The following is a 144,179-nucleotide window of genomic DNA, read 5'->3' as shown; positions in this document are numbered from 1 at the left end:
GTCGCAGTCAGGAGCGAGCTGTGTTGGCAGTGCTGCACGGGGAAGTTCGTGCAGTGATTGCCAGCACTGGCTGGAGCAGTCATTATATTTCTGCTTTGCCTGAGCCTTCTCAACGTCTGTTTAATTTCCTCCTCCTTCCTACCCCTCCAACAGGTGAGGTTTGGCCAGTATCCGTAAGGGACATGTTGCACAGGAGAGGAATGGTAGGGTAGAAAGGATACTTTGGACCCTGGAGTAGTTCGGGTAGCCCAGGGCGATGCTGTCAGTGGTTAGAAACAAAAGTGAGTGCATTTGAGTCTCCCAAGCAGTTTGTGTTTGTGGAGGATCTGCTCCCAGCCAAGCCTTGGCATCCATGCAGGACCTGACAGGCTGCCTTGTGGGTGTCCTAGGCAGCCCAAGAGCTACAGCACTAGCCTTTGTTGTCACTCAGATTTGGGAAGTAGGACGTCAAAAAGGCAAAGGCAGGGGGTGGGGCCATAGACCTATTATCCCTCCTTATCAGGCCGTGGAGCAGCGCCAGTACCTGAGGGAACGGCTTGGAGTGTGATTGCTCACCTCCCATGAAGAGAGGGTGCATGCCTTGAGACTGTAGCTGGGTGGTTTTACTATCCTGCCAAAAATTCAGAAATTTCCCTCTTTGTATCAGGATGAAACAAGTGTTCTAAGGTGACTCTAGAGAAGCCAGCAACCTAGAGGTTATTAGGACACTCACCTGGAAGATAGAGACCCATGCTGCAAACTCTGATTTTGCTTCACTCAAATTGGACATTTGAGCCTGTCAGAGCCCATGTACAACAGATATCCCCTTTCCATCATGCTAGTATTTTTTCAAGGGTGGCATTTTCCCCACTTCTCTTCACAAATCTCTCCTCCATCATGTGTGAATTGTTTAGGCATCAGAAGAAAGACCAAGCAGAAGAGGTAAGAGACACCAGCCTGGATTAAGACAGTCTGAAGCTGCAGGCTCTTCATCAGGCAAAGTTTTGGCATCACCTCCCTTCAACAAAGTTTCCTCATGGGGAACAACAGGTGACAGCAGAGGGAAAGACCCCAAAAGTAGACCCAATCCCATGTTAGTCTTCATGGCAGGGACGATGGGTCACTTACGCTGAGAGTATGTGTTTCTGCAAGGGTGAACAGGCAAGGCTGCCTGCCTCTATAAACTCCCTTTGAGGGCTGCAATCACATTGTCTAATTTCAGCACCCTGTACTAGCTAATGCAGGTGCCTACATCCTCCTGTGAGCTATACAGAGAAATTAGGCTCTCAGATCAGTTGCCTGAGCATAGGAGTGTAGCACTATTTGAGACAACCTCATGTCACCTAACTGGCAGCTGCTGCAACAGGAGGGCACAGCTCTCCTGTACCAGCTGTGTTATACCTGTCAGCCTTGGGCTAGTATCTTGCCTACCCTAAATTCCAAGCACTTGATGATTAATTCTGAATGAAGTAATTGAATTTTGGACTCCTACTTTTAATTACCTTGAATTGTAACTGGTCTAGATGCCTGGAGTAAAGCATGCTAGTAGAGGTGGTATGATGATCTACTCTCTCCCCAGAGTCTGAGCAGGTCAGCTGGGAGCAATAATCTTGCAATCTTGGCACCCTTGGGAAGAGCACAAACTTGGTTTGCAAAACTTATGCAGTAGCTCCCATTATGTTGTGCTCTGCTGGTGGAGGTCAGATGGCAGGACTTACGTTTCCATCCAATCTCTTCTCACTGTTCTGTTTTATTTTCTCATCTCTCCCTGGTGATAGATGACTAGGCTCACCTGTGATTCTGGGCTGAAGTTTATATTAATGCGATTTCAGATTTGGCTTCTTTAACAGAAAGATGATATTTGCTCTTTGTCCAGTCAACAGCCTTAAATGCTGTAATTTACAGATTCGGATGGCATTGAACTGGGTCTTGGAAAACACTGAGTAAAACAGATAAAAGTGTTGAAGTAACAGTATCAATTTATTCATTTTGCCTTCCCAAGGTGTCACAGATAGAGACAACACTCCAGAATAATTTTCTTTTGAGTGAGCTGAGGTTTGAGCTCTTACCCCAGGAACAACTTTCTTAAGAAGACTGAATTAACAACCAATTCTGTCAGGTCATCTGCCATATTGATGTGTTTGGCACACATGTAATCTTTGTTGCAGCTAAATAAAACTTTTTCAGTGATTCTCTGCTTTTCTGCCCCGCTGCCTTTGGCTACTCCTAGTAGCCAACCTCAGGGTAAACCTGTGCTGCAGATAGCATCACATGGAGCTGTGCAATAATGCAGAGCTTCATGAAGTTTAATATACTCTGCCAAATAGACTTTGGCTGAACTATCCAATAGCCACCATCTCCTATTCAATTTTATGTGATTTAGTCCAAAACCAACTGTCAGTCACAGTAGGGGTTGTGTTACTAAACTATCAGTGCACTGTCAAGCAAAAAATGCTTCAGGTGCGTGGCAAAGTGGTACCCACCCAGTGCTTTGCTATAATTACATGGATGTAACTAACGAGGGAAAAGGTGGTTTAAATCTTTTTCATCCAGTCTTTCACTACCCTCTTTCTCCAAACTGTAATGCTGGTCACAAAAGGCCTGGAACACAGATTAAAATAACAGGTGTTAAAATTAAACATTTTAAAAGAATAAAGTCCAATAGTAAACTGAAATGAAAATTAAGCCTTTGTAAATGGTCCCTTTATTTGATATTTTCTTCCTAAAGTTTCAGATTATGTTAGCATTTTGTAAAGATTTTTGGTAAATATGGATGTGGGAAAGAAATACTGCCAAAGTTTATGCCACATACTGCTTCATAAAAGTATGTGCGTATTCATGTCAGGAAGAGAAATATACTACCTGGCATTGAGGTAAAGAGTTTGCAGTAGATACAAGTGCTCTAATCTCGGTTCAAAATTTTTTTTTTATTTAAATATTATTTTGTTCGTGTCAGATTAGGTCTTAGAAGTTATGTCTGAGAACAAGACTGTAATGAAAATGCAAAGAGTAAAACGACACTCTAAAGAAAAAGTTATTATTAGAACTCAGCAATAAATGATTTCCAAATGGCACTAACATTTTCAAAAGTTATATTTCTGTTCCAGAAAAGAATTAACAGCCATAATCTTAAACCGGGAAGCATCTTAGTTACTATATTGCATCATAGAAAAGTTATTCATTCCTCTTTTGCTCTAAGCTGTGATAGGCTTAAAAATTTCCTGCAATCTAGAAGGGTTCAGTATATCTGGGCTTATTACTGTCTTGAAAGTTTTAAAGCATCTAGCACTCTTCTAAAATTTCTCTAGAAAATGATAGGCCTCCTCCCACCACTAATTTTCTGTAGCCAACAAAACCCCAGCTACCTACTGTGGTCCCAGCTACCTACTGTGTAGGAGGAGAAGCTCTAAAACATAAACAGGCTAGTACTACACCACACCATCTGATAGCAATGAAGCCAAAAGAAAGAGATGGTTGGAACTGTGCTGGTAAAAGGTTGCTTCAACTCGAGCAGAGGAGAGAAAGTTACCCAAGTAAGTGACATGGAGAAGCAGGTGAGAAAATGATGCTGAAGCTTCCTCAGCTGCAGGAATCAGAATGAGATTTCCTTGAATAAGTGTTTTGTAACTGCGCTCTCTAATCCAGGAAACTATGCTAGACTGAAAGCAGAAAGTTGCAACATTCAGGTTAAGGGCCAAAATCCCCTCTGAGATGACGCTTTCTCTCAGGGCACTGATAAGGACAAACTGTTCATGATTTTTTCTGCTAACATCTAATTGCCTTGTGTTTTACAGACAACTGTTTAAGAAAGTATTTTAGCATTAAGTGCATTTTGTGAAAGTAGCAGAACTACAATACAGCACATTTTATGCAAATAACTTATAAACCAAAATGCCACTGCCATTTTATTGAAGGAGCTGTCCCTTGACCTTCCATCTCTTCTCTTTTGCATGACATTGAGCGCTGGCTTTTAAAGTTATCCCTGCAAAGAATTTAAACAGACATTGATTATGAGCTAATCTGCTGATTCTCTTGTTCCCTGCTCCACTTGTATGAAATGCACACATTTTTTCATTTCTGTTATTTAGCAGGTTTTTTCGACAATCTGTTTAAATCAGGTAGAGACAACTTCAGCAAACAGCAATAATATATAAGCAGGATAAATTCGTCTTTCAAAAATTTGCACTTGGTCTTGTGTGTTCTCTCGTTATTAAGGTTAGCTCTCACTTTCTTTCTCTTTTTAAAATAAGCAGTATTGCATTTCTAGGTATCCTGACTATTCAGCTGTAAGTTTAGGGTGTCAATTTTCACTTCTCACGCAAAATTTGATTAATTTATTCTCCATGAAGTCAAAATCATCTTCATAACGTTTAGTCCCTTCTGGCTGTGAAAAATCTATGAATTGAAAAAGTCATGACGCACTGCTCTATAATGCTTAACAGTAGCGTTTTCCTGATAAGACAATTAATCATTCTTGTCTTATTTATTTTAAATAAAATAAGCATTAAAATTGGTCTCCAAGAGCTACACAAGAGTAATACTTCTGTTGTAAGACAGTCAGAAGGGTTATTTTTACTTGGATCATTTCAGGGCTCTGATTTATCTCACAGCCCAACATCTAGTTGTATCGGCACAACCAGGGGGAGGCAAACTGTGAAGTGGGGAGAGGGAAGAAGGTAACAGAAAGTTTCTTCACTGCCAACTCCTCTGTATCATTTATGACAACTTGCATTCCTCCCTAATATTTTTGCACCAAAACCCTTCTCCTCCAAAACAAGGGTCCTTTTTCATAGAATTACCATCTGGACTAACCAGGGTGGGTAGGCTAGAGCCTGGGCTCTACTTTCATTAAACTCTTTGCAGGCAGGACGCAGCCTTTACCACAAGTGAAACGCGCTTTTTCACAGCTCTCCCCACACATCCACAGGGTCAGATAAAGTTTTTTTCTGTTTGCTGGGAATGAATCACATGGTAACAAGCTCATCACAGTGTAATTCATTTTTTGTCTGTAACTTTTAGCCATAAGGACAAAGAGGAAAGAAAAGCCTTTGCTTTGCAATGCAGTTCTCAGAGAAGCTTAGTTTAATCTGAGTCGTCAGGTATTGGTCACCAAGACTAATTTTGATGTGTCCTCAGGGTTTCCACCTCTCAAAGGTACTGATTTAATCACTATTTGCCCTTCACAGACATTTGGAGGAGAAAATTTGCAGTAAAACTCGTAAGAATGGCTTAAACAACAACATGTATGGCAACAGTGATGAGCATCACAGAACAAGCCACCTGTGAAACAGTGGAAAATATCTGTTTTTGGATCCTGTTTTTTTTTGCACATAGTGGCACAAACAGCTGGCTGTTACACTGTCTTTTTTCCTGGTAGGCTGTTTCTTTTAAATTATACACATGACTTTGGGTACCTAAAGTACTTTTAGTACCACTGCTTATGGGAAGCACAGGAGAGGTCTTTTCAGAAAAGAACAGCACAAAATTTATTCCCTGTAGAAGAAATAATAAACTCGTTGGCATTTAGAGATCCTGTAGGATGGCTTTAAATGAAGCTGCAAAACATTGGAGAAACTTTAATTTTATCAATTGCTGATGACACTTGAAACTACTTTAAGCAAATAGTGATTCACAGGAAGATGATGCTGTGTTTCTCCATGAAAATAATGTGTAAATATGTACACAGTTAATTATTTTTAAAATGCAGAGTATCAGTTAATTTTGACATTTAAATAGCTCCTCACAAATATGCAAAAATTCAAGCATTTGCTTAACTTCCTGCAAGTATTTCCAAGCCTACAGTTTTTCAGCATTTTAAAATCATCAGAGAGCCTAACAAATATTTTTTTGAAAAACCAAGGACTTCCTTGTGTTGCACCACTACCACACTTTTCATTTAGAACGAAATAACAATTGAACTCAACTGTGAATATTTCTTTACTATTTGTATTACCCTCATTTTGTTTGATTTCTTCCTTATGTAAGTGGAAATGAATGTTGGTAATGAAATGTTGCAATGGTATTACTGGCCACTGTAATGCTGAGAAATGCTGATCTACCTCACCTAATCATTTTCCAAACCTAGTGGTTGTGATTCACCATGAAAATTATTCAAAGAGCATTTTCCCATAATAACTTTCACAAGCTAGCAACGTTATCACAGTAGCAACAAAACCAGCTAGATCTGTTCTGGTTCCTATTGCCATAGTATACACATATGATATATACAGATACACTGTCTGACATTTCCAGCATAGTGTGATATAAGTGGCTCAACCAGATTCATATTCTCCTGTGGCAGGTGAAGTACACTGTGCTAAATGATCTGCATTTACTACCAACTGACAACACCAGTGATGTGGGCATGGGGCATATAATGGAAAGAATATTATTCACTTCCTACATTCGCAAAAGACAGTGAAAAATACATATAAGGAACCTTAGTTCCTCAATGCATAGAGCAGGGATTTGGGAAAGTGAGTTTAACACCAACAAAAACGCGTACAGCCGAAGTAATACAGAAGACTGGTTGAGATGAGAATACAGATGCAGTCTGGTCAAGGAAAAACCTGACTGCGACTGAGCTGTTACCAAGTTACATCACTATGCCTTACAAAACCAACAAGGTCTTCTCTGACATGTGCTGTTGCGAGCAGCTTTTTGATTCCTTGCAGACTAAGATTATGCCGTGTGTCTTTTATAGTTGTTATAGTTCTTCAGCAGCCATGACTGAAGTTTGATGATCCTGAACACGTGTTTTTAATAATTTTGCAGCATGCATCTAAAAAAGCTTAACATGGTATATTAAAGTTACAGTACTAATGACCATTACTGTTTTTTCATTATCTTTTATTCTGGCATGTCTGAAACTACAGCTTGACCCATAGTCTACTGAGGTCAGGAAGGATCTTCCCTTGACATTAGAGGGCTTTGGATCAGTTGTGTCAGTTTCTCAAAACAAAGACCCTATCGTTTGAATTTATCAGCACGTGGTTTCATCGGTAGCACTCAGGAAACTAGATAAGTTTGCTGGGTCAGGGACAGCCTGTTACGAGTTCATAACTGTTCTTAACTGCACAGTGGAGACTTTGCTCAGATCATGGTTCTATGAATACAAAGAATAATAAGTGGAATTCAAACTCTGAAACTATGCAATTGATTTCCATTCCAGAGAACTAAAAGAATCCAGCAAGAATGGATTCTCAAGTACTGAGGTGACAAATGTTTCTAGAATACACTAGCATGCAAGCTTTTGCTGAGTAAACTACAAACTTCCATGCTATTGCAGAATGACTGTCAGTTCCTGCCTCATAAAATCTAAGTGTAACTTTCGTCAAAGAGTTAATCAAAGTACACCACCAAGAATAAGTCATTTCAAGAATTACCATCAACGAACTCATTTGAACTCAGCCCAGCTGCTGCCTGCAGCTTCAAACAGATGCTACACTTACTCCAGGCACTCTCCAGTTCCTTGTTGTCCATCACACTTTTCTGGAAAATGGCGAGAGCAACTGTTACAGCTACAGAGAAGTCTGCAGAAAGGTTGACACCAAAGATGTGTTTTTACTTTCTCAATGTGCTAATTTTCTTTTCACTTTCACAAACAGTGTCTGGTATATGTCTTGGCAGGCTTGTGCTTCTAGCTTGATTTACACCATTCATGCCAGTTAAGGAAATTTTTACCCCAAATTTTAGATCATCTGTGGTTAAGGGCCATGGACATTACAATGAAATAATGTTCTTGTTTTGTTTATTTACAAGATCTTCTTTTCTATTGGACTTTTTTTATTGAATGAAAATCTCTTTTCCCACAGATGAGCCATAGTAACTTCCAACAGGAAAGTAACTTTCTGCTAGTGGTTTTTAGTATGTCTTCACTTTAGAGAAATGTGTTATGAAAAAAGTTGCAAAACCTACTGTTGCTTGCAAATAAAAGATTGTTAAGTAAGTCTGAAGGTGGTATAAAATACTTTTGGGCTAAAGAAAGCATAAATCACACCAACTCACCATAAAATTCGACTGTTTAAGATACAGTACTGTGTAAATCCATAAAGCCAGCTACCACAGGCTCTCAGTTTTTTGAATGTTTAAATTAAGGGAATTCTGTCAAGGTATTTCTCACTCTTAGGAGAATATTGTATACAAAACAACTAGAGATGGGTAAACTCATTTTACCTCATTACAAACCCATTCAAAGACCATTTCTAATAATGAAATATTATTAGCTTCTTGTTATTTTTAGGAGATGATCACATAGAATAATATCTAATGGTAAAATAAGGGAAGCAGAAGAGAAGAAAGCAGCATGGGAAAACAAATACAAACGTAGTGTGAATAATGGATTAAATAGTGTGGACAGAAGATCTGAAAGGAATACTAGCAATACCTCTATCCACAGTCCAAAGAAATACCTGGCACATTAGGTAGCTGTGTGCTATTTCCTGGCTGCTAAGTTATTGTACAGTCCTAATTCTTACTAAAAAAAAAAAAAAAAAGGTTTAAATTGCATCAAAGAAAAGTCTGCAAATTCAATTCAGGCTAGTTCTGCAAAACCTGTGGACCATAAGAATAATATAAAATGTTCACAGACATTAAGTTTGCTCAAGACTAATGATAATCCCTTGTGAAATGCAAACTGAAATTTGTTTGCCTACCAAACAAGGCCTTTTTCTTATCCCCCTTCCCATTCACAGATACAGGCATGTGTTGGCTTGTTATTGTAGTTTATGAATGTTGGCCTTTATTTCTGTGAAATTAGTGTTATCAACTTCATTTGACAAAACATAAAATTACACGTAAAGCTGACAGACTTGGAAAAAGTAATAGAAATTAAAAGGAGATAAACATAGCTTTATGAAGCTGTGTTCTCTTAAATAGTTCTTTTACTGTGAAGGGCTACATAATTACACCAAGCCATATGTGCGTCTTTTTTTTCTTTAATATATATTCCTGGAACTGGACAAGTGCTAATAGCAATGCTCAGGAAAATGACATCTATCATCCAGAAAGTTCTCATCATAGCTTACTCTATCAGTTCAGCGATGAAAAAAAAAAAAAGCCATCTATAAATCAGTATCTCCAATTAATGTTTTAGCTGAACTTAAAATAATATTCTAAGGTCAGATCATAAAAGTGTGGGATTAGGCAAAAGCCAATAAGGGTAGCTGTAACTTCTCCTTTACCTGGAGACTGACATGATGAATTATACTGTTCATAGATAGCACAGGACAGGTGGAATTTGAAAAACACATCCCATAACATAAATCATATGACCTAAACAAAACATTCCACAGGTTATGGGTTTTAGTATTCTGGAATCAAGATTTCTTATGCCAATTTGTAGATTTTTATGTTCTTCATTGGCCTTTTAATAACAATCAATTTGATCTTTCTATCTAATTGCTCTCATGTTAATAATTATGCAGGGTTAGGAAAGCTCTAATTCTTAAGTATGCATATGGGAGGATGTATGGTTATGACATCCCTTTAAAATCTTCGTGAGAAAGATGTGACCCAGGGCAGTGAGAAAACTCTCAGAAGAGCTGATGAGCTGCTCACAGTGCCAGGCTGAGGTAGCTGCCCTGTGCTAACTTGCTGTGCCATCCCTCTGAGCCAGAAACCCTCCCCAGAACCACTTGCCTGAGACTTACAGAGAAACTTCTAGCTCCTGTGCTTTTATGGGCTCCATTTTAACTATATCAGCTTGTGTCACAGTCTCTTGGTTACTTACTGTCTCAGGCAGGGAAGCTGCTTTTTGGGGGCTCTGTGGAGCTTGCAGGATTCCCTGAGAGTCACCAAGCAGGGTCTTGAAGCCCACGTCTCTGTGTCACACACGGAATGAAAAGAGCATTTTTCCTATTAACTGTGACTCTGACAGTTCAACAATGGTGGAGACTAGCAAAAATTTTATCTTCGGAAAGCTGGCTGAAGATCACTGTCTTTCTGCTTATTCCAACAGCTCTATGAGCCAGTACAATGGACACAAATGTTCTGTGGACAATCACTCTTTTTTTTTGTTTGTTTTCAAAGCACTTCTTCAGGCTCTGCTGTTTCAGTCACTGCTTTACTAAGCAGCCCTACAAACACTTGCACAAGCACGACGGAGGGGCAGAAACTGATATGGTCTTTAAATCATCTGCAGTATGGGAGAGGTAGGAACATGTCAGACTCGCTTTGTTTCTAGAGTCATATGTTGGAATAACAAGATCCTCTTGTTCTTGTTTAGCCACACTTGCACAGGGCAAGTTCAAAGTGGAGGGCGAAGGAGAAACTTTCTTCACCTTCTCCCTGCCTGCACAGGAAGCTGAAGTCCCTGGTAGGCAGCTTCTGCTCCCCCCTCACTCCCATGGCCAGTGGCACAGATGTACAGTGGGGAGACAGCAACTGCTTCAATTAAAATCTTGTCCACTGTGTAGATGACCACGTTCGTTTTGGCTGACGATGGAAGGAAGGAGCTAAGGAGGAAGGAGGAACAAGAGGTCAGGCTTGACATAAATGTCAAAATAGTGGGTAATCACCTGCTTCAATCATTCTCCTATTTGAAGACACAGGGTCTGGGGAACTGCTGTATCAGCTGTGTGGTGTATAGGGGACAATCTTTTACACCTCCAGTGCTGGAAAAGCAGATCTATTTTTAATTTGCCACATGAAGAATGGGGTTGCAAACATCCAGGTGTGCCTAGAAGTGGGTTGGTTTCTGTTTCTTTTCTGCACACTTCTCTTCCTGTCCTGTTCCTCTCAGCCCCTCCGCACACCCGCCCCTCGTTACTAGTAACAAAAATAATAATAATAATAATAAAAATCTCCCAAGTAAGCCATTTCAGCAGATTAAACTCCTTTTGACCAAGCCATTCTTGAGGTGTTATTTCCCCTTAGAGTTAATATTTGTCAGCATGGCTGCTACTAACTTACTATACAAATTACTCTACCTTCTTCGTACTCTTGTATTATTCAGCATAAAACATATTTCACTTAACAAATACCTTTTCTTTTCTCTGAATGGTCTTTTATAAGCCAGGGCTAATTCTTCCCTTCTCCCCCCCAGTGTCAGAAAGGCAAAGAGGAGCTTTCCCCTTGCTTGTGTAGTGTGGTGCCCACTCCCAGCATACCTGGGACAGCTGTAGGTGCTCACTCAACCCTGCGGCAGGTGGAACTGGTACAGAGAACTTAAAATAAGGGATGGTGCAAGGATGGGGCTTGTGAGAACTCTGTCCTGCCCCTCCTCTCAGGCTGCTAGTGACAGTGCCATAATATGAGCCAAGCGCTTTACTTGAGGACAACTATTAGCTCTTCCCATCCAAGTAAGAGGGGTTTTTTTCCTTGCTACACTGCTCTGTTTTCCCCTCAGCCTTTCAGCTAGAAAAGCTAACAGCTTGCATCAACACTGCTGGTGCCTCTGGCTCTTGCCTAACTCATGGTGCACATCTGAGAGTGGGGTGCGCCGCGGGGGTCGGCCAGCAACCAGTGGGTACCGCGATAGGTGCGGGCGCAGGAAAGCCGAAACGGGGCAGGATGGTGACATCTCCTCGGGAAGGAGAGGAGCGGGAGCCGGCGGGGTCCCGCCGCTTGCCGTTCCCGGGGCGGACCACGAGATGGCTCCGTGCGGGGTGACCCGGCGCCCGCCGAAACCCCAGAGGGCAGCGCCGGGTGAGAAAACAAATCCGTGATTCTTGTTCTGTCACATTTTCAAGGCGCTTGCTCATCCCTGGGTCTGCTGTAGGACGGACACACCCCTCCGGCAGACCTGAACGCTGCGCTGGGGAAAAAGAAAGGCCGCCCAGGCTGGCCTGGGAAGATTTAGGCTTGAAATCAGACTGAACCACGCCTGGTACTCCGGGAGGTCATTAATGGCCTCTGCGAGCCTCTCCTCGCCTCTGTGTTAGGCGCTGGAGCGGGCAGCTGGTTTTCCACTGCGAATGTGCTGGCAGCTCTGTTAGCAAAATCAATGGCTATTGGTAGGAAATGGGTGGGTCGACTAAGTAGGTAAAGGTGAGAGAGACATTGCAAAGACTTTCAGGGCTTTAAAAGTTGGAACAGAAGATTCTTTTTTTTTTTTCCTTACTCCTTTGAGGCAGGCTATTTCCATGAAGAAAATTCTGCTCACATTACAAAAGGCGGATGTCAGGGGGGTTGACTGTCATTGAGGTTGAAATGAACTTTGTCACCCTGTTTAAATATTTAAGTCTCCTGATACAGGCAAATACATCATGAAGTGCTAAAAAATATATTTAAAAATACAGCTGCCTTTGAGATGAAGCATTCGTATTCCCACTGTATCAGTTCACTTTGCTCAAGCAACCCTAAAGTATAGAGTATGGCAAGAACCTGTGGACCAGAGAAGCAGCTCCATTATCACACTCTGCCTATTTGTGCATTTGAAGCAGTAATACTTCATTTTAGACTAATAGTTTCAGTCACTCTGTTGATTAAAGTGATTTCCAAGAGGTTAAACATCATATTGATATGCATGTGTACTGGTTTACTTTCTGCATCCGATCATACAAATGTCCTATTCTTTTAAATAGCTGTGTTTTTATTATAGTTTTGTACCATTTTGTATACTAGTGATATTTAGATGATTTTTTTTTTTTTTTTTTACTTTCTTTTGGCAGTCTTACCTTTCCATCTTTCCCAAATAGAGGGTTTCCACTGTTACATTGCTACTTTGGTTGTATTAAAAGGACTAATTTATTAATAACTTACAATTCATAAAATCGTCTTCAAAACCCACCCTGGAATGATCCTTGCTTTGGATGCAGCATTAAGGAAGGTACTGTATGCACTTTAAAATAAATGGTCATTTTTTTAGATTGAGTTCAGCAAAATCATTGTTCGGAGAAATTTTAAAGTGGTTCAGGGCAGAAACCAGTTTTATGTTGGTGTATTTTGTCTGAGGTGATCTCAAAGGGCAACAGCCTTCTGGACAACTGTTAGCGTGGAAGTCTAAAGCTGGAGACGCTTGTGCAAGTGAGATCCCTCAGCCATAATTCAAAGTCTTATTTGAAGGACAATCCGTACACACCATATTGGCAGCAAAGACAGACTTTCCATTTAGGTTCATCCCTTCCCATGGAGGTGGAAGGACTCATGATCATCACACTGTTTATATCTCTTGTAGGCCACACAAATGATTCTCTGAGTGGCTGGAACTGTGAGCTGGGGTGGAAAATGCTAGAAAGAGCTAAGGGAGACCTCTCCTCATATACACTGGTGGAAATTATACCATGAAGATAATGCAGCCCAGCATGAACAGCAAACCTCGTTTTTGCTGATAGTTTCCAAACCTCCAACTCTGACACCATACTGGTTTGGTTGTGGTGGGTTTAACTGGTAACACAAACATCTTCAATCCTCCAAATACATGAAAGATGCTACAGAATCCCACAGCTGATGAGAAGCCAGTAATTTATAAATCTTTACACATTGCTTTGTACATTTCTTGAAGGCAGAAAATATCCAAGACAGTTGGTCGATTCACAAACATTTTGAATAAATCCTTCCATATCTGAAGGAGGAGAGTGCTCAGGTGTTTCTGTCCTTACAGCAATAGGGCTATAGGGGCCTGATTCTGAAAAGTGTAGAGCATGTGTAGCACCTGATGAGATAAATGAGGGCTGAAGATTCTCTGGGGTATTGAAAAAATAATCACTCTAGTTTCCTTGTTACCATTCTTTTTTGAGCCTGTGACTCTATAAACCATACATAAAATACTGGCATTTATGTCCTTCAGCTGTATGACATCACTTGTCACTTAATGTAAATTTGTTCAGGCTCTACAAAAGCCAAAGCAGATCCTGTGTCTGAAATCTGAGCTCCTACTTGTGAAGGAACATACTCTTACTGACTGACTCATATTTTTTTTGCTCTTATGTTCAAGCTAGTGAAAAATGAATATGAAACCAGGAATTAAGACACAAGTTAAAACCTGTGTAAGAGGTTTTAAGCAAAATTGTGTGAATCTATGTCCAGATCCCACCTGCTTTCAGTTACAGAAGCCGTCAACATATAAATAAGCACTTTCAATGTGCGCAGTGGGGTGGGGATTCATTCAGTGTCACACTGATGTGTTTGACCTGTGGTTGGCCTATAGACGTGCACGTGTGGGCAGTGTGGACACTACCTGCATGACAACGTGTATGCATGTCAACCATTTTAGGCCAGCAGTTTAAGCAGTCTAGCAATACGTTTGTGATATATTTGCTAAAGCTTTATCCTTTGTGAGTAAAGCAACTCATGTTTTTAGTCTGCCATTTACACTTGGAAAGATATTTGGACATCTATGTGTCCATGCATTTTATGTCTGGCTTTGGTTTTGGGCTGTTTTATTGTGAAGTGTTGCTTTAGGCATACCCAGCGGGATGTGTGTTGTGGGGTATATGGTGGGATATACATTGTGTTCGATGTGATGAGTCTGTGGTCCTCCTGTGCATACCGGACGTGAATTCCTTTCTAGCTATGTGCACCGGCTGCCGGCCAAGTTCTCTCCTGCCCTAACATGTTTTCACTGGAAGAGACACTTGGTTCACATCTGGAGAGTAGCTGATGCAAAGTGTCATGATCGCAAAGGACAAAACAATCCCATGCATAATTCAGACTAGTCATATATATGGATTGAAAAATGCAGGCTAAAATCTTGAATATGACCTTGTCTTCAAAAGGAAGCCAGTGGAGGAAATTAAATGATGGTATGATGTCTTTTCAGCACAGAGGCTGCTCTGATCTAAATCAGCTTTCTTGAGATTAGCTGCCTCAAGCCTGGATACTTGAATAATACTTGTGAATTTTGGCCATCAAATATGTATGGATTACTATAACTAGAAATGGATCCCCTATCCACAGAGTGAAGAAAGCATTTCTGAAAACAAGGATGAGTTGAATGCAAGGAGAGATGTTCAAAGGAAACCTGAGACTGGGCCCATCTGTAGTAATCTGAGAGGAAACATTCTGGGAAAGGGAGACACTGTTGTGTGGGTGATGGTGATGTCTTCAAAATATTTCCTCTTCTCATCAGTCTGATGAGGAATGTGGTATGTCTCTGCATGGATGATCTGATTAAAAGCATGGCAAACATTTGGGAGGGGACAGATATGAGGAGCTCAGTAAAGAGGAAAAAGAACTAGGAAAATATTATAGAAGGTCTTCAAATAGGAAAAGAGGAAAGATATAAGTAAAAGTTAGATCAAATTATTTTGAGTTATGAATGGTTTGTTTGTTTTCCTGTATTTATTGGAACAAAAAGAAACTGAAATAGTATGAATACCATGTTGAGCTCAGGAATCCTTATATATAAGACAGCTGAAAACTGGGAAGGTATTTTCAAGTCCCAGCTTTGCAACATCAGTGTGAGACAAGCAATATGAAAAATGGTTTTATTTTCAGCTTTGGTCACTGGTGTAGATAAGAATGACTGTATGTGCACATCTTTGTGTTTGTGTGGTGTGTATATAAGCAGAAAAGCACATAGTGAATTTACTGAATAGTGAAGTTTTCATAAAAGTTGCATCACCTGGCTTTGCACAGCAAATGCACATGTAAATAGACAAAGATAATAGAAAAATATTAAGTCCATTTAATATCTTGACTGAGAGTTAAAAGTGCAAAACCCCCCCTCAATTTGTTTTACTTCGTTGTTGTTTAAATGTATCTACCAAAACAGTATACAACATTATGCATTAAACATTGGATATCTAGGGGGGGTTTATGACAAGTCTTGCTGTAGTTCAGTTGGAGAAACCATGACTATGGATTTCCCAACTTCTGTCTGTGAGTCTTGGTTAAAAGACTAATTTATTCATTAAAACAATTCACACTGTCATAATATTTTATATTTAATTTTGATTTTAAAAAGGAAAAGGGGAAAAATTTGACAATTCAATCTGAAGAATGTATTTGTGTTAAATTAAAGACCTAAAGTATTTCAACCAATGTTTGCACACTACTGAGAACACATTGCCTCCTTTTAGATAACAGTAATTCTGTCCTCAAAGACAAATAATAGAAGTGGGACCTAGGTACTGTCCGATATGATCATATGGAATTGACTATAAGACAAAATATCCCCCTCCTGATTTGATCCTGAGATGGGGGAAATGCAGTCAGTTCATTTAGTCAGGGACCAGATGGATGTGGTGAGATTTTTTTGGAGATAAACAAGGTGAGCAGACATGCACATCTGTATCCGTTTCACATACAAAGTGCTGGAACAAGTATAAAAAGTCCGAGACACTGTTCTTATTGTGAAAAAGAAAACCCAGAAACAATGGAATTTGGTGTCAGGAAATCTCACTAAACAGTGTAGAACTGGCTTTGTCCACAAATTTGAGTTAGGAGTTTATCAGTGGAAGAGTCTGGTGGAGGGGGGAAAGTGTTTCACATCATGGACAGGGGAGATCCTGCACTGCTCCGTGACCTTGGCACCTTGGTGGCTTCACTTGGTCCTGTGAGCCCTGCCTGGTTAGCAATTTTGCCTTCTAGCAGTAGAAGACCAGTTGCCATAACTGTGTTCCTCTCCTTAGAAAAACTGATTGTGGGCTTTATTTAACACTGTAGATGTACTGATAGCCAGAACACCTCATAGCACTTTATACAGAAGTGCAAGAAAGTGAGGGAAATATTCCTTTTGACTTTGGCTACGTGATGTTTTATTTTTAAGAGTAACACCATGTTTTATCAACAAAATCAAAAAAGAAAAAGATACCAGGTTTTCACAAAATTAAGCTTCTTGTGTTTGGGCAAGGAAAGACAGAAAATTTGATCCAGTCAAAGTTACTTCAAGCATAGATAAGATGTGTGGTTCAGTACTGACTGCAGTCAGTGCATGCAAATCGTGTGTCACAGGGAATAAGATGAGAAGTAAGTAGGTCCATAGACCTAGTATGAAGCAGGTCACATCCTAGTTCAGCACGGTCCAGTCTTGACATCTCCAAGAAAGGTTCCCACTAAGGAGAACTAGGGGGCCTCCTCTAAGATCAGGATTTCTGCTGGATTTCTGGGTGGTGGGTAATCAGATGGTCTGTGTCCTGGCCCACATTCTTTCTTTCTTCTTTGATAAAGCATGGCAGCACCTCCACCTCTGCAACCTCCTTCTCCACCCATTCTGGCTGTGAGCTCTTAGAGGTGTTGCTGCTTGTCTTCCTCCCTCCCTCAAAGATGACAGCAAGTTTTAGGGTTTGTGTATGGGCAGGGGTTGTGCCTCCTCTTCTCCCCCTCCTTCCTTATTTCCTTGCAATAATGCAGTCACCGGGTGATCCCAGCCAGCTGTGCCTTTCTACCCACAAAGCTGTACCCATTCTATCTGTGGAAAAGTCAGGCTGCCAAAGGAGAGCTGGGTACCTCTTCTAGACCACCTATTGGTCAGTCTGGTCTAAACATGTGCACGTGATACTTAATAAGCATGTGAGAGACATGAATTTGGCAGGAATGCACAGTGAGGATAGATACATGCTCAGGTCTCAGCATGAGAGTATTTCCCTAGGCTCTGTAGGATCATCCCTTTTCTTAAAGGTAAATAAATGCTTCTGAGCAGGGACCAGTCTTTAGCTGCCTTCATTGCAGCCTCAGGTTTTGTGAAAATTCAAACGTGAGAGATGTGTCATCTGTAGCAATAAGAGGGGAGGGTGGTTTTGGTGAAAATATGGTTTCTCTTTAATATTGACTATATCTGTTGAATCCAGATTTAGGGTCATTTGTCACTCTATGCTGTCTGCTTCTCTTGGCCAGGCTTTTTGCTTTGTTCACAAAACTTAAAAAATTGAGAAATATTAATTAAATTATATATTCACTCTCCAAGGAGATAAGATACAGTCTTTTTTACTTTGTTGGGAGCTTTACCTAAATAAAAGAACATCAAAGGGCATATTGGTTCTTTTGTTTATTTAGTTTTGTTATATGCTTTATAGCCTTTTCTGGTATTCAAAGACCTAAGCAACTTTACTGAAATCAATAAGAAACACTGATCCATCCCTCAGCCTTCCCCAGACATCTCCCTCATGGCGGCTCCAAAGCTTTAGCACTCCAGGTGGAGTGTGTCTGGCTCCAGGTAGAGTCTGTCAATATTTTTCATCTGATACAGTGTATGTATTTTTCATGTACACAAAAAGGCAGGTTCAGAAGTACCAAACAACTCTGAGAATTTCATTTCATTTTATCAAGTTACTTGTCAAAAACAACCAAACAAAAAGTAACTTTCCTTAAACCCCTGAAAAGCCATTGGAAAAAAATATTTTTCTTGTTGTTGTTGTTTGTTTGTTTGTTTTTTAATTGCAATACTTTAAAATAAATTGTATCATTGTCTGGTTTGAAAATACTGTACATATTTAATTTCCTTAGAAATGTATTTTGAAGAAGTAAAGAAACTCTCAAAATCACAATGAAATTTTTGTTTCAGGTTACACCACGTATTTCATGCTGTTTAAAAAGTTGTTAAAAAGCCTTAGATTTGCTCAACATTTTTTATTTTATCTGAATGTCTTGTGAATGGAAGCATCAATAATCACGCAGCTGGTTTTCTGTCACTTATAAGTTTGGATCTTACAGCCAATACTATTACTAGTTTTCCAGGAATTTAAGCATCCAGGCACATCTTTCTAAAAGACTCATAGCAGATTAAGTATATAGAAGGCAGAATGCAGATAGCACACAAATCAAGCTTCCTTCAGTTTAGACAAGTCAAAAGAGAGAGAGTAATTCAATTAGAGGAATTCCTCCTGCTATTCCCTTTCTTAGAATCATAGTATCATACAATATTCAAGTTGGAAGAGTCCCATAAGGAATATTGAATCCAACTCTCTGCTCTGTACAGGACTACCTAAAACTAAACAATATGACTAAGAGAATCGTCCAGATGCTCCTTGGACTCTGGGACTGACCACCCTCTCAGTGAAGAAGACTGCTTCTACACTTGTGGGTATTCTTTGGAGTATTCTTTGGGATGCAGATAGACTTTCGTGTGTGTGTGTGTGTGTGGACACTGCTTTTTATTCTGATCCTCCTACAATTTCCAGCACCATCTAGCTTTGGACTCTCCTGATCAATGCTACATCAGAGTTGCCTCATTACTCTGCAATCTAGACTGAAAAAAGAAGCTTATTGTTCCACCATTTGGATGTCCACACTGACCTTACCTGTAAGGGACAGATACTCAGGATCGTTCTTTTTCAAATTAGTCTGGGAAGCAGAGATGCAAGCTGTATCATGAAGCCACGTCTAGATCATAGTGTCTGAAAAATCAATCTAGAATTTTCCAATGGTGTGATGGGTTAATCTTGGCCAGCAGCCAAATGTCCATCCAGCTGTACTCCCCCTCCTCAGCAGGACAGGGTGGGGGAAATAAGAAAAAAACAAGAATGAGAAAGTTTGTGGATTGATGTAAGGACTGGGAGATCACATGCCAACTACCATCACTGGAAAACCAGACTCGACTTGGGAAAATTGATTTAATTTATTGCCAGTTTAAATAGAGTTTGGTAGTGAGAAACAAGAATACATACATTAAAACAACATCTCCTCTTCCCAGGCTCAACTTCAGACCTTCACTCTGGACTCCTCTCATCGCCCTTCTGAGTGTCACAGGGAGGACAATAACTGTGGTTTACAGTCAATACACAGTAGTTTATTTCTGCTGCTCCTTCCTCCACACACTTTCCCCCTTCTCAAGTGTGAGTCCTCTCCAAAAGCTGCCATCCTTCGGGAAATAAAAAATCTGTTCCAATGTGGTCTTTCCATTGGCTACAGTCACTTCAGGAATATCCGTCTGCTCTGGTGTGGTCCTCTCCTTGGGCTGCTGGGGAATATCTGCTCTGGTACCTGAAAAACCTCTTCTTCATCCTCTGACCTTGGTGTTTCCTCTGTTGTTTCTCACTCTTTCACCCCACTTCTCTTCTGCCTGACCAGTATGTTTTGCCCTGTTCCAAGAACGTTGTCACAGAGGCACCTCTGATGGGGCAGCCCCCAGCTTCTTCTCATAAAGATCACCCCTACAGCCCTCCTGCCACCAAAACCTTGCCAAATACCACCAACACAGTGGTACATATGTGGGTTCACCACCTCATTGCTTCCTGTTCCTTTCTTTTTCCCAGGAAGCTATAGGGACACTGCAATGAAGACTGGTAGAGCTTGTGATGACTCCAGCAACATAGAGAGGGAGAAGCAATGAGAGAGGCATTTGTTGTATGTGCCTGAGGCTTAAAAGGCAGCTCCCCAGATGTAGGAAAGTTATAAGATACCAAAATTAGCTCATACTAAAAAATGCTATTTCACTAATGGCAATCACATCTGTGCCACGTGTTCACTACAGAGATGCCCAAGGACACTCACCTGTAGTGTATTAAAAAGGAAGAGACCACAAATGTATTAGTGCTGGATAGATAAAATATTTAAAATGTTATAGCTAGATGGAGTACAGAGATAGTAATCTGAGATGTATGCACATACTGTACATTTTTATACTAGAGTTGCAGCATAAATGACCCCATTAAATCCTGTTATTTTCCTAATCCATTAAATGCTTAATCTCATTGCAAGTGTTGGAAATAATTATTCATTTATACACTTATTTTTGCCACACATTTGATGTCAACAAGGAGTGTGCCTTTGACTAATCAGTTAAAACAGCTGGCAGAGAAAGTAGTGAATGAGCATCAAGAATGTGCTTTTCCTAGGAAGGGGACTGTTGGTGGTTTTTCTTTGGTCTGAGTTATCACTGATTCTACAAAGAAATGTTATATTATACACATAGAAAAGCTTTTGTAGGACAGACTCTACTCTGCATTAACAACTAGGACAAGGGCAAACAGTAAAAGTTTCTGTGGTTCTCAAGTTGCCTCAGGCTGCTGCTTTACTTGCCCTAACTGACTGCATTTTGCAGCTGTGAGTGGGTGGAAGGACTCTTCTCTTTTTCAATACTCTTCATCACTCTTACCTCTCAAATGTCTGCTGTACCAAGATGGGTAAAGAAAGCTAGGTAAAAGTCAGATGTGTGAGTTTTGCTGGCTGACAATTATGTCCCAGGGGAGGAAACTCTCATGAAGACCACTGCAAGGTGAACCTTGTCCTTTTGTGCTCCTGCATGAGCTGTAGCAGATAGAGTGAGTCTATTCAGGTCACCAAGTTTTTGTTTGATGGACAGATATTTTTAAGTTTATTGAGCTCAATTCTGTCACACTCTTGCTCATCCTCCTTGGGAAACAACTCACTCCCCTCTCTAGAAGCAATTCATTTGCATGCCGGGACTTATGTTGGGCTTACTATTGCACCCAGCAGTGTTGCAGGACACTGGGGTGAAGTGAGTGCCCCGGAGAAGGGTGAGTCTCCCCCTCCCTGCCCCCAGCTGGGGATATTACTGCTACAGACCAGCACAGTGCCACTTGCAGGAGGGGGTCATGGAAGTTACACCTTAGGTGAGGACAGACAGAAAATTAATAGATGTTGCACTGAGGGTATTTTCATCCCAACTTGCCACACTTCTGTGTGTGTTTACTACAAGTGTAGTAATTATTTGTCACTGAAGTACGATACTTTGTCAGAAGAAAAGGAAAAAAAGATGATGCTTTTGCTGTCACAGCTGTGGTCTGGACATAATGCAAGTATTAAAGCATCAGGTAAGAAAGGAAACATTTTAAAGGTTAAGGAATACTTCAGACTGGATAAGCTTGAAGTTATTTTTAACACAGGTGTTTCTGTAATGGTGCTATACTGTATGAAGAAAATTCACAGTTCTCCATGACACTCATGCTAGGTGTTACACCTTTGCAGAATGATGGCTTAGTAACTTTGGCTGTAAAGTAATAGGATTAGGAACACTTTCAAAATCTACTCCTACCAAAGATATTTCCCCTTTCACAGTCTGTGCTTTTTGCACAGGTGTTTATTTCTGTATTTACAACCTTTCTTAAAAAGGGATGAACTATATTTGAAATTTTGGGAGGCTACCTGCCACTTCTCAAGTAACTCCACTGAAAATATTGAGTGAGAAATCAAGAGGATATACCTGTTGAAAATAATGTGTCCCAAGGTATGTTCATTAAGACAAAATAGCTGCAAGACTTCAGTCCATCAGTTCCATCGTATATAATGAAAACATAAAGAAAGATCCAAACCTTATCTAATGCCTAGAAATACTACAGTAATGGCCACATTAGAAATGCTGTTGACGAACACTGTCTTAGCTTTCAGGCTCAATAATGGCAGTAGAATAGGAATAATAATGAGAAAAGTTGATGAGATTTTCCAGAAATATCAGTGGTGTTCTTACACCTTTGAGTAGGAAAGTTGTTCTCATTGAGAGAGCCTTTAGATAATCCCATCACATTTAGATTATGTTTCTAGAATTAATACTGGGCAATATTTCAGATTTTCTTCCAGTAGCCCTTATCCTTCTGCCTATTTAAGTGATGCATCTGAAAAGAGAAAAATCACATGAGTGACCCTTCCTAGAATTTATAACTTCTTGCAGACATTTTTCTTAAGGATCAGTAGTGTGACAGTGTCACAGCTGGTGGGTACATAATCAAGGGTGTAATTCCATCAAAAGCTAATTGCACTGAAATCTAGAAAAATGCTTTACTGAGTCACATTTGCTCCATGTGCACAAGTATCCATTGCCAGAAGACAATAATGTAATAGAAGAATATGGAAGTGACACTGAAATTTTTTGAAAGACCCTGCTCAGGCCTTAATATTGTGAAATGCTTGAAAAACTTATTTGTATTCTTTGTACATGTAACTGTCTGATATTCAGCCAGAATAAGCAAATAGAGGACTACTTTTGGATCTTGAGTCAATTAAATAATTCCTCCAAACCTCCTGGCAAATTTAGCTGAATTACAATATATTATTCATAAAGTGGTCTGTGAAGGTTTGCTCCTATTTTAGGATATTTAAATGACAATTTAAAATAAGATAGAGTTTTAGAGACTTATGAGCAACTATCATGTATCATCTGGCATCATTTTAGGTCATATTTCTGAAGGGTATTTTTCCTGTGTATGCATATTTAGATCTGGAAAGGTGGAAGGCTTGTTTTTGAAACTTAAAATCTGTTATGAGTGCAAATCTAGAGATTGCATCAATCAGGACTTGTCAGCCTAAGTTACACAATTTTAAAAATCAGCTGTTAAATCTGTGTATCCTTGTGCAAGTGTAAGAATCTGCAAACAAATTATGAAAGCCTAAATTGCATATGTGGGTAAAAACCCCTTGACATCAGCCTATTAAAAGTGATCACTCTCAGAAGCTTAACCAAGGCTATTAGAGGGACTAGGTGTCAGACCCAGTATTAAAATGGAAAATGGAAAAAGTATTTGATTGATTGGTTAATCTACTGAACAACACTGACTTGCGTTAATAAGGATAATATCCTACATGTGGCCTTAGAAAACCAAGTTTGTATCTCCAGCTCTGCCCTTCACCTACTGGATGACCTTGAACATTGAGCATTGCCCAGTGCTTGAGTTTTCTCATTAAAAATAACAATAATATTTCTTCACCTTTATAAAACTCCATGAAAGCAGTTAATGAAAAGCATTTTGGAGGAGTCAGGTATTATTCTTACTACTGATCTGTTGTTGTGGCAATTCTCCTAGGTTATGAGAGAAGAAATTTCCTCTGCCAGCATGCAGCCAGGAGGAAACTTGCAGCTGCTGTAGCTACAGATAATCTGTAGCTACAGAATGGTTTGAGGTCAGATCAGCAATAGCTATAGATTTTCACAAGTCTTAAAAGCTGCCTCAGAATGACAGTAGTGGGAAAGACCATGAATATCCCAAGGAAAAGAAAAATGGTGACAAACTTTCCTTGTAATTGGTTTGCATCAGTCAGAATATCCATGAAACACAAAGGTCAAGCAACTTATTTTTAAAAACCCTATGTGAATCTAAGATTAGCTTTGACATTTTCAAAACGTCAGAAAATTAGGGGAAGGCCTGCAGCCCTGAGGATTGCGGTCTCTTAGGCTGACTGAAGGAGAGACTATATTAAACATTTTGAGACCTGAATGATCCATTCTGTATTAGAGAAGATTTACAAGATCCTCAGAGTACACTTGAAACATCTGACTAAGAGAGAGTCTGTGGACTTTCTGCCTTCTTGGTAGGGATTCTCAAGGGCACTATTAAGGAATCAACTATTGTGATTGATGGAAAAATAAAGAAATTGAAGAAGAAATGAAGACAAACTATAATGTGGACTTTTTCCTGCAGTCCCATGATATCTTCAACATTAAGTGATTTTGGCAGATAATTTCTACTATGAAGCATGTGGATAGCCAGAAGGCTATTAAGAGAGAATGATGCTATAATATAAGCATGGAGGATTCTTATAAAGTGTATCTTTCTCTCATTCAAAGTACATGATGAAAAATGATGTGTCCAGAGTGCTAACAAATTATAACAAAGTATAAATTCTCCCTATATATACATAATACTAAACTGCCTTTATTATCATAAGCCACCATTCCCCCCCTCCGCTATGCATTTCCTATTTATAAAAATAATTTCAACTATATCTTTTAGCTAATCGTGGCTAGCTCCATACGCAAGCTGACAATATGCCTGAGGTGATAATATGTCTGGTCAGTTAGACCAGTGTGTGGTAGATGTAAAATGCTTAAATGGGAATGCAGAATTCTGATGGAGTAAGACCCCATGTTCTCTTTGTGCAGACGAAAATGATCTCATCATGTGCAAGATCATAGGGGATAAGACTCCTCCTTTCTTCTTGGTACAAATTAAATCTGATTGATGTAATGAATATACACATGCAGCTAGATGAAGTCTCACCCGTGTATATAGCTTATAGAATTGTCTTATTAGTTTGTCTTTCTCTTTTCTATGAATTATCTGTGAATAGACTTATTTATTTATTTGTTTGTTTGTTTGTTTGTTTGTTTATTTATTTCTCTTAAGTCAAAATTGTGTGTGATTCATTAAGTCTTTCTGAAGAATGACTGTGAGCTTTCAGATTCCTACAGGGATGTGCTCAGTGTGGTGTCACTGGTCACCTCGGCAGTATGGTGTTGCTCCCAGGCTCTGCCTGAATGATTGCAAGTATAATGTAAATATAAAGCTTCTATTTCGATCTTAAGAGAGGTTCGTGTGCCTAAAACATCCGGTTTTTTCCATGCTACCATAGGTTTAATAGAAGGCTTTCTTTTTCCCTGTTAACTGTGTCGACTTTCTATGCTTTGACTATGATCATTATGAGAATATATCATACCCAAGAGCCTGTTCATTTTCCACTTTTTCATTTTGCCTAGGGAAAGACTGCAAGAGCAGTTTGCAGAGCTAGATGATGCGGACTGGCATTCAAAATGCCATTTTGCTACTGCTTATTTTAAACCTTGTTCTTTCTGGGCCAAATCGGCCAGACTTCAGTCTGTAACCAGTTCCTTTCAAGGTGTATCTACTTGCATCTGTGCCAGTACCCTGGGCAGGAAGATTATGTGGTACTAGCTGCAGTAATGTCAATACTGGTGCCAATATTTTTATCTGCATTAATGCCAATGCTTTGGCCTTGTATCTAAAAAGCAAAAACCAAAACCCATTTCTTCCTCATGGCAGAGATGATGGCAGGCACAGTACAGTAATATTTTGAGTGCCATTTGATGAGTATGTTGGTACACATTTTTTTCTATCATCATTACAGAACATGTACTGAAGAAATGCATGTATCAAAATTAGTGAACAAATACCTAATTCGTGCTTGTTTGGAATTATATAGAGATAGTTCTGGATAGTAAATAAAGGCATGTCTAAGATCCTGTAGTTGCAGGTGAAGGAGGTATCTGGCTGAAGCCGAGTGACTGTTTCAGTGCTCCCTTTGTTCAAATCGACCTTGCCTGCTCTGTTCTGTGTATCTAGATTCCCAGTCAACTTCACACACAATGTTCAGAAGTACAAATCTCAGGGAGAAATGGAAAAGATTTATTCTATTTGCTTTCACAGAAGGAAGATATTAGCTTATGCAGAGTTGGGACAGGTTCCTATCGTGACAGAACAAAACTGGCTTTTCAGCTAGTGCCTTACCATGGCAATCTGCTTCAAAGGAACAACTGTCATTTTTGATAAGGATAGTGAGAATTACTGTCGTCTGGAGAGATCACTATGCCTCTGGGTTGTATAGTATATTACAACAGAAGGATTTATTCTTTAAGAGATGAATAATTATTCCACTACAGAATTTTGTCATTGCTGGTTTAGGAAAGATGTAGTTTGTACCCATCATGATTATAATGTAGGTCTTTAGCTAGCTCTTTCCAAATATAAACTGGTGAGATAGATACATATATATATATATATATTTAATTTTTTTTTAATAGCACAGGATCAGGCTGGAAAAAGTAGCCAGTTAGTGGAAACCTTCATAGGGCAGGTGGATTTGGGGAATGTGTGTGCATGCCACATGCCTCCCTGCAGCCAGGATGCAAAGCAGAAGCTCACAATCTCGCAGAAGCTGCACGACCAAGCAAGTTATTATGGAGAGTTTCTCTGTGGCTGAGCCAGTACAAGCTGGGTGCTAAACTTGTTTCCGCTTGAAGTTGCTCTTTGCATACTTGTTAAGGCAGAATGTTCTACCTTTTCACCTCTGCAATACTGGGTGTGAAACATAGGCCTCTAGGTGTTTCCTGGCTGGCAAGAATTCAATGGTAATAAAATTACTAGTAGAATAAATGTTTCAGAGGCAGTTATCCTCTCTCACCTGTTTGTAATTTTTTATTAATTATTACAAATGTGTTTAAGTACACTACCTGATTTTAATCTGCTGTATTCCCAGGATTTACATATAAAGGTCTTTTTCCCACAGAATCATGAATAATCGCATATGTTAGGGTGTGATGTAAAAATACTGAAGGTTGGTGATACACCTACTAGCAATCGTTCATTTTGTAGAAGGCTGATTCTCTAAGTAGTTTGCTTTTTATGGCCCTGATCCAAAATTCTGTTGAAATCAGACTCTTATTGAGTTAAAAAGCTACGAATCTGGTCCCAAATGTTCTTTTATGGGAAGTGTTTGTAGTGCCATTGTTAACAATATATGCAGCACTGGGTGTGTGAACTGTATAAGTAGAAATTTTACTTTTCCCAAAGCTCTTGCTCACTTTTATGCATTCTTTGCTCAAGGAAACAGCAGGTGGCTTACATGAATACTGGGGTTAATGAGTCTACTTAAGTGAGCAACTCTTTATCAGAGCAAGAGTGAAAAAATAATCACAAACTGGTCCTCAATATCAAAAAGTTCAGGACTTACCAGATAGCATTGAGAACTATAAAGGATTAATATTATTATATATTGAAAGAAAAGCTGACTGGCGTAGTGGTGGCGGGGGGCGGGGGAGGAGGGGTTGTTGTTCCAAGTGCAGCAGAGCTAATGAGATCTAATGCTTTTGTTTCTTAATCCCTGAACTGAATTAATCTCTTTCCCTTCCCATGTGACATCATCCCCGAGGGGCAGGGAAGCCGCAGGGCAAGGTGTGAGCTGCCCAGATGGCCAAATGGAGGGTGAGGGAGCCAAACTGTGCCTCCTCTTAGCAGACAGACTGACCCTGTCTCTGCTCTCCTTCCACTTTCGATTCTTCCGAGTTATACAGAGGCATAGTTGTCATCTTCGGCATTTCAGGTTGGATTGAAATAGGCAAATGAATTCAGAAGTTATTTGAGAGAAGGATTAGAGGTCAGTATCTAGTGGAGTGCCTCAAGGGTCAATACTGGGGCCGGTATTATTCAATATATTCATCAACGATTTGGACGAGGGAATAGAGTGTACTATCAGCAAGTTTGCTGATGACACTAAGCTGGGAGGAGTGGCTGACACACCTGAAGGCTGTGCTGCCATCCAGCAAGACCTGGACAGGTTGGAGAGTTGGGTGGGGAAAAATTTAATGAAATATAACAAGGGCAAGTGTGGAGTATTGCATCTGGGTAGGAACAATGCCAGGTTGCAGTATAAGTTGGGGAATGACCTATTAGAGAGCAGAGTAGGGGAAAGGGACCTGGGGGTCCTGGTGGACAGCAGGGTGACCATGAGCCAGCACTGTGCCCTTGTGGCCGGGAAGGCCAATGGCATCCTGGGCTGTATTAGAAGGGAAGTGGTCAGTAGGTCAAGAGAGGTTCTCCTTCCCCTCTACTCTGCCCTGGTGAGACCACACCTGGAATATTGTGTCCAGTTCTGGGCCCCTCAGTTCCAGAAGGACAGGGAACTGCTGAGAGAGTCCAGCGCAGGGCAACAAAGATGATTAAGGGAGTGGAGCATCTCCCTTATGAGGAAAGGCTGAGGGAGCTGGGGCTCTTTAGCTTGGAGGAGACTGAGGGGTGACCTTATTAATGTTTACAAATATATAAAGGGTGAGTGTCATGAGGATGGAGCCAGGCTCTTCTCGGTGACAACCAACGGTAGGACAAGGGGTAATGGGTTCAAACTGGAACACAAGAGATTCCACTTAAATTTGAGAAGAAACTTCTTCTCAGTGAGAGTAACAGAACACTGGAACAGGCTGCCCAGGGGAGTTGTAGAGTCTCCTACTCTGGAGACATTCAAAACCTGCCTGGACACATTCCTGTGTAGCCTCATCTAGGTGTTCCTGCTCTGGCAGAGGGATTGGGCTAGATGATCTTTTGAGGTCCCTTCCAGTCCCTAACATTCTGTGATTCTGTGAAAGATAAAGAGAAGTGTAGACTCCCTTTCCTGACAACAACAACAACAAAATGCACCCTGAACTCTCCTTGAAGAGGGCTAAACTTAACTTGCAGTTCCCCATTCAGATTCCATAACACTCTGGCCCTCATGAGTTTTTGTGCACTTTAATTTCAGAATAATTAAGCTCAGAAATAGTAAGTTTTAATAAGATGATAAACTATTTGTATTAGGAAGTGGATCACTTGTCGTTTCTCATTGCACCGTCTTTGTGTCAATTAGCATGTTACCTTTGCTGCCAAACTAAGAGGATCAAACTGGAGTATTTTATATCATTTTACGTTTTGTTCTGCATTTTACTTTTTCTCTTCTGTTTCTACATTACTTATTTGACAAAACACAAACAACAAAAATTGCAAGAAGTAAATTTTACACTGACTCTATAGTATTTGTGAAGAAAGCAATTTGTAACTAACCAAAGTCTTGATAGACTTTGAAAAGACTGAATTTTAAAGGCTGATGGATCTCAAGCTGCAGCTACACAGCTGGCCATCAGTGTTACCTGGAGAAATGTCAGGTAGAATTTCACAGCATAATGGCTACTCAAAAAACACCTTACACTCTTGTCTACAAGACAGATTTATAAATATGAACAGTTAGTGTTTGAAAGTTAAGGAAGTCACAAAGACTGAGGAACAAAGCAATCCAACAGAGGAATCTACTTCCCACTTTCAGACTCAAAAAAGTGATTTCTCTGAAGAAAAAGTCACATCAAATGCTTTTTTAGATAAAACATACTACAAATAAGAAAGATCCTACAGGAGAGGCTTTAAAGTGTCTTTCAAAATTAGCAAGCACAAAAAGCCCATAGGTCAAGAATCAAGTCATCTCCTTATAATCCGTATTCACTCAGGTAGCATTTCAAACTCGAGCACCTTGAACTGACCTTCAAAAAGTCATTTCTTCACAAAATGTATGTTAAGCTATTGTCACTATTCATCTACCTCTAAACATCTGGCATCAAGCAAAGTTCAAAGGAATCAAACAATGATCCCTTGTGGAAAAAATAGTAACGGCAGCACCAGGGCCAGTCTGAATACTGGAAAATGGACAGTGAAGGCTCCCATGAAGCAAAGAGTATTGTGTGGTCAGCAATCCTGACAATTACTGAGTTTGAAATAAATTGTATTATAAAAATTAATACACTTATTGTGCATATAGCATATATAAATACAAGCATTTTCTTGCTGAGGAGACTTGCAGGGTGCTTGGAATTAACTAATATAAGAATTAGTAGAAATTGTATCCATAACAGTGCCCCCTCCAATTTTATGCTTGAAAACAATTTCAACGATTTATGAAGTGGAAATGTACAATAAAGGTAACTTGTAAAAATTACTGACTCATAGAAGTGAACAGAGACCAGTAATGATTTCTGAATTTTATTTCTTGTATCCTTGTCATGTGAATTGCTCTTTCTTCTTACTGAAGGCCATCTTGAAGAACAACAATATAAACCTCAAGTGACCTGAGTCTGGGAAAGCCCTGACAGAATTATCTGAAAATCCCACAGGCTTTCTACTTTCTGCATATAATACAATGATGACAGTCCTCACCTTTCCCACAACATCCCATTTAAGTGTGGAGTGGTTATTAATAAAAACTTGATGGGATTCTAGTCACAGTAGTTGTCATGTAAGTAAAGTTTGAAAACTTTGGGTTAATATGGAATAAGATGTTGAAGGTTGGGAGAGAAAATGAAAACAAAGAAAATTCACCATGGGTGCAATTTTACTTTCTCTGCAACTAAAAATCGTCATGCAGCTATTGAGAAATCAGATTCATGAACACATAAAGAATCCCAGATGATCTGAAGGGCAGAAATTAGTCTTTACTTGCTACGAGGTTGAGATAATTCTGACCTCCTGACTGGGCGGGCTCTGGAAGGTTTAGCCTTAGGGAGATAAATCAGTCAAAACTGGAACAATGTGTGGTATGTGCAGCTCTTGAAATGGGCACAAAGATTGCAATTTATCTTATTGACTTCCAAGCTACAGTAACTCGTGAGGGCTCAGGAATCTCGCTTTACTACCATTGCAGCCATGAATTATGTTGCATTTAGAAGATGTTTGTGACACTTGTGGGCCTGTCTACCTGTGGACTTATGAATCTATTGTAGAAGAAAGGGTCCTGTCTTGAGTAAGGGCCCTTTTATGCCCTACCACCACAAGAGAACTGACTTCTCTAGTGGAGATTTACTTGTTAGCACAAAACTGGTGGAAGCCCTCCATTTCCCAACAGAAAGGGTGCACTGGGGTTAACAGAGTTGTGTTAGGATGGTGGAACATAGTCAACATAGCTTATTGGGATGCTATGGCAGAGCAGAGCTTTGCTGGCAAACACCTCCATAAGCATCTGTGCCAAGAGTCAAATTAAAACAGCTGGTTGGATGCTCTCAGTCTAGACCATTTTGGGGTCAATGGGTCTAAAGACCAGAGGCTCAAATGTTCTCACAGCCTCACTCTTAACAAGAAGATCTTGAGCTACAGAAGTTAGAATGTTAAAACATGTTGCTCGTTGGCAGATCTGTCTTCCTCTAATGATACAGGACATGTTCTGGACAAGAACATCTAGGAACCTCTGGAGACAAGTCCTCTAAAATCATCAGGAATTAACTTTAATTTTGCTTTTTATTCTCTCCGAAAAGTAGTTCACACTCTGTGGGAATTTGATGAGGTTTGTGTGCATGACTCTGGTTTGATAATAGGATGGGCACTTCTAAGTTTTCATGAAAATCTGGTGCTTAGTTATATTTCTCAAGAGGGATTTAAAGGATAAATTTTTTCAGTGATACAAATGGTATTTTGATGCCTATATTCCCTGCTGAGTAATACATCTGGATTCTCTATCATTTATTGAGAAATTAATGGCTCTAAAGTATCAGAGTAGTAAATGTCAAAATAGATAAAGCTAAATGGAGACTAATCACTTTTATGGACATCAAATATCTTCAGATATAGAATATGCAGTAATGTAATCCCACAAAGTGTGGATTAGGTGATTTAGCTCAAACTGATCTGTGAAAAATTAAAAGTAACGTATACAGAAAAAAGTAGCTAGGACTGGATTTTTGCGTAGAGGTTTAAATGTAGAGTAAAGCTGCTGCATTCGACTAAGTTGCTGAAGACTTATTTGGGTGTAAGTGGAATCAGAGTCTGGCTCTAAGAGTGACTTAACCGTGACTCAACATGCTGAATTGTTGCTCCAAATAGTAGCTATCAAAGGCATCTTGCCTTTGCGCAAATGACTAATATAATTAGCTTATAACATCACCATAGGCATTGGCAAAAGTAATCATCATTACTATCCATTGTGTTCACAACATCTGAACCATTCATTTGGAAGTCTGTGAAACAGAAACTTACATCCATCTCAGGAGAACTTTGTTTTCTCTCTCCACACATTTTCTGCAGGGGCCTGTTTTCCATGCCTCCCCATCCTCCTGCCCATTCTTAAACTGCTTATAAAATGTAATTAGCATTGTTCCTGCTTGCTTCGTCTTTATTTTTTTTTTTTAAAGGGTGAGGCGGAGATGGGAAAAAAAGTGTTTTTACAATAAAAAAACAAATACAAAATTTCTTTGTACACAAACCCGTGTCCTGCTTGGTTAGCTCAATTGAGCACATGCAGAAATAGGCTCACAAAATAGGTCCTATTTTGCTGTTAGTTTCATTCATACAATTCTGAAGTTATACGGATGTAACCAAAGTCAGAATTTAGTCCATTGTATGCCTAAAAAGAAAAAGAAAGTACTGGGAGAATGTAGTGTTTCACTTTTCTAACAAAACGGACGTGCTTCCATAGCCATGAAAATGAGGACATGACTTGAATGGTTTGCCATCACTATGATGCTAAGATAACTAATCAAAGACTGCATGCTGCTCTTTTTAAAGAAAAAAGAATGTAATGATCAATAGTATCATGGTAACACTGTTATTTTTATATGTAGTACTCTCTTTATATTATTAGATGTTTGTGAAATTGCAATGAAAAGCTTATTTCCTAATATACTCTCTTCTTTAATTAAAGAACTCTGCCTTTTTTCAACATGCTTAGCTGCTGTGGTTAAGAAAAGGTTTAATCCTTTTAGACAAAAAGACTTCTGTTTGTAGGCCACTCAAATGTTTAAGTCACATCTGATTTAAGACTAGATTGCTCAGCACCTTGTAGGATTAAACATAGTCACACCTTCATGTTTCTGGTTTTAGTAACACATAGCATAGTAACTCCAGCAATAACTGAAATAGTGCTTCTTCAAATATTCAGGCAGGAATTCAGGTCTATCAACTCTACCAGTCTTGACAGTAGAACTACTGCCTTCCCATGGTTATCTACTGTCTACTGCTCTGGGTGGTGATCTTTTACTTTGCTGCAGTTAGTTTCAGGTCGTGGGCTCACAGAAAACTTGCTATGCCTTCACATAGATAACAAACAACAGATGTGATGAACTGACTCATTGATCAATCTTTGTGTGTACGGTAAGCTGGGCACGTTTGGGATGTGCTGGGGTAGCTGTGCCTGCACAGTGTTGCCTGAGACATCCTGTCTTAGACTGCCTGCATACACACAGGTAGACTACATGTGTGAAGCAGTTCCAGGTTGTCTCCTCTTGAACCTGCTTTTAGAGCCGTGTAAGCTCCTATCTATTTGGAAAGACTTCCCAATATCAGGTCTGGCTCCTTTCCCTCCTCTTTCCCCATCTCTTCAGGCCTTTCAGGAAAGGAAGATATGATGTTTTCTATGGGACAAGAAGACCCTCTCAGATTAGTTCCTTTCCCTGTTATTGCTTAATCACCCACAGTAAACTCTTGAGAGTAAATTCTGAATGTAGCTTTCTGTCTTTCAGTAGTTAGAAAGTAAGCTTTATTTGTTTGAGGTCAAGAGATGTCCTTCTTTCCATTATTTATAGTACATATGTTTTGATTAGACAAACAGCCACTGAGGTGATGCTTCTTTTATTAATAATGCAAACAGTACAAACTTATTGGTTTATAAACCACTATGATCTTTTTTTTAAAAGGCCATATAAAAAGGTCAAAAAAGTTTTGAAAAGTTTTTGGAAGTTAAGAAAAATTACAAACAGGTAGATGCCCACTGAAAAGTTCATTTATACAGAGCTATCAAAAACCCTCAATTCCTCCCTCCAAACACCTACCCTTTTGAAAGTGGCTGAGTTAAACTGTGTTCCTAGATTATAGACATCTAAAAGACCTCACTTCCAAACTTGCAAAATATTCACAACTCACAATTTGAATAATCCTGAAAAGAGCTCAACAGTCCTCTAAACACCCTACAAAAATTTGAGGATTTAAAAAAGTGTGGTTTCTCTATAAACATAATTAAAACAGAACTTCCCATACTATTGGTTTTGGCTTTGCATGCTTGTTTCCTTTAAATAATACAATATTAAAGAAAATATTATATAATAATTTGTCATGTATCCCAGTCCATGGCTGTGGTCTGATGGTGGGAAGCCGGAAAAGCCAAGACTGAAGGATCCCACCAGTTCCAGTCTTGCTCAGTGCTGAGAACTGCTGTAGCTTTGCTCATGGCCAGCACACCCCTCTCTTCCAAGACACCCAGCTGTCCTTGCAGGTTGATGACAAGCAGCTGAATTTAAAGCAACCTGAGTTAATGTTATTGAGAGATTGGTTTAGTTCTCAGTTCAAGAGTCAGGAAGTGTCAGGTGTGAACAATATGCATGGAATAGGCACCATTTTTAATATAATTTTTTCTTGAGTTGAATTTTTGAATGCAAAATCTGATCCTACACATGAGCTCCAGTGTGGAAGTGTAATGCAATAGCATTTAAAAATAGTGACTGCCAAAAAGGAAATTAACACAGGGGAAAACCATTTAGAGGTGTTTGTTGATGCTTTCCACCAGGCAGGATATGCAGTTTTTATATAGAGGAGGTTAGCATTTCCAAAGCACAGAGAGAGGTGAAGGATAATCTTTTGTAGCTTCAAGGCATGTGAGCTTTATGGATGCTGATTTGCAGTTGGAGAGCCCAAGCAGAGCTATCTTTCAGTCAGGTTTTGCTTTACTCAGAGTTTTCTTTAAAGTGTCATGGCAGAAAATTGACAACATTAAGAACATACCTATTTATGTGCTTCTTTTAAAGAAGTAAATTAAAACCCCATTTCATATCAAGCTTTTTGCAACACCATACACTGTTTACAGCTCTGACAAACAATGCAGAGGTTTGAAACCTGCCCAAAACATGTTTAAAAGCTGTACTGCTGTAGATTAATGCATTTGTAACATATTTTACTTGGATTTATCTCTGCTCATATGGAATGATGTATTTTTCCTCAAGAACAATACAGATAAAAGCTGAAGATTACAGTTTGTGTTAGAGTGGGTAAACACAGATAAGGGTATTTCTTTTTGTGGAAGATGAAACAAGTAGAAGAAGAGCCTAAGAACAACAAAGTCGCTCTTTCACAGCAGGGGATATATTTGATGACCTACAGTAAATATTATAAATGCCTGAAAGTGCTTTTATATACAAGTATTGCTTTGTAGTAGGCACTTTGTAGCATGTATTTGCTATTCTCTTCCAACATGAATAAATACCAGGCTAGACGAAAGTTATATAACCACAAGATTAGGAAGATGATGAAATGTTGTATTGTCATTAGTTGCTGTCAAAGACACCAGTTGTCTAGGAAAGGGATACAAACTCCTTATTGATTTGTTTGCTACACTTATGTTTAGGGCTAATGTAAACAACTGTAATAGGTATGTTGTTTTGGGCCACAAATGTTAATTACTGAGTATATGTTACAGTGGACTAGAACACTAGGGGCAACACAGTATTTCAGAACCCTCCCAGTTAAAAAACAAATGGGAGCTCAAACGTAAAGTGGGGCCCTGAACTGCAGAATGAGCTTCTATCTTTGTAGTCATTCAGGCAGTTAAGACTAGATGATCCTACCAGTAATTTAGAAATCTGGCAATGGTCTTGAAGTCTGTTTCTAGGGACCAGCTTGAAGTCATTTCACCTTTGGCTTGAACAAGGGGCAGTAAAAGCCAGCATTATCATTTGGGAGCTCTTGGAGAGTTTCCAAGCGTCTTCCTTAGTGATGTAGAGTAGACTTCCAGATGCTTTTTTTGCATCATGGGATATTGTCAATCAATGAAAAGGAGACATAAAGGAGCCTCTTAGTGCCTCAACCTGTAGGACATCCTATGTCTGAGCTCTGTGACAAAGCAACCTTACTTCTGAACGCACTGGAAAGATACTGCTCACTGCTAAGATACTTCCAGTGATCTAGAAAGAGGGAGCAGGGCAACATGTGCAGACTCATGAGGAGCTGAATGGCTGGATGGACCAGAGCCTTAATAAAAAAAAAAAAAAAAATCAGAATCATTAAGGATTTGAGGCACTGTGTTTTTAGGTTTCCCAGTTCTGATAGCCATAAACTCATGATCAGGGCTCCAGCCTGGTAGCTCTAAATACATGTTGAAATCCCAGCAAATGAACCCACTGGGGAATTCAGTCCTTTCTCTTTGCACATATATTTTAAAATGAAATCACTTGTGACCTTTCTTGCATTTCAGACTTTGCTGCTGTGCTTGTCATATCCAGACATGCTGCAGTATTCACTGTCTCAGTACCTTGGCTCCTGGGAAGAAGCTGGAGCTCAGCTTGCTTTCAGGCTTGTAGGAGATGACAGAGTTAGAAACAGGTTACAAACAGTGAGGAGAGGACAGGGTGGAACTGAGAAGAATTGGGAATAACTGCCTGGCGCTTGGAGCTGTTTGAGATGTGTTTCCTTTCAATATCCCGTTCTGCCCCTCTGCCTTCTGTAGTAGTGACGGTGTGTTATGTGTTGCTTTTCTCTTTCTCTACCCAAAACAGGAGGTGAAACAGCCCCACCAAGCAGCCTTTATTGATTATAGTGCTAAAAGGCAGCAGCATGCTGGGATGAGTAGAGCTGTGAACAAACGGGGAAGTGGCCAGGGGAATTTTCTCAGTGAGGGGAAACAGAATCGAGGTCTCAGTAGGAATGTCGGATGTCTCAGTGGAATGTGTCGCTCCAGTAAGCCAGACCCTCCTGTGAGGGACCTTCACAGAAGTCTGGAAGTAACGCACTGTGAGATTTTATAATGTAGGTGTGATCACATGTTGGCAGTGAGCATAACAAAGATGTCACAAATTAATCTGCTTCTTAGTTTTGACTTCTAAAGTTAGCATTGAACAAGAGAACAGAATTTTATACTAGATCTGTAGGACACATTGAAAAAAATGTAAGTAAATCTAAATTGTGGTTTAGTTGTCCCTTTTTAAAAAATTATTTGCTTTATTCGCAGTATAAGAATAACCATGTATTTTACTGGTAGTCTGAAAAAAGCTTGCAATTTATTTTCTAAATTTTAATGAAAGCTAAATGGTCACCAGCCAAAAATCTTCATGTTAATAAAATTTAGTTTCTATTTTAAAAGATGTATTTCTTTTTTTGAAGTAGATCAGATCAGTGCACACAACTCTTTTTGCCAAAGATCTTTTAAAACCTTTCACTTGAAATTGTCCAGATTTTTTATCAAATAATTTGGAAAAACATATCTGGTTTGTTCTCACATCGAGGAAGGCTTTTTCTCTGTTTTCTCACTTCTCTGTTTTTCCTGTCCTTTTGACGAATCCTGACTCAAGTGCTCCATTTAAAGTCTGTGAGCATCCCAGAGCGCAGGAAGCCTTCTGGGGCTGCTGATACGCAGCACAGTGCACAACCCTGCGACTGCTCCCTTCTCCACCCGCCCACGGTGCAGCGCAGCCTCCTGGACTTCTCCTGAGAAGTGTTGAGGCCCTGCCAGTTCTAGTCTGGGAGCTGGGTCTGTTTAGTACCTCTGAATACTAACTAGGTTGTTTTTACCCAACAGTAATATGTGACAAATTAAACAATATAAATTTTATCTTGATCTTAATTAAGGCAACAGCAATATTCCCATTAACTTCAGTGGGACCAGGATTATATCAAATATTATTTAAACATTTATAATAGCATTAGATAATGGGTTTAGAATAATTAAGAGTCTATTGAAGAAATTTAGCTTGATGGTGGAAAGGCAAATTATGTCAAATGAACGGGAACTGTCATTTGTGGAGGCCTATTGAGATTGTCTTGTTTATTGAGGGAAGAAAACGAAGCTCATAGAATCTTCCAGGAGCAGAGGCTGAAGGTCTTTTTGGGGTTAAGAAAGAGGAGTGGGAATACTGAACAGATGTGTGAGGTGGGAACAGTGTTATTCACCATCACACAGACTCAGCAGCCAAGAGTATCCAAAAATTAATTTTTGATTGGTAGAATGAAATCCTAGATTCAGTGTAGGCTGTTTCAATTAGGTCTGTGAAGATTCACAAAATTAATGGGTCAAATAAGTAACTAATGATGTTAATGTATCAATCACTTTTCTAATAAAAGTCTCTGAAATGAGTCAGGGTGAAAAAAAAATCTAATAATTGATTTGAAAACTGCTATGATGCTTCAATTGATTTGGTGCTAGGAAAAAAAAATAAAATAATTAATAAGGACCAAAAACCAATATCACTTTTAGTCCTCCAAATGAAGAGGAAAATTAAACAGAGATGCGGTTGGAACATCATTTTTTATCCTTGTAAGAAGATTGGGAATGTCAACTATCGTAGAAACCTAGTCTTTACTTTAAAATAATTATACTTGCTCCATCTTTCCTCACTTCTACTCATGCGCACCATCCTTATTTCAGTATAAATTCATGTCAAATCAAGGAAACAAGGGTCTCTGTGTCTCTGTGTTCTAGGTTTTCTCCTTAACCCAGAACCTTATTTTAAGCAGCACTTTTCTTAGTTTGGTGCTATCATAAAATAATGATGAATTAATGTAAAAGCCATGAATGTATTTTTAAAAATTTTTTAAAGCATGCACATTTCAACACAAAATGAAGGTATTAGTCAAAGTGATCTCCTCTAGACTGCTCACTGAACAAGAGATGAAAGAGGACATTGAAATGAAAGGGAACATTGCTGGAAAGGATCTATTACTCATAAAAGTAGATTGTGTATGAATTCTTTAATTTTTAGATGAAATTTTTGAGATCATGAGTGTTTGTTTTTTTTTTTTTTTTGAGTAAAATGCACTTGACAAATACACTGGTGGAGAAGCAAGAAGCATGAATTCATATAGGTAAAAATAAAAATTTCCATTAGGAAATTCTTTGATTGACCACACAGGGCTGCTGAGCTTGGCTTGATCAACTTCTGCATTATTGAACAAAGGTGTAATGAAATAATTATGAAGGATAGTCCTCTACTACCATTTGAACTTGTTTTGCCCTTTCCTTCTCACTGCCAATGTGAAAACCAATTAGCAAATAAGTAAGAAACAATCAAAACTCTCTTCAACAAAAATCAAGACTGAGCCACCTCTTTCTTGCAAAAAGAACTTGTCATTGCTATTTGGACATAATCCAGGCAGCTAATGGTCCCCCAAAACAATTGATAGAGCTAGAACTGCTTTAGCTTTGAATGAAAGGCAGAAGTTAATAGTACTTAAAATAAAAGGAAAATCAAAACAAATACAAACTAACTTAATATTTTTGAAAATGCAATTCTTAAACAGAATGTGGACAATTCTATTAGCTGCCATATGAAAACTGTAGCATGAAAGCTATCTCTTGGGAAGATGAGGTGTAGGTATTAGTGTAGAAATACTAAATAACTAGGAAGGATGAGAAGAGTGGAATGTTACTGATCAGATAAGTGAGAATTCAGACTGTGGTTGTTCAACATACTTCAGGGGATCCGAGCAACCCCCAAAAGCTTTTCAGCTAAGAAATGCTCTGTCCTTGCATTAGAAGGAGCTGTCATCTCTGTCTTAGCATGAGTTAAACTTACCATACCTCTCTCCTCTTCCTGGAAATGTCTGTTTTAATGAAACATGTACCAGTATTGGTGGTTGTATTCTTCACTAACTCAAAGTTTTCCTCATATTTATTCCAAGCCACTGCTGCTAGGCATGATGTGACAAGCATGGTGGTTGCAAGGCTATGGTGTACATAGAAGAGTGATTTTGTTCAAATAAGAAGTTGTTGCCAGGTAGGCATTTTATTAGCACTCATGCAGAGTAACAACTTGCTGAAGTCTGCAATTTTTTCATCTTAAAAGTACACCTAAAACTAGATCCCCAAACAATGGTCTTCCTTAGAATAAATGTGATAAGCAAGCAGAGGAAAATTAACCAAACAAAAAAACCCCCACAATATTTCACATAGTACATAAGAGTATGGTGTTTAATATGTCAATTTTGTACTGTATATTTCTCATATATTTTCCTTATTCTCTTTGTTTGTGGGTGTACAGGACTTCAAAAACTATACAGATACCTTCTAAGACCAACCAGTGTTCTTGTAGAAGCCCCCCTGCAGCCATGCTGGTTTGTGTTCCGTTACAGTCCTGTGCAGAGCAAATAGTGAAGAGTTTTCATTTTGTGTTGTGATGACATCGATCAATGCTGCTACACAAACAGAGATGCTTTAGCATGATAATGCACTTCAGAAGCTGAATTTCTAGTTGTTAAGCAAATATGTTTGTGGTCATTTCATCTTCATTTAACACACCTGGGAATACATCAATGTCAAGAGAAAAAGTGATTTTCAGGCCTTAAAAACGATGCTGTAAATGATGCAGAGGAAAAAGGCTAAAAGCTGGGGGAAAAAAAAGGCAAAAAAGCTTTAGAACTTTCTTTTTTTTTTTGCAGTTCAGTGAATTGGTTCTTTTTAATGGTTCAGTAAATTGTATCAAGTAAATACCCAGCTCCCACTACAATACTCAAATTATACACTAAACTTCTTTTGACAGCTTTGCAACCCATGCTGAGATGTAGCATGCCACAGCTATTTGGGTAGAAGATAGCCCATTTAATAAGATTGCATCTGACATAGTCCGTATCAGAGTCCTTGACTGCTCTGTCACCACCCTTGGGCACTGTGGGGTTTAACAGGCATGGTGACTGGCAATCCTCCCTCTGCAGCACATCTTCTTTTGATGGCTGAGTTCCAATGGGATGTCTGGAAGTCCAAGTACTCCCATATTTGGCACAATTTGGCACCATTATATGGTCCTCTATGGATATGAGAAAATAGACAAAAGGTTACTCACGACCTATAATGTGTAAAATTGAAAGAAGACAGAAAACCTCTGTGGGAACAAAAGAGTGGTCTATCTAACTCAAGGCTCCATTTCCAGCAGTGGCAGAATACATTGTGCAGAGAAAAAAAGGAGCCTGGCCTCTCTCCCCAGTCTGTCATATTCCCAAGTGACTGTGATAATTGGAGTAGGGATTTTAGGGGATACATCCCTGCTTGATCCACTTTTGTATCTGCCAATGGATCTTTTGTCCTTGAACTTGCATGCCGCTGATGAAACCTGCCTCCCATAACAACAGGTTCCAGAAGTTTGCCACACCCTGTATAAGAAAGTATAATACTCCTTTCCACCTATTTTAAGCCCATTTTGTGCTATTTTCACTATGTACTCTCTGATGCAATACTGCAGGCCTTCATGAAGGGCAACTCTGTGCTGTGATCTACCACCTCCATGATTTTCTGAATGTCAGTATTATCCCTCTTAGCAGTATTCTTTCAAACTGGAATCCTAAACCTTTATCCTTTCTTTGTAAAGTTATCAGTACACCCCCTCAGTCACTTTAGTTCCTCTTCTCTGTGGATTTTTTTGTAAATCTAGTCTGTCTACATCTCTATTCTTTCTTACGATGCATAGACTAGAACGGCAAACATATTTAAAATATGGGTGGAGCAAGGTGTCCTTAGTGGCAAAATGATCTTTATTTTGCTGCAACTATCTTTCCTAATGACACCCAACATTTTGTATCTGGTGTTGCAAACTTAACTCAGAATTTTGAAGAGCTGTTCTTGACGGCTCCAGTAGAGTTTCCATGAATGGAAATGATCTGTTCTGAATATAGATCAAGGAAGCAAAATGTAGGTTATTTTTCACTTGATACACTACTTCACAGTGATCTACATGGAAGCTCACCTGCCCGTGAGTGTTGTGCACAGCCACTCAGTGTGGCTTTTGGAGTTCCTTACTATAAGTGTGGCATTTGACTATCTGAAAAAGTCCCAGTATTATCACACACGCATTCTCCAGATCATTGACAAAGATGTTCACTAGTACTGGTTTTGACACTGATCCGTAGGGGTTCCTGAGGTTTGTACCGATGTACCTTCCACATGTTAAACAACACATTCAATGACAAAAGAGTTTTTATTTATATTTGTAATTTATAATGTTTTATTCAATGTTAAGTGTATTTAAGATGCAATTCTATGGCTCCTTCAGACTTCAAATGTTTCTTCTTTCATTTATTTTTATAATATTTACAAATATTTTGGCTTAGTGGTTAATCTCATGAAAGCATACTGTTGCCTCCTGTGCAAGGCTATCCACTTCTCTAGGTCCCAGTGCTAGCAAACAGACTAAAGACAGGCTTAAAATTTACAAACAAAATTTGACTTTTGTATAAATTGAAAATGCCAGACATCTGTCTCCCTCTGTCTCAGCCTGTGCATCATGCGACATTCCTCAGTCCTGGCAGAAGTTATATCAGAGAGAGACTCATTTGATAGTGTCCCTTTTGCCTGGAGTTAGGAGAGCACCTTTCCAGTTTGTTACTTGCTGTCATTTATTCTGCAATTATATAAAATATGCTCTTGGACCTGTTCTTCACTGGAAAGTGGCAGTCTGTGAATGATGTTCCCAGATCATACCTTAATCCAGTGATTTATCGAGGCAATATATCATCCAAGTAAGGTCCTTTAACCGAGTTTTTACTGACTAGATGATACCATGCAAAGAGAAGGAAATCTGAGTCACTGTTTAGTTGTGTAATAAAAGGTATGTCAGGAAGCAAGGCGCTCTTGAAACACTAAGCATGTTTGCCTCCAGGTATACTGGCATCTTTGCACCTTCTTTCACAAGCATGTTAGTGTGCTGAATAGGCCTCCATACCTGGTCGCTGAGGTCTTGGTCTCCTTGACAACTAAACTTTTCAAAGATTACATGAAAAATGTTTTCTTTAGCCCTCGAGCTCTTATAATGCTTTAAAATGTCAGAGAAAAGATCCTTTAGTCCCAAGAGTAAGGAAGAGGTGTTAATGGAGAGAGAACAGAATATTTAAAAACATGTTTACAGAATAATTCAGCACCACAGGACAGCCCAGTAGGAATGCCCTCAAAAACAGGGAGTCTGAATTTAAACTTATTAATAAAAATATATTGCTTCAGAACAGGTTGGGTTTTTGGTGGCAAAATGAAACATTTCACCTCTGATTTACTACCGTGAATTCAGCTAAGGTTGATAACATGAATGCTCTCTTAGTAAGCTTTTTGTAAAATTCATATGTAATGTCTCTGAGCTTTGTCCTTTTCTTGGTATGTTTTGTCAGGAATATGGGGTTTTGTTAGCTGGGAGTTGGAAGCTCTGACTGGGTCAGGGTTGAGGGTGCATTTACCTTCATGGTGTACTGATGTAGGTTTTTCTGAAATGATGGCCTAGCTGTAAGAAATGCCAGTCTCTGTGTTTCATAAGAAGCGAAACAGCCCCGTGCTCACTGTTTGGTGTGAGCGTTCACATGCAAAGGCAGCTCTTCATGTAAGAGTCGGCCTTTTCCTTCAGACCAGTTTCTCACTTTGGGCCACAAATAAGACATTGCCAAACGTATAGAAGAGACAAGAGTAAAATCCCAGTGGAAGCGGAGCCACCAGTCTAGTTAGGAAGTAGACCTGGACGGGGATAGGCCCTGGCTCAAATTGTCACTGTGGAGCAGTGTCTTCCGATGGATAGTGGAGCCTGCAGCACTACCCTGCATGTGTGTCCTGCCTGAGCGGCAACATGCAAAAGAGCAAGGCTTGCTTCTATGGCTCAGAGGCAGGGGAAATGAAAATGCAGTGAGTTTAAAAAGGAGGCTGCACCAAGGGACAAATGGACACCACAACTTTGGACCTCTTTTCCAGCAGGGTTTGCACACTGCCATGGGAAGCTAGTGGTAACCTCTCTTTTGCAAGCAGTTGCCAGTACCTCAAATGGCCTTCACCTGAACCTGTATTTACAGAGATAATTAAGGAGGAGGTGGTGAGGAAAACAGCTGATGGGAAATTTTTGCCTGGGGTTCAATATTTGCAGACTTGGGGGAAGAACCTGTTGTCTATAATCAACGGAAGATCTGTCTGTGGGAACAGTAACCTCAACTCACTCTTCCTTTTCCATACTGACTTGTCTACTGGTTTATCTCAGATTGTCATTATAACTTTGTATCTTCATTTTTGCTAGTCTGAGAGTTCTGAAAGAAATTGAGTTCTTGTGGCTTTTTCAGATTAAGGGCCACAGTCCTAGATTAGGACATTTAGGAATGGGAAGGCAGGTGATGGATATATAGTACATGAATGATTGTGAATTTGCTCATCTTCAGCATATTCTCTTTTTGGTTTTGCTGTTTGTTTGAATAAATATTCTTTCTTCATTCAAAGTTTGTCTTGTTCTGCACATCTGATGCAAGCTGGAGTAATTTCATTGACAGTTACAGTCAAATGTCTGAAGGAGGACTACTGTAATTTTTGACTGGTACATTGACTACCTAACTCACCCAACTGCCATGATTCTGATTAATGGAGCACCACCCACTAGGTAAACAGTAAACCCTCATAGGTCCTATAGCAAAAGATCTGTGATTGACTGATAGCAACTAATTCTGTTATCAGAGAAGAGTTTGATTTTCAGTCAAGATGCCCTTTACTGATGATTCTTCATTTCACAAATCTTAATCTGACAAGGTACCTAGGCTTGGTTGATGGCAAACCTCAACCTATCCAGGAACTTTATAAATCTAGATTGAATTCTGGATTTCACTTGTCTAAACTATGCTATCCTATCTTCAGGTCAAGTGTGGCAATAGAATCAGCTGATGGCTCTCCATTCTGCTCATGCCTATGAATGTTGAGACCTGTATTTTGTGATTCACCATTGAAAGCCATAGTAAAATGTTTGAATTGGTACATACTGCATATTGCACCGTCATGTCCAGCAATTCTCAGTTCATCAACTGGTCCCTCCACAGAATTTGATTCAGTTCAGAATATAGCTGTTGGATTTAGTTTGACAGTCATATTTGAGAGACTTGGACTCTTTCATAACAAGCCACAACAAACTGAAAGCTTGCTGTGATCACTGATGCCCCACACTGGAGCTGCAAGCAGATGACAGACTTCCTGCCTGTGAAAAATTAAGAGTTTTTGTGATACCTTTGATAGGAGAGTGCAGATACTCTTTTCCACCTGTTAATCTCTGATCTGAAGCAGTGATTCCTTTAGCTCTAGAAGATATTTGTTGTCTGACCCAGAAGCTGGAGATGCATGGGACTTCCTCAGTTTGCAAAGAATTCCCACATTTTAACACCTTAAGTGGATGGCCATGACTTTGTCAAAAAAAGCTCTGGCCTCTTATAGCTTTTTGTAGGTGACTGAGCTCTGTTCTAACCACAGTTGAGAGCTAGTAGCCTCTGCATCTCATTAATAAACTATTTAAAGCTCTTGAACAAACATGCCTTTTTAGAGAGGATATACTCATCTGACAAGACGCTGAGAGCAGATCTCTTTCTGTAGTTGGTACAGGAAAATCCTGTCCGATTCCTTGCCTTTCTAATGCTCTAGCAACATTCCGGCATTTTATTTACAACATTCAGAGGAAGATGTTAGACTAGGATGTAGCAGCATGTCTGGATGACACCCACATTTATTTTGGGAACCCAGGAACAACACAGTTAGCATGTTCAGCTTGTCCTCAAATGCCTCCACCATAATAACCTGTTTGCCAAGCTGGAAAAATGCAAAGGTGATCAGACGGTTATGGAATTTGTGGGCTATGAAGTTGCCCTTGGGCATGAACTGGGGAAGGTTCTTAGTGAGATCGCTGCTGTGGTCGGCTGAGGTTCCCTGAGGTTTATGTGGAGGACATTGTGTCTGTGGTTCCGAGTCCTTTGACAAATTTCACATAGATTCAGCCAAAGTACAGAAATCTCAAGGCTATGAATCAGAGCCTGGATAGCAGTCTTTGTAGTCCCTCTGTTTAGGACAGAACACACTTTTTGTTTAGATACTCTCAAAACTCAAACCTGTAAATAACCAAACTCAATGGATTTTGTCATTGATGGAATCACTTGCTTTTTCAGTGTTTTCCAGGTCCTCCTCTGTGCTGTAGAAGATCATGACAAAAATTGTGGTGGTGTTTCTAGAGAAAAATAGAAATTGATATGTAATAGCAGAGATGCTGTTGTAGAATATGTTCTCCTTGATGAGGAGATACAGTGTCTCAACTTTGACATTCTGCAGCATTGCATAAAAATGTCTATAATATCTGAACTTTCAGATATCTGGGAGATATCTGTCCAATATCTGGGAGATTCTGGGAGAATCAAGGAGTAGTGGGAAAATTAGGAATTGTGCTGTCTTCTGTTTTCTTCATTTCAACTCTTACACCGCTGTTTGCTTTGTGGAATATTTCCTTTACTTCATATTTCATTTGAAAGCCTGTGTGGCTTCAGAAGACATGAGTACACACACACATACATGCACATTGCCAGTGTCTTGTTTCCTCAGCAGCATATCATTGGAAAACCTTGCCATTCACTATTTTTTAGGACATATCTCTTGTAAGCCCTCAGCTTCTTATGTACTCCTTTCCCAGGATTTTCCATCTGTCCAAGGACTATCAGACTGTGCATCTGGGAGCATGGGAAGATAATACTTTTATTTTTTAATTTTCTATTTTGGGAGCTTTGATATTCTGAGTGGAGGAAGGTTGAGAACCCCTGAAGGAGGGAAAGCATTGCTCTGAATGTGGTTGTATTAGGAGTTGCTCATGCTTCCCATCAATTTACATCTGGTTTAAAGTCCTCTGAAAGGGTTATGGGGTTTATCTGATAGAGACAGAGGGTAAAAGTCTTCTATGTCTGAATTGCTGATTGATTGCATACAGTAGTATAAGAAATAATTCTTATTATGACTCATAATTTACCTATGGGGTTTCCCGTGAGGCTTGACAATAGATTTATGTGGGTTGCTTGGCTTTCCTTTTTAGCTCTGATTAGGAAGAGAAAAAAAAATTCCCATCTATATTATTGTTTTCATAGAGGTATTTATGGTATAGAACTACTATTAAAACATGTTTGGAGTTTATAAAAACTGTCTGTTTTATATTGCTGTGACATGGAAAGCTATTACCCTTGTTCTGTGTATCCATCTTTCTCAATATATACTGTGCAGCAAGGGACCCTGCCCCAGCTACAGAAAACCTGTAAAACAAGGCATATTGCTGCTTATCTACAAGCTCTTAATGTCACAAAGAAATTCTCTGTCTAATTAGTACCCAAGTATTAACTCCTTCACTGCTACTGACACTAGAACCTGAGCTGGCTGTAGCAATTAAGTAATTTTGGGACTCTAGCATTTTGCACCTCAATACAGGCATTGTTCTCCTTGGAATTCTCTTTCTTATTAATTGCTTGACACACCTTAAGCTTTTCATTAACTCAAACATCTTTGTTGCTTTTTGGTGAAGTGATAATAAAATTACAGATGAAGTGGTAGCAAAATGACTCAGCTAAAATGTGATTATTGTTTCTTCTATACCTTCAATTAATAACATTAATCTCTGAAATATAATCATATAATGTACTCTATTAGTAACTAGTGGATGGACATGGCTCCTTTTAATGTCATTGGTTGATCTAAGAGGTGTCAAAGGGAGAATAATACCCACAAAAGATCACATCAAAAGCCTGGGAATATACTTGTGTTCTTCTCTTTTAGTCTGTATTTTTCTCTAATTACCTCACTAATCGTTCACTGTAGATTAGATTATATCTTGTTGCCTTGTTGGAGGTACATTGGAGCTGCAATACTATAAAAACCTTCAGGAGACATGCCTTATTTTTAAATTTTGTTTAAGGAAAAAAGCTGAAGGAAAGTAACTGCTTTTTACACAATCTGTGTACTAAGAGGAAGAAGGAACAGAGATGTGTCTTACTAACACCCCTCCCTCATAAAATTTCATGGTGAAGCTTCAGAGCAGCACCAGGCTTACTCTAACTAAGGGCTGGCTTAGAGTTCTGGGCTTGGTTTGGTTCAGAGCAGGAAGAATGAATCAAAAAAGTGCACTCTGTCCTCTTCTCTCCCTCTGTCCCCCCTTATATCTTCTGAAGAGGGAAGTTGAGGAATTGATATTCAGTGTGAGTGTGCTCCATTCTCTTTGTGGCTCTTTCTGGTTTTGAAACTCATACTGAAGGTGTGATTTGAGTTGGAAAATAAAGTCCCTTCCACTCAATTCTACTGAAGGCTTAAAACAATACATTGGAGATCTGACTTGTTTGCCTGAGCGTAATGTTTTGATTAAAACACAAGGACTCCTTAATGAAAGTCCTCAGGATCCTAGGCACTTACTTAGCTCTATAGATCTGGTTTAATTTTCAGTTAAAGTGATTATAAATTCAGTTTTTGTGAGGATTGCCTCTTTTGTTCATGTGTCTCAACAGACTCTGAGAAGGTGTTAACTGCTGGAAGAGATCCTTATCTTGTGTCAGAATTCTCCATAAAATACAACCCAGAAAATTTCCTAAGGCTTTTTTATGTTAATAAAACCTGCAAGTTTTCAAAGGGAAGCTGAAATGGAAAAGGTAATTACTGGTGAAATTCAACAACTACAGAGAGAGATCTGTGATCCCACCCCTGGCAGGTGCATGCTCTGTCCACCTGAAATTACCAGCTTCTGTCTTCAGAGGTCTGCTGAGTCAAAAGACTGTTTCTGAGCCTAATTGCAAAAAATGCTCAAACTTGCCTGTGAAGTCATTGCACCTATATATAATAAGCAGAAAGACAATTAACCTTTCGTAGTGTAAGCATGTTTCCATCCTTGATCTGAGACCATCCCACCAAATGCTTCCTGTTCCCATTAAACAGCAAGAGGCTCCGAGGCACAACAAGGTAATGCTGGGGAAGTGAGGGGAGTCTGCTGCCTCTCTGGTTTTCTTGTTTCAGGTCACATAGTGAGCCAGTGGGTCAAAACTGGAGTTGAACTCGAGTTCCTTGATCCTTACCTGCTTGCTCTAAACAGTACACCGTGGATAGATGTCTCCATATGAATGTAAAGGGAAACAAAGTCAGGCAGTTTATTGTCTCTGCTCCCAAACATCTGTATAGCAGACTTCATAACTGGAAGGAGGCCAGTGAAGATATTTTTACTATAAAGTGACTATATCAAGAGAATTACTGTTTTCTCCTGTAGTTTACCTATAAATCACCTCTTCCCTTTGTCCTGTGAGTCAGCTGCACTGTGGGAATGTATGGATAACATGAAAAGTTTACATGAGCATCCTGCATCCCATTCTAACTCCCCTGCCTCTGATCCTTTCATAATCTGCTTCTTCTTCAACATTATGTGCCCTGTCCTTGTTCCCCACCTGCTTCCTCTTTGGTGCTTTGCCCCTTGCCTGTGCTTTTCAGTATCTATTCCATCTGTGACCCAAGTCATGGCCCTATCTTTGACTACCTGTTGCTTCTGCCTCTGTTTTTTTCAAGTCACACAGAATCACAGAATGTTAGGGATTGGAAGGGACCTCAAAAGATCATCTAGTCCAATCCCCCTGCCGGAGCAGGAACACCTACATGAGGCTACACAGGAAGGTGTCCAGACGGATTTTGAATGTCTCCAGAGAAGAAGACTCCACAACCCCCCTGGGTAGCCTGTTCCAGTGCTCTGTTGCCCTCACTGGGAAGAAGTTTCTTCTCAAATTTAAGTGGAACCTCTTGTGTTCCAGTTTGAACCCACTGTCCCTTGTCCTACCGTTGGTTGTCATTGAGATGAGCCTGAGATGAGCATTTTCTCCATCTTTAAAAAGTTCTTGTGCAATGCCTCGTCTCCATTAGCTTCAATGGACACTGCACAAATCAATGGCAACAGATAATGAAGTCATGCTTTAATTTTGGCCTGGCAAAGATAACCATGATCACCTCCCTAGTTTGTGACAGTGGACAGAGCTGTGTAGAAGTATCCCATGGAGTGGTGCAGGGCGAAAAGAGGACAGAGGAACCCTGCGATGCCTCCTGATTGCTGATGCATCCTTTTACAGCAGGTCACACCTCAATGGATCAGGGCCAACAGCCTCATGGGAGGAGATGCAGGCTATGTCCACAGGGCAATGAAGAGGTTAAAGTGGTTCTTCAAGCTCAGGGTGTGACCCATGAAGTGTCGTATTAACACATCTGATACCTGTACATTAGTATGAGCAGAACAAGTAAAAACCTGCTTTAGAGAAATTAAATTAAGCAGTCGAAGGAAACAGTCATTTTAATAAGGAGCTTCTATATAAAAAATTCCTGATACTTCATTATCTATTTATTCCTTTCAGTCACTCAATTTTATTTTATCCTTCATAATTAAAGAGGAGACAAAACCAAGTCTTTAAAAATGATCTGATGCCACGGTTTTATGTAAACAATATTGGTGGAATGTAGGACTGGCTGTCTGTGTTCCCAGTCTCTGATAATATTTTAGCTTTCTCTTTATTCAACTCAAAATATTTTAATGCTATCTTAGAGATGCCTGTTAACAGTCATGAGGTGATAAAACAGTGGCTTTGCTCAGGTAGGTAACAAGCTTGCCATATGTGAAAATGTTCCAGAACTATAAAAAATAACATATTGAAATAGGTGCAGAAGGTCACCATTTCATCAAAAGCTGTCCCATGGTGCTGGTGTGTTACTGGACATGTGGTCCCAATGATGTGAGCAGCATCGGGTAAAAGAGCTAGAAGGTAAAATAGAGCCCTCAGGAGAGAGGATCTAGTTTTCCACTCCTTTTACCATCTCCGGTCATCCCCACTACTGCAGTGGCACTATACCCACCTCAGGGCCTGGACCCTGACTGTAGGTAATCATTCTCCAGGAGACTAATGGTTAGCAGACTTGGAAAACAGGGGAAAGTTAATCCTGAAGCCTTTTTGAAGGTCCTATGTAGTTTCTGCTGAACCTGTCCTGTACTTGGAGCTGTAACTAGAGGCCAAATGGTGAGCTGGACTCTGGAGAGGCATACAGGGAGAGGCAGCAGCAGGAGAGGATGACCAAGGAGAGACTTTGTGGAGTTTCACCCTCTCTGAACTGGGGTAATTATGAAGCTACATCAGTTTGCTGCAGCTGAGAATCTGGACCAGAAATACAAATCGGACATGAGGACCCAAACTTATAATACTTTTCTTCATGCATGAAGGAGCACCTGGCAGTGGACCGGGTATGCAAAAGTCCTGGAAGCTGATGAGGATCCTGCTGCCACTCTGCTGCCTCCGAGGCACAGGGTACTTGGCCTTACATCACTCCAGCTGATTTGTTCAGGAACAAGATTGTTCTATTTCACAAAGTTAATATTCATCAAATGTTAATGAAAATACATAACAAATAATTATGACAAACATACCATCTGATTAAGATGAAAGAGGATGACAATTCTTGTGAATTTTTAATCTGAAAAAATAAAGAACATTACATTAATAAGACTTAATTATATCATTAAATATTTACATTTACTTTCCATAGTAGATGTTATTTTTATTTAACATATTTTGTTTTTAAATATTGCTAACATTTTTATTACATTTGTTCATAAAACACATCAACAGATATGGTTTTGTAAGGCAAGAGGAATTTTAACATCATGTATTTATTATATTGATCACAATTTCAATTTTATTTATCTTTGAAAAAAGCTAACAGAACCCTTTTAGAGTTTATTATAATTCACAGTATCTTCATCCATAGATAAATATTTAATAGCAGTACTAATGCATCATACACAGAATATTTATTAATTGGAAAATATGAATTACTAGTTGTACATTTCAATAATTTGCATTTAAAATTAATGCTACATTTTTCCAGGAAACCATGATTAACTTTAGGAATCTGACTTCAGCTGACCGAAGCTAGGCAATTTAAAGTGTGTGCTGCAAACTTAACTATCACCCCAGAACGTTGTGACCAACAAGGAAAGAGAACACTAAACAAGAGAGGGTGCCACATGTTGAGCACTGTCACACACCCTACAATGCTCGTGCATAGGCTGTCTCCAGAGAAAAGGAGATACAAAGGCAAAGTTTCAGCACTGCCTTGTTTTCCTTAACAAAGACAAGATACAGTTTTAGTCGGTAGATTTGACAATGTGGTTCTGTCATGTAGTCCTAGGGATAAAAGTGGCTTGGGTATCTTTGTGTATGGAACGACCTTGAGAAGCAGACTCTGCTCAGGTTTTGGGGCAGGAGAGGCAGACGGGGAAGGAAGGCTGGACCAGGGGACAGGAGGAGGAGCAGGGCTGGATGCTGAAGAAGAGTTTTGCTGGTGCTCAAAGAAGCCAATGATAAGGATTCAAATTTGGGTTCTCCCATATTGTCACTGTAAAATTATGCAAGCTATCATGAGACCTGCTCCATCAAGACGCTTATTTAATATGTAAGCAAGGTATTTAGGTCAGGTGTTAGACTGTGACTTTACCTTCGCTTTAAAAGTGCTGTATCTGACAAAACTCCCTTTTCTGTGAAACCAAACTTTCTTTTTTTTTTTTTTTTCAAACTAAACTACAGTTTTTCTTTTTGTGGATTTATTCAACTGAAGTTTCCAGAAAGTCAGCAACTTCCTGATTCGTTAATTAACTTTTACTAAAAGAAGAAATTTATGGCATCAAGAACAACTTCTCAGTAAGGTCTGTTAGATACAAATAACCTTCCTGGAACTGTTTGTCAGGCAGATATAGACATGGCAGACCAACCAAAAACCTTCCTTTGAGGTATCAATCTGTTAGGTTAAACTGCAATGTTAGTATGCATTTTACTGTGTTGTTAAACAATAACAGATATGAATTTGTCATTTAAGGGATGGGCTGAGTATTTTTTAACCTCAAAGGTGGCTCAGTTAATGCGACTTTAGAAGTAATACCAGTGCTTCACAGTATAGATCATCTTTTACCAAAAGATTTTAAAATGTTTTATAAAGCTTGGATTTTTAGAGTATTTACAGCCTACAGCTATCAAACACTGGACTGTATTTTCTGATAAAGCCACTGTCAGTCATGTGTGTGAATTTTTTTTTTAATTTTTGCTTTTGCAATATGTTTATGGAACAAACTACCTCAAGTTATTTGCAGTTAGCTGTACCACAATATATTTATGTGTATGTGTGTGTATTGCTCTATGTATGTGTGTCTGTGTGTGCATATACATGTATACAGATACATCACAGCACTATAATCTGTGTGTGCATAAGTGTACTGGGCATTTATAGTTATTATATGCTCATGTACGTGAAAAACTGATAAAGTTTTGTGGTAACAATCCTGCGTATGATGGTCAACATACTGCTCCCTCTCATAATTTCATAATTACAGTAATAAAAGAAAAAAAAAAAGGCTTACACAGCCAGGAAGCCAAAGAGAAAAACCTCAGGTTGGTTACCACTTCACTTTTGTAGTGACTATATGTTCACACATACAAGCACACACACATGCAGTTTCTGATAAAATGGGTTGTTTCTCAAAAGACAGAGAGAGAAAAAAGAGAGGCCTGATGAAACCCTCAAGCTGTTCTTGAAATTACACCTATACCTGTTGTCATTTTCAGGAAATCTACTTTGTTTAGTTGATAAACTTGTTTTGACTTTTCGGTGGAAACAGTTTGCTGGCACTACTTCCTTAACTGTAGGACAAATTCTGACCTCAGTTTCACGTAACTCCCACTGCAGTCACTATAGGTTGGCTGTGTAAGGCAGGATAGAGCCTTTCTGTTTACAATTATATGAGCACTGAAAGGTATTTTGTTGTTATTACTGCTTGTATTGGTAGAATAGCATCTGAAGATCTCTATTTTAAGCAGCATTCAGATCACAGATACGGGTAGCCTAGAATTCTCAGAAATACTGAAGTGCATATACAGAAAAACAGAAGATGTGGAATCAACAAATGGGACTTAATTTTATTATAGCTGAACACACTGTATGGCGTCTTGATTTTATACTGATGTGCCAAAGTATTGACATGCAACGATTTTGGTGTAAATCACGTGCTTTGATGTAGAGAAAAGTTATGGAGCATTTTATATGAAGTAATAATATTAAGTAATTCTATTGAACTAATTACCAGTTAATCTGACATTAAATGAAATAAGTAACACTAAATGTGATGTGAGGGCAGCTTTTATGGACTTAAAATTTAATCAATTGTATGGGAGTCAAAGGTGGAGTTTTTGCTGATGGTGGTGAATAGAGGATTTGCTAAAGAGTTTCTTGTCTTCGTCATTCTAGGTTGAATGATTGCTCCTAGGCAAGCTGGGAAAAGCTGCCTGTGTTCCTAATGATAAGAAGAAGCCATGAGATGGACAAAAAATATATCCATGCTATTTTTTATTGCAGATACTTGCTATTTAAATATATGCCTCTTTCACAGGGTCCTGATTTGCAGTCCTACAACAGGTGCTGCAGTTTGGCTTTCCATTAGCCTGGAGTGCAGCCTCATACATGATGCTTCAATTCATTGCCTGTTCACAGTGTCTACTTTTGCCTCTCAGTCTGATTTGAGTCAGGGGAGAGGTAAAAAGTTCCCCAGGCAATTCAGGTGCAGATTTAGGGCTGATTCTTCTCGAAGGCAATATAGATGCAACTGGACTCAAGCTGCTTGGCTCTGCAAACGTTAACCCAAAGGCAGTATGGATCTATGACTCATATTAGGTCCACTTGATTTTGCTCCAGAAGTAAAATAGTTTCCTTAAGGGCCAGCTGATCCAACCAGGACTTTCCTTCCGTCCTTTCTTCTTGAAAATAGTTGGTATTTTTCTGCAGTATGTTATTTGTAGAATGTGATTCCAATGCCCCATCTTTGGCTGTTGTAATTATTCAGAGCTTCCCTGGTCTGTGTTTATTTACCCTGAGTGTAAAATCAGAATGGCATGACTTAAATTTGGAAGAAAATGCACATAGTTAGTACAGTGTAGAAACATAAATAAACCACATGTAAAAGTAATTACTTGTGCCAGAGTCAAAGTCATACTATTCTGTTGTCATGTTCCATATTCACAGGTTGGTGAAATTAATCCCAGTTATTCACATTAGATCCAGCATTGTTGTATAATGGGTAAAGAAGGAGGAGAATAAAACTGGAAAAAAAATCAACAGGATTTCTGTGAAAAGAGAGATTAATTTTCAGTTAGTATTATGTTACAGATCACTGGCACAGCAGTGTAGAAAAGATTGTATGAAAACTGTCTGCACAGGCCCAGCCCAACTCACTGCTAAAAGTTATTATTTTAGAAATTTTTTGAAAGAAAATTAATAACTTGCTTAGACATATCCTTTCTGATGTTTTCGGAACATTCTGTACCACAGATATGGCCAGAAACAAACTATGAGTTACATCATTTAGGACTATTCCCAAATCAGGTTGGATTGGGCTCTAAATTACATGAATTCCTTCAGCAAGAATACTAAGGCTTGATCTGACCAGAAGAACATACATTAATCATAGTGATAAGCCCCTTTCTGCAGCCAGTTTGTAGGTCTGGGTCCAACATTCCCAGGCTAATAGTACTGTTGTGAATGAAGTTCTTGTGGTGAATTTGGTCATGTAGCAGGTCATTCTTGCGCCATGCCATTGCTGCAGTAGACTCTAGCAGCTGCCAAGCAAGAGGAGGTCATGTCTGTAGAGAATGAGATGCCAAGCTTCCCCAACATTGGTTTAGAAATGATGATTAAAGAGAAGGAAAAAATACTGAGTACATGGGTTAATGGCTGCTATTTTAGTCCATTGGGACCATTGCCAGCTGCCATTAAGTCAAAGTAGCCCTCAGGCTCTACTTGGTTTCATGATGAATAATTTAGGTTTTCCTGATGTAGGGCAAGGTTGTGTTGGTTTTGTATGATAGATTCTACATATCTTCACTGTAAGCACAGGAGTGTAAATATATGGTGGCACTTTTTGGTGCAATGGATTAACCTCCTGTGACCTCCAACAACAACAGCAATAATCTTTATGAACCAGAGATTCTGCACAGCCTTGGAGATGTCTTCCTTCCAATATGGATACTCTTCAGTTTGGAACCACTTATTGCTAGTCAAAATCTTCTTCAGTACCCATTTATTTTAAGGAGTTAACTACAGGACTGGATATTTTCTACCCACTGAAAAAGTAGCTCATATCTGAATAAATAACTGAAAATGGCTTCTCACTGTTCAGGAAGTACAATCAATTTGAAATTAGGATTATGGAAGCATCTGTGAAAATTCGAGTGTCATCTCAATTTGGGCTCATTCAGATCCTGTATTTTTTCTACTTCCCAAGCAGTGCATTTAAAATCTAATCCTAATTAACACACATAGTTTAATTATAGCCAACAAAATATTCTCCTAAAATTGTGTGTGCTGGCTAGGGGGTCGGGTAGGGAGGGAGGAGGCGAGGGGAAAACTAAACAGATGTTCACTGATTGTAAAAATCCTTGTTTTGTTAATAATATAAATCTTTAAAGTCTTTAAACATACACAGAAGTTTGCCTCTCATGAATCAAAGTGTCATAAAAAGCATGACACAAGCACAGCACTCCTATGCCCTCTTTCTCCTTGCTCATTTCTTGGCAGTTTGAACCTAACAAAGAAACTCAGCACTGGAATTTATAACTTTCCTTTTGGATGGATTTCTCCATAACTTATTACATAAAATACACAATTCTGTGCAGGTAGAAACAAACAGATCATGGATATCATGGATGGGAGTTGTGAAGATTTGAAGGTTGCACAAAGCACTGGAAAAGCTGGGGTGGGTCTGCTGCTGCGAACTACATTGTGTGTCAGCAGAACTCCTTGGTACTACTGGATGGTTTGGAAGTCTTATGAGATTTTCAGCACTTCTGACTTTCATTTCAGCAGGACAGGTCTTGAGAAAAACATCGTTTTAGGTTGTTTCAGAATGTTTTCATTCCTGGATCAGACCTCAGAGTGCAAAATATCCCAGTTTATAGTTACTGTATCTCTCAATGGGCACTGCTCAGTATCTCAGGACCTCTTTGCTCACTGGGTCTGGCCTTCTGGGGAAAGCAGATTTCTAGCCTGTGACAAGATCTCTTGTCTGTGCCTTTGAGTGTACCTAGACTCTGCTGTCTAGCTACCCTAGTTCCCAAGAGCTGCGTTTCATGTTCACCAGCACCACCATGATGCTTGCACAGTTCCTCAGATTTCTTACTCAGGCTGCAAGTAAGATTTTTTTTTCCCCAGGGATTTTGGGAAGAAGTTTTTTGGAATCATGTCACAGGGAATCAAGAAACATAGGCCTAATACTTTGTTGAAAACAAAACTGTACCTATTTATTAACTTTCTCTAGGCCATCCCACTCCTGCTTTGGTCTACTTTTGTTTGAGGCTCTGTTAATGTTTCAGGTCATGCAGAGTTCTCCATATCAGATCAATTCTATAAAGATCTCAGTATATTGATGACAAATGTCCCCAAACTTTGATCAGAGGAGTACCACTTCTTATACATTTCAAGTCTCTCGCTGTTTTATCATTTGCACAGATCTTTCTGCTGCATATTCAGAGTGAAAATATTTTCTTTCATGAGGTTGTTCTAGTGGTCTTGTAATAATAAAAGCTGATAGATCTAGATTTCTTCTTACTAATGTCTTTCCAAGAGGTGTCAAGATCAGCATTTTTTCTGTCCTGGCAGTAAACTAAAATAGAATTAAACAGCCTTGGCTTGACAATGTCAGATATTTTTTCACTTCATAAAATGAAAAAGGAGGTTGAAATAAAAAATGGACTTGATAACATCTTTTGAATATATCTTGTTCCCTCAAACATGGCAATGGAAGCAATGCGTAACCGAGAATTTTTTTCCTTTTTGGGTCAGACCATAACGTACCTCAAATTTGGCCCAGAAAATTAACTTAAAATAGGAAAGTGTTAGTGCAGAAATTGACCTTTTCCTCGACAGTTTCTCCTATGTGCCTTTGCATTGTATCCACTGACTTGATCGAAAGCAAGTTTTCCTACTATCTTGGGAGCTCTACTGAGGCAGTGGCAGACACAGAAGGTTGAGCTGAGATCTTTTTCACCTCATGTCCCACATCCCATTGTCAGAACAGTTCTAACAGCAGACACTTAATTGCCAGTGCTGCTGGAAGAGGCAGAAAGAACAGTTTGATTTTCAGATCCCAAATGGATTTTAAAGTATAGAGGGTGACTAAAATCACCTTTTGTTTTCTGAGCTGAGCAAATGTGTTCCTAAAGTTACTTAGGCAGAACAAATATGGAGATTTAATTTTTAGATATAGGTTTTGATTTTAAAGACTTCTTTCACTATGTTTTTATGGATAGCACTTTCTGAATTTGAGGATCAAGCACCAAAAGTTTTTATCCTAAGTGTTAATTTTATAATGCATCCAAAGAATAGGTGATACAGTAACAGTGATAGTTTGCTTTCCTTCTCCTTCTCTCCCCACAGTGAATTGTAACAGACTCTGTTAACAAGTTGGGATGGAGCTTGCAATACTATTTTCTGAGTTCCTCTCTGTTACTTGAAAAAGCATTTACACTCATCATTTTTGTAGGTCCTGTATTGGAAGAGAGGTACGAAGAATGATACCTGAAAGGGCTCAGTCATTGCTTTTGAAAACAAATATAGCAGCTATGCCAGGCATTACTGCATGGGGAGGGAATGAAACTTCTTATAAATTACAGTATTTCTGCCTCATTCTCCTTGCCTTAACATTCTGGGGTTGGACTGCTACTGGGGGTGACTTAAAGTGCTTTTAAATAAGTGCAGAGAGAGACCAATCATCTGCTGTTTTACTTGAATTAAGAATACTCCTAAAGGTGGAAACCAGTCCCATGCCCTCTAGATCAGTGCAAGTGGTGGCTACAACACATCTATACAGAGTAAGGTATGGGGGCAAATGCCACTTGTAATTCTGAAATGTCTAACCTTGAAAACTTCTATCAGCTCAGAGGTGAGGAGCCAGTTGATTTAGCAAGGCAGATGAAAGTATGTGATCCCTGTCTTCTCATCTCTTTTTACAGAGATCTCAAAAACTTCAGGAGTGTGGTCTTCATTTTTAAAGCTTTACACATGGGATCTAACCAACTTAGAAGGGGACTGTTCCATACTCCATAATCAGAGCTGATCAGCAGAAGAAAGGCAGAGATTCAGCAGCACCTGAGAATCGAGACAAGGCTGGTGTTTTCAGACAAACTCAAGAAAGGAACATGGATACAAAGCTACAGCTTACTTAATTGCCCATAGCAAAGGGCTGTGACTGAAGGACCTGAGACCATGAACATAACCCTAGCCTTGCTACTCTATGGCCAGAATAATTCTGGGGGCTGTGCCGCAACTGTGGCTTTCTCAAAGCTGTCTTAAGAACCACATCTATTCCCTACAGACATCCCATAATGTGATGATTCCCTATGGTGCTCCATGATCTTGTTGATTCTTAAACTGGCCCTTAGCATTTTGCCTTAGATATTTCTGAGCTTTTCACAGTTAGTAACTGCTCAGAAAAAAAATAAAGTTGTAATTATTCTTAGCTCTCAACCATAAATGCAGTATTATACCCTCCCTAAGAATGACATGGGCTAAAAATTGAGCTTGAAATTTTTTCTGTAGCAAAATTGTGGAAAACCAACAAAAATAATAAAATAAATTGCACAGCTACACACATGAGCAGTTAAAACCATGTGAGACTTACATATTCAGAACTGCAAATGCTTTTAAAACATACTAAAACATAAGTGAGTTAAATTTATCACCTCCCATTTTAATTTAAAAGATGTAGGAGAACATGTATCTAAGGATTTTCTAAAAGAAGCAGTGACTTGAGCATGTTGGGGGTGGCGGTGCAATTGCTTGTAGTTTTATTCATTTAGGCATATCTTATCACTCCTCCTTTTCTTCCTTCTTGGAGGGCAATGAGAGAACCCAGATGCCAAGCTGTGGAACATGTTCTTCTGACACTAGCATCTGGCTCCTTGGCAGAATCCTCCAACTGTCATGCTGACAGCTTTCCTGTTGTGTCCTCGTGTATTTTTATATAAGAAAATTGCAGATGGGTTCTCTTCTCGAACTAATACGCTATTCTGTTGACCCTTATCATGCAGAAATGTGTTGGTTTTATCTGTTTGTGAATGAGACCTTGGCCAAATATACTTCAAAAAGGATACTTCTCTGTTCGTCTCTGAATTTGTCTGCAAGCTGCCTGGGAAGATGCCAGAATCCTATTACACACCCTTTTTGTGCCTTTAAGCAGTGAGTCCTTCATTCTCTCTGCTGCACAAATAGATTGCACTTTTTGCAGCAAGCACACTTGAAAAATACAAACATATTTATTTAATAGTTTCCATGGAAAAAAAAAAAAGAAAAAAAATCCTCCCTTGAAATGGGGAGAAATGCGGTTTGATTTGCTATGGATTTTTTTACTGGAGGTTTTTGTTTGTTTATTTTTAATTTGACATTACCTAGTATGCTGCTGTCTTGAAGGATTTTTTTCCCCCAGAATTTTGCCAGAGACCTCTAATCCAGAAGGCTTTCTAATGTTATAAAAGTAGCACAGTAACTTCATTAAAAAAATAAAAAAATAAAGCAAAGATTTCACTTATTAACGTCCTCCAAAACCTCTTGGTATTTTCTAAATGGAGTTTTCATAGTCCCGCATCACATTTAGACACATGCCTAATTTATGTGGATCATCATGAGTAGTCCCAGTGACTTTACAGTGAAGCACAATTGTGTTTCAATTTAAGGTTGTGCTGAGGAGCCTGATAGGTTCTTGACTTTAGGCTTGACAAAGCCCATATCATCCAGATGACAATAGAAAATACTAAAAGTTCCTATGTTACTTCCTGTTGCTCTTCTTCCTCATATAGTCCTCTTCCTACTGATGTTATGTATTTGTCTCTTACAAAAAAAAAAAAAAAAGACACACCACCTCTTTCCTCTGCAAATCTCAGATCTCCTTTAAATACATAACTTTGCTAGAGTGAATGAGATCAAACAAAGATAAGAAAATTTGGCAAATACACAAACCAAGAATTATCTGGGGCCCTGCTCAGTGAAGACTCCATCTCCATGAAAGTTGTCCATGGGGGCTCTTCAGGGCTCTTAAATGTTGGCACCCATTGAGAATATTTAGCTATGATTTGTGAGCCCACTCAGACTCTGACCTTCCACCCGTCTTCATCCCCTCCTCAGCTCAAAGAGTAGAAACCCAGAACTGCAGGATTCCCTGATGGCAATATGGAAGACTGCCAGCCCTGATGAAGCCAGGTGGATTTCACAGAGCATGCTCTCTGTGTCCACACCAGGGGAACATCCTCAGATGTAAGCTTACTGCTGTAAGCTTCTCCTAATTTATTCTCCTAGCAACAGATATTAAGACTTGATTTAGTCTGGTTTCTTGTTTGGTGCTTTTGCAGTAAATAAAGCCACAATGAGTAATTTTATTGTTCTCCCACCTTGGTTGTTCAGTTTGTGCAGCTATTCCAAGAACAAAAAATCAAGTCAGCATTAAAGGAAGAAGAGGTAAGTTTCTGCAGGTTTCTTACTCTTATTATCACAAAAAAGAATCTTTATAAATTTCCAACAAACGCAAATACACAGAAGCAAACAGGTATGTGCATGACTGTTATGTTAACTGATACAGTGTCCCATATCATTTTCTCATCTCAAACTTTGTCATAAATGAAATAAATGGCATTAGAGCTATTCAGGAAAGATCATAAATATCAAGAATGAATTTCTACATTAGGCATTAACTTTGATGGGGCCAAGATTTCACTCCAGTTTCCCAGCCATACAGTGCAAGTTATTTCCTGCTGTTTTCTTGTTTCTCTTTCAAACATTCTGATTCACCATTGGGTTAATCATCTACTAAATACTGTCTCCAGGTGGTTTGTGTTTACTGTTGTTATCTCCATGGCCTCAAGGAACTATACCTTCCAAAGAACTGAGGGGAACCCAGGCACTGATATTATGCAAGAAACAGAGACAGAAACAAAATACATCAGCAACTGTATCAGCATGCTTCCATTTATACCACGTTCTGATTTGAACATACGTGCTTTTTGAAGCACTTAGCATACACCGTGAAGTCTCAAGTTGCTCCAGATTGCGTAAGCAGGGAAAAATGGTACTTGTTAAATAGGCAGAGAGAATCAAGGAAAAAAACCCCATATCTTGAACTAATCAGTGGGGTACAATTAAGAGAAACTTAGTAGGTTAAGGTTTATATTTTGTATTTAGGTGAGTACTCTTGTGCCCAGTGCATACCTTTATACCACATTCACATCAAATTTGAATGAGGATTATCACACAAATTATTCTTTTGGGAATAGGGTTTGTTTCTTACTTCAGCCATGGATCCTGGAAGCAAACCACTTACTTTACCTTATCTACTTCCTATACCATAGTAATAGTATTTTCCTCTGTTACAGAGGATTTTGAAAGGTGGATTTATCAGTGGTTGTGAGATACTTAACTACTACAATAGTAAAGACTGTAATCAAAGCTTGGGATTTTAGAAAGTCAAGTTTGGGTTGTAAAGGAAGCTTAGTTAGTTGATTGAGGAGCTGGATTCAGGGCTTAAGAATTTGAACACTGAGGATCATTATCAGATGTGGAATTATTTTAATTCAAAGGGGCAATAATGTTGTTAAAGATAAGTGGAAAAACTGGAGAGAAGAGTATAGAATCCCACAGATGAACAAAATATTTGCTGTTTGTAAACTCTGTAGTCTTTAAGATGTTTGTTCATCTTCAAACTATCAGACACCATGGAAATCAAGTTAAATTGTTCTCAAGTCTGTCTGAATTAGCACAGCAAATAAATGGCTGAAGTTTGTTAATCATATAAACAAAAATGAGGAAGAACTGTTTTTTTCTATACACTGACAGTGGAGCATCAAGGAAGGAGGTAAGGTTAACGAAGGACTGGGTCAAGTATTGAATAAATATTTTGTATCACATTTCAGTAAAGATGATGACTAAAGATGACAATGATAGATCTCTATGCCTATCCACCACAACTGTTCTTTCTTTCCAAACTCAGTCACAATTTCAAGCTCTTGCCCTACTTAAATACTTGCCATTTGATGCAGATCAGAAGGTGTTCCATAATTTAATTTTTTTTCATGTTTGTAAGTTTTTTGTATTACAATAGACCTGGTTCTGGAGTTTTTTTGTTGGTTGACTGTTGTTGTTTGGTTTTTTGTTGTTTTGGTTGTGTTTTTGTTTGTTTGTTTGGGGTTTTTTCCTTCTTAAGCAATGGTTCTAATGTTTTCAAGTTTCCACATTTCTTTCTACAAGAGCAGCATGAAGTTTAGTGACATGAAGTTTTTTCCTTACTCTGTTAAATATAACAAACTCAATGATACATTCCAAAAGCCTTCTGAAGTTGAAGAGTTTTCAGAGCTGCATGGTTATTTTGAACAATTTCATTTAGAGCTGCATGGTTATTTTGAACAATTTCAATCTACAACAACAAAAAGTATCTAAAAAAAATTAGGATAGAGCAATATAAATTATATCCAAGCAAAAAGCAAAAATTTGGTTTCTGTACTTCAGAATCAGAGAATTTGGACAGTATCCAGTCTTTGTACTGACAACATATACAAGCCTAGTACCAAGAAATTTTTAATATGCATATTTACAAGTCCTGTGCAAAGACTGAGAACAGCCAATATAGTATCTATACTTAAAAAAATGAAGCAAAAAGGTGATCCAGGCAACTACAGACTTGTAAATAAGATTTCAGCAATATGCAGACTTAGGATGGATTTTAAAGGAAAGAACATGAAGAGAAGTTGAATGCAGGTTAATTACAACATTGGTTTCACAAAGGCAGATCATTTTAGATAAACCCAGTATCTTTTAAAATAAGCAATAGATACCTCAGACAATTACAATGGATTGAACTTTATTCTGGAAGATAGTAATTATTTTTGCAGGACAACTCTCCAAAGAATAAGGAACTTCCAAAAAGAGAGACTATCACAAATGTTTTCATGGTTGGTCTTGGAAATGATCCCATTTAATATATTGATTAGTGATACAGGAGATACAATTTTAAGTAGTACATGGTTATGGTTGGACTCAATGACCTTAAGCGTCCCTTCCAACCAAATTATTCTATGATTCTGTGTGTATCTTTGAGTTGTACAGATAACAAGATGTGTAAGCTTCGCCTTAACAAAGGATTGGATCAGCAGGCAAGGAGAACCAGATTACTTTGTTGACACAAGCGATGAGATGAGAATAAACTTGACAGCATAGTTTGCAAGGACAGTGATTTAAGGACCAGTACCTTGTTGTTGTTGGTTTTTTTTTGTTTTGTTTTGGTTTGGTTTGGTTTGGTTTTTTTTTGGTGAGCATAGAATGTGTCTACATCAGTTCAAGATAGTGGGAAAAAAAACCCAAACATGGACATACCAGTTTTCCTGGATGATGACTATCATTTGCCATGCAGAGCAATTTTGAAAGTGTATTGTAACTGTGAAGTCTATTATAATGATAAAATGCACTGTCATCTAAGGCATTTTCATGTTAATTCTTGGTTTAAAGCATTGGCGAGGTGTCATTCAATTTATATAAAGTTCTGGTCACTTCATGAAAGATGACCTTAAAACAAAAGCAGAGAAAGACTACTCCATGCTTACAGGAATGGAGAATTAATCTTGTGAAGAGAGATTAGATGAGGTGGTTTGTTAAGCCTAGACAAACAAAGGTTTAGAGAGGATAGGGTGTTTCTTTAGAAATATATTCAGGAGTAAGTGTTAAATACAGTTATTTAAGTGAAAAGGTAACAGTGACACAAGAGCAATGGTTATAAAATTACCATGAAAAAACATAGAGTGGATATTAGCAGAAGGTTTCTAACTACTTTTGGAGGGCTTTTAAATTTATTTTTTCTCTTTTGTTTTGTTTTGTTTGTTTGCTTTTTTATTTTTTTCCCCCCTCCATATAACAGTGATATAAAGAACTGAAATTACTTGAATATGGTAATCTATAAAAGAAAAGAGCTTGTGTTCTTAAACAGTTGAATTTCTGAAACAGGAAAACTGCAATACAAGCTTTTGGGTATCCAGTGTGGTGTTGTAGCCAAGGGAGTCTGACAAGAGCCTGAACTGCAGTTTGTGTACATCCTCCTCATATAGACATACTGTATTTCAGAATTTCTACTGGCCTCGCAAAGGGACCAGAAAGCAAGTTCCCTGCTTCCTCCCTTTCTAGGCAGAACTTGTCCCTCTTTCCTCTCCCCCAGCACAGTCAGTTTGGCAGCATTATATAGCCTTTCTTTTGCCTTTTTTGAAGTTTAGGTATGATTTGCTTGCTAGGTTTACCAAGGTGATTTATTAAGCCTCAGCAATCTGCTATTGGAGGGAGCCCCTCTCCCTCTCCCTCTCCCTCTCCCTCTCCCAACTGGTGTTTTGTTAGAGGATGCAAGGAAGCTTTTGGTGGCTCATGGAGCCTGGTGACATGTGACACAGTAGTTATGTGAAATCTTTCAAATGAAGTTTGTCTGTGTGGTTGTGTCTGACAGTATTGGACTTCAGGTGCTTCAGGTTTCATGTGCTTGCAAATGTCTGAGCACTGTGATGTTGCAGGTGGGCTGGTACTGGTAGTGACCTGCTGGGTTGAAGTTTTCTTCAGAACTTTTATATTAAGATATTGACAATATGCAGTTCTCTGAACAAGTTCAAAACAGCTACAATAATATAGGACGTGTATTTTTGGAAAGAAAAGAAAAAGAAGCTTTATGAAGTGTTTGTTACTTTATTGTAAACTTTCCCCTTCAGTTTTGAAGTGAAATTATACGATGTCTTAATCTTTTATCCTTTTTTTTTTTTTCTTTTGGTAGTGAAAACCAAAACTAAACTGATTGGGGTTTCACACATGTTGGAAAAACCACTAAAGATATATGAAAATTTTTCATGGTATTTTTTTCTGTCTGATTTCCAACACAAGTTTTACCTGAAGACAGTTAGACTTTCACAACTCAGAACTGGCCGTTCTCAGAGTGAATCATTTGTAAATTAGTGGCTTTACAATGAATCTGAGAAAAGTCTAAGTTTCAAACTGAATTTTGACTTCTCACAGACTCAAAAGGAGATTGGTGAACTATGAGAAACAAATCTGCCACACAGATTCACTCATTCACATGTAGACTGAAACCACTGGATTTTGCTTATCAATGGTATAAATTCATTATGCTCGGCAGAAATGTTTGAAATCTTGTATTCAAATTGTAAAATGACACAATGTCATGTGGATGTTTTAGATAGACTGAAGCTCTATCCAGTTGCAACAATATTTAATGAATTGTTCATACCTATATGATTATTTTAAAGAAGACACTATTAATTTCTAGTCCCTTGCCACTGTCACCGTGCCTCATAAATGCGATATCAACGTCTTGCAAGTGCCTTGCCTAATGAAGCCTGTTGGATACTTGCAACTCTAACTGGCTTCAGTAGTTACCTCCTAAGTGTTCCAGTATAGCTGTCTTCAAGTCTTGCACAATTTGAATATTTTACTGGTTCTGGAAAATGATGGTTTTGTTTCTTAATTGTTGGGGTTTTTTGACATATAAAGCACACTAGATGCAGATAAAATATTTTTAAAGCTCTAGAAACCCCATATATTAAAATGAACCTATATTGAGGATAACAGCACTGTGTTTTACATATATATGTGTGCATGTGTGTGTCCACCTGTGGGTATGACTAGAGATAAGGAAATAAAACAATAAATATTTCAAAGGAGAAATCATTAATAACAAGTCAAATTGTTATGCAAAGACGAGGCTAATGAAAACAGGTCTGTTTGGAGGGGAATTTTTTTTACCCCAGAAAAACAACTGAGATTTGAACACCTTAGGTCAATAATTCTCTACCCTCTTCACAACTTCACAAGTGTCTTAACCTGAGGCTATATCCTGGAAATACGTTATTGGGATGAAGTCTTTTTATTTTTTAATGGTGGATACATGGTAGAGACTACTGTGGTAAAATTGAAAATGGCATTCATTTTAAGGTTTCCTCATATATGAATTATTAATCAGTATAAAAATCTCCCAAGAAATGGTTACATACCCAAATGCTGTAAAAAGTTTGGCTAAAGAAACCATAATGTACAGTATTAATTATTAAAATGTATATATTATGTTACATATTTTAAGCACTATTTTTGCTTGAATAATAAAGTAGTAGTTGGATTTTAAAAACTCCACTCTGTTCTCTGGGTTTTGAATTAGGGCAGCCTTTGGTAACTTGTTTGTGGATGTAATTGAGAATAACATCAAAACAGACAGACTGATATCCTTAAAACTTAAAGTTCAGGTGCTTCCCAACCCTGAAAGTTCATTAATTTAGTGGGCACCTAACTTTGATTTACTGAATTTACAGTTGTACCTAGATTTTATGCCATGAGCAAGTGTGCAAATGCAGCTTGCTTAGATCATTATCTCCAGAAGGGTCAGGAAGCCAGACCAGACAGAACTACCTTGGGTTTGAGTGATGCCACTCAAATACTTCTTTCTGTCAGCATTTGTTTCAGCAGCTCTGTGCTTAGCTTATTGGCTTCTGTAAATCCTATTCCTAGGTGCCAAATTCTCTCTGCAAGGAAGACAAGCCAGGCTGCATAACTTTGTAACACAGTGTCTAAAAGTTAGGTATTGGAATATTTGCAACATTTAGCATTTGTCAAATGGCTTTGCAGATCTAGCTCCAGCTCTATATGAATTTAACTGTAAATATTCCTTTTTATTGCAGGTTGCCTGGGCAAAAAAAAAATCAGTGCACACAGTCCTTTGAATCAAATCACTACTAGGTATTGAAAACAGTGAGTTTCATGAAGTCAGAGATCAGTAACTTTAGGTCATCTTTTTTTCTCATGAGAGAAAATGAGTGCTTTTTTTAATAATTGCAGGACACTACACTGACCTCAATGAAAGTGTTAATCAGCAATGTGATGGATACTTGAAATTAGACCTAATGAATTGTTTGGTAGCCCAAATAAATAATGAGAGGTGACACAATTTTACTAACAGCTTTCCACTCCAAGACATTCTCAGGAAGAAGAGTTGAGTGGATACAGCATCACACAGCCAGCCAGCCACCACAGCACCATCTAGGCAGTTCCTAAGGTAACTCCCATTGTGTCACTGCATGTTTATGTGGAACAAACATAGTTCTCCTTGACACATTTGTGTAGATATTTTTTAAACCTCAGGCTGTTCTCCTGCTTTCATTTACCCCACTTTACCCATAAGTCTCTGTTTCCGTAGAATTCTTCTTAAGTAGAACAGTAACAGAGTAGGAGCAACCACAGTAATGCAGAGGCTGAGACAGAACAAATAAACAGGTGGGGGACTGCAAAAGGCATTGAGGAAAGCAGAGTTGTGGAGTCTTAAAGTCAATGGTAAAGTGGCCAGACTTGCTGTTCACAACTGATAGCGTGCTTTAGAAAGAAGTTCTCTTGAGTGGGGCATAGCTCTAGTTCAACAGAAGGGATTTAGCAACTCGGTAGATGCTATTCTGTCATGCTGATTTAGATTTAAGCTCACATTTAAGCTCAGCTTTCCTGGCTACTCACAGGTAGGGTTCTGCTCACCCTCTAGACTGCTTCTCCAGATGGAGAAAGTCTGCAGTGGTATAGGACTGGCTTTGGTTTGAACTCTGCCTACAAAGGAAGAATTTATTTGACTGGCAGTAGGTCAGGATTGAGTTTGCTCACTCTTCAGTTGTCTAAATTGATATGTTAACTCAGGCAGTTGGAGCCTGTGCTCAGAAAGGATATACAAGTCGTACAAACTCATGGGATCCAAAAACTGAGCATATACACCACAGACTGGCATTCCTCCAAGGCAGGGAGTTGGCTAGGTTTTGATATTCAAGTGATAATAGCTGAATCACTATATCAGACAACCAACCATTTTTATAGGAGGGTTTGGCAGAAAAGATGTAACTGTTAATCCATAATCTGGCTGTTGAAGTCTTAGAGGCTGTTGAGGAAAGGTGGATAGAATGCATGAATTGTGCAGTAAGAAAAATCAGAGGATAGTTTTATGATCCTGAAGAGGTCTGACAGTGGAATGAGAGCATAGAGTATGCGGACATCGTCTGTGGGACTTGCATTTGGCTTGAGATCCCATCATGCCATGTAGTAATAAAGGAGACTTTATTGCTTGACCTGATTTAACAAGAAGGTTCACGTTCAAAGGACAATCTGCTGCCCTCCCCACCCACATACTCCCCTAACTTCCCTTGCCTCAACTATAGAAATTGTGCAACTGAAGAGGAAGACACATTAGTAAACTAACTTTTCTTTTTTTTTTTTTTTTAAATTTTGTTAGTTTTCTGCCAGATCAGTGAACTGAACTGAATCAGCACTGAATACAAGTGAAATATCACTAAGGTATGCTTTGGCAAGGGAAAGGAGAGAGGCAGTAACATGCAGTTAAATTAAATATCAGTTCTGAGGCAAAACTACATCCTTAGATCCTTGGAACCAGTGGGACCAGATTAGCAGCTGGTTTAAAGCCATATAGCTTTACTGTTTTTAATAGATCTACTCAAGTTTACATCTGTTGCTCTAGATTGGTTTAGAGGTGTAAATTCTCAAGCTATTAAGCAACTAGTTTCCTGTTTTCTTCCTGTTTTTCAGCATAAAGTTCTGATTTTTCTACTCTTTAGAAAAAAAATGGAAAATCTGCTATAAATCCATTAAAAGCAGCTTGAAGTGAAGCAAAAGAGCATCTTGCTGGGTAATTCTGTGAAGTTATTTTGAAATTGTCTCCAACCAAAGACAGTTCTTAAACTCTGGACCTTGTGTGCATGAGTGTTTATGCATAGACATCTATGTATATGCACTTGTGTTGCAAAAAAAATTTGTATATTAGCAGCTCAGTGATTCTTTAATTAATCTTACAGCAAAATATTTCTCAGAAAAGAAAATGAAGGGAGAATTCCATGATAGGAAGCGAGAGAGATATAATTTCAAAATGCTTAGAAAGCTACAGGCAACTTTTTTTCTTTTTTTTTAAATAATGAAAGCCACAGACATTATCTACTCTTGTTGTTGTTGAGGACTCTCCTGTCTGTTACAAGACCTTATGGCTTATGACTACTGAAGTAAGATGCAGAGACAGGTAGAAATTTCTATGGGGTTTCCTTTCTGGGTCTAGAGAAGGGTAACTTTCAACCTTGTCATGTTCACTAGAATGTAGGGTTCAGGGATGTTAATCTCCACTACTTTTATCAGACAGCTTTACTAAGATCAATGTTTTTTGTTACCAAATCAGAAGTGACCTAGAGCAAACTTCTGAGCAGTTATTAACACAAGTCCACATTTACTGGAAGTACTGGGTGCCTTCACATGCACCGCAGTAGCTGGGAGTTACACAATATCTATATCATTTTTCACAGCTTTGTCATTAGCTGGTAATGATTTGATTATTTTGCAGATGAATCACAGTATAAATCTCTTTCACAAACACTACTTCCAAGTATTAATCAAAACCATTAAGGCAAAGCAGTCAGTGCAAATTAAAAAATTTGCATGTCTAAATTAAAAATTACAGTAATACATCATAAATAAATCTTTTAAATTCTCTATGGTCTGTATGAGCATCCCCTTTTTGTGCCTGTAATGAGCCCATGAATACAGCTCCTTTTTTCCCCCCATCTTCCTAATCAGGCTGTAATCAAATTTTATAGGTAGAATTCAGGCCTTTCCCTTTGAAGTCCATGTTGGATCATATTTGAGAAAGGCATTATGTTTCTGTCTTCATCTTTCTGAAATCCAGCAAGAGTGAAAGACACAGACTCAAAGACAAGTGTGAAAGATGGAGTTCAAACCCATCACATATAATTTGCAGTGTCTTTGGTTATAGCAAAGTAAATATTTGTAAATGGTGATATATTTTATGCAAATAATTTTGACCTATGAATAAAATGACTGAGTTGTGTTTTAGGTATTATTTCATTTTAGGACTCTTAACACCTTATTTCTACCACAAAAAAAGATTAGAGGAACCTTCATTAATATAAGCTACTATTGAGATTTAGAACACACTCTTTTTCACTGTAAATCAATTCAGAAATGTTAAAGAACAGCTCAGCAACCTTGCATTTTTCAGCTACTTACTGTCCTTCACTTGGAAAGCAGTATTCAGGGTACAGAAATTTGCTAGCCTGTTTCTGCCTTTCTATTTACAAGTTGATGAAGTTGGCCTGTAGTAAGAATTTTGTTTGTCCCCTTTCCCTAAGCTCTGGCAAAGGACACACTTGTGAAAAATTTGTTGCAAAGCAGCAAATACAGATTTCAAAGTGTGAGTTGACACTCTTCAGAACAATGACCTCCCCTGCATGAAGCTTGCTGTGACCAGTTCCAGTATCAGCTGTTGTTTTGTCTGTGATCTTTTGGCTTTACTGTCTCACTGCAGTCTGATGGCTGAAAAGCCATCTCCAAAAAAGGGACCTTTGTACTAACTCTGGAATGACACAGAGAAGGAACCCTAGGATTCAAAAACCTTTCCCCTCCAGTGGTTTCCTTTCAAGACCACTGTTTTTTCTTTTCGTTGAGTGTGCACAGTAAAAAAGTACATATACAAGAGTAATCCTAGAAAAAAAAAAAAAGTAAAAGCAGAGTAAAACTAATAAAAACTGCTTCTCAAATCTAACTAGATTTACACATATACTATACAAGACATAAAAAGAAAAGGCAGACCTCACATATCTTACGTTCCCCTGCCAATAATTCTCCATGTGAAGAAACGTGGGCCTAGTAGATTTGTCAATTGCTTGCTCTACTGTTTGGGTGGACGAGGACACAAAGACCTTTGAGATAATTAGTAGATTATCTTTTAGAAGTAACAGCACACATATCTAAGAATGTACTTCAGGACAAGTCTGAATATCTGCTCTATCCACTTTCTGCATGGTTGCTTTAAATGGTTCATTTGTCATTTCTTTTGTTACATTCCACTGTACATACACATAGAGTTCAACATTAGATTTTCGACTTAAGAGGGAACCCTGAAGTTTGCAGATGGAATTGCATTTCAGGAGGTTTTGTTTCATGGATAATTTTACTTAGCCTTCCAGACTACAGGCAGATAAAGGTAATTCCTAACTCTTAACTTCTGCTTAGATTTAAGAACTGAAAATCAAGATCCGATATTTCAGGCTAGTGCTTTTAGATCTGGTGACACTGTGTCACTTCACTGTTAGATAATAATTAGTGGTTTGTAATTTGGCAATTCTATAATACTTCCCATTTACACATTCAAAATGGCTTTCAAAGCATTACGTTTCAGGCAATGGTGTCCAGATATAATAATAAGAGTTTGCCTGTTTTACGTAGGAAATTCAGACATGAGAACAGTTGACATCTTGTGGCTCAGCATATGAGGTACTTTAGAAGATCTGGGCTTAGAATCTGATGGCACTCATTGATCATTTGGACAAAACAAAACAACTTACCAAACAATGCCATGAATCTATTAGATGTGCGAGAAAATAAGTCACTTTCAGATTTGCAGCTCAATAATTAATAATTGAAATGAGAGAAACCTTTTGTATATATATATATATATATATATATATATTTATATATATATATATATAAAAATGCATTGGATCCATCGCTTGAATTAAATTCAGTAAGGATTTTTCAGGATTTTATAGGTGGAGGGTCAAATTTTGCCTTTTTATGTCTACAATTGAAATGTCACTAGCAACATATTCAACTTTTATTTTATTTTTCTCTGGACTGATTTGGGATTGTAGCAAAAGAACCTTAGAGCTTAGAAAACTTCACTTTCAAGATTATTTTGTTTCAAGACTTAAAGAAAATAAAGCTTTCAACTCTTCCATTCTGAGAAGGACTTGTATTGGGGAACTGTACTCTCTACTAGTCAATATATGTATGTAGTAATCATCATGTAGAAGTTCATATACATGATTCTTAGCTTCGGGTTTGCACTCACACATTTTTTTAGTTTGCCGATTTCAATAAAGTTGTTGCCTGCAGATCTAAGGGCTTCAGGATTGTCTTCAGTGGTCTCCAGGTAGTCACAGTCTATCTACTTAGTAAATAAATTATAAATATGGGATTTGTTTCTTTAAATGGGGAAGGCAAGAAAAACTTCCCTGTCTCAGTGCCTTGTGGCTCTTCTTTACCACTAGCCTATCCAAGTGGGTAATGACTTCATACTTGGCTTAATGCATCCGTTCTTTAAGTGGAGAGAGGGGCTGCATGCCAAGGGGCTAAGGTGTAGCTGGATAAGGGGATGGGTACTTTTATGTATGAAAAATGGTTTGTATACACAATAGTAAGAACTCCATTTGAGAATAATGATACCATATGTACTTGGAAAGAAAAATGTCATGTTTCTGGTTTGAGTCTTCTAAGGCCCAGCTATTGAAAGGGAAATATAAACACGTAGTGTTGATTGTTTTGACATTATCATAAGCAGACATTTTATTTTATTCATAACCCAGAATCTTCACCTTCTAGTCTGACTCTTCCAGGTTTTCCATATGAAATTATAAACTTTGTTCATACTCTTCAGACAGAGGTTTGTGCTGCTAGAAATTACAAAAGTCATTTTATTCTTAATTAAAATCTAGGATCTTTTAGGAAATGCAGTACTGCTTGTGGTTAAAGAAGGAAGGAAGGAATTTACTCAGATATAACCTGGCACAATAGAGTGAGTGCAGAATTTGTGAAGGTCTTTTAACATTATTTCCTGTATCTAGATTGAGGAGCAACTGAGTTCCCTGTTGTCTCATCAACTGTCCAGACTGGGGACCTGGAAAGATTGCCATGGTGCAACTCACTGGCGATCCTACACATTCAAATCTCCTTCCTATGAAAATCCAAGTGCACAGTAGCATGCCAACAGCTAGGATTTGAAAAGTGCTACTGAATTTACAGGCATAGCAAAAAGGCCACGGGATACTGAAAATCAAGAATAAACATACCCCTAAATCATTAGTACCTTCTACTCAACAAATTTTTTTGAATGAACATTTTAGTGGTCAGGTGGGAAAAGTCCTTTTATTTAACTCTTTAATAAATAGTATTTTAATGCCTGTGCTAAGCAGCAGTGAGGTATTTTCTAAAAAATCTGCTAAAATAGAAAGGCAGTGAGGATTCTCAGGTCAACCTGGCGATGCAAGTTGATGTTTTGTTTTTAACTATCCAATGAGATTGCTCAGATTAACAGGTCACTCAGACTTTTCCAGGCTCTCTTCATACTGGTGGGACAGGCAAATGCACCAGATAGGCTTTTTAAGTAACTGCACAAATAGTCTGGACAGTTTTACTATATATGACTTGCCAGCTCAAGCAGAGAGACTGACAGTGTGGAAACAGCTTGTCAGAGCTCAGGTCATGGTTAAAAACTGCTAATGTTAATGCTGACAGCCTGTAAAGTCCCTGCTATCCATGATACCTTTAAGTCAAGTTATAAAACACTCTACAGAGGACTATATCTGTTTCCTTCTCATTCACTGTTTTATCAATTTCTGTCATTACAGAAAATATTTAACTGATTTTGTGAACATCCCTTGCTTTAATCTGTGTGATTTGAGCTGAAGCCTGTCAGTGGTACCCAGCCCTGCAACATCCAGCTCCTTTGTAAAGAGAAAGACGTGCTTGCAGATAGCCAAGAATGGCTATTGCCCATATAACATCCTGCTCCATGATGCTCCCTGGGCTGCATAATAATAGTCTCTGATTTAGCTGAGATTTTCTACAAATGAGGTCGCAGAGAGGGGCTGGCAGATGATGAGCTCAGTGGACACTAGGATATAAGCATCGTTGCTCCAGTTCTGGTGAGAAATCACAGAACAGCAAGAGCTGTATTGTCTTCCAGCTGAGCTTCTTTTCACATGAAGTCCGCAGAAGGTAATTGTACTCAGAGACCTGGGTACTGAGGGCAAATCTGCTATGTAGGGTAGTCCCTCCTTGCTGTGAGACATGCTTTATACCCTGCATAAAGTCCAACACTCTGTCTATGAAATAAAACTTCTTAAATTCAACTGTCTTTTTATCTTTTTAATCTGATAGCAAACCTTTGCTTTCTCTGTGTACTTATCTATTGCACTCTATTATCACTAAGTAGTCCTTTACCACTAGAGAAGCAGTATGGCAACTCCTTCCATACGTCGGATCCAAAAGCTATATATTAGAAAAAGCTGATAAGAGCAGTGGAAAAGATGCAACCTGGTGATACACCAGGCACAGATTTAGCTCGGTAATTAAGGAAGAATGGGAGCCTTTTTTACCATTTGTTCTACCAGAATTTGGGATGTTGCTTGCAAATTCATTGAATGTACTCTTGCCCAAGGAGAAGAAAGTACGGCATGGAAGTAAAGTTGTTTACTGTGGAAATCACACAGACTAAAAAATAGCAGGATACAAGTAAGAGTACAGGTAGAAATAGAATGCAACATAAATACAATTTATAGCAATGGAAATAAAAGAATCAGGGTATAAGATTTCAAGTCCAAGAATCCCTCTCAGTTATTCAGGGTTTTTTCCCTGCCTAGCCAAATGCAGTAGTGCGAATACTGCAGAAAGAAAAGGCTCATGAGACAACTCCATGGTGTCAAAGACATCCCACTATTAAAAAGCAGTGTATGTAAGAGCAAAGGTGGAGTTCAGACCATTTAAACCTGAATCAAACCTCTTCCTGAAACAGCGCATACTAAAAAGAACAGAGTTATTCCTTTGGAAAGATGGCAAAATTACGAAATAGTTGATGTTGCAAGAGACTTCTACAGATCATTTAGCCTAGCCTCACCTACTCAAAGCAGTAAAATTTATCTGTTAAAAGCTATGGAAAGAACTGTGTCATAAATGTTGGGTGACTAGTGTTTAGAGAGAAGGTCTAAAATATCACAAGTTGGTATATCTGCTTTGAAAAAAAGCTCTTTGAAAATATGTTACATATCAATAGCAGCCATCAATGAAAACAAACTGGAACTTACTGCACTGTTCTTCTTGAAGCTTTATACCAATATCTTCTGCTGTAGTCAGCTTCAATTTGGTCTTACAGAATAATTAAGCAGACTCTTGTTTTCATCATGTCTGTTTGAAAAACATGGGTAGAAATTCTCTACTCTAGAAAATGTTTGTGTGTTATCAATTTTTCTTTAGCCCTGTGTCCTTGTTTTCCAGAAGCATAAGACTATGCTTGTGGCATAGAAAAAGATGATACTGAAGTAATTGCTTATTCATGACAAGTTAAATGTTAATTATTAGACCATTGTCCCATGTTGACTTTCTCATCTATCAAATGGCATATAAATTATAGAAGCTTGACAAGTAGCTTCCTATTTTGTTGAATTTTTAAAACTGTTTAAGTTTCAGAATACTTGGTAGCACATAGATATTTAAATTTGAGAAGGCTTTTTTTTTTTTCCTTTTTGATTTTGTCAGCATGCCTTGATTCTCTTCTTTACCAGTCTGACATGCTCTCTGTTATTCTAGATAGTGCTCATTTTTCACAGACTTCTAGTGCCTTTCTTTCTAATCCTCTTCCCAAAAAGTTTGTAGTCCTCTTCCCAACTCTGAAACTGAGATAGATTTCACAAGATGCAACACAGCTTTTAGTACATTAACAGCAAAAGAAATTGCTAGGAATCTGACATGTAATGTAAACAGGAATGAATCTTGTATGAGCCCTGCAAAGTTTGCTCTTTGATGAAATATGGTTTGTTATATGTTCTCTTATCATAACTAGATGCAACATTTGGACTGAAGGAGTCCAAAAGTTGTGGAGTAGGTTTTTAGTTTAAGATTTATTTTTTAATTGACAGGGCTGCTGTAGCATCAACCCTATTTCCTGATGTAACAAATATCGCCTTTATAGCATGGAAATGTAGCACATGTAGTACCACTTCTGTGGCTGAAGTGAACTAATTCTGGGCTACACTGTAGTGGGGCTACACTAATTTATACTGACTGAAAATTTGGCCCACCTTGTATATCAGTTCTTTGCACAACCAGACAAGGGGTTTTAGCCTTATGTGAGTAACTTTCCTATTCATTTCAATGTGAGCTTTGTCTAAGTAATCCTGACTGCAGGATTTTGCTTTCAGGCAGTAAAACCAACGGGATGCATGTACCTGAAACAGATGAGTAATGTGTTGCTTATGAGGTGAAATACTGTGACACTAGGAGAATAGAGGGAAAATTTCCTGCATTTCTTTGGATATCTGTGAAGAAGCTTTACATGAAAACAAACGTGTGTCTGGTATAAGATAACATTCTCTATTGGGGCAAGTATGTACACTTATGTGCACAACTAGAGAATTTATCACAGTGAGCACAAATAAACTTGTCTAAGTTTGTGGTATCTGACAAGATAAAAGGAACAGTCAAAGTAACAATATGTGTAGGGCCAAATGTTCATGCAATTTATGCTTCTAATTTGATTCTATAAGACAGAATCTGGCATTGCAAGAAAGTTATTTGCTAAAGAGAGATGACATACTTCCTATGGAAGGTCTGCATGGTATCCTTACTATTTTACTCAATGCTTACTAGAAAGAATTTTTTGAAAAATTGTTTCAGTAGATTTCATATAGTAAGGTCTGTTGCTTTGTATTTAGATCACATTTGCTTTGTAGTTATGCTTTTCTTACTTTTTCTTCTCTTTTTTTTTCCTTAACTTTTTTCCTTTTTTTTTTTTTTTTTTCCTCTTTTTTCTTTTTATTCTTCCGTGGATTCTCAGCTGTAGGTGACATTATTGTGATGGCTGCATTTTAAAGACCTCACCTGCTCTGTCATCTCTGAATTTATGTTACACTTCATGGTATCAGCTCTAACGATCTTATTCTCTCGCTCTCTCTTTCCTTTGCACCTCTACTCACTTCCTGACACTTGACACAATAAAACACTTTTTCATTTAGAAACTCTATTTAACCCCTTTAAACCAATAGCTTATTACTCAAATACTAAAGAAAAATAAATCAGTGGGCCACTACAACTTTGAAGATTCACGCTTTTGTTCATTGCAAGTTAATGTATTTGCAAACTGTATTTGAAGACTGTCTAGGTATAAACAAGAGAGTTACCTGTGCATTTCTCTATTTAAAAATTCATAAATGAAACATGGGCTCCTTTAACTTATTTTTTTCCATCAGTCTTTTATAATCAGGCTTCATTTCCTGGCAGTTAAGACAATAAAAGAAAACAACCACAGTGCTGAAGACAAACTTAACTCTTTCATGCAGATCCTTTCAACTAATACAAAACTTTAATGTTTATGACTTGGCATATTTTCTTAAATGTTATAGCTTGATTTGCTTACACATTAATTGTATTGTTGGGAAAAAAACTAATTTAAGGAGTCCTTACCTTTATCTATATCTTGTAAACAGAGAAACACAAGCTATTCATCATGAATTCTAACACATAAGTGAGCAGCATATTTAAAATATATTGTTATTGTTGCAACATGTATCCAGTATCTATAAGAAAAATATATACGTTTATGACCATCCACAGAAGTTGCAGAAAAAAAATATCTTTACTTATTCATTTCATTTCTTTTTGTTTAAAACATCATTAGCAGCCAAGGTTGTTATTTTAAAATAGTTAAAAATTCTAAGTACTTAGTGAATATTTTGAATGATTAATATTTAGCCTATTTGTTATTCATGTGCTGTTCACTTTAGCTATTTGTGGTTCATTGTTGGTAGAAGAGCAAGAAGTCTGAAGTGAATTCACATAGATAGGTATTTTTGAATAGCAAAAGATTATTCAGTAAAGAATTAAGCATGTTGGTTTTGATTTTGTAGTTTGGAGTGGGTTTTTTTTTCTGTTTTGTTGGTTTTGTATTTGTTTTGAGAGGGGGCTTTATGTTCCTGTTGTACCCTATCTATATTATTTTCTGTTTCTTGAATCCACTCATTTCTGTATTTTTGACTGAGAAAGGAACATAAATATAGTGGAGAAAGTTAAATACAGACTTTACAAATATGGGTACAAAGAGATATGTAAAATGCTGTGTCTTCAGTGAACAGATGGACCAAGAAGTTGTGAATCTGGCTAGGAACTATGGTGAATGATATTTCATTAGCCCATATCAATTACAGATCTGTTGAACAAAATAAGACTCCAGACATTTTCTGCATTACTCTCTTATGTAGGTCAAATCACAGTTGCAAGAGCAAATGTTCACAAACAGCCACTGATCTGGGTGCCCCAGATTTTAAATGCCCAGTTGGAAGCATTTTGGTTTTGGTGGACTTGCAGAGTATTTTTTTCTGAGATCCAAACCCAAGGATGTCTCAAAATCAAGCTTCAGAGCACAAAACTTCAGGTAGGAACAACCAGTTTTTAAAAGTTGTATTTCTGCATCATAGTCTCTCTCTAGTATCATATGGATGTTATGTCCTCAGGAAAGGTGATTCTTTCTTATTGTGCCAAAGACTCAGGACACACGGGCATGATTGTTTGCTCTGCCACAGACCTCTCTGTGACCTTCAATAGTTCACTTAACATGCCTTTGGCACTATTCCTCACCCATGCAATAATAACAGCTAGCTCTGTATTGTGCAAAATAAGTGTGGCGGTACTTCACATCAGTCAATTCCATTTTGAGAAAAAAAACAGTTAGATACAAGAACTATGCATATCTATAATCTAGGGCAATATGGCCTGAATCTTGAGTGCTACTGTGATACAAGTAATTAACATTTTCTTCCTGGAATGAAGGCTGTCAACACATTTTTTAATAGATTCCATGAATTAAGTCATGGTTTCAAACAATTTGGTCTGAAGTTGTGTATTAAAACTGTGGTGAGGCATTAAAAAGATGATTTACCAACTGTCAAAAGCAAAATAAGACTTAAGAAGGTGAAGAGAGAGAGTGCTGTGTGACAGCCACCATAGATTTTCCAGACTGAATGCTCAGATGTCTCTTTACACATGGATCTGCTGTAAACCTTTAAATTCAGGTACAGAAGTCACACCTGCATCTGTAGCAAGAAACCTTAATTTCCCTGTCCGTCTTTTCTTACCATCTCTGTAAAAGATCCTAGCAAAAGATTCAGCCTGATGCTAGTGCTAATTGCAATTTTGTTATACGCATTGCAAATAACAGTATTGAAATTGTATCTTTTTGAAAAATTTAGTGCCTTAAACCTAAAGCCTTTTGGTGATCAAAACCCCTCTGGTTTTAGCTTCCTCTTAGGTAAACAATTAAACTCCACTTTCAACTGTAATCTGAAATGTATCACTTTCTAATTTTTTCGTAGAATTAACTCCCACTGCCTGTTTGGTGAATCATTAACATTGATGTATGAAGCTGTCAGACTGTAGTAATGGAGGGTAAGGGAAAGGAATATATTGTCCCTCACGTAGAATGAGGGAATTTATCCCTGCTTCTATTTGGAGCTGGGTACAGCCTCCTGCGAGCACTACTGTAGCTTCAACAAGTAAGTAGATGTTCTCCTGCGTGAAAATCAGGAATGCCTCACATGGGCATTAGCAATGCCTGTAAGGTAGGAGAGACGTACTCAGCTATAACTATTAAATGCTACTGAAGGAAATGCTCACTTTTCAAAGCTACAGGAAATCAGTCTATTGAAGTGATAATTTCCTTTAACTCTTTTGGTGACTACTGTTCATCTTTGTCTGCTGATAAGTAAGTGACAGAGCACCACAGTAGCCTTTTAATTTGAGGTATGGAAGGCTGAAAGTAATTCAAAAGGCTATATTTTTGTTGCATAAATAGACTGTCTGAACCAGATACAAGCTTCTGATGTAATACTGTTTGTCTTCAAGTACCTTCAACAGAGTAAATCTGCTTTTGTTTTGACATTTTGCTGTCAAATTTCACGAATGCATAATTACAGATATATTATAGAAATACGAGTGCTAAAGTCAGGTCTGCTTTCCAGTCATAGATAGATAATTCCATGAATAACAGATCCATTATCACCCTTGCTACTGACAGCATCAATAACAAAATAATCATATCAACAAAGGAAACAAATGGTGTTAATATGTATAAAGGGAATATTGTATTGACCAAGTATACAGGTAGCCATATAGACAAATATACTCCTCTACCTATACTACCTTTTATTTTCTAATGTTTGGAGTGAAACAGGGAATTGCTGTGTAGCAATGATGAAAGCTGCAGACCTTCCTACTTGTTTTTACAGTATGTCTGTGTGTCAGATTATTGACGGGAAAATACCAGAATAATTAAGTTCTGGTTTGCAAGGTCCATTGTACACTTGATATTTGCCCTCTCATGTTAAAGAGCTTTCTCTTCACATAGAATGTTTATTTGTTGCAAATCTTATGGGATTTTAGTGCAAGATAACTAAACCAAGTTTGCAAATAGCTTTACTGAGATGTAGGCTAGACTGACTCACTGCAAAGTACAAAAGGGTATATGCTCGTCATAGAACAACTAGTAGATGCCTAGGTTATTCCACACTACTTTGTTGGGTACTGGGGTCAGCTCTGCTTACCTGAGTGTCCTATATTGCTCTGAGAATGTTCTAACCCATCTAACAAGTCACTTTGTTTAAATTACTAGAGCTGATCCAGGAGTTCTTTATACGATTCCAACATAGGGTATTCACTCAGCTGTACTGCGCTTGTTTGTACAATAGTCATGCTTGAAATTGTATCATGGTGCCATATCTAAATCCTATCAGGTCATTGTTTGAAAGGCAAAGCTAGTCTACAGTATGTCAAGTAAAACATCTAGGGAGAACGCTTAGCAGATGCTTATTTATTGCTCCCATCTATACAAAAACCTTTCTCCTTTGATCCTACCACAGCAATTAAAAGAAAAGCAATTTCATATCAAAATAGAAAAGTACTTCTTTTCCACTTCTAGTTTCAGTATCTTCCTTTTATTCCTAAATCTTTCAAATACACTATTTTTACTCCACAGTCACTTGGGGTGTAAAGACCTTTTTTATTCCTATGTAGATAACAGATTGAAATCAAATCAAGAGGAGATACTTTTTCACATGGTGTATATTTAAAATGTGAAACTTCTTGGCACGAAACATTGTGGATGTTAAAATATCACAGGAATTCAAAAGGCAAGTGGACAAATGCATGAAATAAGATTCCACTGAGGTTTTTTTAGCATCAAGATGTACCTGAGCTGTGAGGGGAAGTAGTACTGCAGGTTTGTCTTGTTCTTATACTCTTTGCAGAATATTGGCACCTGGACTTGTCAGAAACAAGGTGTTTGCCCTGATACAAATGTTCTTAACTGTGCAAGTATCCAGCAAAGACTTCATGAACCAAGATTACAAAAGATAATTTGGATCTTCAGGGTGACTAGGGGAAAGAACAATGCCTTAGTGCTACTGACATCACAGCAGAAATTCCATTTCTCAAGTAAAAAAAAAATTGACCTTCTAGAGATCCTCTGTGAAGAACTTTTCTAGAACCTCCACATGAACTGTAAGCTAGTACTGATTAATCAAGTCTTGCAGTATCATGGATCACCACCTCTATGTATCTGTGAACGACAAGGAACGGATATTAAAAAAAGTCTGTGTTGGATCAGTGATTACAGCATAATTACATAACCCTAACTACACAAACACTTTCATAACTACCTATGTGTGGACCTACATCTGTCCCTCTACCACATTTTATGATGTAGGAGGAAAGTATCTTCTTCAGAACTGTGCTCATTGTCACTAAAAAAATGTGATAATTTGTCTGCCTGCACCAACCTAAGCACCAGACTAGCTACTGATAAGCTGCAAAATATTTTTTGAGAGGTTTCCATCTGATTCTTCATGCTGAGGGGAACTCGTATGCAGATTTCTGTTGCTACCACTCCAAGAGGAACTCAGCACAGTTCTAGGAAATAGACTTTTGACATCCTGAAGATCTGAGACCTATTACCTTCAGCACTAATCAGATCTTGCTGGCTGAGACTGAAAGCAATATACCATGCAGTACGTGTACTTGAAGAAAATAATGTAGAAGGAGGAGGAATGATGTGTTTTCAGCCATCTTGTAAAGCCTAAGTGCCCTGAGATACAGGCCGTCATTTGACTACAGATTTGTTAGCGGTGATTTATTTGTTCAGGGAGACTGTGACATTCACTGGCGTTCTCTCCATGCTACTTAGCAGCTCTTTGAAAATGGTGCTAACACAGAGGAAGTAAAAAGAATGATGGGAAATATCTATCTTGATCCTAAGCTACTGTCATGGTTTAACCCGAGCTAGCAATATAACCACAATAGCTGCTTGCTCACTCCCTGCTTCTTTCCCACCCCCGAATAGGAGAGACCATTGAAAGAGAAGGGAGAAACTTGTGGAATGAGATAAATACAGTTTAATAAAATAACAAAATAACACTAATATACTGCTACTACTACTAATATATATAAAATGGAATTAGAATATAAAATAAAATATATTAAATGCAATTCCTCAGGAACTCCATCCACACTGAGCAGCCAGTCCCAGGAAGCAGCACCCTGGTCCTGAGAGAGAAGAGAGAAAAAGGCAGAAAGGCTCAGAGGCCTCTGCAAAATGTCAGGATGGCAAAAAGCCAAACTAAATAAACTCTGAGCAGAACTCCCCCAAACACGTGTCCGTCCTGGCTCTGAAAACATCCTTGCTAGAAGATCCCAACTCTCCTTAAACATGAAACATGATGTTAATGGCATAGAATATTCTCATTGGTTAGTCTGGATGTCAGTCAAAGTTTGCACCATCTATGCCCCCCTTCCTCGATGCTTCACACCTGTGGGCAAAGCTCAGAGGCCTTGGCTCCCAGACTGGAGCAATTAAAACATTAGCTGTGTCCCAGGATCTTATCTTCCTGTTCTCAAACTAAATTCGAACAACAACCCTGCTAGCTATGAAAAAGAAATGTTTCTAACTGCATGAAGTAAAATTAACTCCTTTTCAGTCAAACCAGTACAGCTATGCAATTGCATTGCTTTCTGAAAGGAATTCAGAGTACAGTACACAGAAACTGCCAGGGTCTGTGGAGCAGCAGGGAGCACGGCAGCAGAGGAGGGTACCTTCCTTGGGTTTCTTAACTACAGTACACAGGACTTTTAAAAAGTATTGCTGTGCTCTAGCTGAAATTATAAGCAGTAACTTTGCTATCAGTGAAACACTATAGCACAGTGAACCTGCATAACCTACTGGGAGTGTCATGAGAAGACAGGACAAATCTCAGTTTTTTTACACTAATGCAGCAAATCCTGTTATGTATTATCTCCATATCATTTGGCATGCATTGCTCATGGAGACGATCTCGTCTCAAAGAGACATGAGGGAAGACTGACTCCTTTTGGTTGCTGGAAAAAAAAGATGTAAACTGGATCTGTGACCTACAGTAGTTAGTGCGTTCCCTAATGACATTCGAGTAGTGATTCCTGTAGGATCCTAACAGTGAATGGGTCCATTGTCTGTTCTTCTTTCCCATTAAAATAAGTGCTATTTTCTTGAACCAGGGAAAGTTCTACTCAAGCAATTATACATTGTTGTACTTTAATGAAATAGTATTACCTGTAGATTTAAGCATATATATATACAGTCCATGAAAGATGTGTGTGTACGTAGGTACTATGTGTGCATGCCAGTTGTAAACATCTGTCTAAATGAGTGTGTTGACAATGAATTACTCAGGTAGATTTGACTTTTTTTAGTGTGAATTAACAGCTTCTTGACTTGTTACTATATCAACTGCTAATCAGTTCCTGAGTGTAGTTCAAGGTGTTGGCATTCATTACAAAGTTTTCTGTGGTGGTTTGGATCCTCATCTGCCTCAAAGGCAGAATCTTCAGGCAAAAAATTATTCAGTTTATACAAAACAGATGAGAGCAGGGAAGGGAAAGGTGGGCTGCAAGGTCCAGGAATTGGGGTTAAAGACATCACATCATCAAGATTCAGCTCCAGTAATGTGAGCGGTGTTTTGTTTTAAGTTGGGAAGATTACTTTAACCATCAGAACTAAAGGCAAGATTGACATTAGAATAAAGATAGAGAAATCATAGCTGTCAACTTCAGGAGATCACTGAACTCCAGTTGAAGATGGACATAATGTCCCTCCTTTGATTCTGAAAAAAACCCCAAAACATATAATTGTAGGTGTGGTAACAAAGACTTGTAGTAAATATTACCAAGCTCATGATAATAAGTTGAAAGGGTGACAAATACAATTCTTATACTCATGAATGTTGAAAAAGCTGATCCAGGGAAATAAATAGTTTTTCTTTAATAGTATTAATTATTTCACTTTAGAACTAGAAGGAGAAGACAAATACATGGAAGCCAAGAGAAGACATGAAGACATCATTCATGCTGGATAAGAATATCCAGTTTTTAGTGGATAACAGACTTCTAACAAGAAGATGTAGCATAATATAGCTCTCCTGAAGTTTTCCAACTAATTCCACATATAAACCCTTAAAGTAATTCAATTTTGGAAAGTCTTTAACACTTTGACCAATGAGATTTTAAAACCTTGATTGTATTTTAGTTAATAAAATAAAGTTTGTTTCAGAAACACGTGATAAAGCATATATTTTGTAAGCAAAGCTCAGTTTATTTTTTCTAACCTACTCCTTACCTTGCTACTAATGTGTTAAATCCACCTAGATGCAGATATGAAGACTCATACCATTCACACATAAAATATTGGGCTATGTTGTCTTTACCAAAAACTAGATATGGCACCAATAAATTGGTTACCTGATAGCAAAATGCTAGAAGAGGGAAGAAATTTTATTCTAGAGAATTCAGCTGAGATAACTGCTAGGTAGAGGGAAAAAAACCTGTTGGGATCATCTGGCTATTTCAAGACAGCAACAGCCTAATGTGTCATGTACTTTGAAAGAGCTATAAAAGCCTTGCCTGAACTATATTTTGTTTCCATCTTTTTTCTTCCTCTTGACTTTCAGGAGAGAAAATATTTCCTTTTTTAGGCTTGATCTGCCTACTCTTAGAAAAGCCATCTTTTTAGGGTTTTATTAGCAATTGCATTTCTTTGATTTGTGGAAAAGCTACACTGTATTTTGTTTATTATGCTGCCAGATTTCTTTGTTTGGCAGAGTTTTGTTTTTCATGAGTTGCTCATTTGCAAGAGTTCAGCATGTACAGAAGAACTGATCGCTACTGTATCCATGTTAATATTCTACACTAGAGAAAACTATCGTTCTCTACAGAAGGTCTGAAAAAACCAGTGGTATGTTGTCACAGCTGGAGTGGTTGACAGTTTCTGCATGGAGCAGTGTGGAGTTGTCCATGTGCCACACTTTCCTTACTGTAGGGATGTATAGATGATGGGTTCTTCCTTTCACTAGTAGTGGTAGAAAAGTGTTAACAGCTATTTTTGAGTCTGGCATAACTTTTCATAGGAGTGTTCCATGGAACTGTCAGTGGAAAGCTGCTCTTTGTTGCTCTTCAGCATCTTTTTCTCTTCTGCTTGTATATTTTTTTATCAGAGGTATAACAATAGACCAGGTCTGAATTTTATTATATTTATGAAAAGCATGAAGGACAAATGAGACTGGATAAAGGGGATTTTTTTTTTTTTTTTTTTTTTTGTAGTGAGATTTAGCCACAAAGTATTAAGATTTTAATCTATGTGTGAAACTAAGAGACTAATGTTTATCCCAGATAGGATGTGTGACCTATGCATTTTCCTTTAAACAAAAAAACACAAACAAGACTGCTCCATCTTGAAATCAGAAATATTCTGATTTTAATTAATTCATTATTCTGTGAATGACAAATGATGTAAATATATGTTTTGCAAGCATGTACACCATACTATGTTACATATGTAAAGTTTTCAGTGGGTAAAGGAATAAGGAAACTTTGTATACTGTTCTCTATACCTCTTACTTTGCTCTTTACACCCCATGGAAAGAGAAGATATTTTCTCTTTACATTTGCACAATGCCTGTGGGTACTCCCAAAAGATGAATATGTCTAGATTACTAGTCTTAATATCTTGATTTCTGTGGTTGCCTCTATATTGTTTTATAAAATCACCACACAGCCAACCTGTTGATTTCAAGCTGCCTGGCTACCCACCTCCCCATGGTCTTGGCTGTCCTTCCCCTCAGTCTTGTGTGGTCCTGAGGGACATTTTCAGAGCCGTGTGGCTCAGGTGCTGTGGGGAAGCACCATCTTCACTATTTGCCTGGCCAGACCCCAGCCTGAGTCTGCCACTACCTGCTCCACAGAGTGAGGTGGGTTACTTTGTGGCCCAGTACCCCTGAATTTATACACTACCACATAAAAATGCCTACATTGTAAATTTATTCAGCTGTCGGTATTGTCACTGTGTGCTGGGCAGGATGACCTCCACCCATACTGCCAGGAATCTCTCCTGAGAGTCCATGGAGACAGCTGCAAGTGTGACTGACCACAGCCTTCACCCAAAACCAGAGATGTGCTAAGAGAGAAGGACAGTTATTTATAGTTGGGATAGAGTGCCACACAGTCCCTGCTCATTACCTTGTCCCATATCATCCAACCTACTTCTCTATTGCTCCCTATTATAAAGCTCCCGGTTGCCATGCTGGCACAATTTTCCACAGCTTATCTCCTCACTTTGTGCCCCTACAGGTACCTTGCATTCAAATTCCACAGAAAAACTTTGTGAAAGTTTTCCATCTCTCCCAGCCCTGCTGAGGACTCTTGTGGGCTCTGCTATTCTAAGGCAAAGCTGTAAAGCTTTCTTCAAGAGGGTGTTCAGGTAGGGAGTGATGGAGGGTGACTGTGGGATATGCTGGTTGTCCCAACTCCAGTGGGAAAGGCCATCATGTTCCATCAAGTATTCAGGCAGGCTAAGCCTGTGAGGCAGGTACTTGTTATCCTGTTTTATTGTTTGTTGCCAGATACAGGTATAGACAGCTCTTTGGAAACTGGATAAGGCTAATAGCCTACGGGTCTGGATTCATGTTCTCTCCCTCCTTCCCACATTTTCCTGATAATCAAAAGAACTGGTAGATAATGGTGAGAGGCAAACAGTATTCCTTATGGCAAACAGCCTGAAGGATCACAAGCGGGACACAACTCAAGGGCTACCTGAGATTTCTCAGGGGTGCTAGAAATGCTTGTGGAATAATCAGCATGTCTGAAGGAACTCGTGCCTAGGTCAAGCAGCATAGGCACAGACAGACTCGCTTCACCTTGGGGCTCTTTCACTTTGCTTATGTCTGAGGATGATCATGGCTCTCAAGAGAAAGCCGAAAGGTCTCATAAGTACAGTCAGTGGTTGTATTACACTTCTGCTCTGCGCAGCTGGTGTTGAGCACATTGGGCTCATCTTTGTAGATTTACTTCCTCATTAGTGATCAAGAAAAAACTTAGAAGTGTGGGCATGAGTAAATAACAACCAAACAGACATGGGAAAGTCTTTTAGAAGGTACAAGTGGTACTTTCTAGGTGTTCTGTCAAATTTGTAGCTTCTTACCAAACCACAGTACTACTAAACCAGTAACAGTCCCTTGCTACCATCTCACTGGTATCAAGGCATGCCATGAGAATATACATGACTTACCAGTAGGTCCAGACATCTTTTTCTGTTTCTATAACCATTTGATTTTTTTATTTAGTTCACTACAAATCATAATCAGTCACAGAATATTTATGCAGCAATGAACAAAAAGGTATATTCAGTACTTCAAACTGATTCATGCATGATAGGATCCATTTGTTTCATGCTCTAAAAATTCCATATTAATAACTAAAAACTGTTTCCATTTTTAGATTTTTCGTTACATAAGACTTTTTTTCTCTTTAAATATTGTTTGAAATCTACCTTCCTTTACAAATGCCAATCAAACCCCTTTCTTTAAAAAAGCAGAACAACTGCTGCTGGAAAATTGTTTCATCAAAAGTAATTAAGGTAACATGTTGAGGTAAAGGCAGAAAACTCCAAATGTGAAACTGAAGGGGTAACAACGTGAGTAAAATATGGCTATCCACCAGCCTATTCAGTGTATAGCAACCTTTTAAAAGACAAGGTTAACTTTAATTCAGTATACATAATAAGTTTTTAATGCCCAGTAAACCTAGAAGAGTTTGGAGTTTTCCAAGGAAAATATGGAAAAAACTTGAGATTTCTAAAAGGATTCAGATTAACTTTACTGTATGTTCCCATTTTATTCAAATCATGTATCCTTCTACTCTATTTTATCCCCAGTGGAAGGAAATACAACCCAGGAAATTTCTTCTAAACTGCTCCATATTGCCAACCACAAGTGTTAAAAATAACAAATCAGGCTTTTAAATAATGGGATTGGCTAAAAAATGGCATGACTTTTTTAAAAGCAATACATCTGTTTCTGTGTAAGTATATTCTTTTAGACTAACCTTCCAGTATTTGAGATTTCATCACTCCCATGCTCTTTTTTTTTTCTCCCACAAACAAAGAGGGCTAAATATTGTGAAACTTACAATAAAATTGCAAATATTGGCGATGTCATGTCTCCCCTAGGCTCCAGTTAATTAAAATTCAAACTAGCGATAACATAAAATAAACTCCCAGGGCAGCAGCAAACCTTGTTTTTCTGCTGTGTTAACACATGGGGTAAATAGTGGGTGGGCATGTAGGAGGGTGCACAATAGAGTACAAAATAAACACAAGCTCATTTCATTTGAGGAAAAAAGCCCTAAACTGATCTGTATTTAGTGAGCCTTGAACAATGAGTATGGCCTAAGGACTAGAGCAGCACTAGTTATAACTCTTGCCTACTGCAAAACATATTGCAGGGCAAATGGAAAAAGTAGTTTCAGAGTTTTATTTATTTAGTCCATCACTAAAGGCAGACAACTGCTAGAGGTTCTTATGGTGGTTCCATCAAAGGGAGACAGGCTGAATCTGATCAAGGCATTTTTCCCTCCAAATCCAAGGATTCATAGGTATGTTTTATTCTGAACATTCAAGCTGGTCCCTATGTATCCATAAGAGACTGTGAAAAATCTGTGATCTCTAGTTAAAAATCGATGGTAAACTTTCAGCTGTAGGCATGAGAGTATAAACAAGTCACTATTTCAGCCTAGAAGTAGTCTAAAAACTTATATAAAAAAGAAAATCTATTCCCTTTCCCACCAAAATGATGTGGCTTTGCTATAGTAGATTCACAAAAGCCAAATCTGAGCAGAGGCAGAGGTTTCTGTAGATTTTCCCAAGCCTGTGCTTGTGTGGAATTACTTTACTGCTCAGCAACAGGCACATGAAATGAAATCAGTCATTGCTGCTGTCTGTAGCCACGTGTTTGGATATGCTGTAGTGATTCTTAGCATGATAGAAAATATCACAGAACTTTAAAAGAAATAGTTATACCTGATTAAATTATTTAAAACCTCTAGAGTTACATCTCTTTTTATGGCATTAAATTGACTTACCTGTTAACTTAGGGATTGTTCAAAATACTACTAAAATTTTATTATACTTAAGCTATAGAGGCATCTAGAATGGCACAGTGAATTATGAAGCAGCACAGAGACATACTATTTCTCATTAAAAAGCCTTTACCACAATTAGATAGATCTCAGAAGCATTCTTTGTATCTGTATTGCTGTTCAAATGCCATTTTTACTATTCAAATGTTTTGAGAACTGGTTTTAATTTCTATTACCTTTTCACTGTCATTTTTCTGGGCTAAGGGACTACTGAGAGGAGAGCAGAAGCAGACAGCAATAGGACAAGCCTATCTTGGCTTGAAAGTTTACTGAGTTCTCCAGAAATAATCTTTGCTATTTCCACTGTCCAGACCACACTTTTAAAGGGGAAAGTCTTATTCCTGTTCCTCAGAAATGTAATGGGAGGACTTAGTCCCTTTTGGTGATGTTTGGACTGGCTGGGAAAAACCTTAAAGAAAGCAGAAATGTTCATTTGAAAATACCCTACAAAGAGATTTTTGCTGGGCAGCAATTTACTTGATATTAACAGGTGATATGCTTAGTATACACAATTACTGGCAAAAATTAAAGACTGATTCCATAGACTTGTGTGCAGGTCTGTCCCCTCACCTGTCAAGTACAGGTGCTTTTTCTATTCCTGTTTTAAAGTTTACTTTTTCTCAGAATTTTCATTAAGATTTTGTGAAAAGACTTGCCTTCCCTCAAAAAATTCCAAAAACCTGAATATTTATGAAAAATTAAACTGTATATTCTGAGTAATGACCATTTTTATGATGGCTACATATATTTCCTTAGGCTTTTCAGATTATCATTCCAGCCAGAAAAGTATTTGATAAAATTCATGCAGAGGGAGCCTGCTTTTATTTATTTTCTTGTTAGTGCATTTAGTTTTTAGTCTGGTCCCACAGATTTTAATTCTCTCTTGCATAAGGCAGGCAAGATTCACCTTGCTCACATGATCCGGAGTTTCAACAACAGAGCCAGTCTTAGGTATTTCCCACAATCCTCAATTCCGGGTTAAAATCCTCAAATCAGCTTTTAATATTGCCCAAAATACAGGGGATAATATGTATAACATAATTTATTTCATACTTAAGGAAATGGATGTCTTTTAGTTTATTTGTTTTTCAGTGTTAGTCATGAATACTTGCTTATTTGCACATATATACACAAATATCTACACTCTGAAGTAGGCAGATGTAAAGATCTGATTTGCATGCATATATCATATATTTGTATGTATGAGGTATTCATGTCTAAAATAGAAAATCTGGCTTAAGGTATTTTTCCAGCCTGAGAAAAAAAAATATATTTATTTCTCAGACAATTAGCATAGAATCTTACAATGACTTTTGACTTAGATGTCATTGATTTGGCTGAGGAAGTATTTCATTAGAAGGTGTCAGTTAAGAAGGATACTTTACTCCCAAATTCTCCCTTGAAGATAATAAAATCCCTGGATGTCCAACTACAGGTGAATAACAGTACTTTTTCAGTCTATATGAGAATAGTCTTGTGTGTGTGTAAGATTAAATGTGTCCAGCTAAGTCTAAAGGGGAGAGAAGTAATCATAAGGGAATTTGGTAATGGAAGCAAAAATTTAAGTGGCAAAGGATTGTGGAGGTGTTGTGAAATAATATCCAAGGTGTGGAGCATAAGGCTGCTGACATTTGGATCAAGATGACTTTCAAGTGGAGAGTGTCCTTCTGCTACATACTGAAAGCTATATAGATATGATGATAAACCTTGCATGTGGCCAAATTTAAGGTTAAATGTCAAAGTGTAACCTCATATAAAAGATTACACTTCAGCACATTTACAAAACATGGTTATAATCACTCAAAAATAAATACACCTATGGCACTTAAGAAATAAATATTTATTAGCACTATTTAGTAGGGAGAACATTGTATGCATTTGGGAAATAAGCTGGTTTTGTCAGTGAATGTACAGAGATATTAGGAAAGAAAAAAGAATGCTTGATTACTTATTCCCAAACAGCAGCTTGAAAAAATTCCTAAAGTTAGTTTACCTGATTCTGTTGTTGTTATTAAACTGCAAGTTTATTTTAAGACATTTTCCTCTGAAGTTATTGAAGCACATCTTTGACCTTTACTCAAAACTAATGGATTTTTTCTTGTAGTTGCAGGTGTCTAAATGTGTTCTCTTTGTCTTTAATGAAATTTAGTTGTTGGTGGAAAGCTGGCTCTATTGACAGGCACATTGTTTCACTTCAGATTTGGATTTCTTAGTGTTTTCTTTCCAAGCACACAGTAACTTAATTTGTACAAAATATAAATAGTAAGCCTAGTTGCACAAATTCAAAAACATGTATTTGCTGTCTATTATTAGTATGTTTCCTTTCTGTTAACACAGGAAATCTCACACAAACAAGTGCACTGATAACTGTGATAAACAAGTTGGTGTAGTCCTTATTTTTTTTAGTGTTCACAGTCTTGAGGACTGCAAAATATATCTCTATTAAAATAAAAAAAAAAAAAGTAGAAATGGCATGTTTTACTTAAATGACAATAAAAAATGCACTGCATCCCTGCATGTTCAGAACCAAGCTTGTAAAACAGTAAGTGGTGTCTTTTTTGGTACTGGAACTTGAGTTAACAAAACCAGGAGTCAGCTCCGAGCCTCAGTTTTTGGAATCGGACTGCAGATACTCATTAAGCAAAAAAACCTCGTGCAACGTACTGAGTTTGTACCGACTGACCATCAGCTGCCAAAGTTGGGATTTCCCTCACTCTCCCACACAATTTGTGGGTACTTTTAGTCACGCATTTGTTGCGACCCATTCCAAGAAGAAAACTATGAGAATTGCATTCCCAAGTGTAATGGCTATATGAAGCACACCTGCAAGCAATCCACACCTATGGCACACTTTGTACCTTGCCTCTTTTTGTCTATTGCCTCTAAGTTCAGCTCCCCCCAAGGATAGTGTGAGAGACTTTCATTTTCTCATACTCTCTGGTGTTGGTTAATTATTATGTTCATATCGGCAGTTCTTTTTTTTAGCTGAGAGAATATTGATATAGATGAGATCAACTTCAATTAAAGAGATGTTCCTTAGTTTTTGCCCTTATTTTGTATTCCCTACTATTTCCAAGTATTTAGGAGTATATTAAAAACTGTTATGGAAGTTCCTGTATATGCCAAGACTAAGAGTAATGCTGAAAGAAGCTTCGCCTCAGCCTTCCTGCCCCCTCCCTTTATTTCAGAAGGTATTTAACTACCGTTAAAGTAAGAGGAAGTATTATCAAATTTTAGATCCTTATAGTGAGAAAATTAGGGATAGTATCAAAAAGATTATTAGTCTACCCTCAAGCAGAAAGTTCTGTGAAGCTCAGAATAAAAATATAGGTCAGACAGTGCAGCAAAGATAAGGGAAGTTAGCTAAACAGTTCAATTCATAGGAAATTTTTTAACCAACTTTGTTTTTACCAAAAGGTGACAATTCATGAGAACAAACTACAAAGCGGTCTGCTTAGACACTTTCTTGATTCAAAATTTTTAAAGGATAAAATACTGAAACATCTCAAATTTACATTTTAGAGTAAAAAGTTAACTTTTATGTTTTTGTTTTATTTTGTTTTGTTTTGTTTTTCTTAAATGAGAAGACTAAGCAAAGTATTTTTACTAATATGAAAGGTTTTTGGTGTTTCAGGTCATGAAAACATTAATGAACCAACTTTTTTTTTTTCTTTTTCTTGGATTAGGATAGGAACATTTCTCAAAATTGAAAAAAGGTCTGTGAGTTAGGTGTGCCAGTTTCTCTGCAAAACCCAGTAAAAAATATACACCCCACTCTAAAAAGACCCCATTTTTATAGCTGGGACGAAACGAGATCATGTGTTAGGAAGTTTGTGAGCATCTCTCTAGATTTCAGAATTTGTGTATAAAATTTACAGGAAACAGCCTTTCTTAGGTATATGTACCCAAAGCCCTTGAATTGGTTCTTATTGCATGTTCGCTAGAAACATGTTGTTCCCTCTCACATGCATTTCAAACATTGCTTTAGAAATTCTCTTTGTTAATGTCAGCATTCTCTTTACTCTTTCTACTGTCTCTCCTTTTCCAGTTACAATAACGAGATGCCTGGCTTAGCCGTGACAGTCCAAAAATGTTCATTTATGCCACAGCATCTCAAAGATTTTCTTTGAATCACTATTTTATATTACCGTTTCAGAGAGGACATGAGATTTTCCCTGGATTTAAATCTTTAGTAGAGTTCCACAAACTTACGCACAGTAAAAAGTGAGACAGGGCCTAAGAACACTATAATATCACCCAATGTATATGGTTACAGCAGAAATATGATGCAAGCTCTCCGAGTTTTAACTTCTTTTTTTTTTTTTTTAATGATCAATGCATATTATAAACATACATGTGGATTATTTTAGGCTTAGGTATTATCTCTTACATAGTCTAGTGAGGTCTGTGAATGGAACAAGGCTGATGCTTACCTGCTATGTAAAACATTGCAAAACACAGATACATCCCGGGACAGAGGTGAGCTATGCACATTGCAGAACCCCTGCAAGACTGTCCGTTTACAAGATACATGTCCTGAACTCACTGAACTTGAAGCTTAAAGCGAGGGCAAAAATGGAAGATAGGCAGTAAGATAAAGGAAGATTTTTTTCTATTTTACATCTTGAAGATGAGTCATAGAAAGATTAAATATCTTGCCCAAGGTTATAAGGACACTTACAGCTCTAACCTAAGCTGATCAACCCTCAGTTTATTATTTTACCCTTCTGTAATACACATTATTAACCTAGTATGAAAGAAGATATTTTTCCCACATTTGACAAAAAAAAAAAAAATCCTTTCACTTTTTTTTTTTTTTTTAATGCCTTTAACATGACCCCTTCAGAAACACCAGAAATCCAGATCTCATCAAATAAACTGGATCTGATAGAAGAATCATCTGCTTACACAAAAACCCTTGAACCTGCCAGAAGCAGAATATAGGCCTTAATATGGGCAGTTTCCTGGCTCTTACCAGTAAACTCTGTCTGAATGGAAAGATCTAGAAACTTGCTGTTATGAATCCCCATTACATCCATAGACCTTCTAGGCAAGTTCAGTTGATATAATTATGCTGTGACCTTTGGCTGCTGGTGGAGAGTAACATGCTTAGTAAATGGAGCATTAAGCAAATGGAGCTGTGGAAGATAGCACGTGGTGAGTCCATGGAGGTACCTGGGCCCATGATGCAGAGAAAGCTGTCTGGGGATCATGTGAGAAAAGACAGGATTTGTATGTTGTTTGGTGGAAGAAAGTCTTTCGGTGTATCATATATATGAAAATAGAAAATATATACTGTATATATCTTTATAAAATATGGGGAGCGAGGAAATTGGACAAGAGAATCAGATGTAGGCTATATTAATTTTGATTTCTGTTACTTGTGCAAATGCCATATCAGTTTGCTTAATATGCTTATGCTAACAAAATATGACCAGGAAATAATGAAATAATTTTGGCAAAAAATGAAAAGATCACAGTCTTACTCCATAATTTTGGATCCCTATGCAATAACAAGCCAAATAGGTTTTACAGACTATGGTAAGACATATATGCCTCAAATGGCAGTTCGTGTCAGTAACACAGTTGTGAAATGCTGTTGGATATGTGAACTTTTCACCTAAATTTAAAGCCTCTTTTCCAAGTTTTGTGTGCATTGTTTCCCTGTTCTTCTTGAGACACTCCTCCTGGTGCCCTAGTTAGCTTGCCAGAGCTTGCAAAGAACGAGGATGTGGGAATAATGAATTATTCTATTCATTTATTATTCTTGATGAATAGTAAATTATTCTAATAACATTTACTATTCTATTCATTTATTACTGGAGAATAATTAGCCGGGAATGGCTTCTAAGAAGTTTTTCCAAAATTAGACTTTAATGGTTTTACTGTGTTTATCTTCACCTGTATGAAAATACCTTTGTAGATCTCCCCGCTTAACTGTTCCCATCTCCTCCCTCACTCAGACATATATCTGTTTCCCAAAGCCACTGTATTGTTAAAAAAAATGTTAATCTCCTCTCCCAAAGACCAGCCTCTTCCTTCACAGAGCTGAACTCCCATTTCAGACAGATTCTGGTCAGATGCATCTTGTCTGTGCTAATGAGAAGCGTATGTGAGTGGGGGAAAGACCTGAATGAAGATCAAAGAATAGGTGTGTCTGTATGAGAATAGAGGTTATAGGTAAATGAAAGGAGGTGATTATGGAAAGATACATGTATGAGTACAGAAGAGATGCAATGTCTGCACAGGCAGTATATCCAGCTGAAATTTCAAAATTAATGGGATTACAGAAGGGCTTTCACTTTGCCTCCATACAGAGGACTCAGTGTTGCTGTCTTGACTTTGACGAGTGTTAACTTGCAGCTGCAGTATTTGCTATTACTAGATTTCACTTAGCCTTTTGGATTCTAGACTTCCTTTCTTCATCTGTCCTGGTATTTCAAGTCCCTCAATTTGAAGAAAAAGATGTACCCATGGTAAATCTCCAGATGGCATTTCTCCTGGTCAAGGCAGGATGAACTGAAGTGTGTTTTGTTGTTTTGCTTTACAACTGTTTTGGAGGAGAGGTGGTTTCTGCATGCTGCTACCTACCCAGATTGAATATTCCTCTACCTCTAAATCATTTGCATTTGTGACTGAATTGTATGTTCATCCAGAATCAGTCTCATCTTCCCTAGGTTCCTTTCCTTCCTTTTATGGAAAGAAGGAACTTTCCCTCCCTCTCTTCTTTGTAGAATGAATATAGATTCTATGAAAGATTTAACATATGCAGTTCACTGTGAATATCGCACCAAATAATACATATGAAAACCTAATGTTACCTTACATCCAGACAGTCATCTTTTCCAAACTCTTTTCACTTAACAGTGTAATTACTATTAGTATAAGTAGTATTAGTATAAGTACTATACGTGAGGCTGACTGCCTAGTGCATGACCACTTGCTTATTTAAATTGTACCTATCTTGGGATGCCACTCACTTCCCAGCCTGTTTGGTCCAAGAATATCCATTACTCCTTTTAATTCTGTGTATCAAAGGTACAACTTCAGTGTAAAATCTTGCAGCAGCTACAAATATCCTTCCTTGTGATCTTAAACTTTGGAGTCCAAGTGGGCTAAGCCCAGAAGAGCTACAGCACTAGCTTATACCTGCTCCTTCTAATCCCATATCCTGTCCCGGACAGGGACCAGTAGAAGGCACCCAGGGATACAGATGAGAAACTAGTCAAGGTATAGAATATTTCTTCTCCTGATCTGTCTTCCCAGATCATTGCATATAGTAGCTTAATCAAATATTGAACTATTACATTCATTATCCAAACATTCCTGTAGGTGCGCTCTTAAGAACCTATACAGCTTTAAAAAACTTCCTCCAGGTCCTGCCCTAAGACAATAATGAAGTTTCATCTCCCTTGGCTTTGCCAGTATCTCTGGATTTTCTCAGCTTCCTCTCAAGAAGAATACTTTCTTGTAATTCTGTGAAAGTATGTTCCTGATTCAGTCTATCAGGAAACATCTGAGGAAAAAATGCTCTTGCTGGATCTCAGGATGGCAGGAGTTTTCATGAATGTCAACAGGAGAAAAAAAGATTCTTATAATAAAAGGAAATTTGCAGAATCATATTTGTGGCCAGGGTCTGGTCCATGTCTTTTTAACAGTACTGAAGAAGCAATTTAGAATGAAAAATAGATAACTTAAAATCATAATGTTATTTTTCCTAGGCAAAAAGCTGTTTTCCAAAGGGATCCCATATTCCCCACTTGAGAACACTGACTCATTCATTTCTTGGAACTGTAGAGATAGCAAAATAAAAATATTAAGAATAAAATAAAAATCTCCTGGGATATGTACTTACTTTATCTTTTTCTGCAACGATTGGTTTAGGTATGATATCTGCCAAACATAGGATAGAATGTGTAGCATGAAACACAAGGAGGAGAACGTTGTCTGCAGTGGCAGATCTTGTCAGTGGGAGAATTTCTCTGCCCCAGTACTTATATTACAAAACTTACTTATTTGCACGTACATCCTCTACATTTTTAGAGTTGCTTTAGGCTGTGAAGAGAAAAAAATATGTTAACAAGTCAAAGGTTATAATGCTTCCGACCCTTTGTCTGGGCAGGTTCATAAAGATGGTGAGAGATGTGCAGATTTGATTTGTTTGGCATGTAAAATGGTCTTGAGATGATAAGTGAAAGGAATCCTTTATGCAGTCCTGTCGCTGTCAGGCAGAACCAGTTGGGGCAAGGTGTCTTTTTTTGACATTGCAAACGAAAAAAAAAATAAAAGACATTGAAAATAGATTGCACTTATCTAATATCACTAATGAAACCACAGTGATGTCAGTTCTGATCAAGCTGTAATCGGAGTTGCCGATTGTGTGATAACAGGCTTCCTTTTTACGTGTTTTCTACATGTTTGCAGTGGAAAAGGCCATAAATGATTAACTGTGGGTGAGTGGAAATAGTGAAGAAAAAAAATAACTTTGCTACAACAACAACAAATGAGAGAAGGAGAGGACTTCAGAGTGAATGCAGAGGGGAGGAGGGGGAGAAGAGTATTCTGAGTATTATTAAATACGTGAAAGAAGACTCATTTATTTTATAAGAAGTGGATCACTCACATAGACACATTCACAACTTTGTGGTCATTGAAATTTGCGTAAGTGCCATTAATCAGCTCCCCACAGATTATCATAGCTATTTCTTTGGAAACAACACTTTAAGTTAAACTTAGTGCTAAAAGGGAAAGCAGTAAAAACATGACTCAAACAATAAGAAAAACCGCAAGATTTCTTAAATCCCTTTGGATCAGATTCTGCTGCTTTTACTCACAGTAAGTGAGTAGAACCTTACTCAATAAAAGCTCCTTCCTGAAGCCAGTGGGGTCAGGAGAAAAAGTGTTCAATGATGATAAACAAACCAAATATCTTCCTCAAACCTACCTCACACTCTCAGGATTCTGTAAAAAGTTATTGCACAGTATCCTGTCTGCTGGGCACAGCATAAGGAATTACCCAAGGGAAGATTTACTTAGGGTGGATAAATCAGTCACACCCCCTCCCATTAGCAGCAGTGGTATAGTTCATGCACTGTGTCACCCAACTCAATTGCAACTGCATTTCTGTGTCCCTGCTCCCATTCACAGCATGGCTGGATCTGTCTCTGTCATTGTGTTCAAGGTGGTAGATGGGTAACAAATTATGAACTTTGCATTGAAACACAGCTTTCAGAAAATATACTCAAATATAGCAGAAGAAAGGATAAGCAGGATGTCTTTTTATAACTTACTGGAGAATGTTGTCAGTAAGGTAGTCAATAATTGATTCTGTCACACTTTCTCTAGTTGGATGCCACTGCTGCTCAGGAAAAGAGAAAATAATCTCAGCGGACTAGTTAAAAACATGCTTATCTGGCTAAACACCGGTCTTAGACACTTTAAAACAAAATACACTCATTACTTTATGTATAAAAAAAATCAATAACCATTCCCTCTTCCAGTACAGGTAGGTTCTTGCAGACAAAAGGTGTTCTAAAGGAAGCAGGTAGGAAGTTGTTGATAGCAATGTATTGAACCATTCTGCTTTTTCTCCTCTAAATTTATGTTTGTTCTTCCTCCTCCTCATGGCAGGGATGGAGGTCAACACCTGTATAGAACAGACAGAATGTTACCCATATTATTTTATAACAGAGTTACTTCTTTCACAGTTTGTGTGGAAGTCTTCACAGGTGTGTTTCTGGATACATTTTGGGCAACTGAGAAGCTGAAGTAGTATTTGCCCAGAAGTAGATAAAAGGATAGTTTTTGATCTCTTATTATCACTATAAGTTATTTGGTTAACATTGTTATGCTACATTGTTTGGATAGCATTCCTTTAAATAGAGAAAAGATTTTATCCTTATGGCTCCAAGGCTGATTGATAATGATGATATCTAGCAAAATTTTCTGAATAAATTTAGGTATGTGTGAGCCATATAATCTGTGGGAGTGGATGGAGGGATGGATGGATGGATGGATGGATGGATGGATGGATGGATGGATGTGAGATAACACTTGTTACAATCAAGGGGTAGATCTCTACCCAGTTTCCCCTGTGCTTTCTGTAGTTTAATTCAGCCTTGTTTATTGTATTTTTATATCCTCTAGAAGCCATCAGTTAGACAAGTTAACTGCAGTACATGGCTTCTTTTCAACAGGAGCAGATTTGTTCTTGTTATGCCGCACAGCTGAGTTTCAAAAAAATAATGGGCACTGAAATGTCCACACTCCCTTTGCTTCTCTGCAACTATTGAGGCAGCTGAGGTTCCTGTAGGTCAATGAACGGGAGACGTTCATGGTCATATCCAGAATGAAAACACTTTCATTGCAGATCGTAATTAAGAAGAAGACATAGACTGTAATCTTTAGACTTTGAGAGGAATACATATGTGTGTATATGTATACACAACTATATATGTATATGTACACATATAAACATTTTTTACATTAGTACATTTTTAATGTTCTTTTATGATTATTGTTTTAAAAGGGTAAGATTTCACAAAACGGAAAATTCTAGGTATTTCTTATTACATTCTGCACCAGAAGAGTGAGATAATTAAATTCATGTTACTTACATACTTTTTTTTTTTTTCCCCAAAAAAGAAAATATAGTAATATTTTAAAGTGCTTAAGAACTGAGTAACAATAAACTCTCCATTAAACATTTGAACATGATAATGGAACTCTGAAGTTGTTAAAAAAAACCAAACTAGCTTAATTTGAAAGTCATCATTACTTCTTTATAGACTTATTCATATATTTAACATATATACAAGTAAAATGCTGGCATTATTTTTTTTCTGCTTTTAATGATGAGCAGTTTTCAACCCAGCCCACTCTGTATCTTGCTTTCTTTAATTACTAATTGTAATTATTATTGTTCTCCTGTATTTGGAGTAATAGTATTCAAATACACATAAGGACGAATGTGCCCATGTGCTGTGCATGTACAGAATGGAAAGATTGACAGTTCCTGTCTTAGTTGTGGGATTCTTCATCTAAGGTCACCTCATCTCTGTTTTCTCTCTCAGTAGGGGATTTTGAGGTGTTATTAAGGAAAGGGCATTTATGTGGAAAAATTGTGTTGATTTCTCCTGTCATGTGAATGAGAAGATTTTAAGCCTTGCTGTATCCAATTTCCAGGTGACAAAAGCAGCTGTGGAGATGCACCGGTGTGATGAGGGAAAAGTGGCAAACAAATGATTTGCAATAAAACTAGTTAAATGGATGCATAATCTGACCCCAGGCTAGGCTGGGAAGCACAAAATGAATTAAGTGGGAAATTTTGGATTAGGAAAAAATGGAAGCTTGGCACTTTCTCATGCTTCTCAGAATATGGGAAAGAATGTGTTGGCTGCTCTGAAGTTGCCCAGAGAAGGGAAAAGGTGTTGGTAGGGAGCTGGAGACCCTTGGGGACTTTGCAGCCACTGAGAGGCAGGAATAGCAGATGCAACTCCTCTTGTTTCAAGGGGCTTTCCAGATAGGAATATCTAATTTGTGTTGGTCATAACTAGGACGCTAATTTGATAAGGCACAATATTTTATTGCTGAGACATAACAGGCCACTGGGCAGAGAAAGTTGAAAAGTGTCTTAGGAAGTGCCATGATTTGGGAAATCTATGGGGTTTTTTTTTGTGTTTTTGTTTGTTTGGTTTGTGTTTGTGTTTGTTTTGTTTTGTTTTAAGACAGTTTTACCAATGAGTTTTTGATTTTGGTATTACTATTGAGGAATAGCTCAGAAGTTATAGCAAAAAGATTGTTTTCAATTTGTTAAACATTAATAATAGTACAGTATAATAAGTCGAGATAGAAGTATTCTTATCTATAAAAAAAATCAGTCTTTAGTTTTAAAAAAATCCAGATTCTTTACTCAAAAATGTTGGTTGTCATCGATTCATGTATTTGAGATTCTTTATTAAAATTTATAACACTTAATCTGTCATTAGCTAGTTTGTTAACTAGCAAACCTACCGTTTACTTCTTCTTGCTTGGTTGGTGTTGTTTTTTTTTTTCTGTATGTTGTGTTAGTAACTAGTGTTCTAAACCTAAGAAGGACTTTCAGATACAGTTTTTAAGCAGAATATTTGTGTGTTTTTAAAATCCACATTTCCCTACTTTTCTGCCAGTTAGTCTTGCTAGCTTCTGGGTGTTTTTTTGTGGTTTTTTTGTTTGTTTGTGTGTTTTTTCCCTCTGTCTTATTTGCATTTTTTAAGAATTTAATCAGATCTTCTTTTATTCTTGATGTGTTATGATCCTTATTAAAACACATATTGAGGTAAATTAATATAGAGACTATCTGGGGCATCAATTTGGGCTCGGTCTTTCAAGACTGAAAACAATATTCTACCGTAAAATTCATTAACAATTTCAGAAAAAGTTATGTTGATAAAGCTTATGTTTACAATGATTTTGTGTTTCACTATGCTCTGCAAGGAAGAGGATTCTCTCTTCATTTAGATACCTCTTTGTAATCGTAATGGAGATTTGTTCTTGGAATATATGCTTCATATTTTATTTATAGCAAGTCCTAATAACAGCAGAACAATTCCCTCCGGGTTTCCATATTTCTGCCATTATGATTGAGCCAGATATGTTAATCTGTACAAAATCAAGTGGTTTGCCTGGGTTTTACAGAGGCTTTCCCCTATTGTTAGGTATTTAGAACACACAAAGTTGCATTTTTCAGTTTATACAAGAAAGTTTTTAACTAACTGATAGCTCAAGAAAACAAGTTTGTTTGGCGAAGTAATAATCTAGAGGATTTTCTGATTTTAGACTTCTTGTCAAGATGAAGAGAACATTTTCTCTGTAGTTCTAAAGATCAACACTTTCAGAGGTGCCTTTTCAGTGATTCTTTTGTTTCATTCTCACTGGAAAGCGTGTTGGTTTATAAGCATCTTGAATCTGAAAAACTGACTGTTTTCATAAAATGTTTGTGTATTTGTAGTTTATTGTCATATTGACAGGGTTAAAGTATACATTGTTATGCTTGAGTTTTATAGGATGAACATTCTGTTCTTTTTGATTAGTTTTACTTTTACAGCAAGCTAATAAAATTATACCTCATAAAACATCTACGGTGGAGACATATATTAATATCCTACTTTTATTGCCTTAGTCATGTGGCAACTAAAAGACGTGGCAAAGATCATCTAGTAAGTATTGGTGGAGTCAGTCTGCTGTTGTCAAAACAGTGTTCCTAGTGGTGATAGTGAGATCAATTACAAAGCGGTGCTTTATCTCCTCCTTCTCTTAAGAGAAAAATGATTGAAATAAACCAGCAGATTTTAACAGATTTTGAAATAAAACAGTGAGTGAAAGTGATTGCTAAAAATGTTGAAAACCACTGACTGTCATTCAAAAACAACTTTGTTAAAAGGCTTTTATATATCTAATACATATTTGGAAGCTAATAGAAGGGTTGTTTACTGTAGATAAAACGTACAAAGAGTAAGAATTAAGAAGGAGGCATGATTCTAAGCTTAGTTTAGTTTGTTAATTCTTGGTGAATACCAAGGAATCAGAAAGTTATTTCAGATTTGTATTATTGCAAGCTATCCACCCATTATAGTGGTAAAAATAAATTAAGTTGTGTCTTATACATCATTCCTATCACTGCTGCCACTGTTCTTATAGGATAAATCAGGAGAACAGCAACAGGTATGGGCACTAGGTCATGGAGGTATGTGTTACACTTTGGTGCCTCTTACAGAAAGGAAAATAAGTTGCATCAACTTTAGGCTGAAAGATTTTGCACAAAACAAGGTAACAGAATTATCTAAATGCCCGATATTCTTTTAAAAATGGTTAAAGGCATAAAGTAGAATATTAGTGCTAAAATTCATTTAAAGCTATGTTAGCAATACTAAGAAAATAACCTTTTTCCTTTGTGGTGCCCCTGAGAACTGTTTGCTACATTGGCCACTGGCCTCTGCAACCTCAAGATGTGATCTGATGAAGCTGGGGCACCCAGTTTGAAGGATACTCCACATCCAATGCGAAAAGTTTGATACTGTGTATAGACAGCCCTACTGTAAATGTCCTGTGTGGTAGCATTATGCATATGCAGGCAACTCTACAGTTTTATGTCCAGTGAAGCTGACCTGCATATAAGCAGAAACTCTACCTAGATGTGTAGGTAGTGTAAAATACCAGTCATCACCTCCCAGCTACTCAAGCTTTCCCTGTCAGAGAGAGGAGCTACAAGGACAATAGGTAACATCACATTTAATTCCATTTTTGCTCGACTGGTATTAGCAATGATTCCACGTGAATCAGATTCTAATTCTCTTACTGTGCAAACCATTACAGTCTCAGCGTTTGCCACCCCATGATCCTTCCTGCACTTAGGAGACAGTCAGATAATGCAATCACAGCTGCATGGCAAGTGTCACACATTAGATAACTATTGCAGTCCCAGTGAGCGACATTGTGCCGTGAATATTGAGAGTCACACCATCCAACGGGGAAACACCTCTGACTTCAGTGAAACTGTGTCACCTTGTAACTGCTGAGAACCTAATTCTCCAGTTGTACAGGTCTTGACTATATATATGAAATAAAGGCCATTCAGCTAGTATATAGAACAAGTATTTGCATCAAACCGCTGCATTTAAGTGCATGTGCAGAAGATAAACCAATTCTTTTTCTTTCTTTCTTTCTTTCTTTCTTTCTTTCTTTCTTTCTTTCTTTCTTCCTCTCTTTCTTTCTTTCTTTCTTTCTCTCTTTCTTTCTTTCTTTCTTTTTCTCTCTCATTCTCTCTTTCTCTCTTTCTCTCTTTCTCTCTCTTTCTTTCTCTCTTTCTTTCTTTCTCAAAAATAATACCTCATTATTCCTGTCACTTCATTCTGACAACTATTAAATAGCTTTTGTTTCCATCTTCGCTCTGTCTAACACTTAATGTTCTGGTTTTGCTTCTGCTTCTGTGATGTTTGTCCACCACATCTGATAACTCAGCTGCTTTGTCTGCCAGCATTTCTAACTTGAATTTTTGTTCCTTTTTAATCTCTTCTTTGCTCCATATTACTTAGTTTTAATGTCTGATAGATCCTGTCAGCTTTAATTCTAGTTTACTACATAAGGAGAATAGAATTTTTTTTTATCAAATCCTTAACAAGAACAAAAATTGTCAAAAATTTGCTTTTTCAGAAAATGTTTTTATTTGGGGAGATTAATAAAATGTATCATTATTTTACTATTTCCTAAACACTAGGAAAAGAAAAGCAAAAAGTTGTTCTCATTTGTTAAGTAGGAAATTTCAATGGAAGGCAATTTGAATTGAAGGAATGTATAGACAGTAATGTACCCTGGTCAGTGATCAACATGTGTCTTGGGGCATGGCACCTCCAATTGCAAACAACAGTAGTGTTTTTGCTTGCAGGTTCATCCATATTTTGTCAGAGTTTATTTTTTCCCTTTAAGACTACTGAACCTCTGAGGTCATTTGAACTGACTGTGTTATTCATGACCATTCGGAACAAATTCATGATGCCATTCTGGATAAGTAATTTCCTCATTATGCTCTTCCTATGACCTAAACCCAATGCTGCATTTATAGTGTAAATCCACTTTCAGATATGTAGTCTGGGAATCAGAAAGGAATGTGAGTGTCCTTTCTGCAGGGTTAGAATCCAGTTTTTGGAATTTGTTTCTTAACAATTGCCTGAAAGATCACTTCTAGATATGCCATTTGGCTTAGAGAAAAAAAAAAAAAAAGACCTGGGTAAGAGTAATCTGAATAAGCCAGCTATATTTTGAATTGCATCTTTGGAGATTTTCAGAGATTGCTCATTCCAGCAAAGGGTCTCTGAGTGTGATGAAAGAGTGCAAAATATTTTAAGTGAACAAAATACCTACTTATTTTTTGTTAAATTTTAACCACATAATCAGCCTAATATATGTTTGTAAAATCTTGGTGTATATTGTTCATTGCAGAAATTATTTGCTACCTCTTACTTAGAGTTTTGAACACTTCAACTAAATGTTATATTATGCTTGCAATGCTATTTTTTGATATCATTCAGTAGTATTTACAACTCACCTGCATGTCTCAAAATGGATGCTTTGTTGTCCAAATATTCCTTTGTGAAACATTGCTTCTCGAATGTCTTGTCATAGAAAAATCTAAGCAGAGTGTGGTATACTATTTCCATAACATCTGTCTTTTCTACTATAGAATAGATTAACAATTATGTCTTAAAAAACAAAACCACAAACACACACACACAAAAACAAAATGGGAAAAAAACCCATGCAGCTTAGACAGCAGTTGCTAGCTGTGCTACATGTATGTCAGAGGAAAAGGTCTCTCCCACAGTGCAGCTGGTGGGGTTCACACTTTCCCTTCTCATTGTACAAGAGATTGCTGTATTATTTCTATTACCAAATCATTGTCTGAGGAGGAAAAAAAAGAAAGAGATAGCAGACTCTCCCACCCTCCTCTTTCCATGCATGCAAGGCTTTTCGATTGTGTTAAGCAGTATAGCAGAAGGATTTTTTAAATTAGTGTTTTGTTTTAGCAATGGTTGCTGATGTGTACATGTAATACAGTTTTAATCAAATCCCAAATGCTGAAGACCTTTCAGCAGTATCTTAGGCAGCACTGTGCAATGCTTATTCCACTTGAAGTGGCCACTAGGGAGGTACAATTAGCTGTTCCCATGGAGAAGTTTGTTATACTAATAAATAATAAGTAGTGTAGGTAGAGATGGAATCAATTACAGATATTTTTGACCATCTAATGGTTTATGGGAATACTAAATAATTGACAACAAGTTTTGACTACGTGTTCCATAAGCATGTTTTATTGTCACTAAAGTGTGACCACAGAACGAGGAATGGCTCTGTGTTGACAGTCATAAAGGTTAACTTGTACCACTTTCTTAAAGATCACAGCTCATAATGTTCACTGTTAACCCTTTCTAAAGAGTTAAAATGTAGACATAAATACAGATGTACTCCATGCTGAAGCTGCTGCATCAAAGCTAATTTTCCTTATATTTTTAAGAAGACTAAAAAGATACTTGAAATGTTAGGAAAGCGAGAAGTTAGTGCTATCTCTGTTTTCACATATTTGCTTGAATAACTCAGAATTCATTTTATTATTTAAGACTGATTTGACAAACTTATTCAAACCATAGCTTAATCACTTTTATTTGTCTGAAGTAAAAATATTGACATTGATTTAAACCAAAACCGGCTCTAGTCATCCCTTTTGGGGGAAAAAAGATTTGTTCAGTAGTATTTGCTGAAGGCAAAATGCAGCAAATATATAATCAGGTTCACCAGTCCTTTAAGTCTGTTTGTTCCACTCCACCAACAGCTGGTTTTTGGAGGTTTCCCTACCATTAGAGAATTCATAGATGACCTGAACACTGTCATAGCTTTTATATCACCTTTTTTTCTCTTCTTATGTGTAGACAATATAATGAAAAAACAATTGTTGGCTTAGATATTTGAAGTCAGAGAGCAGATGAAGTTTTAGGACAAAAGCTAAAATGAAAATATGCAGCATACAAAAAGCATAGTTCCTATTACACTTCAGTACTCTTCAGGATCTGTTGAAGAGCCAAAATACTGTGGTAGTTAGCAGTGGTCATCAGTTTTTCAATTAGTATATTAACAATAATGACAACAACAATAATAATATCTTAGAACCTGATGGTAGTAAAAGTGGAATGTCTTTTATTATGAGCTATCAGGACTTAAACCAGTCATTCAACGCCTGATAATGACTTGGATGAAATACTGTTTTCAATATTCAATATTAATAGAAGAAATTCCACCTGCGTCCATTTTGTTAAGAAATGTTTCTACTAATGAACATTATTTTTGCGTTTAGAAAGGACTTTCAAAGAGTTGTTACTATTTTCAAAGTTTTAATGAAGTAAAGGATACAACTTTGAATCCTTTATTTATCCAATCTAAAGCACGTACTATGCACATACATTTCCCAAAAAGAGAGCTAGAACATTTTAGCCTAGCCAAAGTTACCATTGATTTCAAAGAAAAAATACTGAACTTTTACAAAGAGAGAACTATACAACTAAGATGGAGAATACCTTATTCTTTATCTTCAGTCTCCTGAGAAGTTTTTAAAAAATTTGCAGAAACTGCAAGACATACACTAATATTGTATGTAAACTAATGTTCTTTATAAGTTCCTCTCTGCATCTCTGATACTTTTAGGAGAGATGGGTGCACGGAATCATTTGCCATCCAAAAAGACTATAGCTGGGTGTCACTGGAACACTACACTTGAACTTTGGAAAGCTGGATTATAAACTCAGGTAGAAAAGAGAGGGGCAAAGAGTGTTTTGTAGTCTTCATAATCCCTACCATTCTGTCCTTTTCCAGCCCCGTCTTTTATTCTTCCATTGGCTTCTTGTAGCTTCTAGTCACGGTTTATTTGTTTGGTGAATCTCAGTATTCTTACCATGACTCCTACTTCTTTCTCACTTTTCCATTCCCACTAGCTTTCAAGCCTATTTTCTGCATGTTTCCTAGCAGTGTTTTCACAATCCATTTCTTCATCCCTGGTCCTTACTGTAATTCATGCCAGCCTATACTGAGGGAAAGACCTTGAGAAAATAAACACTGAAGTTCTGTTAAGTCTCTGACGAACACGTGTACATAACTTTCAGCTTGGCTAAAGTGGAATTGATTTTGATAACAACAGCAAAAAATGTTTGCTCTATATTCTGCCTTCAATTGTGGAGATATTAGACCTCCTCAGTTGAGATGTTACTAGAAGATTGTAAGGCTGCACACTGATACAAGCTTCTTTACTCTCTGACTGAAACAGCTACCTTAATTTGCTTGAAAACTTTTTCTCTGTATGTTCTTTTAGACTTTTCACAGTAAAATAATATTTATCTTGACAGTGTGGCAAGTAACCAGTAGCTACAGCTACGTTAGTGTTCTAGTTCAGATTAGGTAGAGCACTGCTGAAATGAAACTCCTTATTGTCCAACATAACTTATGTTTCACACTGCTGAGTGGCACAGCAAACATAAAAAGGGTTAATTTGTGTATAACTTAAGTGGAAGTTGAACCCTAGGAGTATATCCAATATGCTTCAGCTACTAATTGGTGTTGAGTGTATGGGGCCAGACTAGAGCTATTCTGAAATTCTGAAATTAATATGGTGTGGATGCCAGGTCCTCAACACCAACTCTACTTGGATGAGTATCTTTGCTCTTCTTGTGCCATACCACTTAATATTGTTAATGCTGCCAGTAGATTCCTAAACTGCCATAAGGTGTAGAAAATTGGGTGTTAACCCATGGATTTCAAGAACAGAGATGACGAAAATGTAAAATTCCCTTTCATAAGAGAACCTGTGGCTTTTGAGAAATGGTAGGAAAGAGCAACAGTGGGCATGAGCCTGTAGTAAGGTAATGAAGATAATCACCAGTGTTGTGTATGACTTTAACTTCATTTCAGTGTTCTTATTAGAATAAGGAAGATACTTTTGTGAAGAGTCATGAGAAACAAAGACAACTGAGATTTTAATGTTGCTGGGTATGTCATAGCTTCCAGATCTGCTGTAGACTTCAGAGGTCATGGGCTTCATGGTGACTACATTTTTTGTTTCTAGGCAGCGTGCTACAGGAGGACTCTGCAGAAGCTAACAACATTAAATCCCATGTGGCTTTGTTTTTGATATTATGTTGACTCATGGAAGCATGATGGATAATATGCACTGCTTTAGGAAATCATCCCCAGGGAGATTCCACACTCCAATTCTTGATGAGAGCTTGATCTTGCCAGGTTTGGAAAAATATTACTTTTTCTATTTGACTTTTGCTCCTTTTTGCTGTTTTGTCATGAAACAAATCAATGTGTTATAGAAAAGAGAAAGTTAAAGTTTTTACTACATGCTCAGAAGCATGCTGATCTGTAGGCTTTCCTCTCCTTATGACAGTTATCACAAACCATACTCTCTCATACTTCTTACTTCATGTCAGTATGATCTATTTAGTGATGGATAGTTTAAGTTCTGGTGCCCTAAAGCTGAACTGAGCCTTTATGAATACAAAACTCTGGAATTTCAGTCCAATCATCTTGAAAAACCCTTTTTGCTGTTGATCCTGAGGGTTTCTAGCTGTTTCCTGACTTGTGTCAGACCTTCTCCTGGATGAGCCATTTTGCTCCAACCATAAGAGGAACAGTCATGGTTGATTAATTGCATAACAGTAAACTGTCCTCTCCTCTCCTCTCCTCTCCTCTCCTCTCCTCTCCTCTCCTCTCCCTTTCTTTTCTTGAATTTATGATGGGAAAATTTGTGGAAAAAACATTTTGAAGTTAAGGAGTATTGAGAGAAGTTGAATTTTGAACTGGAATGGGTGGGTTTTCTCACACTGAATGTATTCATTTGGGTATACAAATAAAGTTATTTGGTAGTGTTCAGCTGAGCAAAAAACCCCAAGTATTTCGATTCCTAAAACTTAGGCTCAAAAACATGAGCAAGTGAGAATCTAGCAAATGTGACTCAATTAATCTGGAACTCACATAGATGAATTGATTTACAAAATATTCTGTCATTTTTGAGAAATTATTAATCATAGAAAGATGATAAAGGAATAAACATTTATCTAGTTCATTGTTATACAAATACATCAAAAAATTATGCTTAAAATCAAAACTGACACTATCCAAGTAAATATGACATTTAGAGAAGGAACAACTACAATCGAGAAAAATGTATGGTTGAGAAAAACCCTGAAGAAGGATTTGGATTTGGATTGAACTGACCAGGTAAACTGATGAATTTCAAAGTCAAAATGAGTAGAACATTAAGACTACCTGGACCTGGGGCTGCAACTGATCTTCCAAGAAGAATACTGTGTCTCCATCTGCTGGTCAGTGGTATGACCCTCTGTCTTCCTAGAGTAGGGGCGTAGCAACCGAATCCCAGAAGGCTTTTGTTCTCTCTTTTGTCATCAGTGAGTAATTAATGTGAAAAATCTCATTCCCGATACTAAAAGTACTTTGAAAATGACAGTAACCAAGGGGAAACACTCCATAGTTTACAATATAAATAAATTACTTTAAAATCGTTAGCATCTCTATTTTCTTTTCAAAATGGATTAGATCTGTACCATTGGGGAAAAAAAAAAATGAAACTCACTGATTCGATTCAATTTTGGAGAAAAATGCAACATTTCTTTTTAGGAAAATCATTAAGGAAGGAAAGTGTTCAAAAAGTAAAGAGGGACAATCACCAATTCAGAAAGATTAAACAAACCCAATGTTTATTCAAAACGTGATAATTTCAGTAGAGTGATTCCCACAGATTAAGGCATTAGGTAGAGCTGTTAATAAGAAAAGATGTGTAAACATGTCTTGACCATAGCATACGCTCATTCTGATACACAACTGGGAGTCTTTCATCTGAAACAGAGTTGTGTTTGTGTTTGGATTGGTTCAGGTCATCAAGAGCGAAGAGTGTTATATTTAACCACATTTAAATATATTTCCTCTGTCAGTGGCAGAATTTGTGGTGTCAGAAAGAACCCATTCATCTTAACTAGAATCATTAAGATGCTTTTCAGAGAAGATATAAGTTTAAATTCCTGCTCCACGTCTCTCATTCTGAATGGGAATTCAGACCTAGGTCTTCTGTATCTTGGAGAAATTTCAGTCCTGCTTTACAAATGCTGTGGAGTTAATCTGTTTTAATCAATATTTCTTTCTGAAAATTAACAGAACAACTTCTTAGATGGGATTTTATTCCTGTAATTAGCTATCCAGGCTAATTGAGGATAAGGCAGACCAATGCATTAGTCTCTGCTTGATATAAAACAGATCAAACTTCCATGGAGGTCCCTTTAGTTACAGCTGTCAGTCATAATGAGGCTACTTTCTGGTCACTCTTGTTTGCATAAAAAATAAAGAGAAATTCCCTTTTACCAGCTTTTTTTTTTGTTTGATCTGGAATACAAAATCCTAACAGAATTTTTCATGAAATGAAGATCTGGTTGTCATTGCTATGTATCAGTCATAAGATTTCACTCATTGATGAGTTTCCTTTTGAATAACAATTAAAAAAGCAGAGAAAGGTTGGAATATGATTACTCTTTTTCAGATGTATGAAAAATATATTAACCAAAAATTAATATTAAAGATTATAGGCAGAGTAATCCTTGGACTGTGGTGAAAGGAATTGATTTAATGATTTCACTGAGATTAAAACCTTCAACCGATATCTTTATTCTGATTTTTCATTTAGATTTATGATTTGCTCTTGTGCCAGGGCCTTGAAGTCAGAATCAGCTTTTGGATCAAATCTTCAGCTGGCATAGGCAATGTAGCTCCATATCATTTTACATTTATTACAAGAAAACAACTTATGGCAATAAAAGTGTGTTGTAAGATATAGCAAAAATCAAAAGCTGTCATGAAAGTTTACTGAATAATTTTCAGTATAAAGCTTGGCTGAAGCAGTAATGAACTAAAATGTCCCACTTACAGCTGCTGCAGTTTTAAACAATGAAAGCTACTGTAGTTTTTTCATAGCAACAAAATCATGATATGAAGCAGATGCGTCTGTAGTGACACTGCTAACACTGATTTCAACTCTGTCACAGTTCTGTAGAAGTGGCAAAATGACAATTTTGCTTATGGAAAGAGTAGGCTACCTAAAGAAAAGTTAACAGTAGTTTGACTAAATTGTATATTACAACTTCTTTTTTATATTAAATACGTAATTTAGGTGCTTTATGTACTGTTTATCATTGCAATGAAACTATAGCCAGAATGAACTTCTCTAGGCTGTTAAACTGCCTCTTATTAGCATTGAAACTATATTTGCAGCACATTATCTTAGGCTATTTTTTTTTGTGTAAGGAAATTGCCATCAAAACGTAGTTAATCTGAGCTGAATTAGATTATAATTGGAGTCCTTATGAATGGGGATTTAAAATTATTGTGTATTGTCATAGAGTAACAATACATTATTAGGATATTAGAAGTAGCTGGCAGCAGTATCGTAAGAGTACATTTTGTATTAACACTTTGTGCAAAGTTATTTTTGTTTGTATGCCTTTGTAGTATCTCCTGTTATAACAAACTGCAGAAATGTCAGTGCATTAAATGTCTTTCAGCTTTAAAAATGCATCACAGATTAAGATATACCTTAAAAAAGGAGTCTGTCCAAAGCCTTTTGAAGTCAATTGAAAGACTGGGACTTCAATGAGCTCTGGATGGGGCCCACAATGTGCTTGTTGCAAAGTAACAGCTGTGCAGGCCTTTGTTTGCAGGAGAATCAGAAGTCTTACATTTGATGGTTGGAATACAGTGAAAAGCAAAAAAGAAGAAAGATGGAGGCAAAATAATACATAGCATTTAAAAATGGAAATGAATGCTGTTTGTCTTAATTAGGAGATGCATCATAATCATTTGGCTTTCTTTATTCAGCTGAAAACACTTAAACAAAGGGTATCTGAAGAGGTCAGGATGTTTCTGCAAAGTTTTTGCAGAAGGGCATATGAGCACCGTCTTGCAACCAAAAGAGAGTAACATCTTTGCAGCTCTCTGATATACAAATGAAGAAGAATGGTTGATCTAGTAAACTTTTTCTTTCTCTAGCATGTACATTTGAGGGGTGTTTTTTTACTTACAGTTTACGGCAGAAGGAGGTACCAATGATTCAGAACTCAGTTTCTTGGGCGGTGAAATGCAAGTGCTTTTTTGTGTCATATATGATTACATATCTGGTAACCTTTAGAAATAGCTAACATGGCAAACATTGGCATAATGCAGACAATTCTATGCACAGTGAATAGAAATAAATGTGAGAAATCAACATTTTGAGATAAAATCTATTTGAATAGCTAAATGGATTTGCCAGCTGATGCTTTGTGAAATCTTGTGTGCATGTATATATAAATATATATGCACTTAAAAAATATATAGTTTAACTATATAAAGGTCAGCTACCTCCTGACTGTTATTTGTTATAGTGTTTCCTTAGTTAGGCTTCTCAATAACAGAACACTACATTTATTTTAACTATTGTGTTGTAGTAGCTCTCTCCATTATTTCTGCTTTCCTCTATACACATGACACTGCTGAGGAGGCAGTGGCAGTGGCAAATGCTGCTGTTCGGTTGTTATTTGGGCTATTGGTGCACATTTCAGCCAAACAAAATTAAAAAGGAAAGGTAAAGGCAGAAGTGAAGAAAAGTTAAGGCACTGGGACACTCCCCTGCTATCAGAGGGAACACATCATATGGTGCCTTAATAAAGGCATTGAGATCTATCAAATATATTTTCTGCTGTTGTTGCTCTACTTGAAGGATGGTCCTAGGTGCTGCTTGCTGTTACTCTGTGAAATATCTTTTATTTACCAAAATAATTTTACTCCTGGCCAAAACATGTCAGTTTATTCTTCTGACACTATCCATGAGGCCTCATGCATAAAACTTCGCACATTTTTATGATGATATTGAAACTTTCTGAAAAACTCACTTTCTGTTCGTGTTTCAGTTGAACTGAATTACAGAAAATTCTTGGATCTCTCTTCTTTTTTTTTGTACTCCCAACATCTTGTTGAGTATTGCTATTCAATCAAAAGTATAATCCCAAAAGCATATGTTAGAAGATATCTACTTATCAAAAGCACAGAAGTAGTTTGGCTGTATATTGTACTGTGAAGAACATGCAATCATTAAAAACATTTCGGCATTTTGAGGGTTTTGGCTAATGTCTCTAATAAAGGACAGCACTATTTCTTTATTTATTACCTGAGCTGGAGAGGGAATATGAACTTTGTCTGTAATTGCTATGATGCTTCCTCAGGCTTGGGAAACAAATCATATCCTACAACTTCCATTTCCCCACTTCTGAGCTGATTGCTTCTATTCCTTTGTGACTGCAGCAGCAGAGGGGAAGGTATAATCCTAAGTCTCTTCTTCATGTGACATTTTAAAACATTATTTTTACTACAAGATTTGCTTTTTTTCTTTTTCTCTCAGCTTTGGATGGCTAAAGATGTCAAAGGCAGGAATACTTCAAGAGTTTTCATTGTTTCATATTACAAACATCTTACTATAAGTAGGTGCTGTAGTAATGTGCCTCTAAGTTTTTTAATGTATTATCAATGCCAGCCTAACTCTCACATAACTTCTCTGCAGCTAAGACTTGAAATAACAAGCTTCTTAGAGCATTGAATCAGGGCAAAAAAGTATTGGAAATTCCATTGTGAATATTGTGCTTGCAAAACAATCTTGGCTCCCTGTAATTTAGGAGCAGTACCAGGCGGTTTCTTTGATCTTAATGTTTAAATGTCTCTAAAGAAAACTTTGTTTAGTTTTATTTTTTTTTTTCATATACACTTGAAACCATTGTCTTTGTTTTCCTGGTAAATGTTCAATAGAAAATTAATGTGTTTTGGAACAGACACATGTGCATCTATTTGGCCTTGCATTATTTATTAATAGAATTTATTTATTTATTTATTTATTACCTTCTAAACAAGAAAAAAATGCTTTTTCCTGTGAGACATATTCTCCAAGTGGATTAATATTGTTCATTTCTTATGTTTAGTGGGGAGACAGATACATATGTAAGCATCAAGCACCTATGTTCAGTGGGAATTTATGACGTTAATAAGTATTAAGGCCCAATCCACAAAGAAATTTAGAAAATGGAATAAAGTTGAGGCATCCTGGAGCAGAATTCAATGTGTGTTTTTGTTTTTTTTTTACAGCAAATGAAATTTCATTTGACACTGAAGTGGGATTACAATACCCTGCACACCCAAGTGCAGTCGGCTAAACCAATGTGGAAGGAATGTTCAGGGAACAAGTGTGCCTGGAACAACATCATCCTTGGAGAAACCTCTCCCTGTTCTGCTGTGCTGTATACCTAAATTCAGGGTTTGCAGCACTCTCATGGACTTAAATGTCAATGATGTGCTCTGTGATTTCGCTATGGCTCTCTGTCTTTGCAAACAATGACAATATTAGTTAGTCATGTCTTGTACTGTAGTCTCAGGACTAGAACAGTTGCCTGAAAACTAGGAGACATAAGTTTTAGATGTAGCTGAAGAAACTAGATTGCTTTTCTGGATTACCACTAAAATAATATTTAAGACACATAGCAAGTTCACTTGACTTCACATGGATCAACTATCAGTGGCTTCCAGCTGCCACCTCTAAAGCTCAATGCAAAGTCTTGCCCAGTGTTGGTGTTTTTGGGAACTTGAAAGAGGGCAGACATGCACAACACTTGAAGGCACAAAGTGCATATATGTCATATATATAAATGGTGTCCCTACACTGTTGAACATGTCTGCACTGACAATTTGTCTAATAATTGAGATTCTTGCACTTCTCTGTGTTTAAAACAAGGAATAGCCATATGCTTAGAGATTTGAAATGTTTTCCTTTACGTTTTCAGAAATTAAAACTTTCTGATTCCTGTTGCTTTCATCACTTGATTGTAGATGGTTACTAGACAATTCTGGGCAAATGCCGAGCTTTGAAAAGTGACCATTGCAATTCTACTATGAGAAGATGCTACTGATTCCCAAATAATTCATAAGGATGCTACTCACTGGGCAGATTTTGAGGGCTAATTGCATTTGTGCTTCATAGTTGAGGAAAACAAGCAGAAATTATGTGTTTCAATAGAAGTGTCATCCCAGTGTTTGGCTTGGAAGCATCCTAATACAAAATATCTCATTAGATCAAGAGGCTGCTTCTTAAAACAGTTTCAGCTTTGCCTTCCTGAAAGCTAGAAAACACAAATGAATCCTGCAAGCACATCAGAAGGTTAAGCAATGTTATATCAGAATAACTGAGGGAGGTAAACTGAAAACTTAAGCGTATGGCCTTGGTAGATTTTACAGAAAACAAGGCTGCACAGAAAGATTTTCTATATTGTAATTGAGCAGAAGATTAATACAGAAAGAAATGTTACATGCATACCCAGGTTACAACAATATAGAGAAAATTTACAAGTGTTATTTTGAATTATATGCATTAGCAGGTCTGATGATTTTTCTGATGATTCCTAAATACAGAAACAGGCGATGTTTTCATCGCTGCTGAGATCAGACTGCTAGAACATTTGAGTGACTATATACTAATTATCTCTCTAGTGTCCTACCAGTTATCAAGCTGCTGATGCAACTCTTTTTTTTACTTTCACTGAACCTCACTTTTCTGTCTTTGAGAATGTATAAGTTGAAGTGAAAAAAGAGACAATTTTTTTTTTCCTTTAGTGCCTACTACGTACATAAGAGTTTTTCAGAGTAATAATAATTTAATAAATATCTGGTAGAAAATACTTAAAATTATTATTTTTACCAACAGCAAATAAAAACTGTTTTCATACAGTTATTAGTTTCATCATCAGAAAAGTTACATAGAGTGAAAGAGGGATGGCACGGTGTACAGAAATTCTGTTAAAGGTATTGGGATTTAATATAAAATTATGTTTTTCCAAAGATTTCTGTGAGTTTTGTCAAATTTCAGTACAGAAATATAGTTCGTGGAGCCTGTTTACTGTGTTCAGTGTCTAAGAGCAGGGCTACAAGATGTAGCACAGAAACAAAGCAATAGCTTTTGATCAGTCTGACTTAATTCACAGAAATCAGTCTCGACAGCAAACAAGTTACAGCTCAGCTAAGATTTCTTATGCCATATTATAACTTCTTCTATCACTCTTTGACTCCATTTTCAATATATGTGATTATACCTAGGTTCAGGATAGAACTGCACTATATTTATACTAGATAAACAATGGTAATAAAGATTCAGGGATAGGATTACTTTTAGTGTTTTCTGCTAAGCTCCAAGACTTCTCCATAATTTCAGTTATACATTCTTGTTAATTAATTGGTTCATCAGTTTTCATAGAGTTACAATCACTCCTATGCAAGATTCTGTTCAACTAAGCTTTGGAATTAATTTGTGACCAGACACATGGAAACATGTCAAAAATTAGAGATATTTAACATTTAAAATTGCTAGCAAAAAATATATTTAAAATAGTTTTCCATATTCCTTGAGAAGCCATATATTTTGGAGGTGATGTGAAGGTTGTTTGGTGATGAAGATTTTGGTCTTAATAAGCTCAGTACTTGTTGGAAATACTCCACTAAGATTTCCAAATACGCCATTACTTCCTAAACAAATAGATGAATGTGTGGATATTAATGGAAAGGGAAATCCCAGCTTTTAAAAAAATGTATCTCAAACTTTCATTTAAATGGTATGTTTCACTGAGTTTTGATATTGATGTTTCTCTTCAGATAGCACCATTATGTGCTTTTCTTTGAATACTGAAGTTGAGTGGTTTTCTTTATAGAATGAAAATCACAGTTTTAACTTATTTTAAAAATAGTTCCATTTACCCTGAAGCATAGCAATTACTTTTAAGCCTTTACATGATTTGAAATTTGAAGGTGAATATAGGTCAGGTGTTGAACAATACCAAATATGTAGTACCACATACAGGCTGATGGTGACCCAAAGATCACTGAAGACAGACTGAATAATGATTCTTTTGCAGCAGACCCCCATTTTAACCAATACTGGATCACTCATTCTTTAACCAGAAAAAGTTCAAGATTTAAAGACAAGCTAATATGCAATATTTAACTTTATGTTGATTGTCTTCAGACATTGTGTAGGCTTCAGTTCAGTCTTAGAATACTCTCTGGTTTTCTCAGAAAGCACAGAAAGGGGGGTCTCATCCAACAAAGTTCTTAGGATTTCCTTTCTTACATTGAAAAAAATATCCGTGGTGAAATCTATGATCTTCTTGACTTCTGAAAGACATTTCTATGACTTTTAACTGCAATGGACTCTAGTTTCCTATAGGAGATAGCTAGACATTTCTGCAAGTTACTGACAGTCATCTGTAAAGGATTTATGCATATTAACATCTTTTGTACTGCATGCAAAATAAACAAAACCTTTTAAAGAATAAGCCTTTGTTAGTTTTGATTCCAGTATGATGTCAGTTTTTCACCATCCTAAATATCTGGCAAAATAACAGGACAAATGTACATTATTGTAATGGGATAATACAGGCTAGGACAAGAAGTGGAGAAATCTTGAAGTAAGAAAAACATTCCTGGAAAGCCTAGTTTTCCCTCATCTGTTTTCTTTATTAGGTTTATTCTCATGTACAATCTGAATAAGTCTTCTAACTGACGGGACAAAATAAAAGAAGGAACATTGCTGAACATAGAAAATAGTGTCAAGGATGCAAACCTTCAGCACTTTCCTCCAGTCTGTAAAGAACTGAAATTAATTGCAAAGGGCAAAAAAATTGACTCTTTTTTCCATGCACTTACTAGAACACTTTTTTCCTAGTGTTATTTGTAGTACTAACTATTTGGATCAATGGATTGCTAATTAGAAACTGACTTTGGAAGGCTGCAGCATGTTTCTCAATGATTCATGTGTTTGAATTGATTTTTGCATAAAAGCAAAATCTAGCTGTACTATTTAGCACTTGGAAATTGGTCCTCAATGAACTATTTGGAGCTTAATAGGCTTTATAATACTTGGAAGCTCATTATTGTGTTTTTATCATTATTTCTTGGATTAAACTATATACATACACACATATGTATATATACACAGCACTCACACTCACATACGGAGTTATATTAAGCCAAAAGACAAGGTAGGCAGCAGCTTATGGCAGCAGACTGTATGCTTCATCTACGCTAAAGATGGGGCCTGGTTTTCTAGGCTGAACAGCAGGTCTTTGTTTCCTGCTTCATACAGCTGTCTTTCTCTCCTGTTGTTGCTAACACTGAATGTAACCTGGGGATGTGCAACTTCTTAAAGAAAAGATAGTCACTTTTCTGTCTATCTTTCCTTGAAGTAGGTGTAGGAGAAAAATCCCCTCTGACACTCATCCTTTTCAATGTTCTGCTGCTGCTTATCCCAGTGGAAACAGGCCTTGCTTCTGTGGAGGATATAATACTGCAGGCCTTCTTCTCAGGGAAAGGCTAGTAGGTGAAGACAGGTCCATGGGTGACAACCAAAGGGTGGCAGGTAGAAGTCTTGTGCTTCAGGAAAGTGAGGAAGAAGATTACCCATGAAAAGGGACAAGTTCTCAGAACAGCAGAAGGAGACAAGCTGTCACCACCCTGAACCACAGCCCCACTAAAGGCTCACTCATCTTCTCTAGCTTTTTGAACCTTCTCAATCACTTTTTACCCAGAATATCAGAGACCTTCATTGACCTCTGAATTGCTAGCTCCAGTCTTACTCCAGAAACCCCATTCTCTCCCCCTACAACCCATCTGTTCTGTCCGTTGAAGCCTCCACTGAATCTTTTTAGCCTTTCTCCCATCTGCTGTGACCCATATTGCTGCTTCCATGAAAATGATTCTGCCTACACTGCTGAAAACCCTTCAGCTGAGTTAGCATATACAATATGGATCGTTGGTGTCATATGGCCTATATATGTGTGTGTCTATAAATAGATTTATTGTCTGAATATGCAGCCAGCAGTTCAGCCAAAGTTCCTATGAACATTCTTAACTTTTTGTCCATGAATACTTAAAATATAAATTTAGGCACCTACTAGAGTTCCTTGCAAAACTTAGGAACTAATAATCCAGATGGTTAGTTACAGGATCTGTATCTAAGATTCAACTTCATTCTCAGTCTGTGGACATATTTAGGGCTATTGATGATAGATCTTTGCTTCTAAATCCACATAGTGAGTGCTGAAAGCAAGTTTTTGCACTAAACTGCCAAGGTCACCCTGACTATTTTATCATATCTTTATTTATAAGAGTCAAGAGATTACTGGAAAATTCATTATTTTCCACTCCATTTTGAGTTCTGCTTTAAATTTTGCAGTATGTAAATCTATATTTCTTCATGAGAAGTGGTTTTCAATTTAAAACTTATCACACATCTGAACACTTTGAAAAGGATAGCAATCAGATTGATCATTTAGCAAATCTTTGAAGCAAAGTGCTGATATTGTACTGAATCCAGATTTAGTTTTCAACATTAAAAATTATTTCTGCCTGTTCCTCCTGACTAGTACAGAACCTACACTAATCCAGAACAGTATCAATTAACCACAGACACCCAACTGTAAGAGCTACTTTAGGAGACAGGTGGAATTGGAATAATTATCATACAAGGTTATGTAGAAGCAAAAAAGTCCTGCAGTCTCTCTAGGAGAATTACAAGCCTGTGATGGCTCCCTCCCTTTGCTGCAATTATCTCCAAATCACACCTGCCAAGCTGTAGGGAAGCATTCCCATGGTTTGTGGCTGAGAACACAGTCAGGTGAACTGTTGTTTTAGTTGGATAAAAAACCCTTCATAACTCCACAACTCCACTTGTTTCAAAGAATGCTGTACTATAAATGTTTCTTCAGTAGAAGACACATGATCAGTATAAAAATCACATTAGAAATTAGCCTTTTTTTTTTGATTAGCAAGCTTTAGGTTGAGATACCATTGAAAGACTTCAGCCTCAGAACAATTCTTACCATCATGGCTAAACTGGGATTCCTTTCCACCCAGATTTGAAAATGTAGAATTGTGGTTCCTCTGTTGAAGGAGGTGACCAAGATCTAGAGAGGGAAGCGTAGAAGCATTTTTGCTGAAATTTGTTCAGTTCGTAAGCAAGAAGTCTTAATAAAAGAATGAAATTTCGAGGCCTGAATCTTTGCACGGATAGTTATATCTCAGAAGCAGAATGGTACCTCTTCTATTTGAGATTCTCAGGTTTGAATTTTAGGCCTAGACTGTAAGTCATCTTTTTCCTGGAGGTCATGAGAGAACAGACCTTTTCTTCATTCACAAATTTGGCATTCTAACCTGTACCTTGTAAAAAATGGGTTGTAGAGCCTGTGAGAAAGATCTCCATCATCCTTGTGAAGCACTCTTATGTTTAATAAATGTACTCTTGCTCTTGCAATGGTTGTATCTATTTAGATCTATTTTTTGAGTGATGGGGCTAGAACTGTGGGATCAAGCATCCAAACTTTTGTGGCAGATAATTCCTGATCTTAAGAATTCAATTCTCTATGTCTGAAATAGGTTTGCTGACAAGGCTTACTGATGGTCTTTTAGAAGATGGAAAAATCAGATGTGTACAAATTATTTGAAAATAACTGAGTTTTGAGAAAGTAGTTGACAAGGTCATTAATGGAAATGTTTATTTTCCTGTGTTAATTGAAATTGCTCTCATTCATTGTGTCTGTCTGCCTCAGTAGATACTAAGACAGTGAGAGGGCAGTGCTGTATGTAAACAATCAAAAGCAAGTGGGAGAAATAAAATGACAGCAGCTATTTGTGTGATTGACTTTCACATGACCATGCCATGTCCAAGGTTTGAAACTTAGCCGCAGAGTCCATATGGTACCTTATGGAGAGCCAGCGCTTTGATCTTGAGCACTGGCTCAGTGTTTCTAGAGATAAACTGCTGGACGACAGTTTTATGTTTGTGGTCACAAGATGGTCTAAGGCACAGTTGGAATCTAAGAGCTGACACATAGATATAGTTACTATTTAGTTACTCTGAAGAATATTTATCAGAGGGAAAGTGAAAGACAGGAAAGAATGAAGGATGTGGGACTTTGAGTTGCTCTTGAAAAAATAGAGAGATTTAATCTCACTTATTCAGTAAATTATCAAGACCCATTTTCATTGTAACATAATTATCTTCAATACATTAATTTATTTTACAGTGGTATTATACTTACTGCACTATTCATACAGTATTAACCTAAATATAAACATTTGTCTTAATTGGATTCATGGTGCCAACAAATTTTAAAACCAATCTTACATTAGACATGATCTAATCATCTCTGTTATATTGACTGATACCTAAAAATGATCCTGATTCTACCATTAAGCTATTTCAATGATTCACATCAGAAATGTTCAATAGAAGCCAGGTGATGTTATTGGAAAAAACTCCTTTCTTCAGTTTTTGTGTTACCAAGTTAGTTGAAATAGAAAAGAACATCTAAGTCAGAGTAGTGGCTAGTCCTATAATTTTGCCATTTATAATATCCTGCAGTGTTATCAGGCCTTATATATGACCTTTTTTGTTGTGGTTTGGGGTTTTTTTTTGGGGGGTGTGGAATTGCTGAAAAAAAGGACAGTTGGAAAAGCAGCTTATAATGTAGGATAGAGAAAAGCACACCTGGTAGTGTTTACATATCCCTTTTCCTGAGAATGAACTATGTCTGGGATGGTATCTGGAGCTAAGTGAAGACGTCCATCACAGATAAAGGTGAGAAAGCAGTTCAGCACTGTGAACAATCAAGATTGCAGTTTTCAGTCACTCACCCTATTTTATATGGCAGTGTAGGTGTACCCAGTGAGCCTGTGTCTGAGTTCCCTTGTCTTTGGCATAGGAATTAAAGATGAGAAAAAGGAAGGTTAAGAGGGTCTATGTGGGATCAGCCACTGACCCAGCTTTCCTGTCCTACTGTTTCTCCAAAGATGTACAGAAATTCAAGGTTCAGAGAGTCTGCGCAATAACTCCCCTTAGATATAAGGCTTAAGGATACATTTATAATGTAAATTGTAGCATAGTGGAAAGACAACTGCTTTCGTATTATATGGGTTAGTTCAGATAGAGCTTTGCTGCAGCAGATGACAACCCTCTGCAAACCATCATACTGGCAACAGGCAATGGGTTCCTGCAAACTTTTATGTTTACTGGATTGCTTTGAACTGTAAGACAAGGTTTGGATCAGCTCTTCATTTGTCTTTTCCTACATCATTCCTCTTTCAAGAAATCACAGTCAGTCACAGAAATCACACATAGCCTTTTGCCTAGGGTAATCCCTAGCCTTTTATCTAGGGATTCTCCTTTTCCAAATAGTGTGGTCATAGCTGCTTTTTCAGCCAAAGGTCTAAACTAACTGTCATAACTTTTCTTTAAGGGACAGAATGTAAAGGTAGGACTGAAAAACTGGAGCAGGGGCAGACCTGTTATTCAAATACACTCCTCTCTGTTTTCCCTCTGCATGTTCAAAAAAATCCATGCTTCATGCCCTTGCCCTTCATCTCTCTTCCTCCAGGTTTTCAAAATCTTTCCACCTATTACTCAAAACATAACATTTGCACTTATACCTTCCACTATGTGAACTCTTCATGGTGAAGCCCATCAGAATAAGCCATAGCTGTCTTGCTTCTTTGTGTTGATACAATGGACTTGAGATATATCCTCTGAAATGTATGTCTGTAGACTTATGGGAAAATTAATAAAACAGAAATTAAAACTGACAGCTTTGAAATGATATTCTACCCTTAGCATATGGACTACCTCACACGAACACTTTACAGGATTCGTATCAGGATTATGGACAGTAACTCAATAGGGGATAACTTCTGAACTATATTCCTAAATCTCATTTGACAGGTTTTGGATGCTATATAATTCTTACAGTATTATAATGTCACACCAGTGAGGCTACAGTCATCATTAAGATAGCCCTTTCATTCTTAGTGCTAATTTTGTCTTATAATTGCTTTCACAGTGAAATTTCAAATGCTTTTTCTGAGCAGACAAATGAGCTTCCTTAAAAAAAATTAAATGTTTCATTCTCCTCCAAGACAGGTTTTGAAGATCCAGTTTTCTCAGAAATAAACAGATATATCTTGAGAGAAAAAAAACAACAATGCTTTATGCTCTGAACTTTTAAATATATACTAATGATTTACAGTATCAGCTTTGGCACAATTATTAAAAATAAGTTAGGAAGTAAAGATGTATAAACAGCATTAATTTTAATTAGGATTCTATACTAATTGACTTGCAGTATTGGTGTACATCAAGAATCTTACATCTTAAGTGAGTGACTGAAAGATTAGCACAGGTTTAGTTACATAAGACAGAAAGCAGATTCCTCTGCTGTCCTCTGTCTCATGCAAATCCTGGAACAGTGGCTAAAGCATTTTCTTGAAATATGGAAAAGATTGCAATTTAACCTGGAATACTTGTCTGCTGGTGAGCTTTGTCAGTATTTGCTGAAGCTATTACCACTTTACGAACCTGGCAATTTACTCTTCTCCTCTTGGAACTACCAGAAATATGAGGAAAGAGATGCTGCTTTTCAGTCTGAAAAGATATAACATGTAAAATAAAATAAAATTAATATTTTTTTCTTGATAAGGAGAAAAAATATCTGAAGGTTTTTTAGGGGGTGTTTTTCTAGAAGATGTTTATATCAGTTCTTTTTTTCTAATTCTGGTGCCAAATTGTTAAATAGCAACTGGGTGTGCAGACCTAGTAGATGTAGCTAGTTGTAGATGTAGATAACATAAAGAAATCTGCTCAGATTAAACCAGTTATAAGTGTGACTTAGGTTAGCCAATATAATTCTGAAAAGTTACAGAAAAAAATGAGGTGCACTAGAAAGCCCTTCTATTAAACTGTTAATGATGAGTAGAAGGAATCAGTGAGCAGCTGCCTGTCCCATACACTGGTTGTGGTCAAAGGAGGGGTTGAGGGGTGAATATCGAAGTTCTTTCAGCCAAAGTAGCCACAGCCTGAAGTGAGAGCAGGTAACTTGAAGTGAAGCAAAGATTATTTACTGTGGAATGAAAACATGGTCTTCCTTCTGCATACCTGTAACTATTGTTGCTGACTTAAGCTCTCTGTTTATATTTATATAATCTTCCTGTGCAAATCAGGTATTGCCACTAGTTTGGTGTAAGGACAGTAGGTGTCTTTGAGCTTTGATAACTGTTTGTACCACACAGGGAAGAGCTCTTTGCTGATAGGAGCCTTCATTTGTGTTTACTTCTACTTATTCTCTAAAACACAAAAAGCATGTTTGACAGTGCCTTGTGCTCCAGGCTTGTGCTCCAGCTAGAGGTTAGAACTAGCTTTGCAAGGTATAAGCTGTGCTTTGTACTGTTTGGAATACCTTTACTCCAGAGTGTTCATCTTTGTGATTGCTAAAATACTCTAGAAACATGCGTTTGCTTTTTTTTTGGAGACAGATTGTTGCTTTCGAAGACTAGCAATATCTGCTTTCAAGCTATATGTTTTTGTGATTATAAAATGGAATTGTTTTATCACTCCAGATGCAATGATTTTATAGTTTGTAAATACAAATATAGCTAGACAATGCATAGTTGATTTCAATAAATGTGGATTTCTTTATTTTGGTTAAATTCCAGACATTGTGTTGCATTAAAGTCCAAATTGATCATGAAACTCAAGCAAAAGATCTCGGTAAGCATGAAGAAGAAAGAAAAGCAACCTTTCTCAGATCACACTCAGTAGCTGCAGAAGCTTCATGGAAGCTACATCTGAACTGTGCAAGTGTCTCTGCCAAGAAGAGACCAGGAGGTTCTGCACAGCAATGAATCCTCTATGTGTATTCTCACTTTCTATTCAGAGCCATTGGCATAAGGAGCTTCAGTGAATTTTGGCTGCCTGCAATATATTCTATGCTAGTCCCGTAGGAATTCCCATTGATCACACATCTACATAGTACATCTTCTAGCCTTGTCTTGTTTCGTTGTGAAAGTATATTTGAATATATGTGAAAAAAGTGCATTTTCAAATATATGGCTCATCACAAAATAGTTAAAGTGGCATATAGGGGGTTAAGGGAATGATGAGGCAAAAAACTGCAGTGCCAGCACAATTCCCCAAAGGGTAAACAAAACTCTTAACTGTTGCAAACAATAAATTGTCAATACCTTGTAGAAGCAGTGGATAATGAAAAGTTATAATGCCTATAGTTAGTACCCTCTTTAAAAGAATTTACACAGGATATGAAATTAAATTCTGTGCACAGTTCTCTTAATTTGTCCTTAATTAAACAATACTCCATAAATGGTGCATTCAGTGACCAAATGTTCAGAGACAGCAAAATGGTGGGTCCCAAGCCATTAGGAATGAAATAAAGTCAGTCCCCTGAGAGCCTGCTAGAATCTGGTCTATCTAAGTGACAACTGATGGTTTAGGAAAGATAATTAACTTTGCAATTACAAACCGCAGCTTTCACCAATGCTGCTTCTTTCAGTATTCTCTTCTAAATGTTCTATTATTTTTACAGTGAGATAAAATGCTTTTTAAAAATGCTGAGTTCATAGGTATTCATTTTTCCTACACAAATATAATTTGAATATTTTATTTTAAAGATTTCAGATCAATAAGTATATGTGTAGTTATTTTATAAGTTACAAAAGACATTTTTTTGTGACTGTCAAGATTTCTTTCTTTACTTTAAAGATAAAAGGGATGTGCTGCATCAAACGAATCTGATTTTTCCCTTTGGTAGCAAATCCTGAACCTAGCAAACCTAAATTGGGTTTGTGCTTTAGCCACGTAGATTGAAATTCTCTTTGGTATAGGGAACATCAGTTCTAACCTACAAATGTGCCTTCATATTGACAAAAAAATACCTGCATCGAAGAGGGATTGCTAGTTGCATCCATATGTCTATATCCTTGATTATCTTTACCATAATGTCTCCTAGCATGCAAATTAGTGCATTTTCATGCTGGCATAAGTGTCATGAAATCATCAAATACCGCAATATGCTCATACTTACATGTGCAAGTATCAGTGTTTTGATATATTAGGAGATTATGAAAAAGCTTAGCTTAGAGGCTATAGTTTTATATTCGGTTGTAGTGTTTTGTTGACACTGTGGATGTCCGTGTACTTAACAGATTTCCAGGTAGGTATGGACACAGGTAAGCAAGAAGACAGAATCAGGACCTAAATTTCATGAAAAATCTGTTTGTGACTCTATTTGCTCTGATTTCCCATCATGTAACACACTGTACAGCACTAGAACTATCTTCAGGAAATCCCAGCCTTAAGAGAGCAGACCAAGCTAATTTGGCATGCTACAAAAGACCAGTTCTATACATTGATTTAGTAGCTGCAAGTTAAGTTTAGACCCTGCCCTAAATGTACCAACCCCCTTGTTATCAGCTGCAGACGGATGCTGATGCCTGATGTCAGGGCCTGCTGTAGGCAGTGCTGGTTCTGGCACTGTGTTTGCTGGGGTGTCCCATGGAAGTCTGCTACTCTAATCAGCTCCTCATTTTGCCTGTGTGAGGGCAGGCTGATTTATCTGTCTAGGCCACCATGATAAGTGATAAGGACATTTTCCTCATACTCTTTGTGTTTGAATTGGAAATTCATTGGAAACTTTCTTGCCGTACACATATGCAATCAAGAATGCAAGACTCAGATCTCAGTCACAGACTCTGAATGCTCTGTAAGAAAATAATTATTTTAAATAATGTACTTTCTGTGCATTTCTGTGAATTGTGCTGTATATCTCCAATTACAGTGGTCACATCTGTACAACTTCACATTTGCCATTTATATGTAATTAACCTTAGGGGAAAATACTGCAGTAATAGTTTGATATTTTTAATTACAGTACTTGTAAGTGGCAATTGTAAATACTTTAATGACTGGCACTGTATACTAACATGTAAATTTGTAAATCGTCAGAGAGAGGGATGTTATTACTGATAACTCATATATATTCTGTTTCCCTAACTGATCTCCCTTCATGAATATGCTTTAAAATATTCAGCTGTCTTGTATGTCATTTTGTCCAACTTTGCCACTTGTGAAGTGATACACACATATGCTTCATCACAGATAATGGTTCCATCTTATCAGAGGGCTTAGGGTTTTAAGGTAGTCTGAAAACTAGTATGAAGGAATTGTTGCTTTCAAAATGCCTGGTATTGCTGTCACTTATGTTTCAATGGGCCTCTGGATGTTGTGTTGATATTGGCATTTAACATCTCTTTCCACTGTAATGTGATGCAATTCTCTGGAATACTACCTTTAGTGAGGGATTTAAAATTCTTGTTGATGAGCATCACATAAACTGCAATGCTATTTCCCTGTTCTTCAGTGTTAATATGTCTGAAGACAGCACACAGAAGTAGAGAAGAACTATTGTTATACTGGAATTGATAAAAGCCCTTTATTTGAAAGTATCAGAATGTTTGCATTTTTTCTTTGTTTATTCATATAAAATGCATTTAATTATTGTCAAGCACTGTCTGTTATTTTATATTCAGATACAACTTAAGACACTACATGGTCTAAATTCATCCCAGGTTAATAAAAATTGAAAAATTAATAGATCTCTGGGAAAATACAGCTTATAGATCTGAGTTCCTATAAATACACAAAGGGAAAATGTTTTGGTTTTTTTTTTTAATAATTAACTTTAGTTCTTGTCCATTCATTTTGTGCAAAGACTTTCCAATGTGCTTTAGTAGCTTTAATTCTAGATCTGAGTTTGGACTGATGCTCCATATGGATTAAAAAACAGACAGTAAGAAATGGATTCAGGTTTTCAAAATCATCAAGTGATTTGAAAGAAAAGTGCTTCACAGTGTTAAATTCCAACAATTTGATTTGGCTGTTATTGTGGAACTCTGGTATCCAACACTGAATTTCTTCAGAGAGAAAAACTTTATCTCCACCCTCTTTTATGATGTGTGATCCAAAATGCCAATCACTGAGAATGGAATACAATTATATTCACTAATATGTCTAAAATAGAAACTCTTGCTGTCAATATATACTCATTAGTACTGAGCTGCAAATGAATTCTGGAATTGTGCTCTTATTAATTAGGTGGCAGACTAGAAAACTTCCTTGCTTCTGTTTAGCCAGATGGAGGGACAGTGGGTGTAATGACCTATGTTGGGCCCTTCCCAGGGGATTTCTTTGGTGTTTTGTGGTGTCAGTATGGGTCCCTCTCCCATTTGCCATTTAAAATAAGCAGTCCCAAACTTACACAAGTGTACACTCAAATTACATTCAGAAAAAGATATGGTAATTTTGTTTAGTTTTAAAATTAGTTATGCATCACATTCTTAAAACTCCAGAGGGACTTGGGCACACAGATGCGAGGCAGAATAGATTTTTTTAGGAAAAGGTAAGTCAGTCTGCTCTCTTTTCCCATCACAGTGTCCTACATGGTCTGCCACATAGTTCATCAGCATAGGAGGGTTTGGTTTTAAAACTCACTCTCTTTCTGGCCTTTTACTATTTTTTTTTCCTATGAGTTGTTTAAAATTCTAAGAGTCTTCAATGATTCAAAGCCAGACTTTGGGGGGAGGGGAGGAGAAGGGGAAGTTGGTGATCAGCCCACATGAAAAGTCTCTAATTCACTAATTGACCCTGTATATTCTAAACAGCCATCAAGATACTTAAATGCGTATAGTCATTAAAACGTATGAGTAATACCATACACTGAATGGAATTACTCAGGGGCTTTAACTTTTGTGTGAATCAAGTATCATCCTGCATAGTAGCCTACATAAGGAGATATTTGAAACAGCCAGAAGATATAGTGTCCTTTTTTTCTTAAGATTTACAGTAGATACTTTAGCTTTGTCAGTGTAAAAGCAATTCTTTGAAAGCTGGTAAGTCATTTCAAATGAATAAGAAACAGAAAAAAACCCCACTTTCAAAATATTACATAATATCAAGTTGTGGGTTTTCACAGGTACATTTATGTATTTGAACTAATGTTTTAAATCTATGGCACTGGAATTAATTGGTAAAAGACATTTTCTACTGACCTTACGGATGACTTTATTTTCCACAAATAACTTTATTCTGTGTGAGCTCCCAACTGGTGTTGGTTCTGCTAAGTAAGATCTAATACCAAAAGAATCAGGTGAGCACCCTCATATCCTACTGTGTTACTTTTCACCTCCCACTGTGCTGCTTACTGCCTAGACAAATATTGACAAGTGTTATTATTTATGTGGATCTGACAAATTTCTGTCTAAACGCACCAGAATGTGCAATTTTTGCTCTCTACGGGGGGAAAATTCTTTGCAAAAAAAAATCTGGATGGTAATTTCAGATAAAAGAGAGGCTTAAGATTTTTTTGAACAAACAAAATAAGAGATATATTTAATAACTTATTTTTAGTAGACCATTCTCTTCACTTTAAATCTATAGAACTTTATTACACAAAACTGTGGCAATATTTTTGATTTTGTGAGTCTAAAATCACACATATCAGTGATATGGTACCTATGGTGTGATATAAGAATTAAAAGCTCCTGTTATTGTGTTATGATATGTTTTGTCTTTCTCATATACAATGTTCTCAGCTTGTAAATAAGATGATGTTTGAGTTGTTTTTATTTTCTCGTGAATGCTTGTAATCTTCCCTCTGTCCTATCTCTTTCGGGACATGCAAAGAGATTGATCCAATGAGTCAGTTATTTTCTTTCCCTCTTTTTTGAAATGAGAGATAAAAGGCAATGTGATTAAAATCCCTTGTAGGCCTGGAAAATATATATACCCGGAAGCAGACAGGGCCTGAGCATTTGAATTCAGAATAGAGAGACAGAACCTATGACTGAAGCAATTATAAAAGTCATATCATGTGCTACAGCATATCTGATCTCTGTGTTATGATGGCAATAGAATTAATTGCCTGCATGTGACTGTCTGCCATAATAGCACTACTATTGTCCAAGAGAATTCCATTTTTTACTTTACGTGCTAATGATAAAATCATCAAAAAAAAAAAAAAAAAAGGACACAGTGTGGTTCTAAGTGTAAAAAGAGAGTGGATAAGGAGTAAGCAAGATGCTGTTTTTGTATAATTCCTTTACAGAAGACAGTTGTATTTCAAGAAGTTTTACAGACATGGCTTAATGAGTGCCAGCCTGGAGCCAGCCGTATCAACTTTGAAGTCATCTGAAAGCTGGAGGGAGAGAGACTGGGCACTACTGGTTGGACACTTTCAGAATAATGTAAAAGGGCACGACTCCCCTGAGATCCATTTTTCAGATCCCTACATGGTAGGTCACTTTTTGAGGCTGACCCTTCTATCAGACAGAAACAGTGAATGTACAAGAGCTGTCATCTACCATGTCTGCCCATCATGTTCAAAGCAGGATAAAATAATTTCATTCTCACTTTTTCTTTTAAGCTTTTTATTCTCTTTCTTTTCTTTTACCTATTTTTAAGAAAGATACAAAAATACACCCCAAAGAACTATTAAGTGCCAGAGACTATTAGCTTTTTAGTGTTCTCTTTGTAAGTTTTGCATGTCTTTTTGTTTGTTTAATCTAAAAGTGCTAATGAACCAATGAAAATATATGCAAGTTTTTATTTAACATTTAATGATTTTTCAGTATTTTTAAATACTTATCAGTATAAGACTTCTATGAGGGTTTTAAGTCCTTAACAGTGTCTGAAGGACCACTTTATCAGAATCTAAATAAATATATTAATATATTCTGCTGTGTGAAGTAGGTTCAAAATAATATGTACACAGTAGATAATGGAAACATGTTGACATTTTTAAGGTCATAAACACATTTGAAGTTACCCTAATTGTAAAATTGAAGATTGTGAAGTACAATGTCCCTGAAAATCCTAGAACAGCATCTTTCTCATTTTACTAATTGCTGCAACACTTGAGATCTCAGTATGATGTTTTTTCCTCATCACAAATGAGCAACTGGAGGCCACAGAACCTCTTTAAAAAGCAGATGTGTTAAATAATTAATTTATAAAGAAAATTAGTATGGAGACTAGAGTATGGATATTATTACTTATCCAGGTGAGGCTTTCATAGTTTGAACTAGGGCTGCAACATCTTTTTTATGTGCCAATGAGCACTTGTATAAAATCCTTATTTTTTCTTGGCACAGAGGATCCCAGTGCTGGGATCTATACATCTGTGTGTAATGCTTGAGGCTGTGGAATGTCTTTGGCTCTTATGGCTGTGTGTTCACCTTGTGCTTCTGTGTGATTTTATGCAAGGATGAGCTTCAGCTCTCTTCAGAAATCCTAAGAGGTCCTTTTTCAATGTTTCTTATAAAGAATGTTTACCTACCCTATTCTCATTCAAAAGGAATAAGAAACAATCTGCAGCTTCTACAACAAAGCAAGGAACTGTACCCATAACTGTCTTATAATTAGAGAATATCAGGTGTTAATTTTGTCTTGTCCAATGACAAATTAACAATTAGGAAGAAGCATAACATAAAAATTTGCTTGGGAAAGAGTCACACTGTGATTAGGAACTCTGTATGCAACTCCTTTTTGTTAGAAGTCAGGAGTATAGGGTTGTTCAGATCAAACTACAGCTACTGGACACTCTGAACACATACATTTGTCCCCCACAGCAGTGATTGTGATAAAAATGAGTTCATATGAAGTACTCAGAATATTTTTGGAGGAGACAGTCCAAGTGGCAAAGATGGTTGCATCTGAACTGATGTCAGCCCTGATCACTGTAACGTTCGTCAAGCCCTCTGCATATTGATGTCCAATACTTCAGGATGCATAGGTGCATTTGCAGCCCCAGTGCTGGTTTCTCTACTGCTTATTTCAAAACCTCCTACAAAGAAACTGGTAAGGCTATTCCACCTTGTGTACTTGTAGCAAGTTATAATGAGTAAGGACATATCTAAGGCTGAAGATAAGATGGAGAAAAAGTCATTATAAACCATTGTTTTAAATTAAAATTCTCTGAATTAAGCAGAACAAGGTCTTCATTACTGTTTCCCATGGGAACAAGCTAAAACCAAGCTTTCCAATGTCACCTGCAGAGACTTTTGTTCACTACCAAAACCTGCACCAGGATGACTACAGGCTTCATGTAACTTCTCAGTGACCCCATGAAGCACTGACCCCTTTTTCCTGTCAAATAATAACCACAGAGAAAGTGTTCTGGAATTCCCATTTAAACGTCAGCCATGCCTTGTAGCATTTAGATACTTAGCGATACCCAGATTTACAGACAGCTATGCAGTAAAGAGCCTGGAAGGTTTACGAAGTCTTTGTATTTCATTAATTTCATTCTGCAAAGCCTGAAGTACTTTAACTTATGTTGTTGCTTTTACTTAAATTTCAGAATTTCTGTTGCAGAATGAGCTGATGCAAAGGCCTCAACAATTTGAGTACAAGATGCTCTCTCATCCACTCCTCAAAGACTTCCTTAATCTTGAAAGTATCAAATACAGGTCAAGTACAAGAAAATACAAGTTCAGGTGATCTTATGTTTTGTCTTTTCCTATGTGATGTCTACAATGACATCAATATTTTAAAGAAACACATATCCTAAATCACAACAGAAATAGAAAGATTCAGTTGTGCTCTGTCTCACAGTTCGTTTAATTATTGTTGGAAACATGGACAACCTGATGAGAAATGGTCTTCTCACTTGTCTATTGTTATTTACAAATTATTTAAAAGAGGATTGAAGTATCTTTCTTAGTACAATCTGTTTAGAAAAAGTATAGAAAAAAAATCTTTCCAATGACTAAAGACAAAATATTTTTAATGCAAAATCCCAAATAAACTTTCTATTTTCAATTTAACAGTAAGAATTTTAAAAACTGGGATGGTAAAATCTGCATTTTTCTAGCAAACTCTTGTATTATGTATCTTGTGCACAGTTAAAACTCTAGCTAGAGATGGTGATGATTCAGCCTATTGTGATTGAAATAGATAAGAGGCTGGAAAGCTTTGTTCACAGCTGCCAGAGGGCTACCCGAAAAAGTCATGATGTATGATAATGAAGAGCGGACACGCCACTCTTTGAACGGAGATTGCTTAAGATTACATTTTAGTCATTGTATTTGACAGCCTGATAGGATCACTCAGGCAACTTTTTTCCGATAGTAGACAGGAGAAAAATGTTCAGCTTTAGATATTCTTAGACAGGTTTGCAAATTTTATCATATATAGGTAACATGGAGAAAATACATTGGAGGAGCTAAGCATTTTGAATATTTTTTAAAGAAGATTGAATATAATTAATTACGATAGTATTGCATGCATGAAGAAACAATTCTATTACATGTTCTGTGAAATTTGATAGTATTTCCAAGCCTTTTCATTTTGAAATAAGCTATCTTTCTAGCATAGCAATCTGTGTGGAATACGGAGAAAAAGTATAAATTTCAGGAGAGAACTCTGAGGAGGAACATGACTGGAATGTTTTCTGTTGTGGCCTCTGTAAATAATTATTGCACTATTGTACTAAAAGAACAATTGAATCCTTAAAGTCTGTATAAATGAGTATTGAATTTTTCTACTGAGGAGATTCATGGATGTGGACTCCAAAGCCTAGGATCTGCCTTCAGTTTTTCTGCATTCTTACCTTGTGCAATATGTTTGTATCACTATCCGTTTATCCACTCTTTGTTTATTTAGACTGTAAGTGCTTAAGACATTTAGACAAGATCTTACTACGTCATGTTGAAGTGTAACATTTAGTAAAGCTATGATTTTTCTTGGAGTCTCCAGGTTCTACTGTGCTACAGCTGAGCAATGTTGTTTTGGTAGGTTAAAATAAGATCATTCCTAATATAATTGTTTATGTTTAGAGTCCCTTTCATCAGTGGATCTCAAAATCTTTTACAAACATAACATTAAGCCTCACAATGTGTCTCTATGACAGGTACATGTTAAACAGGACTCACTTTATCCATAACAGAAATGTTTTCATCTTTATGAAGGACAAAATGAGGCATTCAACACCATAAAGGAAACCTAACAACAGCCTATAGCAGAAATGCAGTGATACTGCGTATATCCAAACCACACACAGCAGTGAATTTGACAGACAGGCACAAAAGACACAACAAAAAGTCACATGAAAATTCTTGGAAAACATTGACTAACCATGAAAACTGTAATCCTCAGAGCGATAGTTTACATTAAAGACACTATCTCCTGTGCTGTGTTGCTCACTGAGCCATGCTGTGTTATAAGTTCACCACTTAGATAATTTAAACTAAGATTCATCTCTTAATTTAGAAACCTTGAACTGTAAGGCTTCAGTGATCTGTCTTGCATCATCTCTATCGACCTTTATTTCTGCCACTCTATACTACATATGCTGGCTACATCCAGATGCCTTCAAGTTCTAAGGTATTCCTCTTACATCACTATTATACCCATTCCTGAGATTATGAATATCTAGCATGTGCTCAGATCTCATGTCGTGCAGGTTCTGTTTTGCAGTTGTCTAAATCCTACTATGATTTTGCATTTTCATCTTTGCCTGATTAACTCATTGTGACAAGGCACAGCTCAATGTCCTGAAGTAGCAGTGACATTCAATGATCTGTGGATAAGTGGCCCAAATGTATGTGGGCTGATTTCGTGAACAATCTGAGTAGAGAAAGACAAGTGATAATGACAGAAAGATTTATCACAGGATATTTGAAGTAAATTAGTATAAGGCAGTTGGCCACATTGCTTAAGAAAGAACTGAATGCATATAGCATGGGGACCTGGTGAGAAAAGGGACAAGGTTAGCAGAGTAGTTGTTTTCTAGTGGTGAGGGGGAAAAAGAGCCAATGAAGGAAGTTTGAGAAGGCAGGAAGGGTTGTGTGCAAGCTGGAGACATAACCTGGAAACAAGGCAGTATGTTTGTTCTGATGCATTCCCATCCCACTTGCAGTTTAGAGGAAATGAATGAATGCAGATGGGTGGAAATCATAACTTGTCTCTCTCTGCTTTATATTCTTATGCCTCGCAGCTGAGGCCTGCATTGAACACTGCAGGCTGAACATCAGATCCATGCAGAGGTTCTGTGATCTCTTCTAGGACATATCTTGTCCTCAGTATATTGTTAGCATACAGTTTCACTTGAAGTGCATAGAGATATTGCTACAGTAATCCTTGTCACATCTTCTACCAGCAGATAGCCATATTATTGCCTGGCATTAGCAGGCTGACAGACTCCAGGATCCTGGGATTGTTGCCCTTTGTGAATACATCAAAATCTTCATTAGTTTTCCAGCAAAATGCAAGGCGCTGTGAACAGAATGTAATCCAAATGTTGAATGCCATGTCTGTGACAGCAGTGTGCACATCTCAGTGTCTGGTCTGTGAGAGATGTGCCAGATTCCAGGGCTCAGTCTGGAATCTGAATGTCTGGTCCCAGTCTAAACACAAATATCCTGTGGTTCTCTATGGGTAACTCCTGGTAGCTGGCTGCTCACTCAATAGGCATGTCCAGTAAAACTATCTTTTGCCAAACAAACTTTTTTCCTACCTGCCCTTCAACATTAGGGAAAAGTGGTACTTCTGGCCTGCTCTCTCCTATTCCTATGGTCTATATGACCCTAAGAAAAAAAAAAAAAACAAGCATGCTTTTCCTGCTTCATAACAGAGCAGACCCATAACATCTCAAAGCTGATATACAAGACAAGCAACCTGAAAAGTAGCAGTATATTCAATAGTTTTATTTTCTTTAAATTGGGATCAAGTTACTGTAGTTTGACTAATCACCATACATTTGGTGACTTACAGGAAATGTTCATGTGTATGTTCTTTAAACATAGAAGTATACGATCTTTTATAAACAACGAGGCATTCAAATCTTTGTGTGGCACTGTAGGGAAATATTACAACATTTTAAACTGAAACACAGTAAGAAGTTGCATAACTTGCAGAAGACCATGTAACAAGTCAATGGCATAGCTAATTACTGGACTATCTTTGTAACTGTACTTTCTGCTGTTTCTCTTAGATGTTACCTGTAAAACTTCTCCCTTACCATAGCACATTCACGCTTATAGGCAAAATATATTCATTTTCTAACATATTTGCTTGCTGTAGCCAGTCTGCTAAATCTGATTTTACTTCTCTTCCATCAAATACTCATTGCAGTTCTTGTTACTGAGTCTGACACTGGGGATATCTGGCAATCAGCTTATACATTCATTGGTTTGCATAAGGGGAGGAGACAGGACTGCAGAGTGGCAACAAGTATGCAAACAACTCATTTCACATTAGTTCCCCCAGGTAAGAGATTCTTTCAAAGGAGATCATTGAATTTACCAGTTTCATATTTCAGCCACCATTGTCTGATACCCAATTGCACATAAAGCATCTGGTGTAAGCAAAACTAATTTGGATCTTCTTTTGTAAAATGCTAGCTGGATTAAGGGATCAGGTAGCCTCTTTCCTTACAAGAATCACTAGGGGGAACCATACTGTGGAAAAGATAAAATAATTAGGACAGCAGAAAACAGGCAGCATGCATCTCAACTGCAACTGTTCCTGTGTAAACTCAGCCTATAAAATTATATTAGTTTGCTTATCAAGCAAGCTTCTTTTCAAATTTAATAGCTACCTATATTACACTGACTATATCGACACCTGTGACTTATGTTCTAGATGTTTTCCAGCTCTTATGAACTTGACTTCTTATCACATAGGCAAAAGGATTAATATTCTAAAGCCAGTTTAATGTTTGAAGATATTTTGGAAGGAAAAGACAATACAAAGAAGTACTAGGCCTCATCAAATGCAGTATTTAATGCTCACATTTGTAGTAGAATTAACATTACAAAAGCTCCTAAAGGTAAAGCTGCTGGCCAAAGTCCGGAACATATTGCGAGGACCAACTGTAATCCAGATAATTAATAGTAATCCACAGGAACATACAGAAGTGTAAAATAGTTTTTAATGTGTTTATATATGAGTATTCTTCAGAAAAAAACATGTCGTTCTCAGTGAACAATATCTTCTTGCCTGGGTCAAAAAATTAAAGGAAGTGTTTGAAACTATTCAAAAGAAAAAGAAAACAAAAAAGAAACACTTTTATGATGCACCTTGAACAACTCAAACAACGCAACAAAAGCCCAAAAGTGAGCTGAAGAGCTATGATGTAGCTTTTGTTTGGTGAGGTACTAGACTGGGCCTCTTCAGCTTGTAAAAGTGGCAGCTGTGGAAGGATAATACTATGGATGACATCACAAAGGTTGAATATTGAGAAGACATTCATCACTTTTTGTAACACAAGAACTTTGCAGCACTTTAATGAAATGATCATCTGACAAGTTTAAAACAAGCCGTAGAAGTACTTCTTCAGACAGTGTGTGATTAAACTGGATAACACATTGCTATAGGTTCTTCTAGATGTCAAAAATAAAGCAGTTTCCAAAGGCTTCTTTGCAACTTAAAAGAAAGTAAATAAATCTTAGGCTCTTAAACATAATGATGTACTGCAAAGTCCAGAATCCCTAACCTGCTTATTGCCAAAAGGCAGCAGATTATTTTAAAGAAAGGAATCTCTTACTGGTCCCATTTCTTAGACTTTTCTTCCAAGAATCTAAATGAATTTTTGCCCTGACTGGACATAGCCAGATCATCTGCCTAAAACACTTATCAGATTTTCATCTGTGATCACCAGATTCTGTGGAAATCAAGTGTGAATTTTAAAAAATGAGATTAATGCTTTTGCATGTAGGCAGCTATTAACTGGAATGCTGCATCACACAGTTATTTGTGTTTAGTTTGTATGCTCTGCAGGAGAGGATTATTTTTTCCCCCTGCCTAGCACGGTTTCATTTTCATCTCAATATTAACACTGAGAAAAATCAAACATGTAAAGAAAATACATTTTTTTACCTTGGAAAGGCTAAGCCCTATTCCTGTATAACTAACATTCATCTTTAGAAAAACACAAAATGTTTTAATTACCATCAGACAACACAGCACATTATTACTAAATTAGTTTGGGGATTTCTAAAAATTTTGGCCCATTATATTTTTTCACCCTATAGCACTTTGCACATCTGCAAAATGTGGTCTGAATGTCAGTGATCTTCTGACACAGTCTGTTCCTGATTTCCCATATTTCTTGTTCTATTCCACAACTCGCCAATTCTGGGAAAATATTAAGGAGTTTCTCATCCATCTAAATCCTATTCATCCCCCAAATACTCAGCCTTTTCTTACTATATGGTATTCTATGTTATTTCCTTTGTAGTTCTTCAGTATTATGATTTAACTTGTCTCGGTCTTTCTGTTATAACTATTTACACTCAATAGCTTTTTGGTTGATTTAAAATTTACCCCAGACAACAAGACAACAAAGTAACCATTTTAAATATACTTCCTATTCTTTATGAACACAAAACAAAATTAGTCTTACAGGAACAAATGCTGCCACAGTATCACAATGGACAGTTAATCTTTCTGCGCAGAGTTCCCTGTGGGCCGCATTCCCACTACTGCTCTGAACTTGGAACCAACAAAACCCCAACTGACTGCTCTCTTTGTTCCCTTGACCTTTCACGGAAGAGTAATTTTTAAATTCTTGATTTGTGAGTAAACATGTTGCAGCCCTATATGGCAACTTAGTATGTTTCTTACTTAGGAAGATTCTATAGAGGTTAGAGTAAATACATAAACTAAACACAGTGGAAAAGACACTTCAGCATTTTTACTCTGATTGTCAAAGAAAATAAGAAAAAAAATCTAGCAAGGGAAGCTCACCATGGTGATAATAAAATAAAGGTAGATTTCAGAAGTGATATTGTACTAGTCCCACTATATTAAACGTTCAGACTTCCTCTGAAGAAGAACTACGATTTTTGCATGAGTAAGCTTACTAGATCTTTCAAGTGTTTCTGTTAGTGTTATGTTTAGGTATGTCACTGGATGCAGAGGACAGAGTGAAGAAGAAAGCCGTGGAAGCATACATTGATTTTTATATTTGAAATTTTTCTTCAATCATCTGAAGTGCCAAGGACCTGTTCTGAGGATAAATAGCCTCAAAACACGGATGCTTGGAGTAATTAAAAGAAAATGCACTCTTCAATACTGCAATAACGTCTGTTTACCACAAGGTGGTATGAAACTGTAGCTGTCTGTTCAGTGTCTGTAAATTCTACCACTAAATGATCCATATTCCTAGGCTGGATGTCATTCTCATGGTGCTCTATCTCCTTGTTATCAGTGTGGCTGTTCAGCAAAACTAGGTGGCTTCTTCGTAGTACAGAAGCAATTGCATGGCATAGGGCACAGGTTTTCATACATAACACACTTCGAGCAGTACAGCTTTTCCCTGTAGCCCTGTGAGAAGAGCCCTTTGGCAAACCACGCCCAAAGAACTGTTAGAGATTCGGATCTGGATAAGTTTACCTGGTGTAAGAAATGAGTGTTACTAAATAGCACCATTAGTCAGGGAGCTAAAATGTGAGATTTATAACTGTGTTACACTCATTCAAAGAAAAGATTCAGAATGCCTGTCATGTAGCTAGGGTCCTAGCAAGAGAGACCTGGAAGTAAAGGTGATATAAAGGTAACATAGTTTCAATCACCAGAAAAATCTCCCCTGAATTTGTGTATCATGAATTTTGACTTACTTTTTCCTTGCCAGAATCTGGTCCTACATCCTCTGCAGCTGCAGAAGAGTTTAAAGAGGCTTTTTTTTTTTTTTTTTTTTAATTTACACCTTCTGTCATATGCAACAGCTGTAGATAGTTACGAGTAACACACCTGTTTCAGCCCAGATAAACCCAGTGTGCTTTTGATTTGTGTCTGTCTGGACTAGTTTTGGTGAGCATTTGTGTGAGAAATGCGTTTGCAGTGGAGTTAAAAGAGTAAAAGCAGAGATCAGAAGTGTGAAGATTTTGATTACAGCACAGTGTTTTGCTGAAATTAGATTGTATGTAGACATATGTATTGCTGCTGTTGGACCATCTTTGGTCAAGGAAAGCAGAAAAAAATATCATTCTAAATACAAATTGGAAGCTATATTTCCTAGGCCAAAAAGTAGCCAATCACATCAGAAATTATCTTTGCTTCCATCATCATTTACTTCGCCATAGCTCTTATGGGCTCTTTAGCCTTTTAATATTAAATCATTTTATGCTATGGCACATGTGTATTAGTCGTTAGGTTGGGAATGGTTATTTTGAAGAATGCTAGGGTGAAATCTAACCTTTGGGAACTATTTCTGGAGAGATTTCTTAATTTGAAATAAATTATAAACAGCCCTTGTATCAAAAATTCCTGTTGAAGTTACCCATAGAGAAGGAATTAGGATTTTTTACAATAAAATATGAAGAAACACTAGCAAATAAATTCTTATATTTGCATACATGGATGAAAAATAGTGATGATACAATAATGCCTTAATCCTCTGAAACAATTTTATTAAAAATGCCATGCAGAATTTAATATAGGCTTTGTTAGCATTCTCATTCATACTTTAGCTTCACCTTAAGTTTAAAATTAGTTTATAGTTCTGTCTTTCCAAAGAGAAAAAGGATAACTATGCAGATGTCACAGTTCAAAGAGGACAGTGGCAGAGCAACCTTTCGCTATTCTGTTAAAATCTGCACTAAAAAAAAAAAAAAGTCCTATTTTCATTATGACTTTCTAGGTATTGTTTCAATATTACTCTTTAGCCTGTAAATTCACCCACATTTCTGGGTACTGTAGAGCACAAAATGACTGGCTACGAAATGTTTTTCTGAAGAGACAGAAATCTATGATCTCAGCAAAATGAGGTACTAACAGAAAACACATCAGGAACTTCAGGGAATGTGAAGCTATGACTGGCAAACTGTAATTCAACAGTGTCTTTAAGCAAACTGCATGTACCAAGGCAAAGACATGAAGCAATAGCTGTCACTGGAGTTATACTGGTTCTTAGAAGTCCAGGATTAAGAGGGGTGAAGAAGAGTGCTGTTTGATAACAAGTGCACTGCCCCACAGTAACTGAGATATGTGGCTCACCACTAAGCAAATTATGTTCTTTACTGTCATTTCCCATTCCTCAGTCATGTAGCAATCCAAGAGACCACAGCAAGTAGTCTCTTCGTAAACAGAGCTACAGCCGCACTGTGTCTTGTTTTGTGGTCTTCCCTATCTGATGCTGCATCTTTTTGCTTAAAATAAGAAGAGTTCATTCGCATTTTTTCTTTTTACTTCAGCTCCTTTCAGGTTTCTTCTTTCCTTGTGTTCTCTTGTTCCATGCATTTCTATTGATTTATCCGAGTGAAATTCTGCTTTCTTTATCTTCCCAAAAGAAATGGACAGATCAGCTGAGACACAGAATGTGGAAAAGGAGGCAGAAAAAATGCAATCATCTGGTTCAGATCCTTATCAAGGCCCAGAGAACCGATCAATTTCTTACATTGTCATAGTCTTATTGAATGACTGTTGGAGTCCCCCTAATTTCTCTGTATGGTGTAAGTAATTATATTTCTTTCATAGCTCGAGGATACTATGAAGATAAATGCATCGAAAACTGTGAAGTATCCTGATACTATTTTATGTAAGAGAAGATGGATGAGTTTCTGAGAAAGAGAAAAAAAACCTGGAATTACTGTTGTGTGGTTCTATCTCAAATGAAGATAGAATTTACTGAAGATGTAACAAAATGTTCTTTGTAGAACCCTTGACTCAGTTCTTCAGTATTAATTTTATGAGTGAAAACACATCAAAACATGTTAAAAACTGGAACAACTTGGCCAAAGAAGCTGTGGAACCTCTATTTTTGGAGGTATTCAAACCCAAACTTTGAGCAGAAACTTGTATTAGAGGTTCTCCAGATACTTTTGCATGATTTGCAACCATGTTTCTATGACTGTTTTCAAGTAATTAGTAATGATTCTTACTTGTGCAAACTTAGAAAACTTAGACAAAGGGATTTAGAACATGTCTAAGCTTTATATAAAACTTCTATGTCTATGTAGGTATCTAACTCCAACCACATGATGAATCTGGTTGTTTCAGCTGAAAGTACAGACAATATATTTAATAGGACACATACAAATATTTGCTGCTAAATGTAACTCCACTGTTGCAAGCGGAACATTTCAGTATCTTTGACAGACTCTACTGTGTCAAAGGCCCAAGGCATTGGATGATGTTTGCACATGCCTGGAACACAAAGACATCAGTGAGCACGGCCAAAATGGTGCCCTTCACTTTTTAAAAATAAAATACCGAAACCCAGAAATAGCAGTTGGCAGTGGTTCCCCTCACATTTTAGAAGATTTTTAGGTGGATGGATTCTCATTCAAGCAATGTAGGTACCTGCCTGACTCATGACTTCAGGACCAGAAAATGTGTAGGACTTTAACTGTCAAGGTTCTTGCGGCCTGTCTTAGCTGTTTCCTCATTCACTGTGTTGGTTGCT

The sequence above is a fragment of the Nesoenas mayeri genome, assembly GCF_963082525.1.
Source record: "Nesoenas mayeri genome assembly, chromosome: 2".
NCBI classification, from domain to species: domain Eukaryota; kingdom Metazoa; phylum Chordata; class Aves; order Columbiformes; family Columbidae; genus Nesoenas; species Nesoenas mayeri.
Note: the sequence above shows the minus strand (reverse complement) of the source record.